The following is a 111,900-nucleotide window of genomic DNA, read 5'->3' as shown; positions in this document are numbered from 1 at the left end:
GGCGTGAGTAAGATCTATATGAGATGTGTTACTTAAAGAAACACGGCACGCAGCTGCTGTGAACCCAACAACAACAATAGCGGTACAGGAATTCGAGCTGTAAATGTGCCACTGAATTTATTATCCATGTAATGAACACATTACTTTCATTAGAACATCAAGGATGACCATTTTTAAAGTACATTGGAAAGGATTGTGGAAATATTATTTTTATTCACCTTTCCTCTTTTTTTTCTCCCCCTCTGTCGTCTCTCCTTCTCTTCCTATCTTGCCATTTCCCCATCTCTCTCTATCTGTCTCGATCTCTCCCTCCCTCCCTTCTCTCCCCCCCCCCTCTCTCTCTCTCTCTCTCTCTCTCTCTCTCTCTCCACAGTTCCCATCCCCTCCAAGCTGAACGGCTCGTCCCTGTCGGCTCTCCACCTCAGTAAGGATGGTCTAGGGATTGGTTCCGTGTCCAACCCAGGGGAGGTGTTCTGCTCCGTCCCCGGCCGCCTCTCCCTCCTCAGCTCCACCTCCAAGTACAAGGTCACCGTGGGGGAGGTGCAGCGACGGCTGGCCCCGCCCGAGTGCCTGAACGCTTCCCTGTTGGGCGGAGTCCTGCGCAGGTGAGAGGGGTGGGGTTTGGAGTTAGGGGTTGGGGAGAGAGAAACAGTGGAGAGGCTTCACACGTGATAATAAATCAAATAAGAATAAGTCTGAACAATAGATATATTCATGTATTCTGAACCATAGAATATATTATTTGTCACCCCTGATTGCTTAATGTATCCAGTGAGAAAAATCCCACTCCTCCACAGAGAATGTAATAATGCATACATTATACAAAGCATTTTAAATTCCTCTATTCATTTTTAATGCATCTTTTTTTAATGAACCGCTTCTCCTGTCCGTTGTTCATACATTAGATTACGGTGGTTCATATTTCAAGTCATTGCCTACTATGAAATTCGTCGGCACCATAACTGTAGAAAAAGGGGTAAAAAGCAATGGAATCCTAAAACGTCTTCTATATTTAAGATGTCTTGAGGTGTCTTCAAGATGCGTCCATAGACATGTCTTCCAGACGTCTTCCCTTTTTAACACGTCTCCAGACGTCTTCATTGACAGGTCTTAAGATGTCTCAGGACGTGATGATGGCTGGGTATGAAATGAAACCCCCAAGTGGCAGCAGCACTAGACTATGGCCATGGGGACACTCAGTGAGCAGCCAGGAACTAGGCTCAGTGGTTTTGTTACGCGGCCACACAGACAGGTCTTTAAAGCTGCTCTCTCTGTCTCCTCTCTCCTCCCTCAGGGCAAAGTCAAAGAATGGTGGGCGCTGTCTGAGAGAGCGTCTGGAAAAGATCGGGCTTAATCTCCCCGCCGGGCGACGCAAGGCAGCCAACGTCACCCTCCTAACGGCTCTAGTGGAGGGTAAGAGGCCCACGGTGACTTGTCGACGTACTGACAGACACACACAGACAGATTTAAAGAACAACTCTGGGTAGAGGACATACTTCCCAGTTATCGCATAGTAAAATCTCCAGTAAAATCTACTTCCACTGTAATTCACTTTTCAACAAAAATCTATTTGCACAATTAAATTGAATGTAAATTGGTAATGAAGTAATAACAAAATAAGTCCCTTCAGTAACATAAACCAATGGTGAATCCAAAGAAGAGCATCAAACAAAGAGCTGTGTTTTGCCTTATTTCCTGCCGACCTTTCAAATTGACATCCGGTCATTCACTAACCTTTTCTATCTCTTCCCAGGCGAGGCGGTCCACCTGGCCCGTGACTTTGGGTACGTGTGCGAGACGGAGTTCCCTGCCAGAGCGACAGCAGAGTATCTGTGTAGGCAGAGTGACCCCGAGCAGCTTCCCACACGACGCAGTATGCTGCTGGCCACCAAGTGAGTGGCTCATAATCCCCGTCTGGGCCTAGTATACTCTTACAGTAGATTGTTCAGTATTAGTGAGACTATCTCCAGTATCGCATATACAAACTGATATACATAGTGTGCATTGAGTGAAGGGTAGACACCAACTAAAAAAGATTTTCCGCTCAACTTAAGCAGACGGAGCTATTTAGGAAATGTGTACAGTTTTAATGACAGTGATTTATCGTCCCATTACATTGTTAAATGTTGACCTGAAAATGTTCATGTTTTATTCAAAACTAACATTCGCATTGAAGAATTCTAACCCTTCTCCTACTTTTTCTCCTCAGGGATATCTGCAAGGAGTTCGTGGACCTGATGTCCCAGGACCGCTCTCCTCTGGGGGCGAGTCGTCCCAACCCCTGTCTGGAGCACGGGGTCCAGAGCAATCTCACCCACTTCAGCCTGCTCACCCACGGCTTCGGTACCCCCGCTATCTGCGCCGCCCTCTCCGCCTTCCAGAGCTACCTGGTGGAGGCCATCAAAATGCTGGACAAGGACCAGGGGGGTGGCAAGGGCCACCACGAGAAGGAGATGAAGCACCGCAAATAGTTAAACGACGTCTTTGGAGGAGAATGGAGATTGGAGGTTGACGGACGGGCGGATTTCTCAATTCCATCTTCTCGTAGCCTCCTTTATGAAGACAATGACTGAGGTTTCTTTCTGAAATTCCTGCTATGGCCCGATCCCTCACAGGGAAGGGCGTGGTAATGTTTGTACTGTATATGTGTCGGCCACCTCACTCAAAGACGCATGGACTTTTTCTTCTGGGCTGCTGGTTTTCTAGGCAGTGTCCATTTCTAACTGCCAATGACATTTCCTGGATGAGTTCTGGTTTTCTGTCCCTGTCTGACTGTCAAGATGATACCCCGACCTGCATTCGTAGGATCCCCCTCTACTTCCCAAAGAGATACAACTATTTATCTCTATGCTACTTCCCTTCAAGGTCTGTTTGACTGTCTGGACTTGGACCCGCTTTGACAACATCTCGTCACAAGAGATGAGCCATATCCATTACAACCAACTTTCTCAGTTTTGCTTGTTCCTCATCTGGACTTTGGATACCGTCCAACTCCACCCCATAGGATGGGCAGTTTGTGTACTACGATTCTATGTGGGTGCTGCTGGGTAATGAGGTTTTGGGGGTGGGCATGGGGGCGTGGTGTCAGAGGCAGCTATGGTTTGTTTTTTTGTTGAAGGGGAGGGTAGGTGTGGGTAAATTAAGAAAAAAAACGAATCATTTTGTACTTACTGTGTATGTTTATTATTAATGTTATTACTGTTATAATTATTGTATTACGGCATAAATGTAATATATTATTAAAGAATAACTGATGCGGACTGTCTGGGTATTATGTTTTATCATTCACTGTCGATAATAGAGAAAGGATGCTTTTCCTACGGCAATATTTTTTATTTCAATTCAAGGTTTATTCTAATACGTTTATTTATTCAGGAGTTTAATGCCTACAAGCCACTGGCCATCAAATAGATCTATCTTCAAAATATTAATTGTTAAAAAAAAGTACAATTTCTGGTGATTAGAAAATAATATAAAAAATCTCAAGAATAATTTTTTAAGATATTCAATTCAAATATTTACAAAAAAGTTAACTTTTTTTTGTTGCTAATCATTACAAAAACAGAATATTCTGAAAAAGTAGCAATTCACCACTTATGATTAACCATAGACACACTACCCACCTCGCTTTCTCTCTCTCACACACACAAAATAATTACTGATGCGAACTTATACCCCGGGGGCCACTCAAAATTCAGAGCCCATTTACGCCAAAGCGACGAGGTGAAAGCGATCCCTAACCATCACAGCGGCAACTGTGTCACCGCGCCAGGCAGCCCCACCGGTACCTGGGAGACCGCCACGACCCCAGTGCACAACAAACACCTCAGCTCCCCGTCGCCCTCCCTCATCTGTGGTTACACCACCTCTCATCACCTGCTCGTTCTCTCTGGTTCTCAGGTTCTCTCCATTCTCTACACCTCCTTACCTGCCCCCTCCCTCCATATTACCCCAAGTGTCAATTCCCCCATCCATCTATGTCCCTGTGACCTGCCCTTCCCTCCCTCCCTCCCTCTCCCCCTCCCTCTCCAATATCTGACACTCAGCAGGGTTGTTCTCCATCTCTCTGTGCCTCCAGGCAAACATATGCTGCTCTTCCCGTCAGATTCCGGTGTGTTTGGGAGAGGAGGGATTGTTTAATGTTTATTAATCACCTGTCTGTGATACAGGAGGAGAGAGGAGTTGGAGACACACTGGCTTGATGTTCACTACTGTGGCCCAGTTTTCCTATCCGGATGTACAGCAGTTTAGTTTTTCCTGAATGCAGAGGAAAATTAGGGTGATACTTGTTACAGCTAGATAATCGGTGGTGGGAAAAGTACCCAATTGTCCTACTTTAATAAAAGATACCTTAATAGAAAATTAAAAGTGAAAGTTACCCAATTAAAATACTACTTGAGTAAAAGTATCAAAATATTTGGTTTTAAATATACTTAAGTTTCAAAAATATAAATAATTTTAAATTGCTTATATTAAGCAAACCAGACAGCAGTTTTTATTTAAATAAATGTTCTCTTGATAATTGTGTGAATTGGACCATTTTCCTGTCCTGCTAAGCATTCAATATAAGTACTTTTGGGTGTCAGGGAAAATGTATGGAGTACAATACACATTATTTTCTTTAAGAATGTAGTGAAGTAAAATTAAAAGTTGTCAAAAATATAAATAGTAAAGTACAGATACCCCAAAAAACTACTTTAGTACTTTACACCACTGTAGGTAAGAGTCAATAGGCTACAATAGGAAACATAATACTTAAAACATACTGTGTACAGAATACACATCTGTAAAACTTAAGCATAATTGATTTGGTACTTAACTACAGTAGAAAAAAAGTCATGAAAAGAGCCACATTTAATTTAGGTACATTTAGATGAAAGGTCCATCATTATTATATTAGTCTTCATTTCTAATCATACGGCCTTTCACATTCTCATGGTCGACAATGCACGTACAGGACACATGCAAACACAGAGGCGCACACACAGATTACAGCGTCAACAAGAGTACACAGCCAGAAGGCTGTTCTCTTTATAGGGGACCCTGAAGAAAGCACTACGAGGACAGAGATATCTCAACAGCGCGTCACGTTTTATTGGAACATAAAGAGCAAGGTCTACGGTACAAAAATGTGGGCATTAGGGGTAAGCAGTGAGCGGTCACTTGGCGCCCACAGGGATAAGCTTCTCCAGGTCATGGATGCCGTCCTTGTCAATCAAACGGACGCTGAAGGAGGGCAGGTTGAGGATGAAGCGGTAGTTCAGCTGGAGCGGAAAGAGAGAGAGAGAGAGGGAGGGGGAGTTAGGTCATGAGTCATATACCAATGCAAGTGTATAGGAGAAACAAAGCTATATGCATGGTATGTCTTATGTTCTGTTCATTGAACAGTTCTCGCAAATTGTCATTTTCCTAATATAAAGACATCTCAATTTGACAAATTGAAGTCACATGCACCCGACTGCTGAGTGTGATTATCCAGTAACATTTCCAAATGTGATGACTTGAAACCAACAAATAGTTTTTATTTTATTTAACTAGGCAAGTCAGTTAAGAACAAATTCTTATTTACAATGACGGCCTAGGAACAGTGGGTTAACTGCCTTGTTCAGGGGCAGAATATATATTTTTTAAAAACCTTGTCAGCTCGGGGATTCAATCCAGCATCCTTTCGGTTACTGGCCCGACACTAACCACTAGGCTACCTGCCGCCCCATCAAGGTGGCGGTGATGAAGCACGGTGCCGTTATTCCGTTAGCTCTAAACAGATAAAAGATCCGAGCTCACCTCCTCAACGCACTTCTTCAGCAGGTCTACGGCTTCATCCCGAGTCAGATCTGAAGCATGAGAGTGATGAGAGAGACAAGAGAGAAATATGGTTAGATTCACGTCCAGATGAAGTTTAACTTCAATACAAGTACTCTTCAATCATTTAATATTAAATCCCGTTAGAGTGTTGAGAGAGAGAGCGAGAATAGGGGAAACCAACAAGAGGAATGGAACAGAAGATAGTGAGCGACGGAGGCAGAAAGAGGAGAAAAGGGAGAGAGAGAAAGAGGCCAATAAAATAGAGAAACAGTAAAAGATGTGGAGAGAGAGAGAGAGATCCCACCTGGTCTGTAGTAGCGGTCGAGGATAGACAGGGTGAGGTAGGCTCCGTGGCCGTGGGCGGCGAAGGGGGCCTTGGCCAGAGCAGACAGGTGATCCATGTAGTAGAGCCCCGGGCCGTCTGTCTCATCAAACCCAGCCAGCAACAGGTTCACATGGTAGGGAGTCTGGTGAGAGAGAAGAGGTATGGGTCAGTGAAGATATGGAAAAACAATTGGGATTGTTACGGCGATACTGTCGCCGTATCTTGACATTATCGCGTTATGACAACGTTCTCAAAATGGGGATGTGACGAACGACGATAAACACAAAATTATAACACGGGCAAAACAATTCTTCGTCCGCATCCAAACAATGTCCTGTTTTCTCTTCCTCTTATCCCCCAAGGTCATCCGAGGTTGGTGTTACGACATTGATCAATAGTCAGTACCATAGAGACTAAAGGATTTAATAATACACCTTCTCTAGCGATTTCTCCCTACGGTCAGCACACTAAACTACCATTGCACAAGCTGGGTGCCAGGCCCTTGGAAGCGGCAGTGTGAATAAGAGCACATCAGAAGGCAACTAGAAAGACAGCCAGTAACAGTTTGTTTTCAGCTCGATCAAACGTCGCTGCTATTAATGATCAGCTTTGATTTGGAAGTTAACAAAAACGGGAGATAAAACAACAGCAGCACAAGAGAATAGGGAGGGGTGTGAAACTGCCGCAACCTGGAGGGGGGTTAGACGGGTTGAGGGGGCTGGGGGGGGGGGGGGGGGGGGGGGGGGTTAGGTGGGTTGGAGAGGACTGAGGGGGATAGGTGGGTTGGAGAGGACTGAGGGGGGGTTAGGTGGGAGGGGTGTTGGAGAGGACTGGGGGGGGGGTTAGGTGGGTTGGAGAGGACTGGGGGGGTCGTGGTGTCACTGGCAGTGTGACATCTGCTGGGAAACAGACCCCCGCTGCTCCCTCCATCACCCCCCCCACTCCCGCCTTCACCCTATGCCCTGGAGTAATGCCAGGGCTCATTAAAAACTTCTGAAGTAGTCTCCCTCCTTCCCTCTCCCTTAAAATAACTTCATACCCTTCTAGCCACTTCATTTCAATGAGCTCTTCTCCGCGTTCGCAATACTCCCCTTTCACCATCCTCCCTCCTTGTTATAATCCCTCTATCAGGACAAATTGAAGTTCCAGAAAGCGGTCATGCCGCCGCGCCCTGGTTTGACGGTTGACAATTGCGGAGTTTCCGGTTCAAATGAGTTACACACACTTGACGCTATGAAAACGAATGTTACAATTCAGCAGCTAAGCTCCGCATATGAACCCAGTCCCAGAGGGAGAGAGACACATTGGATGTCTAAAGTGACAACCCCTGAGCTGCAGTAACCTGCTGTAATGTGAACACCTGCCCCAAGTATCAACGCTGTGTATGTGCGAGACCCTTTCTACAGGGGAAAGAAAGGCCGACTTGTCACGCTCCCTGTGGAAAGGGGTTGTGTCTCGCCAGGCCACGCCTGAACTCATTGGTTTGCCCCGGGAAACACCCCAGTGGCGTCACCCACACTCACCCGTGCAACACCTGTCTTACAGGTTACGACGTAAAACTACAGCGCTGGAGCTGGCATCCAAATAACCCTTCCTCCATCACGTCACCTCGGAGGCCACCAGGCAGCAGGCTTGTTAAATCCAGCACCTGAACTCAGGCCAAGTCCCAAACACATATGTCTTCAAAAGAACCTCATCACACACACCAGAGAGATGGGGTGTCCAACGGTATTAGGCATTCAACTAAAAAGGAGGATGTATGGTTGGGTCTGGTGATGAACGAAGTGAACCGTGGTAAATCCACCCCGCTCGCTCTCCCTCTCGTCTTCCGCGTGCCAGCGCTCGCTCCCCTCTCTCCTTCCCTCCCCCTCTCTTTGCACCGTGCCCCAGGACATGTTCTCTTTATTGGCATTTCCCCTCAATCTGCTGTATTAATTGTTCATCTGTGCTGGAACAGGGGAGTCATGTGCAATATGGCACTAGTAATTATTTGTGCCCGCGCTGTACTTAAAAACAAAAAACCCCATATGCAACACTAGCACCAGACAAACTGTTGCCGTAGCCTTTTCGCTAAATCTTTAAATAAGCAGGAGGGCTTACTTGTTCTTTGGGATACAACCCAAGAGGCTACATACGACTGAGATAATGGTTTATAAAACAGAGAAAGCCTGTCTGAAACAAGAACAGTGGCTGTGCTGTCCATTTTAAGAATAAGAGTTTTTGAAATACATAATGCAGTTGACTTCAGGCTGCCCTTCTCTCACACCATCTCTGACGCTTGGTGCTCGCACCTGGGGTTAGCAAGAGGCCCAGTTGTTATTCTGAATTCCTGGTAGGTACACAGTGCATCACCCCCCCCAATGCCAAGCTCTATCACCACCACTCATCCCCTGACGTTTTCCAACCACAAGAGACATCCTCTTCACTTAACAGCTTCGCGACCCTCCACTCAGGTGGACGAGAGAGAGAAACATTCAGAAATGTTCCAGGAACAAGTGGAAAACCTGTTTATATAACGTATGTGCATGTCCAAATACTCTGGGGTGGGTGTGAATTGGAGAGCGCGGCTAAAGGAAGGTGTGGGATGTCGAGGAGAAACTGTTTGGAAGCCCTGCGAGAACTGAGAACAGAGTACGGATATCCAATATACATAAACAAGGATGTATGTACCACAGGGTAAAAAAATAAATAAAAAAATGGTTTTACAGCCTTTGGGCAGGCATGAATTTCAGAATATTTTATAATGTTATCCAATATCTAAAGCACATATTGAACCAGTAGAAGCCCAACTGTAACACCGACTCTCGCTTGCACACGCCCTTCTGTGCCGTGTTGACTTCTGGGCCTTGTTCAAAGCCCTTGGGACTGCCCCCTTTCTAGCCTCTCTCCCTCCCTCCCTCGGCTCCCCCCTCCTTGTGTCCCACATTCCCTCCTCAGCCCCACTAATTGTTTTTTGTAATTATTTTCATCCTTCTGCTATTGTGACAGGCAGCGGCTGCACTATTCCTAACATATTAACCTCGCCGCAACCATACGGGTACGAGGGGACTTGACTCGGATGTCCTTCCCACACTTTCCTTCTGGCACACATACAAACTTCATACACACACGCGTTCAATGCTTCACACCGGGGAGTGGTAGGACAGGGACCCGGCGGGCTGCGTTTTGTTTCAGCCGCAGGTGCTGCCTGCCCTTGAGACTGGAGCGACACTTAGGCCAACTCACAACATATTGACAACAGTCTCTGGATCAGTCAAAATAAACCCGCTGCCCACATCTCAGAGTGATATAGTAGAGGTACACAACGGAGACAAGATGCGTGTAACGTGTGCTACACTAGCGCGGCATGACAGCAGTAGTTTTTTTGTTGTTAGCCGCTTCACTGGAAGAGGCAGGCATCCTTGCTGTGCCCAGTTTTCCTCGAAAAACAACGGGAATGTCTCGCGCTCCGCAAAAGTTAAGTGCAGCGGGGTCCGTTAGACTGAATTCTGACCTGAATGTGACATAGTAGGGACGTCAAACAGCCCGCTGCACAGACCCTACGGACCCTCTAGTCCAGAGCTCCTGGTAAAATGTAGCTTAGGAGCATTCCCCTGTCCTTGCATTTATGGCAGTGTAAATTGTAGTTATATCATATATTAAGTACTAATCCGTTAAATTAAACACTGAACTTGAACCCTGTAAGAATCCTGGATCTAGCTGTTGGACAGTTTTTTTTGTATATAGATCTCAGAAATACAGTATAACTACGTAACTTTTCTTGTCCCCTTATGTTACGGGGTGAAAACAGTTTTCATGGGCACACAAACCCCCAAAAATGTATGCAATTGGAAAATCGAATGTTTCTAACCGAAAGAGTCACCTGACCCCGATACTTAAAACCTAAATCAATAATGTCATTAATGTGGTTCATCAATAATGATGCATAATATTTGCTGGATGCGCATTTGGTGTTGAGCTGTTTAACTAGGTGGCTGCAGGTAGCCTAGTGGTTAGAGCGCTGGACTAGTAGGTTGCAAGATTGAATCCCCGAGCTGACAAGGTAAAAATCTGTCGTTCTGCCCCTGAACAAGGCAGTTAACCCACTGTTCCTAGGCCGTCACTGTAAATAAGAATTTGTTCTTAACTGACTTGCCGAATTAAATAAAGGTTAAAAAAAAGTACATTGTGATATTTTCACACGTCTTATCCTGGAAATACTTTTGTGAATGACAGTCAAGTGACCAATAGCTGTTTGAATATCACAACAGCCCAGGTGCTGGAATAAAGGTGCTGACGAGGAATGTCCAGAATATTAATGTGCCTCATTTGTTACGCCGGTGAAGACAGTTGTGCCTGGATCCACGTTGGATCTAATATCCCTAGCGTATTGATGTTGATCATCTGTTCTCTGCTTGGTTTTTCAGCAGGGCGTCGTTAGATTTAACAGAGAAAGCGTCAAGGTAATGGGTTTCTGTTTTCATGTTTTTTGCGCCTCGATTAGACACGGAGTACACTGTGCGCAACACCCAACGTTATTATGTATATAAAGATGACAAATTACATAGCCTAGTAGATCTGGTAATGAAATAACATGACAAATACATTTTGGTTTCCATGTTACACCTGCAATTTTAAAAACAATACAAGGGGCTTGAAGTAGCCCAGGCTACTTGAACTTGGAGCTCAGAAATTCAAGTACTGGAATAAACATACCTTGAAAATCAGACATTTCCTAAAGTTGGTGCTTGAGAAGTCCTTGTAATTATTGTAGCCAAAAGGGTCTCCTGCTCCCTTATAATTATTTGCGATTTCATTTTAATATATTTTTTGAGAGAGAGAGATGTGGCCACTCTGGTTTGTTTCCAGCCGTTTCTATTGAAAGGTGTTGCGCTACTCTGTTGCGGTAAAACATCGAATGCTGGCTTCAACTTGGCTTCCTATACAAATCCCTCCATTACAAAAGGGAACATGGTTCTTGGTTGGTTGCTCATTAAAAAAGTGATGGTGAGATTAATGCTACAGCTATTCATGGATTTATTATGTGTCCCTGTGTCGGCCACATAGGCTACAGAAAAATCTCCATGCATGCATCCAATTTATTTAGTCAAGCAATTCCACATTCTCACATAATTTAAAATGTAATAATAATTTGAATATCAATGCATTGACAAGGCCTAAAAATGCATTATTCTTAAAGTGGTAATGGCCTACTTTATTTTTTTATACTTTTTGGGGGGAGGGGGTTGGGGTCTAGCATGAGACGGAGTCTACAACCCACACAAGTGGCTCAGGTAGTGCAGCTCATCCAGGATGGCACATCAATGCGAGCTGTGGCAAGAAGGTTTGCTGTGTCTGTCAGCGTAGTCTCCAGAGCATGGAGGCGCTACCAGGAGACAGGCCAGTACATCAGGAGACGTGGAGGAGGCCGTAGGAGGGCAACAACCCAGCAGCAGGACCGCTACCTCCGCCTTTGTGCAAGGAGGAGCACTGCCAGAGCCCTGCAAAATGACCTCCAGCAGGCCACAAATGTGCATGTGTCTGCTCAAACGGTCAGAAACAGACTCCATGAGGGTGGTACGAGGGCCTGACGTCCACAGGTGGGGGTTGTGCTTACAGCCCAACACCGTGCAGGATGTTTGGCATTTGCCAGAGAACACCAAGATTGGCAAATTCGCCACTGGCGCCCTGTGCTCTTCACAGATGAAAGCAGGTTCACACTGAGCACATGTGACAGACGTGACAGAGTCTGGAGACGCCGTGGAGAACGTTCTGCTGCCTGCAACATCCTCCAGCATGACCGGTTTGGCGGTTGGTCAGTCATGGTGTGGGGTGGCATTTCTTTGGGGGGGCCGCACAGCCCTCCATGTGCTCGCCAGAGGTAGCCTGACTGCCATTAGGTACCGAGATGAGATCCTCAGACCCCTTGTGAGACCATATGCTGGTGCGGTTGGCCCTGGGTTCCTCCTAATGCAAGACAATGCTAGACCTCATGTGGCTGGAGTGTGTCAGCAGTTCCTGCAAGAGGAAGGCATTGATGCTATGGACTGGCCCGCCCGTTCCCCAGACCTGAATCCAATTGAGCACATCATGTCTCGCTCCATCCACCAACGCCACGTTACACCACAGACTGTCCAGGAATTGGCGGATGCTTTAGTCCAGGTCTGGGAGGAGATCCCTCAGGAGACCATCCGCCACCTCATCAGGAGCATGCCCAGGCATTGTAGGGAGGTCATACAGGCACGTGGAGGCCACACGCACTACTGAGCCTCATTTTGACTTGTTTTAAGGACATTACATCAAAGTTGGATCAGCCTGTAGTGTGGTTTTCCACTTTAGTTTTGAGTGTGACTCCAAATCCAGACCTCCATGGGTTGATAAATTGGATTCCCATTGATTATTTTTGTGTGATTTTGTTGTCAGCACATTCAACTATGTAAAGAAAAAAGTATTTAATAAGATTATTTCTTTCATTCAGATCTAGGGTGTGTTGTTTAAGTGTTCCCTTTATTTTTTTGAGCAGTGTATAATTCTGTGGACCTAACTCATATAATACATGTCATAACAAGATGCACAGCGCTTCAAGCTGCCTTCTCTACCCTCTCTCGCGCTCTCGAGCCATTTGCTACACGTGTACGTCTATCACGCATGTAAACAACTAGCTTGTCTGAACGATCCGCACTGATTGGTGAAGTAATGCAATGAGCAAAAAACTGTTGATTTCACAGGTTAAAAAATCTACAATATAAGCTGGTATTTTTTTTGCTGGTCAGCACATTGGAATGAAACAATTTTTTGGGGGGGTTCTGTTCAGAACTAAACGATTGGAAAATTATTTTGGTTCCAACCAGTTTAAAACAGATCAATATCTTTGGTTTTGTCATACTGGGGGTCGCAAGACTTCGAATGCAATTATGATTTTCTTTATCAAATGACACTGATAATTCGGGGGGTCTCTGTATAAAAGTCGCCGGCCACACACCAATACTCAGATTTGACAGTCAAACTATCACTTAAATAGCAGCCAACTGTTGTCACTGTTGGTATCCTATGGTGGGTCGTGATTCATTGAAGATAAGCAAAGAAAAAAATATATATTTTCCGCGATGGCAGCCTCCTGAAATCAACCCCACCATTCCAAAATATAGATAGGAGCCTTACAGGCTGACTACAGTGCTCGCGTCGCATGCGCGAGTTTTGCAAAAGAAATGTAGAAATCTATATTATTCAATCATTGCGCCAACAAGTGTCTGCATTGCCAAGGGCTAAAATAGAAGTCTGTTCTATTTGTGACGCAGATCGCCTGCAAGTCCTGTCTCTCCCATCTCCTCATTGGTTTATAGAAGCAGGTACCCACGTGCCATCTCCTTATTGGTTATACCCACGTGGGTGTCTGAAAGAAGAACGAGGTCGGTGGCAGTAATGCACCTAATTTATGAAAGTTGCCAATCGCAATATAAAGTCAAGAGAAGAAAAAGCCTGGAAGAAAGAGAGATGACTGGAAACGATTACCGTTTATGAGTGGATTAATTGGCGGGGTAGAGGACCTTGTGCATTTCAGGTAAAATAACTCAATGTTTATATCCAAGGACAAATTAGCTAGCAACTGCAAGCTAACTAGCTAAATTGCCATAAATGTTTCATGCTTTTCGACCTGTCCCCAAATTAATATAATTGGTTCAAAGTTAGTTTTGATATTTTAACCTGCGTGTCGTGATCGCGTTTGGTGTGGGGGGACAAAATACATTTATGCACGATGGCGCACAGCCGGTTTGGGTTCCGTGTTTATCTAACCAACCATGTATAGGTTATTCCAAGTTTCCACGTTGCCTTTGAATAGTGTTAGTTAAAAGAGCGCTACACCGCAAACGTTTGCCCCGTTCTCTTGATTTCAGCGTGATATGGATGGAATTAACATGCGGACCACACCGCTGCGTGCGCGTGCATTGCAAAATAAATGTACACATACATGTTATTCAATCATTGCACCCACACTGCTTGCGCGCCAACGAGCGTCTGCATTGCCAAGTGCTAAATTAGAAGTCAGTTTTATTTGTGACGCTGAACGCGGTGCAAGTCCTGTCTCTCCCATCTCCTCATTGGTTTATAGAAGCGTATACCCACGTGCCATCTCCTCATTGGTTATAGCCACGTGGGTGATTGAAAGGTGAACTGATGTCGGTCTGTTCTGATAATACACCTTATTATGAAAGTTAGATGCCAATCGCCATATAAAGTCCAAAGGAAAAAAAGCCTGGAAGGAGGAGAGATGACTAGAAACGATTCGGTTGACTGTTTTGTATGTGGATTAATTGTCGGTTTAAAGGACCTTGTGCATTTCAGGTAAAATGCCAACCCAATGTTTAAATCCCAGGACAACTTAGCTAGCAACAGCAAGCTAGCTAAATAGGTCAAATTAGCTAGCAACTGCAAGCTAGCTAGCTAGCTAGCTAAATTGACATTAATGATTAATGCTTTTCAACCGGTCCCCAAACAAATATAATTGGTTCAGAGTTTGTTTTGATATTTCAACCTGCGTAGTATCCTGATCGTGTCTGGTGTGGGGGGTCCAAAATCAACATGTGCGCGTTCGGTTTGGTCAGCATGTTAGTTTTAATAGGACTGAGGAGTATTTCTGTCTGGAATAAAGACCTTTTGTATGTGGGGGGATCATTCTGATTGGCTGGGCCTGGCTCCCCAGTGGTTGGATTTCACATAACTGGGCAGGGGTGCAGCCATGTGTGGGCCTGGGAGGGTATAGCACCACCCCTTGGGAGCCAGGCCATGGCTGCGCCCCTGCCCAGTTATGTGAAATCCATAGATTTGGGCCTAATTCATTTCTTTCAATTGACTGATTTCCTTATATGAACCTAAACTCAGTAAAATCATTGAAATTATTGCATGTTGCGTTTATATTTTTAATCAGTATAAACTGAACATTCAACATTAGCTTCCAATGATATTGTATTTATTCGGGTAAAAACTGCTGAATGAGTCCAAAAATGTGCTGTGATTGATTTATGTTGACGACATACCAGAAATCACCAAAATGGGTTTGCCCAGCCAAGACACAGGCTAAGTGGCAATAGTCAGTCTGTTATATCTGGAGTATTTCTCCTGTCTTATCCGGTGTCCTGTGTGAATTTAAGTACGCTCTCTCTAATTCTCTCTCTCTCTCGGAGGACCTGAGCCCTAGGACCATGCCTCAGGACTACCTGGCATGATGACTCCTTGCTGTCCCCAGTCCACCTGGCCGTGATGCTGCTCCAGTTTCAACTGTTCTGCCTGCGGCTATGGAACCCTGACCTGTTCACCGGACGTGCTACCTGTCCCAGACCTGCTGTTTTCAACTCTCTAGAGACAGCAGGAGCGGTAGAGATACACTCAATGATCGGCTATGAAAAGCCAACTGACATTTACTCTCGAGTTGCTGACTTGTTGCACCCTCGACAACTACTGTGATTATTATTATTTGACCATGCTGGTCATTTATGAACATTTGAACATCTTGGCCATGTTCTGTTATAATCGCCACCCGGCACAGCCAGAAGAGGACTGGCCAACCCTCATAGCCTGGTTTCTTCCTAGGTTTTGGCCTTTCTAGGGAGTTTTTCCTAGCCACAGTGCTTCTACACCTGCATTACTTGCTGTTTGGGGTTTTAGGCTGGGTTTCTGTACAGCACTTTGAGATATCTGCTGATGTAAGAAGGGCTATATAAATACATTTGATTTGATTCAATAGCACAGAGCAACTTTGGAGTATCTGCTACATTGAAAGAAATAAAAGCATTGGTCCACATTTAAATAATTACCCTGCTTCGAAGGTAGTCTGCAAGGTTCTTGCGTGTGAAGTTGGCTGCTGCTGTTGGACTGAGTTCATAACCTGAAAGAGTCAAAATGAAAGGAAAGCCTCATCAGATGTCACCACAGGGTGGCACATAACCGGGGAAAAAACATTCATAAATAAAATGACCAATCAATATTCGCAACGAGTATTGAATGCACATATGTCAGTAGAGGTGGCATGAGTAGTACTAGGCCATCTTTATTTTGACACCAGAGAAACAAGAAATGGGTGGCACTTACCATTCCTCATTTTGTATAGCTGAATATTCTTCTGAATGTACTCTGCAAACTGTACTGTGTCTCCTGCCTCTCCCACACAAAGCAACAGAATCTTATCGCTCAGCTTGAACATCTTGTCCTGGTCTGAGGGCGATAGACAAGGTGTTAGTTATTTAATCACATACGCACTCCAGTGACATGTGGAAATAAAGCCAAATAATACATACTTGAAGTTAGTTTGATTACAAATAGCTCTAATCGTTCAGATTTTTCTTACTTAGAGGAAAATATTGCAAGTCATTTCGATAATAATCTGGGCCTGCTAGTGTGTGCGCTCCTGCTGACTTTCACTTTCACAATTGAATGAAGCTAGTTAGCAAGATGGCTAGCCTTTTTAGGTAGCTTGCGCAAATCTGCAAATCTGTTTGTGGACATGCAAGTTAACAAGCTTACTAGCTCGTCCAACATGATTGTTACCAAACAAACTTTGGTGATAACTGGAAGCCAAATCAATTCGGTAACTAGTGTCCGCTTTTCTGATCTCGACTTATTGGCCAGGGAGGAAGCGTACTAGCTAATTAGCTGACATAAAAGTGCTAGCTAGTTTGCTAAACTACTGTTAACTCATAACATGTAAACTAGCATGCTTAACTAGCTAGGTAACAACAATTATAATTTATGTTTCAGTAACGTTATATGATTCAAAACACAAATGTATGAGAAATATTTAGGTCATTTTGCTGATTTTACAAATGAGTTCATGGCTAACAAAAGCAGGCTAAATAACGTTAGCTAGCTGGCTAACTTAGCGACTAGCTAACTGCAAACGAGCAATGTCATACCCTGTTTCATTTTAACGATGCTGTGGGCTGCAACATTATCAGCAGCAACTAGGACAAAGTCTTGTCCCTGAATTCCGATCAAATATTCCATACTGTAACTTCCGAGTAAAAATTTTGAAGTAAAGTTTTGCCTGAGGAACAACGCAACCTCGTTCGTTTCCTCAGATTACACAGCAAAACTTGAATGAGAGGCGCATAATGTTGACGTCATGAAATATGACGTTTTTCTCCTTCTCATGTGACCCAGGTCTCACTAGTTACCACAGCCACAAAGTCAGAAATTATTGAAAACAAAAAAAACATTAATTTAAGGTTAGGGTTAGGCTTAATATAATATTTTAAGAAGATACATTGTAAAAATGGACGAGGTTTATGACTTTGTGGCTGTGGTAACTAGTGATGACCCAGGTCTGGGTGTTGCCACTGAAAGCCTACTGCAAATGACTGTGGTACAATCTACTGTATCTCTGGAATATACAGACTACTTAATTGTATTGAATTAAATTGGGACGTTTAATAGCCTAAAGCAAGATCAAAGAAAAAAGAAACATAAAAAAACTGTTGAACTCACAGACAGAAAGAGACACACACACACACACACACACACACATTCTGCATAAAAGCAAAATTCATTTTTTATAATACATCTTAGATTGTATAATGAATTTGTCTTTTTATTGAGTATGATTTCCATTTGCTTTGGTTTTCAAGTGGGATTGCTCGCTCAGTTTGTTCGGTCCAAACCTCCCAACTCTGTAGCCTGCTGAATGTCAGGTTAGAAAATGATAAACACACAATTTGCAGATGCATTTAAATTGCTTGCAGAAAGTCTTAGCATTACTCATCATTAGTTTTCTGTCTTTTTCTGTCTCTCTGGGCTCTGTAAGCCTCCAGTTTGAGGTCTCTGAAATGCACCTTGTAACATTAGAAGTTGCTATGCAGTTGCTCGAGCTCTGACTGTCAGGCACCCTTTGTAGGCTTGTGTATTTTTAACAAGTTATTCATGTCTACTTGTCACAATGAGTGAAAGTTATAGATGTAGAGATGTGAGGAGTTTTTTATGCACAAGCTACATTCAAACTGGGTGCAAGAGTTATTGATTTACAATTCTGATGTGTGTTGGCTTTGTGTGTTGGCAGGCTGACTTTGGAAGCTGGATATTTTATACTCATTTTCATATTTCTCTCTCTCTCTCTCCCATTATTTCACTCTCGGCAGTTGTCGCTGGTTCAGCTTGACTGCTTCGTTAGGGCTCATCATTTGCATTCAGATTAATTATCTAATTACCGACAAATGTCCGGCGGCCACCCCACACTGCGGCTCGTCAGCTCTGAGCCTGTAATTATTTTAATCATTTACTTTCATCTGGAGCATTCCTGCCATACTCCTGTGTTTAGAGGCCATTCTTAATTACCCTGCCAAGACACTCTTCTCCTCTTTTTGTGAAAGAGAAAGGGAGGGAGAGAGAGAGAGAGAGAGAGAGAGAGAGAGAGAGAGAGAGAGGGAAAGAGAGAGAGAGGGGGAAAGAGAGAGAGAGGGGGAAAGAGAGAGAGAGAGAGAGAGAGAGAGAGGGAAAGAGAGAGAGAGGGGGAAAGAGAGAGAGAGGGGGAAAGAGAGAGAGAGAGAGAGAGAGAGAGAGGGAAAGAGAGAGAGAGGGGGAAAGAGAGAGAGAGGGGGAAAGAGAGAGAGAGAGAGCCCAATGGGGACATGATCCAGGAGCACTGACAGCACAGAGGAAGCTCTCTGAGCTCTTCTAGTTGTTCACCCCCTTCTTTATACTCTCTCTTTCTTTATATCTCTACCCCCCTTCTCTCTGCACAACCCCCCCCTTCCCAACTTCATCTTCTTTTTCTCTCCCCTCCACAAACCCCCCCCCACACACTATCCCACCCTTTCCCCCCCTATCCTTCCTCCCTTCCCCTTTATCGCAAGCACACACAGGAATCGCCCCTGGGCTTCAGTGCTCTGACTGCTAATACACTGACTCACACACGCGCACACACACACACAGAAAGCAAGAGAGCAGAGAGAGAGTAGAGAGAGAGAGAAAGAGAGAGAGACTAGATCAGAGTGGCGTGCACACGCACACTGTTTGTGGCACACATCACAATGCACACATCTTTCCACTATCCGCCTGGAAAATCTATACACCTCTCTGTCTGTCTATCCTTTATTTAGACAGCCATCAGCCAGCCTGTTCCATCTCTCAGTCTGGTTCCTGCCCAGCACATGAGAGATGGGTCAACTCCCCCACGACCACTCAGTAATGATGCTCTCACTGAACCCTTAAGCGAGATACACTCACCCTGACTGCTCTTGTTAAAGAAAAAAGATACAAGCTGTGTAATTGGCCTCTTGAATATTTAAGTTAGCCCGGGATGAAAGTTTAATGAAAAGATTATTATCTACCAGTTTATCACACTATTTCATATTTCATTTTATTCACTGGCTGCTGCTGCAGCACTGTCCATTTTGACAGCCGTGGATACAGCAGAGAGACTCGCGGGTGGAAGCCGCACGAGACAGCAAGTAGAATATGATGAATTACATTAGTGAACTGAGCAGATTTTTTCTTCTTCTGTGTATCTTCACAAAACACTCAGTCAATACTTCTAACGCACACACACACACACACACACGCACACACACACACACACACACACGCACACGCACACACACACACTGTAAGGTTGCTGTTATTTAGTCGTATTGTTTGTATTTATAGGGGGAATTAATCCTTTTTGCCAGAAATGGTGTGAAAAGCAGACAATGTTGTGCTTTGACAGACATAGCACTTTAGCCAAACCCCAGTGGGATACGTGACGGAGTTTGGGAGGATTATGTATGGACCCAACTTGCCCTGAGGGGAGAGCTGCTGGAATGGGACATGGTTTGAACGACAGAGATTAGGGATCAAGGTGCACGGAGCAAACCATTTGAGGGAATAGCCTACATTGGTTAAAGCCCCCGTTTCACCATACAAAAAAAAAATACAATAAATATGCTTGTCTTTTTGTAAACACTGAAAGATAAAAACAGCCTGGAAGATGAGGCTGTGGCTCTGAGGCTCAAGCATTTTGACATGGTTCAATTTACTGAGATAAGATTCTTGATCTTCACACACAGATTTTTCTTTGTGAATTTCGACAACATTCGCATGGATTTGTGAGATAACCTAATTGACTGAGTAGGCTAGACTGTAACCTGTTTTATTTGATAAGTTACTGCAATACTGCAAGACCAATTTCACACTAACCAACAGACTGGCCTATGATGTGGTGGATCATGAATGGATCATTTAGAAATCCGGGGCTTGAATAGAAGTGTCGAGGGAATAGACAGAGTTATTGTGTTAAGACTTTGTTTAACCTTGCCTTCTTACATTTTGGCATTCAATTATAGGTCCTGAAGAAATGCGAGGTCGGTATCAGTGGCACCGCTTATCGGTTTAATCCACAATTTCATGGCGCTGAGGCGGGATGGGTAGTGGCCCCCGCTCGCTTTTGTTGATGGGATGTCACCGTTTAGTGGTCCCTTTCGTATCTAAACCGGGAGAGGACGTCGAGGGAACCTGGGCACGAGAGACCACTTCGTCTCAAGGGGGTGAAAGAGAGCAAGTTAAATGGAAGTGACAAGCTCTGAAAAAAATCCTGCCGGCAGCTGCGCGCATTCGACATAGCCAGCTCCCCTACCGTCGCCGGCCGCACGACCCCCGTGCCTGGAACACACACCTGCCGCTCCTAGAAGCGCTTTCACCGAGAGCCACATAATCCATGGGCGTGTCACGGAGGGGCTGCACTCAATGTGCTCTTGTGAAAACCCCTTATGCGTGAAAAAGCCCCCTTTCCCCATCTATTGTCCGACACAGTTTTATGGGACAACATTGGATCTTATGAGGTTTCAGGATTTACATGGGACTTTATAGAATGGTATAATCATTTCAACCAGAGAACGAATAAACGTTTTAACACGCTGTTTTCATATTTATTAGCTGGTTAAAGCAGCCGAGGCAGCTGAACCTTATACCCCAGACCCCACCAAAAAATGCTCTCACTCAGACCCCCACATTCAGAATGTCCTGGCAAACCCGCAGAGAACCCTCAGACTTGGACAAGCAGGCAGGGACATGATCAGCGATACAGGAGTTCAGAAGGCCTACTATTTCCACGGGCATGTCAGCAAATTGAAATATAGGCCTATAGGCTCACTGTGTCGGCCTAGGCTAATTTGTGGTCACAATCAGGGCCATCCTTTTATGTCAGCCAACAGGTTTGTTAAGTCTGATATGTTAAATTAGGCCTACAATGACGTGCATTAAGATGACGGTGCATTAGTCAGGATGAATGGGGACTTCATTGAATTAGGTCATTTTATGTTCAACATAAAAACAAATACAGGCCTCTATGAATGATGCATTATGGTGGTTTACTTTATGGAGAATAGTATTATTATTAGGCATAGCCTAAATTTCAATAATAACTTTACAACATGTATGCCTTTGGACTTCTGATACATTTGACCTTCATATACTTTCAACATCTTATTAATATCGAATTAAAAATGTGTGGATGAATTAATTTTCATGCCATGCAAAGAGAACTTCCCATTCTCTATATGAGGACATATGTATCTTGTCCATCCCTGACTCTCCTTGGCATTTAAAAAGCACTCCATCAACACTTTTGTTAAGGCTCTCTGCACAATTTCTATCCTCGCAGAACTGTAAAGGTTATGATGATATAGCCTAGTTGTGCTTTCTGTTGTAACGCTACAGCCCTCCAGTTGTACTGAAGGTAGTTTGAGCGTTCGCTAAGCATTTCCAATTTAGGCAATTCAGGAAGTGGTTTGAAATTCAGTTCATTAATTAAAATGTGCCTAGTATTTCTATGAGGATCTTTTCCAGTCATTCATTTAATTCTAATTCACTGCTGTGGATACTGATATATATATATATATATATATATATATATAAAAGAAAATTATACAAAGTCTGCTTGGAAATGAACCAATAATTTGTTTTATTTTCAATGGGAAACAAAGAAAAAGCACAGTACTCAAACCACCCACACAATTTCATACTCAAGAAGGATATATATATATATATATATATACACTGTATGGCTCATGGGAAATATTTCAATTTGGTATGTGGATCCTTGGTAAAAGTGATGAGATACTATCTATCTATCTATCTATCTATCTATCTATCTATCTATCTATCTATCTCTCTATCTCTCTGTCTGTCTGTCTGTCTGTCTGTCTGTCTGTCTGTCTGTCTGTCTGTCTGTCTGTCTGTCTGTCTGTCTGTCTGTCTGTCTGTCTGTCTGTCTGTCTGTCTGTCTGTCTGTCTGTCTGTCTGTCTGTCTGTCTGTCTATCTATCTATCTATCTATCTATCTATCTATCTTCTGCTGGATGTTTGCTCTTTCTCTTTTGGCCACAGGTCTTTCTATCCAGTTCATCATACACAGGCCGCAGGCCGCAGCCCTCTGCCCTCCCTCCCCCAATCCCCCACCACCCCCTTTCTGTCAAAGCTGATTGTTTCCACGCCAACAGAGTGCTGGGGGCTGGCACACTGTCACACTACATCAGGCAGAGGGAAGAAAGGGAGAGAAAGAAGAGAGGGGCGAGAGAGTCTGCTCTATGGACTCATCAGACAGCACTGGGTAGTAGGGGCCTGTATGTCCAACTCACAAAACACAGGGGCTGAACTGAAGCTACTGTACTTCATTGGATCATACAGAAGAGTGCCCCCTTGTGTTCTTAACACGCTATTTCATTTTATAAAAAAAGTGACCAACGGGCTATGTGATGAATAGGCGCCCTCTGGTGGACTAAAACATATTTTCTTATTTCACTCGATTTTATAGGCCTTCTCGAGGATACCAAAGATTTGTATAACTATCACTCATTTTTCTATCTGTGAGGATACGGTGTCATGGTGGGTTAAGCTTGTTGTCATTGTCATGTGAAAAAGACATGACGGAGTGAAGAAAAAAAAACACTTCAACAAAAGGCAAATCATTGAAAATCACCATCGTTATGGCACGATTACGACTAGCCTGATCTGGACGGTGATCGATCAATGCATGATTTACACAATAGGCTAAATCAGTAGGTTAAATCAAGGCAATATCATTGAGACAAAATATAATTCATGACAATGGTTAGCGTTTTAGGCAGAACGCCACTGCTACTGAAATCCACGTTCCCCACGAATGCGCGCACGGAGTGGCAAAGTTGCCAGATAGTATGTCTACACAATATCCCCAAAAGTCTGAAATGTAAATTCCATACAGTCCATTTTTCTAGTTTAATGAGCAGGTGAATTGTTGTTTCGTGAATATCTCAGAGTCACACAGACTTGGAAACACCTGGAACCGAATTGGGTGACAGGAGCCACAGCTGTGTGCACCTCTCTCTCTCTCTCTCGCCCGCGATAATTTGGGAGAAAACGCCTCAAACAGCGTTGCTAACGTTATCTTCGCTCGTTTTAACCGACAAAATTAGCAGTTCTGCTCGAGGAGAGAGACGGTGCGGCATCCCGCAGCCCCCCCGTGCGTCTGCTTCTCCCCGGGCGGGGTGCTCTTTCACCGGTGCCGCTGTTCGCGCCCAGCCGGGCCCCGGTCACACCTGCCTCGTGTCCCGCCGTGCGGCGAACCTATTATACAGTGTCGCTGAAACGAAGAGATGTGTTCAGGGTGAGGGCACGGTGTTTAACGTGAGACACTACTTGGAATACCGATTTGAGTTAGTGGTTGCATCCAAGACAACTTTGTTCCTTACAGAGAGAGACACAATATAAACATTTGCTTGAATTGGCCCTTTGTGGAGTTGAGGCCAATTAATGTGAAGTTACTGCTCTTTTGCTTGGTAGGGCAGAATAGGTAACAAGCCCGAATAAAATGACCATCACATCTAATTTTATAGGCCTATGGGTAACATTTCCCTTCGCATTTTAACTTCACTGTAAATACATAGCCTAATTACATGATGGTGGTTGTATATCCTCAAAATGTGGTTTTGTTCTCCCCGTGTACTGTTTCTCTGCGCTTTTTGGAAACGGTGTTTGTACACGGGACAATAACAGAACAAACAAACGTGTTGGCTGGTTATCCCAGACGCTTCACCGTTTGATGCCCTACATACATCCCGCTTAAAAGCCAATAAACAACAGATAAATATGTTAATTCTCTCACACTTTCACTGTCATGCCTGCGTCCAGGAGAGGCGATAAGCTTTAGAACATAAGCCTGAGCGCCCGGAGTTCGGAGGCATAACCGAGGATTATCACAAACTTGCCCCGGGGTTTGGCTCATATTGCGGGACTGGACCGGCGGCTGCTCACCGGGCCGGATAGGACCACCGGGCCCTGGGGCGCAAACTGACAGATTCCCCGGGGGACTGGACTCTGCAGGACCAGCTCAACTCAGACTGCAGATTAGGTGGCGAAGGCTGGTATCTCTGGGAGCACACACACAGACACACACAGCACGGCTAGACGTTCCCTGCCCGCGGCGACGAGAGACGCAGTAACCATGCCTATAAAGATTGATGCATGTTCCTCACAGGGCTATCACACCCCCAACAGAACACACTCATGATGAGGCGATACAAACGAACTTTGTGCTGTTGATAAAGAGACGATTGTAGTAAAATTATCATGGACCAGAGGCTGCAATTTATATATTTCAACAACGAATACAAAGAGGCTTTAACGATTCTATTAGTGCTTTATGAAAAGGATAAATTCCTTCATCTCAAATTGAAGATCAACATAATGCGCAAATAATTATCTCAAACGAAGGCCTATAGCTTAGGTTTAGCATTTCTTCGATATAAACTATCTGACATTGCAGACTTGTACTGTGCGATGAGCGCAAATAGACTAGTAAAATCCCAACATCTTCTTCATAACTTTATACATTATTAACTCACGGAGCACGAATATCTAAAACTATTTTATTATGTCACTGGAGAAGACAAACATGATATACATATAATTAAAAAAAAACATTTCACCTCATATGTTGTTTTTGGGATATTTTGGGATTATATCACACTTATAGAGACAAATAAAACAGTACATTCTACACTTATATAGAACATTTGAAGATACAGGCATATATTAAACTTCATATAATATGTTATATATTTCCATAGTTTGGCAGGGTTAGGGTGAAAAAAGTCATCCTGGCTCTCAAGAAGAAAGGTGCCTTGGATATATTTGGATCTCAACACAGGGTAGGAGCCAATAAATCAAAAACAAAATGCATTACCAACTTATTAAAACACCACATCAGAATCAAATCTCAGAGGATGCTTGGAGATTGTCTAGTTTCGGGAAAAGTCAAGTCTGGGGCACAACAAGCACAATAACCATGGCCAAGGCAACAATGCCTTTGTATTCCCCTTCAGCGACTGGCCGGTCTCTGCTGGTGACCACTTCCTGTTGGGGCCTCTGCGCTTCCTTCTTGCTCTACGATTGGCTGGCTGTGGCAGTTGCAGTGGTGGCAGTGCCCATGCGCAGCAGCTCCTTCCTGTGGTCGAGGATGACGTCAAAGCTGGACTGGAGGCGGTTCTGCTGCTCCTGGACGCGGCCCTGCAGGGTGCGGACCCAGCGGATCAGAGCCAGCCTGCGGTACATGGTGAGCTGGACCTGGTGCTTCTCCATCTCCTGGGCCTTGAAGCGCTCGCGGTCCCTCAGGGTCCACACAGTGTCCTCCAGCTCAGGCAGCTCGCCGCAGTCCGTGTCCGAGTCGGACAACGCTCCTCCGTCAAGCAGACTGTTCCCCGTTCTCAGAGGCTTGCTGCTCCTTTTCCTCTCCATTTTGTCATCCCACTTCCTGGTCAAAGAGGGCGTAAGGGGGTCTGCTGGGGAGGCAGGGGTCTCCTGGTTGCCCCCCTGGTGGTGGACAGGCTTGGGCTCCCCCACACCGATGCGATCCCACCCCCCCATGCCAGCCCCCTCGCCTCCGCTCTCCATGTTGAGAGAGGACAGGCTGCCACTGGACCTGTAGCTGAACTCAAAGTCTGAGTCGCTGTCGCCCCATTCCTCTGGGTCCTCCACTTCCTCCTCCTCCTCCTCCTCTTCCACCACCACTCCCTGTTTCATGACACCTCCCCCCAGGTCTTGTTTCTCCTTCTCGTCATCGCTCATCCTCCCCATCTCCTCCTCCATCTTGCCCTCCTCCGCGCCATCCGGGGGCACTCTTCCGTACCCATCGTCCCCACTCTCGATCTCAGGCAGGGACTCCAAGGGGCTCCAGCAGGGCAGGCGGGAGAGCGGGGACAGTGGCCCCGGACCGTAGTGGTTGGAGGAGGAAGGAAGGTGGGGCTGGTCGCGGCCCAATGGGCCCAGGTTACGAGGACGCACCTGGTTGCGATTCTCGTCCCCTCCCGTCATGACGTCATCGTCTTGACCCAGGAAGTTGAAGTTGCCGTCCTTCTCGCCTTGCTTCCTTTTCCCCCCCTGCTGCTGGCTGTTGTTGCTGAGGATCCGCAGTGGGGAGGAGCTGCCTCCCTGGCCTCGGTACTGGGGGTTTACGGGTCTGTCCTGGTGGAGCATTTTCCTTGGCTGAAACTCACTTCTTAATGGAGATTCAATTCTTCGTGAATGAGATTCAAGTGTTCTTGATCGAGACTCAATTCTTGTTGAAGATTCACTTCTTGATCTTGACTGAGAGTCACTGTTTAGTAAAGGAGAGAGAGAAAAGGGAATAAGCTATGGAAGTTAATTAAGGCAATTGTTTCAAGGTTAATCCTTCACAAATATATCAGATAAATTCAGACGAATTTATCTGATACAGTCCTGTACGCTGCTGCATAACTCACAAGTTTGATATTAGCCTACTACCAGTTAATCTTCTAGCCATCACTGCCATTCCTTCTCGTTCTAATATATTAAATCGTATCTGCTCCGTGCTTCCAATTGCACTCCACTTAGGCCTATATTACCATCAAATATTTACATGTCTCCTCAGAATGGAAATTTCACTAATCCTTACTTCGGGGTACTGTCAGTCATTCTCCGCTCTGTCTCATGATGCGCAGGCACGTGGTGCTGAAGGACAGCGACTAACGTTCCAGGGTTGCGCGCGCCACTGGCACTGACGTAAATATTGGCGCTCGATTGGTGAGGATCAAGTAATCAAGTAAAATCGACATTGGGTGATGTGATATAACGTATCAATATTATGTTTCCTATTCTTTTGAGGTTCGTGCAATAGCCCAACAATAAAACGCACTCCCGTCCTTTTTGTAGCCTATGTTTAGGCTAGGCTATACAAGCTGTCAACAACAGGATGTTCTATATGCACCATTAATTACGTCTTCTTAGACTTGTGACAGTCAGAAGTGAAATACCATTAAAATTCCTTTCAATTAATTAAGCAGATACAAAATGAAGATGTGCGATTTGACAGGAACGAACGACGACGCCCGATGAAAGACTATGCTTATAGCTTATCAGAACACAAAGCATTAGAATAGCCTACCTACACAATGTTGTTTGAGAAAAATAGATGACAAAAAAAAGAAACACGGTTTTATTAAATGAATATAAAAGATGAATTAATCTCCATTGTGCGTTACGTAATAGCCCTAGACCCAGTTGAGCAGCAGCGCTATCAGCTCACCCCATATCCTTGTTCTCCTCGCCCGTCCGCAGCGATAGCCTCGCTTCCACTTATACAAAACAACCTTTACCATTCCTTATTTCATTCGCCGATTACACAATCATTCGGATTGACAAATGTGTGAATCGATACATAAGAGGGCCTTGTCTTACCGTATGCTAGTAAAGTGCTTCGTAGAGGAAGTAGATTGGGAGCCCTCCCTATTTCCCCCTCCTCTGGTCGACCCTCCTATGTGATGTTTATCTGCGACTACCCCCCCCTCCTCTTCTCGCTCTCTCATCCACTCTTTCTAGCACTCTGAAAGAACAGACTACCAGCCTACCCAATGACTCACTTCCTAAACTGGGCAGGGACGGTAGGACGGGAAAATGCAGAGAGGTGAGCAGAAAGTAGAGCGCCGCAGAAATTACATTGGAACGTCTCACCATATCGTTGTTTTTTTTAAAAGGGAAAGTACGACCAGAAAAGTATATACCACAAACTAATATTTCGTTTAGACTACTCAAATGTAACCTATAACACATTCTCATAATTTTGTCAAGGGAGACAAGACTGCCATTTGTTGCATTAAACTGGTGACTGTATCTGTCGGTATGAGATTAGAGAGAGCGCCTGTGTTGAGTGTGTTTTCGGGTAGGAGGTGTGGCACATCAGACAGACTTTGCAAGTATACTCCCTCCCCATCTCCTGTCGCTTGCGGCAGAAGAGCGTACGTCCCCCCCCCCCAACCCCTTTCCACTTCAACAACATCCCCATTCAAGTGCTGCACCTCCAGGCTGTCCCCTCCTCCCCATCGTTCAATAGTAGCCTAAGCACATGAAAAATACATCAAACACAGCGGCCGCTCGCGGCCTCATCACATGCAAAATCATCTCCATCTTCCAAAACCGAACACAGAACCGTGGAGCAGGACACCGATATAGAGAAACAGATAGCAACAGGGCCAGAAAATAGAAACATTGCGAGACAGAGAGAAAGAAACAGAGCATGCTTTGCTGTGCATGTGGACCAAATGTTCAGACGAAGGGTCATCCGCGAGGTCCCTCCGGGCGCTCAATAAATATTGTGCGTCGGTTATTGCGCAACCGAGGCAACTCATAAGCACCCATCTCACAACACAGGCATTTAATAAAAAGAGCATGACTTACCTTGTGAATAAGACCTTGTTATTTCAAAAACAAAATTACACAGCCCCGAGTAATGACCCACTTCCCTCAGTTCTGCTTCATCTCCAGCAACACCAGTCCTTACTGTGACAGTGGCCAAGGGGAATGACCCATGGCTCTACCGTCAGCTCACAACACCACAATGCATAGCGGCAGATACAGTACAGAAAACCAGAGTAGAGTGGACCTACAGCTCTCTCTTCTCGAACAGAGATCGTTCAATTAGCCAAGACAAAGTAAATCAAATAAACCCCCTCACATTTAGATTTTCCACCCCCTGGGAAGCATCACGGAGAGTGAAAGATCTCATGTTTCTGGTGAATTATTCTAGCCTCCTCGTAGTTGGGAGTCAAATAAAAGCCTTTCCTTTAGATTTTGTGGTTGGTCAGGGCCCACTTTTTTTTTTTAATGTACATAATATTTCCCCATCTTTCAAACGAGGGGGACTTGGTTTGGGAGTTGGGATAATGTTATGACTGAATAAACAAAACCAGGATTACATCTCTGCCTAAAGCTAAGATGGTATCCACGGGGTTCATTCCAGCCCCTATGCCTGCTCCTAATGTTGTGTAATGAGCCTTCCTGCAGCCCCTAACCCCGAGACTTGCTGCTAAATCACCATGGACTAATGAGATGGAGAGATAAAAGCGGTCATTAAAAGTACTCCTAACGAGATCCTATTATTAGCCACTTATCATAATCATTAGATTATAAACTGCAATTATCTTAACTGGACCAAGAGTGGTCCTCCCTGAGCCTAGAGGTCAACCGGAGAATGGGTGGCAGTAATAAGGGACAGAGGTCTACAGGCAACAGTCAAGATTCAGTCAGAGTCAACTAATATTCTATTGTTTGAATTCTGAAGCCAAGGTAAGACTGAGCAAAATTAGTGAAAATGAAGGTGCAGAGAGCGAGAGTGACATTAGGGACACATTTAAGTATGCGATAAGTATGTTGCTTAAACTTTCGCACAATTCTACTGACATCGATGCAACATTTGCACAAAACTTAGTGTGGTGGTGGGAGTGGCATTTCTCCAACTAGGATTCCACCCGTAGCAAAGTCAGATACAGTGCCTTCAAAATGTTCACACACCACTTGACTTTTTCATCATTTTGTTGTGTTCGAGCTTGACTTTAAAATTGATTAAATTGAATTTTGTCGTCACAGGCCTTCACACAACACCCCATCAGTATCAGTGGTGTAAAGTACTTAAGTCAAAAAAGAAAATACAACTTCAGTCGTTTTCTTGGGGGGTATCTGAGCTTTACCATTTATACTTCTGACTACTTTTACGTCACTACATTTCAAAAGGAAATAATGTACTTTTTACTCCATACATTTTCCCTGACACCCAAAAGTACTTGTTACATTAAGACAGGAAAATGGTCAAATGTACACGCTTATCAAGAGAAAATCCCTGTTCATCCCTACATCCTCTGATCTGGCGGACACACTAACCACATGCTTGCTTCGTTTGTAAATGAAGTCCGAGCGTTGGAGTGTGTTCCTGGATAATGATAAATATATATATAACAATTGTGCCGTCTGGTTTGCTTAACAAAGAATTTAAGTGTTTATACCTTTACCTTTAATACTTAAGTATATTTACTACTAATTACTTTTAGAATCATACTCAAGTGGTGTTTTACTGGGTGACAATTGGGTAGTGTGATAATTGGGTAGTTTTCCTACCATGTCAAAGTGGAATTATGTTTTTCCAAAGTTTTCCAAATTAATTAAAAATGAAAAGCTAAAATGTCTTGAGTAAATAAGTATTCAACCCCTTTGTTGTGGCAAGCCAGGAGTAAAAATGTGCTTAAGTCACTTTTATTTAATTTAACTAGGCAAGTCAAATTCTTATTTACAATGACGGCCTACCCTGGCCAAACCCTATCGACACTGGGCCAATTGTGCGCCGCCCTATGGGACTCCCAATCACAGCCGGTTGTGATACAGCCTGGAATCGAACCAGGATGTGTAGTGATGCCGCTAGCACTGAGATGCAGTGCCTTAGACCGCTGCGCCACTCGGGAGCCCCTATGGACTCACTCTGTGTGCAATAATAGTGTTTAACATGATTTTTTAATGACTACTGCCGTTCTATACCCACACATACAGATACTTGTAAGGTCCCTCAGTCGAGCAGTGAATTTCAAACACAGATTCAACCACAAAAACCAGGGAATTTTTCCAATGACTCGCAAAGGGTATTGGTAGATGGGTAAATAAAGCAGACATTGAATATCCCTTTGAGCATGGTGAAGTTATTAATAACACTTTGGATTGTATATCAATACACCCAGTCTTAACTCAAGTTTCCGGAGAGGAAGGAAACCGCTCATGGATTTCACCATGAGGCAATGGTGACTTTAAAACATTTTGAGCTTAAATGGCTGTGATACGAAAACTGAAGATGGATCAACATTGTAGTTACTCCACAATACTAACTGAATTGACAGTGAGAAGACTACATAATATATTACAAAAAATGCATCCCGTTTGCAACAAGGCACTAAAGTAATACTGCAAAATATTTTTGCAAAGCAATTGTGTTTTATTGGATTTGCCCCAAACATATTACCGAGCACAGTAGTGGCTGCATCATTTATGGGTATGCTTGTAATTAACCGTTAAGGACTGGGGAGTTTTTCAAGATAAAAAAGAAACAGAATGCAACTAAGCACAGGGAAAATCCTAGATGAAAACCTGGTTCAGTCTGGTTTTCAAGACACTGGGAGATGGTCGCCTCGCTTTGAGTCCTAAGGAAACTACGCAGTCGTTTTGTTTTAGTCACTTTAAATAATGCCACTTTAAATTGTTTACATATCTTACATTACTCATATGTATATACTGTATTTTATATAATCTATTGCACCTTGGCTATGCCGCTCGGCCATCGCTCATCCATATATACATTTTCTCATTCACCCCTTTAGATTTGTGTCCATTAGGTAGTTGATGGGGAATTGTTAGATTAGTTGTTCGATATTACTGCACTTTCGGAACTAGAAGCAAAAGCATTTCGCTACACCCGCATTAACATCCGCTAACCATGTGCATGTGACCAATAAAATTTGATCTTTCAGCAGGACAATAACCTAAAACACAACTGGAGTTGCTTACCAAAAAGACAGTGAATATTCCCAAGAGGCCGATCTACAGTTTTTACTTAAATGATCAACAACCAATTTGACAGAGCTCTAAGAATAAAAAATATAAAAAAGGGGAAATATTTTACAATCCAGGTGCAAATCTCTTAGACTTACCCCAAAAGACTACACTGTAATCGCTGCCAAATGTGATTTTAACATGTATTGACTCAGGGGTGTGAATACTTATGTAAAATTAGATTTCTGTATTTCATTTTCAATAAAATTTGCTAACATTTCTAAAAACATGTTTGCACTTTGTCATTATGGGGTAGTGTGTAAACGGGTGAGAAAATTCTATTTAATACATTTTGAAAATAGGCTGTAACAACGAAATGGGGAATAAGTCAAGGGGTAGGAATACTTTGAAGGCACTGTACCTCTACCTACAAGCAACCTGCATGTGAGTAGAATAGAACACACCAGGATTAAACAGATATTACAGCAAGTGGTAAAATACGCTTTAATTTACAAATTTAAAACAAGTACATTTAAAAATCGCAAAATAATTATAAAATCAAACCCATTCTATTTACATGATAAAAATCTAAAAATTATTCAGGACACAAATTAAGTAGGACACAATCAAGTGTTGTCTAAAAGAGTCAATGTGGTCCCGGGAGAAAGTGTGAATGTTGTTGACACCAGATTTTACAAGGTAGTATTACACTCTGGATGTGTGTGTGATTGGCACATCAGGCACAATTGTCAGGCACCTCAGTTCTCCAGGTAACAGAAAATACTTCTTTGGGGTCCTTTGGCTGCTGGTGCGTTGTTTTCTCGACATGGCCGCTTAGCAGCCGGGGCCAAAACCTTGATTTGTCCCCTCTTCTTCATCTGCAAAATAAAGAGATATTCAGAGTTAAATATCGGAAATGACTCCTGTTGCTAAAATAATGGACCAGAACTTGTCAGAGATATACAGAGCTTGTCAACAAACTCTCCACCACGTTAGAAGCAAACGCCCCATGACGATAACATTCCGATTTAGGGATTCTTCATTTCTTACTGGAATGTAATTATTTGGGAGATTTTGGTGCCAGCGTGGAGTCCCATTAGAATTTATACATGTCCAGCTGTGTTTGTGGACGTCTGTATGACTCGGAGCAGTACTACAGCTATTTAAAAATATCAATTACGCCTCAGTTTAAAACAGAACTCCCCATAAGTCTTAACCTGATCCGGCATCATTTTATTGTAATTAAAATGTCATCACGACGAATACAAATTTGAGCCAATTTCAAAAAGACAATGTCAATGCCCTGAGATAAAATACAATTTCATGTTGACGCTGCGTCTTCCATGATCGGTTCAGAGATTATACATACAATAATCTAGATATTCCACACAGATCCAGTTTGGATTATTGTCATGTTGTACACATTTTCAGCTAAAAACCAAGATGCAGTATATGTAAACATAGTAAAAAAAAAGGTATGGATAAGAGCGAGCAATGGTTCTAGTCAAACAAAGACTGCACTAACAGTTTTTACCAGGGAAACATTGACAGCTTGGGCTTTTGGCACCACCCTATGGTCAGACATCAGTACTACACTACAGTCCAAAATCCCATGATTAGAATTACAAGTACAGTAATGACCAAACTGTCACAAGTTCTAGAGGAGAAACTATATGCTCTTAAATGTGTAATGGATGTTTTTATTCTACAGAAAAAAAAAAAAAAAAAAAAAAACTGTTGGGAATGGAGTGAGGCTTTCAAGAAAAACAAAACATGTTTACTGAAACACAACACACGGTTGTAGCTACAATACTGACCAACTTTTATCCAACTGTGTGTGTCAGGCCCACAGGATTACATAGAACACCATTATATTTTCTCTATATGGTTTGACCTGCCTGTTTTTTGGGGGCTTCTGCAGCCGAGGCCTCTTTCTCCGGCGATAGGCTTTGGAAGACGAACCCTCGGGTGTTGCGGGGGGCTAGCGGGTTCCCCTCGGAGATACAGGCCAGCTTCTGCAGGACGGAGCGGGGCTGGCTGAGCAACGAGCCCCTCTTCACCTGAGGTGGGGTTCAAAGGTTAAATGGAGGTGAAACGGTCATAGAGGCAGAGACATCTCGTAAAGATTCTTAGTAGGCTCCGATTACACAACAGTGAAAATCATAAGTGTCACACTAGAGGAGAGAGGGTGACTACCAGTCCAGACTGGACTAGTATGAGGAAGGTACTGACCATGGTGGGTTGAGAAGGTCTCTGGAAGGGGTTCTGAGCTGGGAATTCTCTGTCCGCCTGGGGTGCAACAGGCAGCTCTGGAAAACAAAACAGATAGACACAGGAATTTAGATAAGGGGAGGGTTAAAAAGAGTAACTCTTGAGAAATTCGCAGTCATCTTTCTTATATATATATATATATATATATATATATATATATATTGCTCAAAAAAATAAAGGGAACACTTAAACAACACAATGTAACTCCAAGTCAATCACACTTCTGTGACATCAAACTGTCCACTTAGGAAGCAACACTGATTGACAATAAATTTCACATGCTGTTGTGCAAATGGAATAGACAACAGGTGGAAATTATAGGCAATTAACAAGACACCCCCAATAAAGGAGTGGTTCTGCAGGTGGTAACCACAGACCACTTCTCAGTTCCTATGCTTCCTGGCTGATGTTTTGGTCACTTTTGAATGCTGGCGGTGCTTTCACTCTAGTGGTAGCATGAGACGGAGTCTACAACCCACACAAGTGGCTCAGGTAGTGCAGCTCATCCAGGATGGCACATCAATGCGAGCTGTGGCAAGAAGGTTTGCTGTGTCTGTCAGCGTAGTGTCCAGAGCATGGAGGTGCTACCAGGAGACAGGCCAGTACATCAGGAGACGTGGAGGAGGCCGTAGGAGGGCAACAACCCAGCAGCAGGACCGCTACCTCCGCCTTTGTGCAAGGAGGAGCACTGCCAGAGCCCTGCAAAATGACCTCCAGCAGGCCACAAATGTGAATGTGTCTGCTCAAACGGTCAGAAACAGACTCCATGAGGGTGGTATGAGGGCCCGACGTCCACAGGTGGGGGTTGTGCTTACAGCCCAACACCGTGCAGGACGTTTGGCATTTGCCAGAGAACACCAAGATTGGCAAATTTGCCACTGGCGCCATGTGCTCTACACAGATGAAAGCAGGTTCACACTGAGCACATGTGACAGACGTGACAGAGTCTGGAGACGCCGTGGAAAACGTTCTGCTGCCTGCAACATCCTCCAGCATGACCGGTTTGGCGGTGGGTCAGTCATGGTGTGGGGTGGCATTTTCTTTGGGGGGCCGCACAGCCCTCCATGTGCTCGCCAGAGGTAGCCTGACTGGCATTAGGTACCGAGATGAGATCCTCAGACCCCTTGTGAGACCATATGCTGGTGCGGTTGGCTCTGGGTTCCTCCTAATGCAAGACAATGCTAAACCTCATGTGGCTAGAGTGTGTCAGCAGTTCCTGCAAGAGGAAGGCATTGATGCTATGGACTGGCCCGCCCGTTCCCCAGACCTGAATCCAATTGAGCACATCTGGGACATCATGTCTCGCTTCATCCACCAACGCCACGTTGCACCACAGACTGTCCAGGAGTTGGCGGATGCTTTAGTCCAGGTCTGGGAGGAGATCCCTCAGGAGACCATCTGCCACCTCATCAGGAGCATGCCCAGGCATTGTAGGGAGGTCATACAGGCACGTGGAGGCCACACACAGTACTGAGCCTCATTTTGACTTGTTTTAAGGACATTACATCAAAGTTGGATCAGCCTGTAGTGTGGTTTTCCACTTTAATTTTGAGTGTGACTCCAAATCCAGACCTTCATGGGTTGATAAATTGGATTTCCATTGATTATTTTTGTGTGATTTTGTTGTCAGCACATTCAACTATGTAAGAAAAAGTATTTAATAAGATTATTTCATTCATTCAGATCTAGGATGTGTTATTTTAGTGTTCCCTTTATTTTTTTGAGCAGTGTATATACACACACATATCTCATATCTCTTATACATCAGCTCACCTTTCTTCTGTAGTTTCTTGGCGGTCAGTTTCTTGGCCAGCTTCATGAACTGGCTGTCCTCCTCTCCAACCTTTTCCTCCTCCTCGTCCATGTCAAAGTCCTCCCCTTTCTTGGCCTTAGCATCGGACTAGAAAGTCAAAGGGAGTTAGACAAACATGAGACACCACACATACTACATAGGATACAATCGTCAGTTCAAACCATAGGAAAACAGTTTGCAACAAATACACAAGTTTATTGGAGAAATTCAAGTAGTTGCCTCCCTGTTTCATTCCATTCGGTTCCTAGTGAGTTTCCCCTGACAGAATAGAATGACACACTCCCATATGCTGTACATACACTACATGACCAAGTATTGGTTGGGCGATTAAGCCTGGCTCGCACGGGGGCATTGTCATGCTGAAACAGGAAAGGGCCTTCCCCAAACTGTTGTCACAAAGTAGGAAGCACAGAATCATCTAGAATGTCATTGTATGCTGTAGCGTTCAGATTTCCCTTCACTGGAACCAAGGGGACTAGCCTGAACCATGAAAAACAGCCCCAGACTATTATTCCTCCTCCACCAAACTACAGTAGGCACTATGCATTGGGGCAGGTAGTGTTCTCCTGGAATCCTCCAAACCCAGATTAGTCCTGACTGCCAGATGGTGACACGTGATTCATCACTCCAGAGAACGCGTTTCCACTGCTCCAGAGTCCAATGGCGGCGAGCTTTACACCATTCTAGCCAACGCTTGGCATTGCGCATGGTGATCTTAGGCTAGTGTGCTGATGCTCGGCCACGGAAACCCATTTTATGAATCTCCCGACGAACAGTTATTGTGCTGACGTTGCTTCCAGAGGTAGTTTGGAACTCAGTAGTGAGTGTTACAACCCTCGGAGGATCCGTTCTGTGAGCTTGTGTGGCCTACCACTTCGCAGCTGAGCCGTTGTTGGTCCTAGACATTTCCACTTCAAAATAACAGCACTTACAGTTGACCGGGGCAGCTCTAGCAGGGCAGACATTTTACAAACTGACTTGTTGGAAAGGTGGCATCCTATGACGGTGCCACGTTGAAAGTCACTGTACTCTTCAGTAAGGTCATCCTACTGCCAGTGTTTGTCTATGGAGATTGCGTGGCTGTGTGCTCGATTTTATAGACCGGTCAGCAACGGGTGTGGCTTTAATAGCCCGAAGCCACTAATTTGAAGGGGTGTCCACATACTTTTGTACATGAAGTGTACCTGTTCTCGTAGCCACTGCTCCCTCTCCAACCTCTCTTTCCTCCTCTGCAGCTCTGCCTGGTCCAGCTCTTCCTCCTCCTCCTCTTCCTCCCCCTCCGCCCCCATTCCGTCCATGTCAAAGCCATCGTCTAAAGAAAGAAAAGCACCACAAAAACAGAGACAGCATTGGGTTAAAACACGACTGTTGAATAAAGCTTGTGGAACAGAAAAGCAGGATATCTGTCGTAGGAGGACGCCAACTCAGGACACACCCACCTATGTTCTTCCAGCGGAAGCGGCGAGCTCGGCCCGGGCCGTCTGAGTGCAGGTCCCCGTCGGCTAGGTAACGCTCTTGGTACAGCCGCAGTCGCCGCTTGTCGTCGTCAAGGACCTGTTTCCTGTAGACGAGCGGGTTACACTAAGCTTTAGGGTCATATGATTGATTGCTTTTTCCAATAAAAATGAACAAATTAAACCTTTCTACTCCCAAACATTACCTATGAAGATAAGGCACATTGTGCTTTGTTAAGGTAACCCAATAGAAGTGACTATAGAAGTTATTTGATTTTTTTTGTCCGAGGTATTTAGAATGTTATTTTTTGGAGGTGGGGGTATTTGGGTCAGTACATACATGTGGATCTTGTTGACCTGGTCCTGCAGCTCTTCATCAGAGGGCAGCTCGTCCAGCAGCTCCTCCTCTTCATATTCATTCTCACCGCCATCCTCATCATCACTGCCCACGTCACTACCTGAGAGCTCAGCCTCAGAGTCCACAAACTCTGCCATGCGCCTGCAGAGAGCGGAAAACAACCAGACGACATGAATACAAAGTGGGCTTGAACTATCCTTCTGGTGTGGAAACCGCATTCTGATACATAAAAGGGGTTTAGAGTTCGTGCAATTGAGTTCATTTTCAAAACAGGACATTCGACAGACACTCACCCTAAGACCTAAAGTTATATTGACAGACTAAGGTATAGTGTAAGTTCATCATTCAGGAACAGTTCTCTACGTACATTTTCTTCCTTCCTTGCCGGGGTGCAAACACAGCCTCCCTCTCCTCCTCCTCCTCCTCCTCCTCCTCCTCGTTCTCTACGTCCTCTTCGCCATCATCGTCTCCCTGGAAGGAAAGGAGGAAGGAGTTAGTTTAGCTGTTTGGGGTATACGTCATCAATGCAAAAGGAGCGATCGCGTGTGCCTTACCTGCTCACTCTGGCTCTCCACGTCTGACAGAAGTCGAAACTCACAATCCTCTTCCACCTGTTTCTTTCTACTGAAACATCACAGAATAGCATTTAGCCTTACAGGGATACATTTTTAGATTTCTTTGAATGTATAGCCTGAGTATATCATAGTGGTTAGTACAAGAAGTGTAACATAGTACTCCGTTACCGAATTGAATAAACTTTATTGATACCGAGAAGGTAAATTAGTCATCAGATCCAATTTTTTTTTTGCAAAATCAGTTGTTTTTCAGGTTTTCACCCTCAAAATCACTTAAAAAAAAAGGTGAAAAACAAGAATGAGATGTTCTAAGTCCACAACAATGCTCAAACTACATCAGGAGAAAACTTGAGGTCTGGTAAAATCTAAGAAATGTTGAATTGTAGGTGTAGTGCACAGTTTTTAATGCATGTGCACACCAGCCAGAAAGTGTTGTTCGGTTGGCAGTGTTTCTGTAGCAAAATAAACGATGGCTGGTTTAATGCAAATAATCACGATATCATTCTGTCAGGTAGGTATAGGCTACTTTGCAGTTAACATTTAATTGAGAAGGTTTTTGGAAAAGCCTTTCAATCTACCAGTAGCGTAGAAGGTTATCATTAGCATTATCGCTAACGGCTGCACAGAGCATAGACTAGACATACGAGCACCACACAACACACAGTGGTATTCCTGTGCAGGAAAATACGAATTACTACATTTTGTTGAAGTCTTATCATTAACTTGGACAAATAACTGAACTTTCTAATAAATTACAATACATTTAGTTTATTTCCTAATAAGTTCAATACATTTAATATGGTTGAATTCCATTTTAAATGTCTGGAGTAAGTGATTGTCTGCGTTTAAAACAATATTAGGCTTGCTCTTTTTACCTGTCTTCCGCAGTTGACGAGTGTGGGGCGTAGCTCGAGTTGGATCGCAAGGGGGAGACACCTATACGGAGAGAGATTGTGAGGAATGGAACCAAAACATGATTGTTACACCCAATCACCCAGACATACACACCCAGTACTTGGGAGACACGCTTACCTTGAGTAGTAAACTTCCCAGAGCAGAGGCCGAGCAGCTGATCCATGTCATCGTCTCGGTCCATTTCCAACTCCATCTTCTCTTCTTCCCTCTTCCTCCCTTCCGCTCCCTCCTTCTCCCTTTCTGCCTGTGCGGTGGGGAATACTCCCGAACACAGCCCCAGCAGCTCATCCTCCTGGGTCGCCCCCAGACGTCTAACTCCTGCCTCGTTCTTCCTCTCCTTCGCTCCCTCCGTCTGTGTGGTAGGGAACATTCCAGAACACAGCCCTAACAATTCATCCTCCGGCGAGGCCCCAAGCCCACCCACTCCGCCCTCTCTGGCAGTCCCGAACCCCCCAGAGCACATTCCTAACAGCTCCCCCATGTTAGCGTCCATAGCGTTCTCATCCAGGCTGGCCAGTAGGAGCTGCCTCTTGTGGGAGCGCGGGGGGCCAGTGCGGGGCCCCACGTTGAGGAAGCCGTCGGCATCCAGGAGCTGGGAGTCCTCCTCCAGAGAGAAGCGACCCTGGGACGGGGCCCCCAGGGGGCCAGGAGACTCGCCGGGGGAGGGGGGAGCGTACAGGTCCTGAGAGTCCTCCACGGGCAGCGAGAGGGAGGGCTCGGAGAGTTTCCCTGAGCTCTGTGGGATGGAGAGAGGGAGGGATGAGAGACTGGGGATGAGTCTCAAAGGAGTCAGTCTCAACATTTATTACACCTTTCTTCCTCAAGGGCTGAATCTTAACGTAAGAATAAACATGTCTATAGGGGTTTGGGGGGGGGTGCTGCACAGAAGTTTTAGCCTAATGTAGCAACTGAAATATAGACACTGACTGTAGGGCTATTACTCACACATGTTGCCTAATATAATGGTGTTTCTTGCAGTAAAATGATACACCAAATGTTAACTTAGTCTTGGGAATAGGAGTGGAGAAATATGACTTTCAGCATCTTGAGAGAACGAGAATGCACAGTTAGGGACCGTGCAAACGTGCTGTATTTGTCAGTGACAAAACATGACAGTAGGCTATTTCAACCACATAGAAATATGCATCCAGGACGAGCTGAAACCTAAATCAGATTCATGTTGGATCGTTTTCACAGCTTTTAAATTTCCTTGAAACCTACGTCATTTAGACATTTTGAAGGGAAAATCTTTCACAGTTTAAAAAAAAATAAAAAGTTAGGCTATTGTAGGTTTGCCCCGGTCGCTACACGTCCTTGCTCTGTGAGCAGAAATGGAAAACAAAACTTTACCAATGTCAAGTAGATTAGGTTTAGGACTATTACTAATGCATTCATTCATTCATTACATTGTTCTGGTGAGCTCCGCTTTTTTTGTCTCCAAAGGCAACAAGTAATGAGAGAATAGTAGCTGCAGGCCTAAGTCGGTCAACAAATAGCCTGCAAAATGTTTGAAATTATATGCAGAACCCCCCCCCCTAAAATAGGGGTGAAAGTAGACTGAGACGACTGTCTGGGACAGGGACGCATGCGAACAGCAGTGGAGGCATCAATGAATTCAGGCTACATGTGTGCCTAATAGTTGCTGAATGTTATTACATGTTCGGTGTTAATAGGCACCCTTTCATTGATGAAAATGGAGGTGCACTGTTTTAAATGCTGGAATCATTATAGAGTGGATCGAACGCACACAGGTAGCCTACTTTTTAAGTGATTTGACAGTAGCTAGGTTTCCATCTAATTGGCGACAGAGTTTCATGCAAATAGTCTAAAATCTGAATAAAGAAAATATGCGCATTTTCCCACCAGTGGTGTAATCAGTGAGTGATAGTGCACACAATGTATTTATCCGCTTTAAGTTTTCATGTATCGAATAAAAATAGAAAAAAAGTTCAATGTCTCTCCATCGCATTTACAACTAGACCGATAGTTGTCACAAAAACGGTTGCGTTAAATAGTAAAATGGGCTTACTGTGGACTTTGCACGTGTGCTCTAGCCAAGAGCTCGCAGATACAGTGTGGGAAGGCCAGGCCACATGATGAGATTAGCTCATTATGGATAATGATTTTTAGATTGTCAAATGGCAGTCAAGCATCGATCACCATGTCACCAGAAAGGACCCTCGATATTTATTGAAAGGGGCATCAAGCTCGTCACCGTGCACCTTCACCACCCTGTGAGGTTCAGCATAACTTATTTCATGTGTAGCTTAATAAACTGCATGCTTTCCTGAGTTGTACTGGGAGGACCACACACACACACACCATAGTTTACTTCCATATGATGGTTATTATATCAATACTTGCTCAAAGGCATTCCATCATTTCTCGCATAATGAATGAATTTTACTGACAAAGATCACATGTAGAACAAACAAATGATCTGTCAGCGTTTTAAAAAATGGCAGCGAAACTTCCTGTTTCCATCACAGCGGTCGTGACGGAAACGTGGTTTATCAGATGAAAACATCATGCCTGGTTGTGTTCATGACACATTAAAACGCAATACATTTTTTACGGTTAAATTAGTCTTTACTATCATGCCCAATGAAAACAAATTGGCAAGCACACATAGGAGGTTACTGCACCCCCGGTCAAAATCGTTCCACGGCCCCTGATTGAATTCACATATTCGCATCACGTATGCATTACTGGGAGACATGCATACTTGGGTCTGTGTGGTTACGATTGGCTCTCTCCTGACACTTTTATACTGTCATAGAGTGGTAAGGAAAACACTGTGCCCTAGACATACAGGATATAAACCCTCCTAAAGTGTCAGCGTCTCACCTTGGAGGCAGATCCCAGGAAGCTGGGTCTGAAGAAGCAGGGTGAAGGAGAGCGGAAGGGTCTGGCTGACAGGCCCCTGCCTCCTGTGGTGCTGCGGTTGACAGGCTGGTAGGACGGCAGCATGGAGCCCAGCAGCTCAAAACTACTGTTGTGACTGTTGTCCTTGGCCAGGGACAGAGAATCTTCTTCCTCTGTAGCAGAAAAGAGACATAGAACTTGCAATACCATTTTTCATAACCGTAAGCCCCCCCCCCCAAAATGATTTAACCTAGACTGGAAAAGAGACACCTGATTCCATCAAGGATTTGAGAGTATTTTATGAAGTAGCATAGTTATGACAATTTACTTGAAAGTGAGATGTTCAGTCTCCTCACCCATCTTTGTGTAACTGTCTTGACCACCGGGCCCTGTCCTCTTCACACCATCTCTGTAAGAAAGACAAAACATTACAACTTGGAGGGACAGATAACACACATACTAACTCACATAGTATATACACATTTACCTTTCACCTGTGTTCATTTCGTAACTCTATTTTAGATGCAGTCTAGTCTTAGTCATTTCGACTAAAATATAATTCCAGTGTTAAGTCACATTTTTGTCATTTGAATAATGATGGTATTGCCTCATTAACCTATAGAAAACATAAACCACTGACTTCTATGTGCACAGACATACATAGCCTTGTCCTACCAGAGAACATCCTATTCTCTCCCAACAGCAGAAATATGACAAACATAAGAATATATCATAATTATATGGCCATGTGATAATTATCTTGCGTTGAGAGAGCGAGCTGGTCACAAATCACCAGATGCTACCCTAAAGTACTATGGTTTGCACCTCCGTCACATCACTGCCATTGTTATGAACCGTTTCAGATGCCGCAGCCACCTTGCTGTCCAAAAGTAGATTGGGAGCTAATGACTGTTTCGCCCAGTGATTTAGTCGAATCACAAAACAAAATAAAAGTTATTTGGTCAGTCAGATAGTGTAGTGGCAAGAAGAATCTTGTCAATAACTTGTTTGCTATCCCATTTCCTTTCTGTGCCACCAAATGTTTGCATACAGGCTACTGGTAATGTTACCTGGGAAACGGTAAGTTGCAAAACGTTCTCGAATGTTGCAGATAGAAATTCCATGAATATATACATTTGTATTATTATTCAACACGTCAGAGGCATGTTTGTTCTACATAGCATATTTCTAACAACGTTCCAAAACGTTGCGTCCTGCTGAACGCGCCCCCAGTTTGTTAGCTATAGCTAGTTAATGAGGTATAATGAACGAACAAGTGTGTAGCCTAATGAAATGGTTTACGGTCCAGTCCGCAAGTAGCCTAATTTTAGAACAGATTTTTTTAATGAAAAATGCACGATAGAAAGAAACAAAAACGCTTGTATTATGGATCATATCTTTTGAACAGTAAGAGCTAGAATCAAGCCGTTTTCTCTGAGGAAGAGAGCTACAGAACCTGGCTATGAAATGCAGCGGGGAAAGTGGGGGGGGGGGGGGGGCGGCGAGGTTACAAATAAAAATTCAAAAAGATCATTAATTTCATCAAAAATAATTGTTTAAAATAATCATATTAATTGTTTAAAAAAGTTATGCCTTGATCACACAGACAGTGCATCTATTTTGGTACACCACAAGTACATTGATTTCCATTGGAACACTGCATTTGCCTTGTACCGTTGCGATGCAGAGGCAGTTGCAGTGCGTTCTTTGTGGTGCATACGTTGGATTTATTGAACCTAAGCATCAAACTGTATGTGTAGAGGGCTTGACAGAAAATGGTAGCAGAATGTTGAACTTTGGTTGCACACATCCAGATGATGCTGCGTACCATTTTGCGCAGGTGTGATCGAGGCGCAAATCAACTTTGGATGGCCTTATTCGCGAGTGTCGGTGGAATATTCCTGGGGACGTGACGAAAACATGAACACATGCTCATAACAGCTAAACAGTTAACTCAAGGGTACAAGATATGCCCTGAAATGGCTACCTAGTTAGTTCTCTAGAATATTTTATAGGCTAGGCCTACCTGCTGCAGCAATGGCCAACTGTCTCGCCCTCTCTCTCCTTGAGCACCTGACCACTCGTGTTGCACACATGCCGGTGATGCACAAACACAGACGTGTTGAAGTGTCATTACGATCCGACGTCGATTTTTATTTGACTGACAGATTGTGACTAAATAAATGACATTAACAGAAATGAAATGTATTATTGGAAACGGAGGCCATCTGCCCACATGCAGCGCTTGCTACCCGGTAGCTCACCAGCTGGTGTGCCAGGTGAGGCACCATCTTCCCACTGCTGAAAAACACTGTGCATATCTGCTACTAATATTAATTGTGCTCATCATCGAAAAGCTCTGAATCTCGGCAAAAACTCTTGTCCAGTCCACTTTGTCGTGATTTCAGTCACAGAGATAATTGTCTCGTTTTAGTCCAACTGAAATTAAAAATAATTTAGTCTATTCAGTCAGTTATAGTCTCGTCAATTGCCACAGAAATATTTGTGTTTGATGAATATTTGATTCACTACTTTTGTTGACGAAATTAAACACAGGCTTACACACTTTTTAAACACATTACTTGAATCCACTACAGTCGAGAAGGAGTCGAGGACACTGACATCTGGACACTTGTGGATATAGATAGCACTTCCTTCTCCACACAACAAGGCTGCCCATGACCAACGACATGGAGCGGTACCTCGCGTGCTACTTTGCCTTATGCAGGCCCGCAATCTGAAGGCCATGTATTGTCAGCCCATGTACATGGCCGAGACTCCCAAATATCAGCACCACACACACACACATACATACATACCCCGTGCGCGAGCAGGAGCTGCTCGCAAACAGCATAAGGGTTCCGTCTGTGTTGAGCAAGTCTGGTGGGGGAGAGGGACCCTTTAATCTTAATGGGGAGGGGCTCCTCACACCCCTCTGTGCCGCGCTGCCCTCCTCCTGATCGTCATCATCGTCGTCATCCTCATCCTCGCCATCAGCATCACCACACCCCAGTAGCTCATCTACACCCTGTGGAGAGACAAACAGGTTTGGACAAACTCGAAACACACCAACACAATTAATGGCCCCATTACCATTAATTGGACAAGACATTCCCTCTATTACCCTTATTCTAATTTTTCCACTTAAAAATGCTTTGGTCTTCAATGTGTTGGTTCCCATCGCGGCGCATCACTGCGAAAAGTGTTACGGAAAGCACTGACACGCAACCCAAGACTGCCTGAGGCAGGTGCGGTGGATGGGGGTCGAAGGTCAAAGCCGCCTCGCCACTCTTACCTCTTCCCCCTCGGAATCCGTCATTTCCTCTTCCTCCTCCTCTTCCTCTCCACAGTCCTCGTTGTCTAGGCGATGGAGGGCGGCCTTGCGTTCTCGATCCTCCCGTCTCTTTACGGCCATGGCCTGCTGCAGACGGGACTTCAGGTTGGTCAGCTTCTCACCTGAGGAAAGGGTAAAACACAAGACTGGTTAGGAAAGAATATTGCAGCCAGTGGGCAGAGAAATGAAGACATTTGGAAATATATGTGTGGTGGTGGATTTCAGGAAATTGGCTTGCTATGCATGGTATGGGATGCCTCTTTAGCGAGTGTGTGTGTGTGTGTGTGTGGAGGTTTAGAGAGAACGTGTGTGTGAGATGGTGCTTGTACCAGGCGCGGTGTGTGCAGCCTCCTCCTCCCCTTCCCTGATGGTGGTGGTGACAGTGTCTTGGTGGAGCTCTTCGCTGCTGTCTTTACGGATGACGCTGAGCTGCACGGTGCGTTCCCCTCTGGGCCGGGCCACGGGCTGGACGTGACGTAGGAAACGCTCCTTCAACGCCTCCACGCCTGAGGGGGGAAACAAACAGGTTAACTACAGAAGACCATAACATTACAACCAACTTGACTGGGTTCTTCTCAACCCAATTCATTCAAGCTCACCCATTTTGCCACAATACAGTGTGCTTGTGTTGTGACCCACCAAAATCCTTTTGTGTGCCACATAAAATGTACAAAAAAATGCATCTAAACACAAGGCTTTAAACCCCAACCCATCATTTGGAAAATACTGTGCTATAGAGCTCTGACATTATGGAGCTGAACAATTGCTGTGGTGCTCTCACCTGGGTTAACCTGAGGGGGCTCCAGATCAAAGGACCCATCGTCAGCACACAGTTTGGGGACAGGCGGGGGCTCCACCCCCAGCTCCCTCAGTCTGGCCAGCCTGTCCTTCTTGAGTTTTGGGACTGGTGGTGCTACGGGGTCCACGCTGGCTGGAGCAGGTAGCGGCTGAGCTCCATCCCAATCCCCTGCCTTTGCCTCCATCTCCTGGGCTTGGGAGTCAGAGGGCTCTGCCTGGTTCTGCTCTGGGGGTCCAGCCTCAATAGACTCTGGTGGTGGAATTTCAGCACCACCAAACACTGAAATATTAGCCCCCTGCATAATGGCGGCCAGTTCAGGTAGTGGGAATTCATCGTCGTCGAGCTCCTGGGTTGGAGAGGTCTCTCCTGCCCTGCTGTGGTTCTCCTGGTGTGGGGAGGAAGTGGCCGTTGGCTGGGAGAGAGCTTGGGTCTGGGTGGAGGGTGGGTCCAGGGAGGCTGAGGGCTGTTGGGACTCCTTGGGTGGGTTGGGGGGAGGAGGTGTTGGGGTTGCCTCCTTTATCAAGTCCTGATACCTGGCAGACCTTAAAAATACAAACAAAAAGGGGTTTATATGCTTAAAAAGGGGCAATCTGGAGTTCAGTACCAAAATGGAATCCCCACCACTGTTTTGGTAAAAAGCTGAGGGATAGGGCAGGAGAAATGTAACAATTCAAATTCATAGACAGGCGGTCAGTCCTTGCATCCATATCTCTATTAGGTCTGAGAATTACCCGGGACCTCACGATACCATATTGTCACGATACGAAAAGGCGATGCATGGTCAATACGACGTCCGCATTGGCTGTGCAGCATTTACAGGGATACGGCCTCTGCAGAAGTCAGGGCATTCATACTTCTTCGCGGAGCAGAGCTGTTAAGCAGAGCTGTTGTGAAGGAAGTTGTCAAGGAAGTGAGTGTGTTTATACCTCCTGTCCCCACCTACCGTCAACCAATCATGTCAATGCGGAGCTATACGGAGCCTTGCGCTTTGTTACAAATTTTGGCAGGCGCGATGCAGTACGGAGCTGGAGGTGGTGTGATGGTGCTTTTCTGGTGACACTGTCTGTGATTTATTTAGAATTCAAGGCACAATCAACCAGCATGGCCACCACAGCATTCTGCAGTTATACGCCATCCCATCTGGATTGCGCTTAGTGGGACTGTCAACAGGACAATGACCAAACACACCTCCAGGCTGTGTAAGGGCTATTTGACCAAGAAGGAGAGCGATCGAGTGCTGCATCAGATGACCTGGCCTCCCACAATCACCCGACATCAACCCAATTGAGATGGTTTGGGATGAGTTGGACCGCAGAGTGAAGGAAAAGCAACCAACAAAGTGCTCAGCATATGTGGGCACTCCTTCAAGACTGCTGGAAAAGCATTCCTCATGAAGCTGGTCGAGAGGATGCCAAGAGTGTGCAAAGCTGTCATCAAGGCAAAGGGTGGCTACTTTGAAGAATTTAAATATATGTTGATTTGTTTAACACTTTTTTGGTTACTACATGATTCCATGGTGTTATTTCATAGTTTTGATGTTTTCACAATTATTCTACAATGTAGAAAACAGTAAAAAATTCAAGGAAAACCTTTGAATGAGTAGGTGGGTCCAAACTTTTGACTGGTAGTGTGTATGTATGTATGTATGTATATATAGTTATTGGAGTCAAACTACCGATATAATATCATCAGAAATAATATTGCGATATGTAACTGTATTGATTCCTCCCATCTATATACAATTATAGTTTTAACCATGTTTTGAGACTATACAGTGTTTGTTTACAACGATTTTGTTCACAAACGAAGGAGTTAAACAAGATATTTTTGGTTCTGATAGGGTATGACAGCTGAACAAACCTCATGAGGCATTTATAAGTTCTATTCTTAAAGAATCAATGGGTATATCAGATTGCCCCTTTAAATTATTTGGACAAAACTAGATGAGCATAGTTCAGTAATTGCAAAGGTAGGTAGGTAGAAGGTAGAAATAAAGAAGTAAAGAAATCCTGGTAGATAAATGTCTTCTCACTTCAGTAGTGCCATAGCTGAACCCTCAGGTCGGGCTCTCCTCTTGAAGAACTGGTCGATGCTCTTGGGCTCAGGCATGTGGTAGGGCAGCCCGCATGTAGATTCTGCAAAGGAATTAAGAACATGCAACAAGAAACACGGGGTTGGACAATAGAAGCCACACAGGAAAAGTGTGTAGCAAGCCATGTAGAGACAAAGCATAGTGGAACACGGGCAACACACTTCATATAGGGACACGCTATTGTAATATGCACGTAAAAACAAACTGACCTCGGACCAGCCTCTGGGTCTCACTGTGCAGCTGCTTCATGGCCTCCTTGCTGGCTCGAGCTGCCTTCCTCTCCTGGGGACGCTGTTTCGGTCCAGCCTCATCCTCACCATCATCATCTCCCTCCTCCTCCTCATCAAATAAAGGCTCCTGAGGAAAAGATACAGAGCATAGTTCTGATACACAACACAATGCATCGTCTGCATGCACAGCACAATATACAGAGACAAAGCTATGTAAGATTAGTCATGAACTCAAATGAACTCACAAACCACTTCACATTCAAAAAGTTATCCTGGGTGATTTATTTTTGGCATACGTTTGCTTTTTAGTGACCTCACACCTACTCCTGAACTACAGATAGGACTTTTAAATGTTGCTCTTACCTTGTGCTTCTTGGATTTCTGCTTTACTGCTGCTCTGATGGCGTCCAGAGACTCTTCCTCTTCATCATCATCCAGACCAGCGTCATATAGGTCTTTGTCACCAAGGAGACATCCGCTGTCATTCAGAGCACGGGGCAAAGGGGTCTCCTACAAAACAGAGAGTGATGGGGAAAAGGAGTCTTTTCTTCATTAGAAAAATAGTCTTTACTTTGTATCAAAACTCTGAATTTTACACTGTCACTATAACTAAACCTCTCACCTCTTCAGGTCTCTCTCTCTTCTTCAGTCGCTCCACAGCTTTGCTGCGCTTCTCTTTCTTCTCTCTGTGTCTCTGGCTCTTCCCTTCCTTCTGTTTCACATCCTTTTTTACCAGCTCTTCCTCCTCCTCTGGCGCGCTGTCATCACTGTCAATAGGGGCTATCCGGGATATCTTCTTGCTCCTTAATTCTGCCTTTTTGTCCTCTTCCTCAGCAGTCTCCATCTCATCTCCGCTGGATGCTGACAGGCCCAGAGCCTCTGCCATCTCAGGCACCACCTCCTCGCTATCACTGTCTCTCAGGGCCTTCCGACAGCGGGACCGCCGGCTCACTGTGATGTCATCATCCGAATCTGGGAAAAATATTACAAGCCACCTTAATGTCTAAATGCGGGAAAGGTGGTATTCCGTTTACGTCACAAAGCAAACTACTACCTATTAAAGTAAGTAGGTTAGTTTGCATTGGTAGTTGAATTGCCAAGTACTGTAGTTTGTGTCAATGGTTGGATAGTCTAAAGTCAAAGACTAGACAATCCATTGTTTCTTATCACGAAGCAAATGGCCCAGTCCAGAGCAGTCTATTTACATTAACAGAGGGCTCTGGTCAGGTGGTCTGTTTAGGCACAGATCACCTGTTTTGTTGCATCACTGTACCTTGCGGGTCAACAGTATTGGTAATCATCTCAGAAGAAATCTGCAGCTCCTCTACTGGTGAGCCCATCCCGCTGTCTGAATCACTCTCGGCTACTGGTTCCTCAGCAGGGAGCTCCAGCGCCTGGATAGAGGGGGGGAATAAAAATGTCAGAAATTCACCTAATGTTTATGTTGTTTGAGGGAACCATGCTGGTGACTATGCCCCTCTTTCCTACAAAATAATCACGGTCTGTCTTCTTCCCAGTGACAAGACAAAAGTATAACTGATGGAAACATAGAAAAATTGAAATGTGAAGAAAAAAAACTATTGTAAATTTAGGTGAATGATCTTGCTTGCTTAAAATGTGATGCTTGTCTGTTGTTCAATATTGGGTCGCCAAATGGCTGTTGTGGCGCCTTCTCTCTCAGCTGCCACAAAGAGCATTCGGTTACCGTAGTTAGCCAGCTGGACATTCAACAGTGGCTAATGTTACACATAGCATAGAAAACTGGCTAGAATAGTTTACAGTTCACACAATGTTCATTGTTTACACAGTCACATTGTTACCCTATGCAAATGTCTAACAAACAGTCGTTCAAACTAGCCAAAGGACGAGGATTGCTAGCTAGTTAATCCAACTCAAATCAGTAACAAGTCAGGTAAAGTTAGCGAGCTAACGTTAGCGAGCTAACTAGCACGGGGTTATGGCGGACTCAATCCCGACCTAATGTTAGTCAAAATTAACCTAGTTAACGTTTGTTTAATGTGTTGAACGTTTAACTATGTATTTTATGTAGCTAGCTAATGTAACTAACAATTTGAAAATAGACATTTCTTACCTGTTGAGAGATCGCCACACTCATCTTAAGTTACTTTATCCTCCTTTCACTTGAGTATTTGCAGTGAACCTGCATTAAAACCGTGAAATCAAGACTTCCGTACCGTGTTCAATTCTTTCCGACCATAAGACAGTACTATTGGTGTAAAAAAAAAATCAAAAAAATTGTTGCCTAATAAAATGGAATGGTGTTATTGATCCGCATTTAGCTAGCTTTCTCTCCCTCCCGCTTGTTCTTGTTCTGAATTAATCATTTTTGATCTTTCGCGCGCTGACAATGATAGTCTATCCTTACAGCTGTCAGTCATTGTCGTTGTGCTTTTCTATTGGATGATACTCAAAATTGATGTCCACCCTCATCCAATCGTTGGATGGTGGTTATGCCAATGGCAGAGCAAAAACATTTGATTGGTAAATCTACGGTCACACAGTTGACCAGACATGTCCACCCCACGACAAAACAGTATTTGATTTTCTAACACACATAATGTACATTTTGTTTTCAATGCAATGTCAAGAAAATATTGTCAGCTGAGTTAGTAAAAGTAAGTGGAATCAAAATAACAATGAAGTGTTTAATTGGATAAGGTAAACAAGAGTTTGGGGGAAATGTAGCAAGATGATCTGGAGATAGGGGATGAAATGATGTATAGTCTAATGACAAACAAGTAAGATACAGCTACTTAAGTACTGTACTATGACTTAGTAACCTGTTGTATTACGAGTCACATTTACAGTAAAAGGTATGTCGTCTAATCGGGTGGAGTAGTGTACTAACAACCATAACTGTACATGGGTGGTGCTCTACTGCTGCGCAAGCGCAGAATGAATTTATAGCACCTCCTAGCGCATGCTCATTTCCAAATCTACGGGATCTGTTTTAAATCACTCAGAAGACAACGCATCCACAACACTGCTGGACATTTACGCATTAAATTCCCTTTCTTAAATTTAGCCCCCCTCAGCTTCGCGATACCGCCCCCAATTTCAGTGTCGGTACGGAGCCGCCAGGCCGGGACAGAGACGGAGAGAGAGCCCTCGGCCATGGAAGCGCTCGGACCCGGTAAGAATATGATATGAGAATCCGGTGTCGGGAGTGTGTGACCCTATTCATTGCTCAACTGGGGACCGTGGTTGTAGGTAGGCCTCGACGACAGAGAGAAAAAACAAACGAGCATATCAGGCCCAACGTGTGTAAGACGAATACAACGGAGATCAGGTTCTTACCGTGACTACTACGGCCTGATAAACACATGTTACGCAAGACAAAACGAGAGATCTTGTTTTCGTCAATCTCTGCTGCTGGTTTTCTAACTGAAGCGCGCAGCTCGATACTAGGGCTAGACGGCATTGTGTGTGTGTGTGTGTGTGTGTGTGTGTGTGTGTGTGTGTGTGTGTGTGGGGGGGGGGGGGGGGTTTAACCAATGCCTTCCGTGTCGTGTGTCTGTTATCTAGCCTATCGTTTCATCATCAAACACGCTATTTGTTTTCTTCAGCTTTATGATACGTTTAAAACGATTCCAGTTGAAATACGTATGCCCCCAAGCCCACATAGCTTTCGAAAAATGTTAATATGAAGCCTAGTAGCTAGCTAATTGTGCAATCGGCACACTGTCTTCCTTTCTACCTATTGAACGCAACGAGAGACGCTAACTAACGTTACAATGCTGCAACACTGTCTTTGTTCACGCTGAAATATTTAACTAGCATCGACTGTTACTCGGCAGTACATTTATTTTAAAAACGTGTTGATATGCTTTCTTGCATTTCTGTCAGTGGTTTGGTCGCCTGGGAGTAAATGATCATGCTGCCGTGCATGCATGGAACGGAGCCTGTCTTTTGAATAGATCGTGTGGTCCCTACGTACTGTAACAAAACCGTTTTTACCGTGACGCAATGGCTACTAGTTGAGTTAATAAAGGATCTCACACACGAGATGCTGCACTGCCAATTGACACTTTACCAATATGTATGGTTCTTTCACACCTGATATACAAATAACTTTCATGCAGCTGGTGTGAATTCCTATCCTTATTAAAAGGGATTAACAAGTTATCACCCTTTTTTTGTCGCCTGATTTTTACAGAAACAATTTTCCACAGCAATGACACTCATACGGTCGCCATGCAAATGTTAAGTGTCACTTTAGGTGGAATTGATGGATACTTTGGCTACATCCATACACAAGCTTGAGCATTTATGGATAGGCAAATATAATGGGCTATTTTGCAGTTTTATGGTATACTGGAAGGCTTCAATGGTTGTTTAACCTCCGTTGTAGCAATGTAACCTTCCTCCATATTATATAGAGCCTACTAGTTTAGTATGCAACCCCTTCACAGCTGCCATTCTGCTCACTGTTGTCTGTGCCAAATCATCACAAATGCCAAGTGATGGTCTTTCTAGAAATCATTGCAATACAGTACACCTAAATAACCTCCTCAGACCTTATCAGATCCATCTCGCTGAGCATCATCACATACCATACAGTACATGAAAGCTTGTTTATCATCACATACCATACAGTACATGAAAGCTTGTTTAGGTATAAAATGTAATTATCCTCCTGGGGGAATTAGTTTTGCTGCAGAATGATCCATAAAAACCCACCATAAACAAAGGAAGAAATGTTGGACATAAAATATACATTTCACAAGGACAGCAGGTGGGCGTGTTCAGTAGGCTAACCTTAGTTGAGCCATAATCTGGGCCGAGCTGGCAACGAGCTATCCCGTCTTTTGGTTGTGAACGGCTGATGTGCCCCCAGCAGTCCCCAGGCCCCTCTATTCTCCACTGCACGTCCCTCACGGTCAATGTCATTACTGACTCATCAGTCCAGTGCATCATGTCTGCAAGTTTAAGCCCGTCCCCCCCGTCTCTCACTTGCACCAGAGTAAAAGCATGGAGGCTTTATGGTAGTCGGCCTGTATGTTGACCATGACTGACGGTGGTTTTGTATCTGTTACCACCACGAAGCCTAACCTACTGCCATTACCTGGATCTCCCAACCGCTAGGCCTAAGACTATTGGTCACACTGTCACTCTTCAGACTTTTACATACTACACCTTTCCATTACTACATAAATCACCTTAAATTGTACATTTAGACCGTTTAATAGATCAACAACCAGTGCTGCTCGTTTTAAGCCGGGTATGCTCAGTAATTTACTCACATTTATCAAATAACCTTACGGGCAGTTTTGGCAGTGGTCTGCTTTTTCTGATAGCATTCTCCTTTGGTGCAGTGCAACCATGGTAACCAATTGGCTTAAAAAAAAAAAATGTTTTAGATTGGCCCTGATTGGCTTTGATCACCTAAGAATCACGGTGCAGCCGCATTCTCACATCGTGACCATGTACAATGCATTCATTTGCGTGGGCGGTGGGCTTGATCAGGGGCAATTTGCCTGAAGTGCATGTGACAGCCAGCCAAGCCCTGCAGGTTGTTGCTGCAGACTTGAATCCATAGTTGAGGTACCAGTGTGAAACCCCCCCCCCATTCAGGGTGGGACCTGGTGTAGGTTTGAGGACAAGGGAGGGGTCCAGGCATATCACACTGACAGCCTCTCTCAACCGCCCTGAGGCAGCAGCTGAGGGGGCTATATATAGACCCGGTGCTGTTTTTGGTGAAAGTAGGTGAGGTGGGTTGACCCAACCTGACTGTTACACCTGCTGGGATCCCTCTCTCTGAACCTCACCTACAGCACATGCACACCTTTAAACCCCCCCACACACACACCGTGTATCCCCGTGGCTGTTGTGGTTGGTCCCGTCGCAGTTACTATTACAGGGACGTGGTGTGTTTAAGGGGGGGGTGAGGACATGCATGGGGCGTGTTTTTAGGAAGCAGAGGGAGGGTCCTGATTGTCCCCCTCGGGCTTCACTTGCTAACTGGAGCGTTGTGGTGCATTGGGTTCATGACCCCGGCAGCCAGCTCGTTGTCAGTTGACAAAAGCAGTAAGCGTTGCCCTCCCTCCCTTGCACCCAGCCTTAAATCACAATAACCTCAACTCTCCCCTTTCCCTCTCTATATGTTCTGAATCTTGAATGTCTAGGCCTAAAACGTTTTTTAAGTGTATACAGAGTAGGTAGGTTAAATTGGATAGTTCCCCCTATTTTGTAATAGATTCTTTAACACCAAGGACAATTGAAATGTAAGACAAGTATACAATAGTGGTGCATCTCACTTCACAACATCCACCCAAGTAATTGTCTCATTTTCATTGGCTGTATAAATTAACCACATGCCTGTGAGTCGGTATTGGGGCTTGGTACAATAGGCCTACACATTAAATTGTGGGATATACACTAAATGTATGAGCACATCCTGTATAAGACGGGCGGCGAGGCAGTGTTTGTGTTGTGTCTAGCGGTAATCCCCGTTGTCTCTGCAGACCCTCATCTGGCCCTGCTGCCGTCTGTCTGACGTGCTGTTCTTTGTCTGAGGCGGGTCCCTGTGTGTCAGTCTATGTTCTGGCTTTAGTGGGGTGGGGGCTGGGGCGGGGACATTTGTTTTCCCCTCCTCTGTTGACCTATCTGGGTCAGAGGCCAGAGAGCTGGATCAATAGGTGCGTTTGTGGGCGGGTAGTCGTGACCTGTCGGCGAGAGTTCATGTGGGAAACCGTGGCAAGGAATGTGATTGGACTGATTTCAGAAATTGATTCCGCAAATTGACCAACAACTCTAATAATGCAACAAAAAAAAAGAAACGGCAAACGCATTCAACAATTTTTGTTGTTCAGCTTTGATGAATTTCTGAGCATCCTGTCCATATAGCTTAGCTACCAATAATAGCACCCACAGTGGTCACCGTGCTGCTTAGACTCATTGCCAAAACAAACACATTAATCTGAGACCAAAAGGTCTCTTAACTACTACTTACTTGTTCTTTCCTCTTAGTGTCATTTTAACAGGGTCTTATTCATTAGAGCACACCGTAGCAACAATTTTTGCTCCACAAACAAAACAAGCATTTCTTATTGGATAACTTCAGGTAGCCCTTCACTGTTTCAGTCTGTTTTCTTCCGTTTGGTACATAGTGAATACGAAATGAATATATCAACCAACAAATGTGTGTGTTTCTGTGTTTGGACCCCCCTATAGGCCCGCCGGCCCCCACCTCCCTCTTCCAGCCCCCGCGGAGGCCTGGCATGGGCACCGTGGGGAAGCCCATCCGCCTGCTGGCAAACCACTTCCAGGTGCAGATTCCCAAGATTGATGTCTATCACTACGATATCGACATCAAGCCTGAGAAACGGCCAAGGAGGGTTAACAGGTAAATACAACTGGGCACGGGGAGGGAAGGAGAGAAATGTCTCTTTTCGAGGGGAACTAGAAGGTGGAAATGGATTTTCAGAGAGAGAGAGGGAGGTTAAGTTGATACTTTGAGGGTTTAGGTATTTCGGGGAGTTGCGGGAATGGAAGTGTGTACTTGTTAGTGAAACAAGTCAAACTCAAGTGAGTTGTACGTGTGAAAATAAAAATGGGTCTTTAACAGAGCAGCTGGTGGGAAGTTTATTTTTATTTAACCTTTTATTTACCTTTTGTAAGCAGTACTGTCTGTGTGAATGCATTATCTGGCCAGCTCATGATTCCCCCTGTCTCGCAGGGAGGTGGTGGACACCATGGTTCGCCACTTCAAGATGCAGATCTTTGGTGATCGACAACCGGGCTACGACGGGAAGAGGAACATGTATACGGCCCATCCACTACCCATCGGGAGAGACAGGGTAAGCAATCGTCTTAACCACTATTGCACCTCTGGTTTTTGTGACCACGTAATGGGCTGTTTCTCCTTCCAAGCACCTCTATCAGTTCTTGAAAGAGTTGAATAGCCTCTGTTTCGATAGGTGTTTTCCTGCCCCATCCAGAACCCCCCCCCCCCCTTTTGCCCTCCGAACAGCCTCAATTCATCAGGGCATGGACTCTATAAGGTGTCGAAAGCTTTCCACAGAGATGCTGGACCATGTTGACTCCAATGCTTCCCACAGTTGTCAAGTTGGCTGTATTTCCTTTGGGTGGTGGACCATTCTTGATACACACAGGAAACTATTGAGCTTGAAAAACCCAGCAGCGTTGCAGTTCTTGACACACTCAAACCGGATTGCCTGGCACCTACAACCATACCCCATTCAAAGGCACTAAAATATTTTGTCTTGCCCATTCACCCTCTGAATGACACACACACACAGTGTGTTCAGAAAGTATTCAGACCCCTTCACTTTTAGCACATTTTTGTTACGTTACAGCCTTTTAATCTATTTTATAATTAGTTTTTCCCCTTCATCAATCTACACATAATACCCCATAATGACAGAGCAACCTTATTTACATAAGTATGCAGACCCTTTACTCAGTACTTTGTTGAAGCGCCTGAAGCAGTGATTACAGCCTCGTGTCTTGGATATGATGCTACATGCTTGGCACACCTGTATTTGGGGAGTTTCTCCCATTCTTCTCTGACGATCCTCTCAAGTTCTGTCAGGTTGGATGGGGAGCATTGCTGCACAGCTATTTTCAGGTCTCTCCAGAGATGTTCGTTTGGGTTGAAGTTAGAGGTCGACCGACTATGATTTTTCAACGCCGATACCGATTATTGGAGGACCAAAAAAAGCCGATACCAATTAATCGGCCGAAAATTTATTTTTTATTTTGTTTTTTGTAAAAAAAATATTTTTGTATTTATTATTATTATTTTTTTGTACATTTTATTTATTTGTAATAATGACAATTACAACAATACTGAATGAACACTTATTTTAACTTAATATAATACATCAATAAAATCAATTTAGCCTCAAATAATGAAACATGTTCAATTTGGTTTAAATAATGCAAAAACAAAGTAAAAGTGCAATATGTGCCATGTAAGAAAGCTAATGTTTAAGTGCCCTGCTCAGAACATGAGAACATATGAAAGCTGGTGGTTCCTTTTTAACATGTCTTCAATATTCCCAGGTAAGACGTTTTAGGTTGTCGTTATTATAGGAATTATAGGACTATTTCTCTCTCTACGATTTGTATTTCATATACCTTTGACTATTGGATGTTCTTATAGGCACTTTAGTATTGCCAGTGTAACAGTATAGCTTCCGCCCCTCTCCTCGCTCCTACCTGGGCTCGAACCAGGAATACATCGACATCAGCCACCCTCGAAGCAGCGTTACCCATGCAGAGCAAGGGGAACAACTACTCCAAGTCTCAGAGCGAGTGACGTTTTAAACGCTATTAGCACGCACCCCGCTAACTAGCTAGCCATTTCACATCGGTTACACTAGCCTAATCTTGGGAGTTGATAGGCTTGAAGTCATAAACGGCACAATGCTTGAAGAATTGCGAAGGGCTGCTGGCAAAACGCACGAAAGTGCTGTTTGAATGAATGCTTACGAGCCTGCTGGTGCCTACCACCGCTCAGTCAGACTGCTCTATCAAATCATATACTTAATTATAATATAATAAACACACAGAAATACGAGCCTTAGGTCATTAATATGGTCGAATCTGGAAACTATCATCTCGAAAACAAAACGTTTTTTTGTTTCGGTGAAATACGGAACCGTTCTGTATTTTATCTAACGGGTGGCATCCCTAAGTCTAAATATTCCTGTTACATTGCACAACCTTCAATGTTATGTCATAATGGCAAATTAGTTCGCAACGAGCCAGGCGGCCCAAACTGTTGCATATACACTGACTCTGTGTGCAATGAGTGACACAATTTCACCTGGTTAATATTGCCTGCTAACCAGGATTTCTTTTAGCTAAATATGCAGGTTTAAAAATATGTACTTGTGTATTGATTTTAAGAAAGACATTGATGTTTATGGTTAGGTACACGTTGGAGCAATGAGTCCTTTTTCGCGAATGCGCACCGCATCGATTATATGCAACGCAGGGCAGGCTAGATAAACTAGTAATATCATCAACCATGTGTAGTTAACTAGTGATTATGAATGATTGTTTTTTATTAGATAAGTTTAATGCTAGCTAGCAACTTACCTTGGCGTCTTAACTGCATTCGCGTAACAGGCAGGCTCCTCGTGGAGTGCAATGTAAAGCAGGTGGTTAGAGCGTTGGACTAGTTAACCGTAAGGTTGCAAGATTGAATCCCCAAGCTGACAAGGTAAAAATCTGTCGTTCTGTCCCTGAACAAGGCAGTTAACCCACCGTTCCTAGGCCGTCATTGAAAATAAGAATGTGTTCTTAACTGACTTGCCTAGTTAAATAAAGGTGTAAAAAACACAAAAAAAACTTGAAATCGGCCCTAATTAATCGGCCATTCCGATTAATCGGTCTACCTCTAGTTCAAGTCCGGGCTCTGGCTGGGCCACTCAAGGACATTCAGAGACTGGTCCCGAAGCCACTCCTGCGTTGTCTTGGCTGTGTGCTTAGGGTCGTTGTCCTGTTGGAAGGTGCACCTCTGGAGGGACCTCAACTGTGGGACCTTATATATAGACAGGTGTGTGTGTGCCTTTCCAAATCATGTCCAGTCGAATTTACCACAGGTGGACGCCAATTCTAATTTTATTTAATTTAACCTTTAACCTCTCTTGGGTATGTGGGACACACTCCCAACAGCCAGTGAAATAGCAGGGCGGCAAATTCAAAACAACCAAAATCTCATAATTCAAATTTCTCAAACATACGACTATTTTACACCATTTTAAAAATACACTTCTCCTTAATGCAACCACATTGTCCGATTTCAAAAAGGCTTTACAGCGAAAGCAAAACATTAGATTATGTTAGCACACCACCTAAACAAGAAAAGCCACACAGCCATTTTCCTAGCAAGGAGAGGCGTCACAAAAACCAGAAATACAGCTGAAATTAAGCACTAACCTTTGACGATCTTCATCAGATGACACTCCTAGGACATAATGTTACACAATACATGTATGTTTTGTTCGATCAACTTCATATTTATATCCAAAAACAGCATTTTACATTGGTGCGTGATGTTCAAAAAATGTTTGCCTCCCAAAACTTCCGGTGAATGTGCACATTAATCTACAGAAATACTCATCATAAACGTTGACAAAATATATAACAATTATTTAAAGAATTACAGATATACTACTCATTAATGCAACCGCTGTGTCAGATTTTAAAATAGCTTTTCGGCGAAAGCACATTGTTCAATATTCTGAGTACAGAGCTCAACCATCAATGCAAGCTATACAGCTACCCGCCAAGTCATGGCATCAATAAAACTCTAAATTGGTGCTATAAATCTTTCCTTACCTTTGCTGATCTTCGGCGGAATGCACTCGCAGGACTCCCACTTCCACAAGAAATGGTCATTTGTTCGATAAAGTCCATAATTTATGTCCAAATACCTCGCGCCAACAAAATGCGCTATTCCAAAGGCACGATGCGGGAGCACAAATCAATAGACGAAAAGCTCAAAAGTTCCATTACCGTTTGTAGAAACATGTCAAACGATGTTTACAATCAATCCTTAGGGTGTTTTTAACATAAATAATCAATAATATTCCAACCGGACAATAGCGTATTCATTACAGAAGAAAAAAATGCTAGCTATGCGTGAATGCGCATGAAGTAACTACATGACCTCAGACAGTCCACTGCTTGAACCGGCTGTTATTCCCTCAAAATTCACCATAGAAGCCTCAAACAACTTTCTAAAAACTGTAGACATCCAGTGGAAGCCTTAGGAAGTGCAAAATGACCCCTAAGTCACTGTAGTTTGGAAAGGGAATTAATTAAAAACTACAGCCTCAGATTTTCAACTTCCTGGTTGGATTTTTCTCAGGTTTTTGCCTGCCATATGAGTTCTGTTATACTCAGACATCATTCAAACAGTTTTAGAAACTTCAGAGTGTTTTCTATCCAAATCTACTAATAATATGCATATTCTAGTTTCTGGGCCCGAGTAGTAGGCAGTTTAATTTGGGTATGTTTTTCATCCGGCCGTGAAAATACTGCCCCCTACCCAAGAGAAGTTAACTTGGCAAGTCAGTTAAGGACAAATTTATTTACAATGACGGCCTAGGGTTAACTGCCTTGTTCAGGGGGAGAATGACAGATTTTTACCTTGTCAGCTTCGGGATTCGATCTACCAACCTTTCGGTTACTTGCCCAATGCTCTAACCACTACGCTACCTGCTGCCTGTTGTAGAAATACTTCAAGAATGATCAATGGAAACAGAATGCACCTGAGCTCAATTTTGAGTATCATAGCAAATGGTCTGAATACGTAAAGGTGTTTTTTGTTGAATAAAAAAAAAAAAAGCTGTTTTCACTTTGTCATTATGGGACATTGTGTGTAGATTGATGAGGAAAAACAAATATTGAATCTATTCTTAAATAAGGCTGTAACGTAACAAAATGCAGAAAAAGACAAGGGGTCTGAATACTTTCCGAATGCACTGTAAGGTCCCACATTTGGCAGGGCATGTCAGAGCAAAAACAAGCCATGAGGTCAAAGGATTTGTCCGTAGAGCTCCGAGACAGGATTGTGTCGAGGCACAGATCTGGGGAAGGGTACCAAAAAATGTCTGCAGCATTGAAGGTCCCCAAGAACACAGTGGCCTCCATCATTCCTAAATGGAAGATGTTTGGAACCACCAAGACTCATCCTAGAGCTGGCCGCCCGGCCAAACTGAGCAATCAGGGGAGAAGGGCCTTTGGTCGGGGAGGTGACCAAGAACTCGATGGTCACTCTGACAGTGCTGAAGAGTTCCTCTGTGGAGATGGGAGAACCTTCCGGAAGTACAACCATCTCTGCATCACTCCACTAATCAGGCATTTATGGTAGAGTGGCCAGACGGAAGCCACTCCTCAGCAAAAGGCACATGACAGCCCGCTTGGAGTTTGCCAAAAGGCACCTAAAGGACTCTCAGACCATGAGAAACAAGCTTCTCTGGTCTGATGAAACCAAGATTGAACTCTTTGGCCTGAATGCCAAGTGTCACGTCTGGAGGAAACCTGGCACCATCCCTACGGTGAAGCTTGGTGGTGGCATCATGCTGTGGGGATGTTTTTCAGCGGCAGTGACTGGGAGACTAGTCAGGATCGAGGGGAAAGATGAACGGAGCAAAGTACAGAGATCCTTGATGAAAACCTGCTCCAGAGCGCTCAGGACCTCAGATTGGGGCAAAGGTTCACCTTCCAACAGGACAGTGACCCTAAGCACACAGTCAAGACAATGCAGGAGTGGCTTCGGGACAAGTCTCAATGTTGTGGAGTGTCCCAGCCAGAGCCTGGACTTGAACCTGCTCAAACATCTCTGGAGAGACCTGAAAATGGCTATGCAGCGATACTCCCCATCCTTCCTGACAGCTTTAGAGGATCTGCAAAAAATTTTTGTCTGTTTTTGCTTTGTCATTATGAGGTATTGTGTAGATTAGGAAAGAAAACAATGTAACCCCATTTTGGAATAAGGCGTTAACGTAACAATGTGGAAAAAGTCAAGGGGTCTGAATACTTTCCGAATGCACTGTAAATATACAATTCATAGGTAATTTCTCGCAAGGCTTAAAAATCCTTTAACCTGTCTCCTCCTCTTCAGCTACACTGATTTTGAAGTGGATTTAACAAGTGACATCAATAAGGGATCATAGCTTTCACCTGGATGCACCTGGTCAGTCTGTCATGGAAAGAGCAAGTGTTCTTAATGTTTTGTACACTCAGTGTGGTTTAAAGCGTATCACAAATGTGTTTATTTGTGGCTTTCCTTGCTTTTCCACCATTTCCTAACACCCTGCCCTCTCCCTCTCTAGGTGGATCTGGAAGTAACTCTGCCGGGGGAGGGGAAGGACCAGACCTTCAAGGTGTCTCTGCAGTGGGTGTCAGTGGTGAGCCTGCAGATGCTCCTGGAGGCCCTGTCAGGCCACAACGAGGTCCCCGAGGACTCTGTTCAGGCCCTGGATGTCATCACCCGCCACCTGCCTTCCATGAGGTAAACACGGCTTGCACTATACATTTGCCAAGCTACAAAGTCAAAATTGGCTATAATGTGAAAATTGTATGAGAACAATGTGTTTTGTCTTCATTTAAGGTTAGGCATTAGTAGGGCTGTTGCGGTGGCTGTATTACTGGCAGTCATGACTGCAGTAGAATTCCACGTAAGCGTTGAGTCATGCTATCCTCCTCTTATGCACTCTGGACATGCGTTGGTAGAACCCAATTCGCTGACGATCATCAGGTCGCTAATGGCCTGGTACTCATTGTCCCTGTAACCACTCTGACATCAATGCAAAAATGAAATCGAAAATAACATCAAGCACATCAAAACAGTATTGTGCGTTTTTAAAACTCCCCTCACTGTGATTGATCAATATGAAGAAAGAAGTTCAACAACAGGTTGAAACTGAGTGGGAAACATGGTTGTTGTGGATGTTTCAAAGCCTAACACAACGAAATGGACAGCGTTCTCTAAGGTGGTGATTAATTAAAAACACCCATATGCATATTAGAGCTTGTGTGTGTGTGTGTACTCAGCATTAAAAGAAAAATCCTCTCACTGTCAACTGCTTATTTTCAGCAAACTTAACATGTGTAAATATTTGTATGAACATAAGATTCAACAACTGAGACACAAACTGAACAAGTTCCACAGAAATGGGATAATGTGTCCCTGAACAAAGGGGGGGTCATAATCAAAAGTAATAGTCAGTATCTGGTGTGGCCACCAGCTGCATTAAGTACTGCAGTGCATCACCTCCTCATGGACTGCACCAGATTTGCCAGTTCTTGCTGTGAGATGTTACCCCACTCTTCCACCAAGGCACCTGCAAGTTCCCGGACATTTCTGGGGGGAATGGCCCTAGCCCTCACCCTCCAATCCAACAGGTCCCAGACGTGCTCAATGGGATTGAGATCCGGGCTCTTCGCTGGCCATGGCAGAACACTGACATTCCTGTCTTGCAGGAAATCAGTCATACTGCTCGTTCTGTGCGTGGTGGCATTGTCATGCTGGAGGGTCATGTCAGGAGGAGCCTGCAGGAAGGGTACCACATGAGGGAGGAGGATGTCTTCCCTGTAACTCACAGTGTTGAGATTGCCTGCAATGACAACAAGCTCAGTCCGATGATGCTGTGACACACCGCCCCAGACCATTACAGACCCTCCACATCGATCCCGCTCCAGAGTACAGGCCTTGGTGTAGCGCTCATTCCTTCGACGATAAACGTGAATCTGACCATCACCCCTGGTGAGACAAAACCGCGTCTCGTCAGTGAAGAGCACATTTTGCCAGTCCTGTCTGGTCCAGCGACGGTGGGTTTGTGTCCATAGGCGATGTTGTTGCCGGTGATGTCTGTTGAGGATCTGCCTTACAACTAGAGGTCGACCGACTATGATTTTTTTTCAACGCCGATACCGATTATTGGAGGACCAAAAAAAGCCGATACCGATTAATCTGCCTATTTATTATATATTTTTTTTCTTGTAATAATGACAATTACAACAATACTGAATGAACACTTATTTTAACTTAATATAATACATCAATAAAATCAATTTAGTCTCAAATAATGAAACATGTTCAATTTGGTTTAAATAATGCAAAAACAAAGTGTTGGAGAAGAAAGTAAATGTGTAATATGTGCCATGTAAAAAAAGCTAACGTTTAAGTTCCTTGCTCAGAACATATGAAAGCTGGTGCTTCCTTTTAGTTAACATGAGTCTTCAGTATTTCCAGGTAAGAAGTTTTAGGTTGTAGTTATTGTAGGACTATTTCTCTCTATACCATTTGTATTTCATATACCTTTGACTATTGGATGTTCTAATAGGTACTTTAGTATTGCCAGCCTAATCTCGGCTTGAAGTCATAAACAGCACAATGCTTGAAGCACAGCGAAGAGCTGCTGGCAAATGCAGTAAAGTGCTCTATGAATGAATGCTTACGAGCCTGCTGCTGCCTACTACCGCTCAGTCAGACTGCTCTATCAAATCATAGACTTAATTATAATAAACACACAGAAATACGAGCCTTCGGTCATTAGTTTCCGGATTTGACCATGTTATCATTTCGAAAACAAAACGTTTATTCTTCCAGTGAAATACGGAACCGTTCCGTATTTTATCTAACGGGTGGCATCCCTAAGTCTAAATATTGCTGTTACATCGCACAACCTACAATGTTATGTCATAATTATGTACAATTCTGGCAAATTAATTACGGTCTTTGTTAGGAAGAAATGGCCTTCACACAGTTCGCAACGAGCCAGGCGGCCCAAACTGCACGGAACGCAAGAGAAGTGACAATTTCCCTAGTTAAAATAAATTCATGTTAGCAGGCAATATTAACAAAATATGCATGTTTAAAAAATATATACTTGTGTATTGATTTTTGATGTTCATGGTTAGGTACACATTGGTGCAACGACAGTGCTTTTTTTCGTGAATGTGCTTGTTAAATCACCCGTTTGGCGAAGTAGGCTGTGATTCAATGATAAATTAACAGGCACCGCAACAATTATATGCAACGCAGGACAAGCTAGATAACTACACATGGTTGATGATATTACTAGTTTAACTAGTGATTGTTAAGATTGATTGTTATTTTTTTATAAGATACATTTAATGCTAGCTAGCACCTTACCTTGGCTCCTTGCTGCACTCGCATAACAGGTAGTCAGCCTGCCACGCAGTCTCCTCATGGACGCAATGTAATCGGCCATAATCGGTGAAAAAAAAAGCACAGATTATGAAAACTCGAAATCGGCCGATTAATCGTTCCGATTAATCGGTCGACCTCTACTTACAACAGGCAGTTGTTGTTGCCATCCTGCACCTGTCCCGCAGGTGTGATGTACAGATCCTGTGCAGGTGTTGTTACACGTGGTCTGCCACTGCGAGGACGATCAGCTGTCCATCCTGTCTCCCTGTAGCTCCGTCTTAGGCATCACGCAGTACGGACATTGCAATTTATTGCCCTGGCCACATCTGTAGTCCTCATGCCTCCCTTGCAGCATGCCTAAGGCACGTTCACACATATGAGCAGGGACCCTGGGCTTCTTTCTTTTGGTGGTTTTCGGAGTCAGTAGAATGGCCTCTAGTGTCCTAAGTTTTCATAACTGTGACCTTAATTGCCTACAGTCTGTAAGCTGTTAGTGTCTTAATGACCGTTCCACAGGTGCACGTTCATGAATTGTTTATGGTTCATTGAACAAGCATGGGAAACCAGTGTTTTTTAAACCCTTTACAATGAAGATCTGTGAAGTTAATTCGTAAAAATCCAAATATCTTTGAAAGACCAGGTCCTGAAAACGGGACATTTATTTTTTTGCTGAGTTTGTGTGTGTGTGAGAGAGAGAGACCAATTAAAATAATTGTGCCTTTTCTACAACACACAGCGTCCCGCATATTACGCAGGGCAGGAAGACATACAAAAATGTCTTGGGTACATAATTGGTCTAGACCGTACGCCAAAATTAAATAAATTCAGAGTTGGCCTACAATTAGTGACTTTGTATTTGATTTTGAATAGCCTAGTAAGGCATTTTTATATTTGCATAATTCGTTGACTGACACATTCCCTTTAGCAACAGAATATCTCACCACTGTGCATTTCAATCTACTCCCCTCTCTCCTTCATTGCTTTCTCGAGAGCGCATAGAGAGGGGCTGTCAACCGTTTAATGAAACCTGTTTCGTTCTGGAAACATGTTACTATTCATTTTCTGCAACAGATTTCACTTGGTTTCCCAAAGTATGCACTGGGTAGCTGCAGGAATAGGATTGGAGAGCCCATGTCATACAGAGTTTGGGTGGAATGTCACCTGTCTTGCAGTGAGAGAGTGAAATAACTGGAGTAGCCTACCCCACATGAGTGAAAAACAAACTGGTGGGAAAGTGGCCTCCATTCGAGTGCACACGGATGACATGAAATCACATTTTATTGGTCACATACACGTGTTTAGCAGATGTTTTTGGGGGTGTTGCGAAATGCGTGTGTTTCTAGCTCCAACAGTGCAGTAATATATAACAAGCCATATCTACCAATTTCACAACGCACACAAACGTAAAGGAATGGAATTAGGAATATATAAATATTTGGACGAGCAATGTCGGAGCGGCATAGACTAAGATACAGTAGAATAGAATACAAATTATGTACACTGCTCAAACAAATAAAGGGAACACTTAAACAACACATCCTAGATCTGAATGAAAGAAATAATCTTATTAAATACTTTTTTCTTTACATAGTTGAATGTGCTGACAACAAAATCACACAAAAATAATAAATGGAAATCCAATTTATCAACCCATGGAAGTCTGGATTTGGAGTCACACTCAAAATTAAAGTGGAAAACCACACTACAGGCTGATCCAACTTTGATGTAATGTCCTTAAAACAAGTCAAAATGAGGCTCAGTAGTGTGTGTGGCCTCCACGTGCCTGTATGACCTCCCTACAACGCCTGGGCATGCTCCTGATGAGGTGGCGGATGGTCTCCTGAGTGATCTCCTCCCAGACCTGGACTAAAGCATCCGCCAACTCCTGGACAGTCTGTGGTGCAACGTGGCGTTGGTGGATGGAGCGAGACATGATGTCCCAGATGTGCTCAATTGGATTCAGGTCTGGGGAACGGGCGGGCCAGTCCATAGCATCAATGCCTTCCTCTTGCAGGAACTGCTGACACACTCCAGCCACATGAGGTCTAGCATTGTCTTGCATTAGGAGGAACCCAGGGCCAACCGCACCAGCATATGGTCTCACAAGGGGTCTGAGGATCTCATCTCGGTACCTAATGGCAGTCAGGCTACCTCTGGTGAGCACATGGAGGGCTGTGCGGCCCCCCAAAGAAATGCCACCCTACACCATGACTGACCCACCGCCAAACCGGTCATGCTTGAGGATGTTGCAGGCAGCAGAACGTTCTCCACGGCGTCTCCAGACTGTCACGTCTGTCACATGTGCTCAGTGTGAACCTGCTTTCATCTGTGAAGGGCACAGGGCGCCAGTGGCGAATTTGCCAATCTTGGTGTTCTCTGGCAAATGCCAAACGTCCTGCACGGTATTGGGCTGTAAGCACAACCCCCACCTGTGGACGTCGGGCCCTCATACCACCCTCATGGAGTCTGTTTCTGACCGTTTGAGCAGACACATGCACATTTGTGGCCTGCTGGAGGTCATTTTGCAGGGCTCTGGCAGTGCTCCTCCTGCTCCTCCTTGCACAAAGGCGGAGGTAGCGGTCCTGCTGCTGGGTTGTTGCCCTCCTACGGCCTCCTCCACGTCTCCTGATGTACTGGCCTGTCTGCTGGTAGCGCCTCCATGCTCTGGACACTACGCTGACAGACACAGCAAACCTTCTTGCCACAGCTCGCATTGATGTGCCATCCTGGATGAGCTGCACTACCTGAGCCACTTGTGTGGGTTGTAGACTCCGTGTCATGCTACCACTAGAGTGAAAGCACTGCCAGCATTCAAAAGTGACCAAAACATCAGCCAGGAAGCATAGGAACTGAGAAGTGGTCTGTGGTCACCACCTGCAGAAACACTCCTTTATTGGGGGTGTCTTGCTTATTGTCTATAATTTCCACCTGTTGTCTGTTCCATTTGCACAACAGCATGTGAAATGTATTGTCAATCAGTGTTGCTTCCTAAGTGGACAGTTTGATTTCACAGAAGTGTGATTGACTTGGAGTTACATTGTGTTGTTTAAGCGTTCCCTTTTTTTTTTTGAGCAGTATATATGAGATGAGTAAAGCAAAATATGTAAACATTAAAGTGGCTAGTGTTCCATTTGTAAAAGTGGCCAGTGATTTCTAGTCTGTATGTAGGGCAGCAGCCTCTTATGTGATAGTGATGGCTATTTAAGTCTGATGGCCTTGAGATAGAAGCTGTTTTTCGGTGTCTCGGTCCCAGCTTTGATGCACCTGTACTGACCTCGCCTTCTGGATGATAGTGGGGTGAACAGGCCGTGGCTTGGGTGGTTGTCCTTGATGCTCTTTTTGGCCTTCCTGTGACATCGGGTGGTGTAGGTGTCCTGGAGGGCAGGTAGTTTGCCCCCGGTGATGCGGTGGGCAAGCTTTTTTTTGTTACTTTCTCTAGTCATCAATAGCCTATCATTGCATCATGCTGCCCATATCTTCTGATTTCTAAGTTATTCTAAGGTTTGTATCATTCACAATTAAAGTTGCCAAATAACTCTAAATCTAGTGAGTAGGACCTGTTTCAAATGATCACTTTTATGCACAACATAGCCATTTGATATGCACACTCGCTCCGGAATGGTGAAACGCGTCCTTCCTATTTTATTCAGCTCAGTTCAGTTGTATTCTTATAAAATCATAAGATAATGGTACGGGACTTAAGCGTATCTTGTCTGCTAAATGAACAAGCCTAAGGCATGGCGCATAGCCAGATAGCAAGTCGTTCTGTTCATCTGAAAAATGTTTTCTTCAAATCATGTTTCTTTTGACCTGCCTAAAATATACAGAACAAAAATATAAACGCAACATGTGATGTGTTTGTCCAATGTTTCATGAGCTGAAATAAGATCCCAGAAATGTTCCAGTCACACACAAAGCTTATTTCTCTAAAATGTTGTGCACATTTGTTTACATCCCTGTTTGTGAGCATTTCTTCTTTGCCAAGATAATCTGTCCAACTGACAGGTGTGGCATATCAAGAAGCTGATTAAACAGCAGGATCATTACACAGGTGCACCTTGTGCTGGGGGAAATAAAAGGCCCCTTTAAAATGTGCAGTTATGCCACACTACACAATGCCACAGATGTCTCAAGTTTTGAGGGATTGTGCAATTGGCATACTGACTGTAGTAATGTCCACCAGTACTGTTGCCAGACAATTTAGTGTTAATTTCTCTCTCATAAGCAGTCTCCAATGTCGTTTTAGAGAATTTGGCAGTTCATCAACCGGCCTCACAACAGCAGACCACTTGTAACCACGCCAGTCCAGGACCTCTACATCTGGCTTCTTCACCTGCTGCATCATCTGAGACCAGACAGCTGATGAAACTGTGGGTTTGCACAACTGAAGAATTTCTGCACAAACTGTCAGAAACCGTCTCAGGGAAGCTCATCTGCAAGCTTGTAGTCCTCACCAGGGTCTTGACTGTAGTTCGGCCTTGTAACCGACTTCAGTGGGCAAATGCTCCCCTTCAAATGGCCACTGGCACGCTGGAGAAGTGTGCTTTTCACAGATGAATCCCGGGTTTCAACTGTACCGGGCAGATGGCGTCGTGTGGGTGAGCAGTTTGCTCATGTCAACGTTGTGAACATAGTGCCCCGTGGAGGCAGTGGGGTTATGGTATGGGCAGGCATAAGCTACGGACAACAAACACAATTGCATTTTATCGATGGCAATTTGAATGCACAGAGATACCGTGACGAGATCCTGAGGCCCATTGTCATGCCATTCATCCGCTGCCATCACCTCATGTTCCAGCATGATAATGCACAGCCCCATGTCGCAAGGATATTTACAGAATTCCTGGAAGCTGAAAATGTCCCCGTTCTTCCATGGCCTGCATACCCACCAGACATGTCACCCACCAGACATGTCACCCACCAGACATGTCACCCATTGAGCATGTTTGGGATGCTCTGGATCGACGTGCTCAACAGCATGTTCACATTCCCGCCGATATCTAGCAACTTCACACAGCCATTGAAGAGGAGTGGGACAACCATGCCACAGGGCACAATCAACAGCCTGATCAACTCTATGTGAAGGAGATGTCACACTGCATGAGGCAAATGGTGGTCACATCAGATATGGAATGCTTTTCTGATCCACGCCGACAGATTCATATCTGTATTCCCAGTCATGTGAAATCCATAGATTAGGGCCTAATGAATGTATTTCAATTGACTGATTTCGTTATATAAACTGTAACGCAGTAAAATCTTAAATTGTTGCATGCTGCATTTATATTTTTGTTCAGTGTAAATAATGGATTGATTTATTCAACTTTTTAAAAAAAATGTAGATGTTCCAAAGGCGCGCGTCAGCGGCTTGTATGCTTGGAGATGTTAAACGTGTCTGTCAATTACCGTGAGATCGACAGTCTTTTGCATGACAACAACCGGTTGAGAAAATGTCATGACCGCCATAGCCCTAGGCATTCGGTACATGGCTTTTATAACATGGCCCCATAACATCTCTTTATCATAATATCAGTTGTTGTTCATGGCATTGTTACTGCTTGGTATCCTATATCAAATAGCCTTGCCTGTATAGACAGTGAATAACTCTATGGCCTGTTACCATACAAAACGACCAAACAAGTAACTCTGCCTATTGAGTTATTCCATAAGAACAAAAAGTGAGACCTTTTTTGGAGATGTATTTTTTTCCCAGAGGGAACTTAGGTTTGTGTCATAAAGAGTGATCTCTCACAGAATAATCTTGTCTGGCATTTACACGGACTGTCCATGTGGCTGTTTCCAGGTACACCCCAGTGGGGCGCTCCTTCTTCTCCCCTCCGGAGGGCTACTACCACCCCCTGGGCGGAGGGAGGGAGGTGTGGTTCGGCTTCCATCAGTCGGTCCGTCCTGCCATGTGGAACATGATGCTCAACATCGATGGTAAGAGCAGTAGTCAATTCTTACTGTAACTTTTGTGTAAATAAAAAATAAAAAAATCCCAGGCTGTGTGTGCTTGTACATTTGTGTTGGAGTAATATAACATAGATTGATGGTTTGTTTGGTCATGAACCCTACATTTTCTTTGCCCCCTCCACCACAGTCTCCGCCACTGCTTTCTACCGTGCCCAGCCCGTGATCGAGTTCATGTGCGAGGTGCTGGACATCCAGAACATCAACGAGCAGACCAAGCCACTCACCGACTCCCAACGCGTCAAGTTCACCAAGGAGATCCGAGGTGGGTGGGGACCTGCAGGTCAGACCAATGTTTTTACCATGTTTCTACACACCAAGTCTGCATCTGAAATGGCACCCTATAGACGTGTTAGCTGACAACGTCACGAAAACTATGCGCACGCTTCAATGGGGCAGAAGGCTCTGTGTTGTTGTGATTCTGGATGGCCAGATGGCTAGAAACAATGACAAGAAGATGCCTTGTGGGGAATCGTCGGTGTCTCGTTTCAGCTATTTTATTTATATTTTTCTTGATACAATGTCTTGTTTTGACTGATGTCACGTCTAAGCAAATATGGCTAATTCGCTAGCTATTCAACAACTGTAACGATGTATTTGAGACAAATGCTCATTGTGCAAATATAAGTTTGTTTTCAATAAATATTGGGAGACTAAATCTAGTTTCCATGTTGTCAACAGTCTAAGCCAACCCCGTCTGTTTTGCCCCATAGTTGCGCACGCATCGGTTTTGTTGCTAAACAACCAAGCAGTCTATTCACTATATAGTGCACTACTTATTTTCCCTGGTCAAAAGTAGTGCACGACATAGGGAATAGGGTGACATTTCGGAGGTGCACCACACCTTATTAGATGGCATCCACCCACCCAGACAATTGTAGTGTACCTCAGGGTCGCGTGTCAAGTCCATTCCAATTCAGGAAGCTTAAGAATTGTGAAGAATCTTTACTGAAAATAAATGACCCTTTTTAGAACTCTTATCTCTTGACTTGGAATTTCAATGGATATGAATTGAGATGGATTTGACACCCATCTGTGATGTACACCCATAATCTGCACTATGGGTTGAATCCTAACGTGAGATATGCGTGCTTGACTCTAACTTTAACTTTTGTGTAAATCATGCATTGCTGTGAATGGGTTTGAGTTATGCACAGCAATAGTAAGTTCGAGTTAGGCCATTTTGACAGTCAGATGGAGTGACTCGCCAACTGTCTACATTTTCAATGATGCTTAAATGTCTTTTCAAACACCACTCGTTATATCTCCCCCGTCGTCGTCTTCGTCTGTGGCCGTATTTTGATGTGCTCTTCTGGGTGTTTCTATGCGTATGTTTTTCGCTCTCAGGTCTGAAAGTCGAGGTCACCCACTGTGGTCAGATGAAGAGGAAGTATCGCGTGTGCAATGTCACTCGCCGCCCCGCCAGCCACCAAACGTAAGTGCCGCGCTAGTCGCTACACATTCCAGTTAGCGTCTTTCACGTGTCCCTGCGGCCCTAGCCATCCTACGTGACATTTCTCTTCTGACTTTTTAATCAACCCATGCTAAAATACAAACCGTCTATCTCTTGATGCAAAACCCAAGGCGAGATGCCTTGCTCTTTCCTTTTTAGTTTTTCTCTTTTGGTTTATTAATACGATGTATTCGTATGTATTATGTCCTTGTCTGCCTGTTGCTCAGGTTCCCCTTACAGCTGGAGAATGGCCAGGCCATGGAGTGTACAGTGGCTCAGTACTTCAAGCAGAAGTACAGCCTACAGCTCAAATACCCCCACCTGCCCTGCCTACAAGTGGGGCAGGAACAGAAGCACACCTACCTACCCCTGGAGGTGAGAGGGTGGCTCTAAAAGACACACACACACACACACACACACACACACACTTCAAATGAACTCTTATTGTATGTATAGAGTGCACTCAAGATATCGCTGCAAGTTTCTCTCACGGTGGTCTTCCAAGCGTTTGTGGCTTTGACGAAATTGCCTGAAGGCATCACTGATGCATTGTTTAAAAAAAAAAAGAAGTTTGGGACGTAGGCACGGTCAGACTTTAGTTTCCAGTTTACTGCAGTTCATTAGGCACCAAATGGACGGAAACGAGAGTGCCTGTCCCATAAGAAACAATCCTTTTTCATGTTTCTCCATTACTTGAATACAGCGTTATTCGGTAACTATTCTCTGTCCGCGTACAGGTTTGTAACATTGTGGCCGGGCAGCGCTGCATCAAGAAGCTGACAGACAACCAGACCTCCACCATGATCAAAGCTACGGCACGTTCTGCACCTGACAGGCAGGAAGAGATCAGCCGACTGGTGAGTCATTGCTACTCTCTCAGTGGTGCAAGTGTGAACTGCAGCACAGGAAGTGGAGAGCCGTAGGCTGAGGCAGCCGTGAGGTTTTTGCAAGGAAAATGCCCTGTTGGGTCTTGAGTGTTTGCCATGTCAGTGTTACTGTTTTCGAAAGATGTGTGGTTGTCCAGAAATGGTTCCCAGTCTTGAAACGCCAACCTCAGTACACATATCTCTGGCCTGGCGTCATATGGTTTCTCTACTCTGAATATTTAACCTTGAGGCAGGGTTACTGTAAAGTAACCGTTTGTGTAAAAAGAGCTTTATGAATTGATGGAGCCACTACTGGTATTGGTGACAATCGATTTGAGGTAGAACTCTAAATGATTTGATTCACGACTAAAAATGTGACCCACCATCTTGATTCGGGCCTTTTTTGTAGCAACTTTTTATTTATTTTATTTTTTACATTGGATAAAAGTAGAGACTCTTGAGCTAGAAAATGGTATCATACACTGCAGTTGATAAACTTGTAACCCCACTTTTGAGAAAATGGCCTGTGAATGTTTTGGTACGCCTTCTGGAGAGCTCTTCTTTGTCTACACCCATTCAGCATCGTTCACACCCTCTTAAGCCTTAGCCCTGCCCATCTCTTTCAGGATTCACGTGTTAGGCCATGTGCTAAACAGAATAAGGTAGTGTAGTAAATAACTAAAGATAACTATTAAACGTTGTGAAATTAGTAGTAAAAAATACACTATCTAGTTCTTGGCCTACATCCTAATCGGGCTTTGGTGCAGGTCATGTTAACATTACCGTCTCTGGTAAACACACACTATATCAAATAAAGTCGAAATTGATTTGTCACATGGACATGATAAAGAAGGTGTAAAAGGTACAGTGAAATGGTTACTGGCGTAGTGGCGTCTTTTGTTTAGACCAGGGGTTCTTGTTCAGCCTCGGACCCAAATTAGAAATTCTGTGTTTTTCCTGGGACCCAAGCTTATGAAAACAACATGCAACTACACATAAATATCCCTACATTTAATTCCCTTTATGCCTAAAACAAATGACAATGAAATACCCATATAAATAGCAATTCATGTTTATCTGTCTAGGTTGGCACTGTTGCTGCTCAGTTTTTGATAGTGCAACCCTAAGTAACAGTACAGATTACAAATTACTGTAGAAAGTATTGTTTAAAAAAAAAAAATGTTGCTGTTAAAATACAATAAATGTTTTATTTTGAACTGGAATAAACTGATTGATCACATCACACAGATGTAGACCAGAAAACACACACTGTGTGTGTGGCTGGTTGAAGTTTTCAACAAGTGTGTCTATTCTGGGCTAAATATTTGACAGTGTAACCCTGAGGTCATGCTCGGCATTGAGTGTTTCTACTTGTTTTTTTAAGTACACCAAAGTCGAGGACCCTGACTCGCATAGGTATGTGGTGCCAAACTGGATCAGAACATCTACTGCTTTCTCAGTCAGGCAGGGAACTGCTTCCTGCTGTAGATGAACAACCCAACTGCTGTAGATGCTTTTTGCCTCCAAAAAGTGTCTTGCATCAATCAGTTGATTCCAGAATAAAAATGATTAGTTCCTAGACTTGTTTTCAACAGTAAGTAGGCCAGAGTTTTTCATCTTCAGCTGTACAGTTACTTAGCCAAAACAAGTTAGTTAGCTACTGTACTAACGTTAGCTATCTATTAGCTGTGTACGTCTTCCCTGTGGCTCAGTTGGTAGAGCATGGTGTTTGCAACGCCAGCATGGTGTGTGCAACGCCAGGGTTGTGGGTTCGATTCCCACGGGGGGCCAGTACAAAAAAATATATAAATAATGTATGCATTCACTACTGTAAGTCGCTCTGGATAAGAGTGTCTGCTAAATGACTAAAATGTAAATGTACAAGGGGATTGTTTGAAAGAGAAACTCACATCTACTACTACTAAGCGATAGTACTCCCTTAATTCTGCTTATTTTTTTTCCACTGTCGAAGCACTTTTTCCTGAAGCATTGTGCACTGTTCTGAAAGAACTTCCTGAGTTTACCGTCATGCTGTGGATGTTTGGTCAGGACGTGTTGTTTTGAGAGACTCATTACTAAGCACTTCCACGCACAAAACACATTATGGGCGCTCTTTGTTGATTAGCACCTGTTAAATTCAGGGCAGCAATGTTAAGAGCAGTAGCAACACTTTTTTTTGCAGTTCATGATATCTTAAATGCCGCGGTAGAAAGGATTATCTACACATAATGAGCAGCTCATGTTATAGACCGATGTGTGCTACATGGCAGACCAATCCGAACGACTCCCTCGGCCCATCCATTCTATCAGCCAATCATGGCTAGTGGGAAGGTTCTTGCATTTTTACATTTACATTTTAGTCATTTAGCAGACGCTCTTATCCAGAGCGACTTACAGTAGTGAATGCATACATTTCATACATTCTTTTTCCTGTGCTGGCCCCCCGTGCCTTTTTCCAGGGCTAAACAAATTAGACTTGTCATTTTTTTAAATGTTTTGTTCATATTTACAGATGGTACAAGTTTGTTATTAAGGCACATGAAAGTTCATATTGTCCAGAAGGCATTCTTGCCCCAATTTTTTTTTAAACGTTTTTTTTCCCGTTCAAATGTGAAGTAGTGACATACGGCTAGCTTCCTGGAACGGGTCGCAAATGCTCTAGACACTAGCAGGAAATCCATGTGTTCTCTGCTTGCCTAACCCATTTTCCTCCTTTTCACACCAACCTCTCTCTCTTCGTCCCCCCCAGGTCAAAAGCAACAGCATGGTGGGCGGTCCCGACCCTTACCTGAAGGAGTTCGGAATCGTGGTGCACAACGACATGACCGAGGTGACGGGCCGAGTCCTCCCAGCACCCATGCTGCAGTATGGGGGCCGGGTTAGTACCGACACTGGGCGGGACTGTGGCAGGGTGAGTACTAGGGTACTGGGCCGATCACGGGAGGGACGGGCTATTGGTGTTCGTGTGTGTGAATGAAAAGGGTGACTGGATTAACCAAGGGGAGGAGGATGAGACTTCATGCCACACAGCACATTTTAATTCAATTAAATAACCCTTACCAAAAAAACAGGCTTCTAGCAAACAGTTGTGGCAAACTTTTGGCAAATTTGCCTCAAATGTGCTCCAAGACCCTATTTTCACATGCAAATTAGTTTTGTGGCAAATTGTTGCGGCGACGTGTGAACTTCTGGTAAATTTGTGGCGAACATTCTACCATTTGCTGCATATTTGCTGAAAACGCTGTCTATGTAAATTAGATCAGGTTTTTGGTTACTGTGTGTTAACATTGAAATGTTGCATCTACATAAACAATCACATAGGCCTAACTTTAAATGAACTTGCTTCACACAGAGAACTAAACATACTAAATAGACTAAACAACAGGTATTCAATGTCTTAACAGATAAGAAAAATCCAATACATTTTAAAATCATCATGCTAATGAAAAGAGCAAAGACCGGATATTTCCCAAATTGTTTATTTAATATTTTTATGTATCTACAACATTTACATGAGAGATGTGAACACTAAGGGTGATGGTCGGATTCGCGTTTATCGTCGAAGGAATGAGTTATACCGAGGCCTGTACTCTGGAGTGGGATCGATTTGGAGGTGGAGGGTCCGTCATGGTCTGGGGCGGTGTGTCACAGTATCATCGGACTGAGCTTGTTGTCATTGCAGGCAATCTCAATGCTGTGAGTTGGTACCAGATCCAGCAGGCTCATCCTGGCATGACAATGCCACCAGCCATACTGCTTGTTCTGTGCGTGATTTCCTGCAAAACAGGAATGTCAGTGTTCTGTCATGGCCAGCATGCTCAATCCCTGTTGGATTGGAGGGTGAGGGCTAGGGCCATTCCCCCCCCAGAAATGTCTGGGAACTTGCAGGTGCCTTGGTGGAAGAGTGGGGTAACATCTCACAGCAAGAACTGGCAATTCTGGTGCTGTCCATGAGGAGGAGATGCTGCAGTACTTAATGCAGCTGGTGGCCACACTAGATACTGACTGTTACTTTTGATTTTGACCCCCCCCCCCCCCTCCCCTTTGTTCAGGGACACATTATTACATTTCTGTTAGTCACATGTCTGTGGAACTTGTTCAGTTAATGTCTGTTGTTGAATCTTATATTCATACACATATTTACACATGTTAAGTTTGCTGAAAATAAACGCAGTTGACAGTGAGAGGATGTTTTTTTTTTTTTTGCTGGGTTTATGTAGGCCATATACACGGTCTCTACATAAGCTCCGTACAGTCTTTATATAATGTAATAATGTTTGGTATGGGTAGACTTCTTCCACAGACATCGTTATAGGTCCAATGTGGACTGTTAAACCAAGTGTTACATATGGATAATTGATCTGAACTTGGCTTGAAAGTGCACGTTAGAAAAACATTCGGTCACAGAAATAGCTTTAATAGAGATGTACTAACAGTTTTGGCACAGTGTTGCTGGGTTATACGCCTTTGATTGGGCCCATTTTTACAGTCCCTTCTTGAGTGGTTTGGACTGCTGCCTGCTGGGTAATGGAGTTTTATCATCCTCTGAAATGTGGACTGATTGCTTTTCTCGTCGCAGTTAGTTATTCATTTGTATGACTGGCATGTCTTTCAGACCTTTTTAACTGCCATGGTTATATTGTTGTAGCTGTAATAGTTTTGTGATGGGAAATGCGACTGTCCTTGTGTTTGTCACTCCATCACTGTGTTATCATGCTGATGTTTGTAATAAGTTGCTGTAATTACAGTGGAGAGCTTTGCTAATCATCACTTAATCATTCACTGATAACCTTTCTCTAGCATCACTTGCTGTTAATTTGATGTGATATGCATGACTGTATTAGTATTCAGTGTAATCACAATCTAATGTATATGTGATTCCATGCTGGATCAGCACCCCAGTTTTCAGGGCTTTTTCTTTCTTGAATTGCACATTAGTACATGTATAGCTTGCTGGAGAATACAATATGGTTGCCCAATTGTTACAAGAGAGGGTAGCTAACTCGACACAATGTAGGTAGACGCTATGGGCCCTGAACACTGGAGGTACTTCTATTCATAGCTAGAATGATCTGATAATATCTGGACCTGTATCCACAAAGCATCTCGGATTAGGAGTGCTGATCTAGGATCTATTCATACAGTCTTATTATTCATTATGAACTGAAAAGAAAAACTGGTCCTAGATCAGCAGTGGCACTCTTACTCTGAGACGCTTTGTGGATACAGATCCTGATATACAGTACCTGTCAAAAGCTCGGAAACCTACTCATTCCAAGGTTTTTCTTTTATTTGTACAATTTTCTACATTGTAAAATAATAGTGAAGACATCAAAACTATGAATTAACACATATGGAATCATGTAAACAAATCAAAATATATTTTTTGTGATTCTTCAAAGTAGCCACCCTCTGCCTTGATGACAGCTTTTCACACTCTTGGCATTCTCTCAACCAGCTTCATGAGGTAGTCATCTGGAATGCGTTTCAATTAACAGGTGTGCCTTGTTAATTTGTGGAAATTCTTTCCTTTAATGCATTTGAGCCAATCAGTTGTGTTGTGACAAGGTAGGGGTGGTACACAGAAGATGGCCCTATTTGGTAAAAGACCAAGTCCATATTACGGCAAGAACAGCTCAAATAAGCAAAGAGGAACAACAGTCCATCATTACTTCAAGACATGAAGGTCCGTCAATTCGGAACATTTCAAGAACTTTGAAAGTGCAGTCGCAAAAACCATCAAGCGCTATGATGGAACTGGCTCTCATGAGGACCGCCACAGGAAAGGAAGACCCAGAGTTACCTCTGCTGCAGAGGATATGTTCATTAGTTACCAGCCCAAATAAATACTTCACCGAGTTCAAGTAACAGACACATCTCAACATCAACTGTTCAGAGGAGACTGCGTGAATCAGACCTTCATGGTCAAATTGCTGCAAAGAAACCACTACTAAAGGACATCAATAAGAAGAGACTTGCTTGGGCCAAGAAACACGAGCAATGGACATTAGACCGGTGGAAATTTTGTCCTTTTGGTCTGAGTCCTAATTTGAGATTTTTGGTTCCAACCGTTGTCTTTGTGAGACGCAGAGTAGATGAGCGGATGATCTCTGCATGTGGTTCCCACTGTGAAGCATGGAGGAGGAGGTGTGATGCTATGGTGGTGCTTTGCTGGGGACACTGTCAGTGATTTATTTAGAGTTGAAGGCACACTTAACCAGCATGGCTACCACAGCATTCTGCAGTGATGCGTCATCCCAACTGGCTTGCGATTATCTGGACTCTGTTTGTTTTTCAACAGGATAATGACCCAACACACCTCCAGGCTATGTAAGGGCCATTTGACCAAGAAGGAGAATGATGGAGTGCTTCATCAGATGACCTGGCCTCCTCAATTGGGTTGAGGTCAGGTGATTGTGATGGTTTGGGATGAGATGGACTGCTGAGGTGAAGGAAAAGCAGCCAACAAGTGCTCAGCATATGTGGGAACTCCTTCAACACGGTTGGCAAAGAATTCCTCATGAAGCTGGTTGAGAGAATGCCAAGAGTGTGCAAAGCTGTCAAAGGCAATGGGTGGCTACAAATCAAAATGTATTTTAATTTAACACTTTTGGTTACTACATGATTCCATGTGTTATTTCATAGTTTTGATGTCTTCACTATAATTCTACAAAGTAGAAAATAGTAAAATTCACGAAACCCTTGAATGAGTAGGTGTCCAAACTTTTGACTGGTACTGTATGTGCTTTTATTATAAATTGGGTGGTTCAGGCCCTGAATGCTGATTGGCGGACAGCCGTGGTATGACAACATGTATTTTTACGGTTGTAATTACTTTGGTAACCAATTTATGATAGCAATAAGGCACCTCAGGGATTTGTGGTATATGGCCAATATACCACGGCTGAGGGCTGTGTCCAGGCACTCCGCGATGTGTCGTGCATAAGAACAGCCCTTAGCCGTGGTCTATTGGCTATACACCACACCCCCTCGTGCCTTATTGCTTAAGTTTTGATAAATGAATAACACATGGCACCTAAGTGTATCAGCAAAATATGTTTACAATGCAGGCTTCCACCCTTCCAGTTATAAAGTATTTGCTCACCTGTAGATTGGACAATTCTGGGCATATCTTGTATTGTACAATCGTAACTAAGACGGTCATGTCTATTCTATACATGAATGTTCTGCCCTGTTTAATAAGCTTCTGGTGCTGTCTAGCATGTGAAGGTTTTACCTGTAGGCTACTTGCTATGGGATAGTGTCATAGGAGCATACGGCAGTTCCCTTCGGACCACAGATCTAGGGTCAGATTCTCCTACCCTCCCAATCCTAATCACCCCCATTTAGACACACACGTAAAATGATCTGTCGCTGTGTCAGTGGTATGGGGCAACTTCTACCCCAACGTGTGTGTGTGTGGTGCGGGCTGGGGAGTTGTATCTGCTGTGTCGGCTGGTTAAACCGGGGGGTTCACTAAGAGCGTAGGGACTCTCTCCGCAGAACAAGACAGTGGCCACGCCCAACCAGGGCGTGTGGGACATGCGGGGGAAGCAGTTCTACGCCGGGATCGAGATCAAGGTGTGGGCCGTGGCCTGCTTCGCCCCACAGAAACAGTGCAGAGAGGACCTGCTCAAGTGAGTCATCTGCCCGTCAACCTTGGTAGACGCACCATTCCACCCAAAAATCCCCATAGCTCTCCTTAGTCTGTGTGGTGATCATTACTTTATTTTAGGGCCAAATCCAAACTTGAGATCTGTGGGCTTATCTCAAAAATGATTCACATCTCTCAATGATGTACGCAAACTAGTTGAGCAAATGTATCTTAAGTTAGGATTCGGACCACATAACTTTTAACTTATTGTTCAACAGTTTGAATGCACACTCTAGACTACAGTCCCTAAAAGGTTTGTTCATGGGTCTTCTAGGAGCTTCACAGACCAGCTGAGGAAGATCTCGAAGGACGCCGGTATGCCCATCCAGGGCCAGCCGTGTTTCTGTAAATACGCCCAGGGAGCGGACAGCGTGGAACCCATGTTCAAACACCTCAAGCTGTCCTATGTGGGACTGCAGCTCATCGTGGTCATCCTGCCCGGCAAAACCCCCGTCTACGGTAAGAATCATTTTCATACCTCTTTGTTTGGGGAAATCTATTTTGTTGAAAGGGCAAACTAACTTCAAATAGTCTGTTTGTTTTTTGATGCATTTCCTATGTCTTATGGTTTTGCATGACTTTGCCTAAAATATTTGATAAATATAATTGGAAGAATTGAAAATGGCGGTAGGGGAAAGAACACCCTCAAGTCACTAGTTGAAATTGAGGGAACACCAGTTCACTCCCCATGCTTAAAATGTTAAGAGAACCAATCTGCTAGCTACTGTTTTCACTTTTTCACTTGAGAGCGCTACATTATTATTCTGTGTCCCTGTGGTCCTGGTGCCACAGCGGAGGTGAAGCGGGTAGGAGACACTCTCCTGGGCATGGCCACTCAGTGTGTCCAGGTGAAGAACGTGGTGAAGACGTCCCCCCAGACCCTCTCCAACCTCTGCCTCAAGATCAACGCCAAGCTGGGGGGCATCAACAACGTCCTGGTGCCCCATCAGAGGTGACGGCACGCACTCAATCATTAACTCAGGTTGACCCTCACTGTTGACCCTCACAGATGTTCTCACGGTGGTCTTCCAAGCCTTCATGGCTTTGACGAAATTGCCTGCAGGCAACACAGATGCAGTAAAACGGGGAATAAAAAAAACCCACTGCTTTGTCGTCAATGAAGGCACTATACACCCACACAACATACAATTACCTCATGACATGTCAATCAAATGTATTGTCAAAGACCTATACCCCTTCTCTGAGAGCAAAGCAACACGCGTACACACATGCGCCATAAACTCTGTACGTTTATTTTATTTGCCATCTCTGCCTTTTTATTTTTTTGAAACCTCTTCTCCCCAGACCCTCTGTGTTCCAGCAACCCGTCATCTTCCTGGGGGCAGACGTCACTCACCCTCCAGCCGGCGACGGCAAGAAGCCCTCCATCGCGGCGGTGGTGGGCAGCATGGACGGCCACCCCAGCCGCTACTGTGCCACGGTGCGCGTGCAGACGTCGCGCCAGGACCTGTCCCAGGAGCAGCTGTACAGCCAGGAGGTCATCCAGGACCTGACCAACATGGTGCGCGAGCTGCTCATCCAGTTCTACAAGTCCACGCGCTTCAAGCCCACACGCATCATCTACTACCGAGGCGGCGTGTCCGAGGGCCAAATGAAACAGGTAACTGGGAGGGTGATTCGTGTCTGTGGTGTGCCATTTTGGTTCTTTAGGTTCAGTTCTCTCTCCTTGTACTGAATTGACCATTGAAATACATTACAAAATGGCGTCTTATTTTGAGTCGGTGGCTGGTTAACCTTTTTGAGTAGTTCTTTTTTGTTTAAATTTCTGATTAAATAAGGCTTTAATTCGCAGCTCTTTTGCAATACCTTAAGTGGTGTAAAGGGTAGCATATGCTATCAGTACTCAAAGGGTTTAGAAGGTGCGGGCCAGTGTTAATTTGGGGCTGCAGGGTAGCCTAGTGGTTAGAGCGTTGGGCTAGTAACCGAAAGGTTGCAAGTTCGAATCCCCGAGCTGACAAGGTACAAATCTGTTGTTCTGCCCCTGAACACTGTTCCTAGGGCGTCATTGAAAATAAGAATTTGTTATTTTTATTTATTTTATTTCACCTTTATTTAACTAGGCAAGTCAGTTAAGTTAAGTCATAGATCACTGCACATAGCCCATCTATAAACTACCCCTTCCCCTACTGTATTTATTTTGCACCTTTGCACCCCAGTATTTCTACTTTGCACACTTATCTACTGTCAAATCTACCATTCCAGTGTTTTAATTGCTATATTGTATTTACTTCGCCACCATGGCCTATTTATTGCCTTTACCTCCCTTACCTCACCTCATTTGCTCACATTGTATATAGACTTATTTTTCTACTGTATTATTATTGACTGTATGTTTGTTTTACTCCATGTGTAACTCTGTGTTATACGTGTCGAACTGCTTTGCTTTCTTTATCTTGGCCAGGTCGCAGTTGTAAATGAGAACTTGTTCTCAACTTGCCTACCTGGTTAAATAAAGGTAACATTATTACATTTTGGCACTGCTTTTTTATTTTATGTAGCCTAGTTTTTGTTATTTTGAGTAAAATCTAATTAAGTCATATTTTTGCTATTTAAACAATGATTTTGTCTAGTTATAAAAATGATGAAAATAATGGGCCAATTTAGTCATCCAAATCACTGACTTCCATGTGCACGAACATACATGGCCTTGTCCTACCAACATATTTTTCTGCATAACATTGGCAGAAGAACACATTACTGGGCTCCAGATTACATTTTTTTCAGTTGGTGGCACCAGCCCGTGATTTAGTTCCACCAATTTTTTTCCCCCGCTGCGTCACATAATACATTTTTTTTTAAAGTATAATCTATCACCTAAAGTCATTCACAGTGCTTTAGATTGTGTCGTAGATTTCTGAGATGGAAGGCTGTTCGAGAAGTAAGTAGTTTCATCGAACACGTCCAAGCAGAAATGCATGATTCAAGATCATTTGATGTGCAACCTAATCCAGTGATTATCATGTATTGTGACCAATAGGGTATTGTTATATTTTTCTTTTGAAATGGGGCTTCTCAATTTCGTCATGCAATAGAGATGAATATGCCTAAATCTTTGTGCACTAATATAGGGGTCTAATTCACCACAAGGAAGTGAAAACTCAGAACACATGAGCTAGATCGCTAACACTACATATAATACTCACTGCTAGTAGTCATGTATTAATCTATTAAACAGTTAATCGAATGTCCTAAAAAACTTTGCCGTTGTAGCGGTAACCCTATGCACTCAAAATGGCCGATGTGCTTTTCACGCGCTTCCCCATCAACACATCCAATGGGGGTCCATTGGATGTGTTGCAATCCACTGCATCCACCAATATCGCCCTTCCGCATCTGCGGTGAAAGGTGGCAGAGCAACAGCGGTGTTTGTCAGACCATGAGACATCCCGAAAAATCAGTCTTAACACAAATGTCTGTAGCGCCCGAACGGTTTGGCCTTCACAAATATTACGGTGTTCGATAGTGTTTTGCTCTACGACCCTCACAATCGTCACGGGACTCGATTTGACTGCTTTTACAACGTCTGTCTGTAGTTTCCGAACAGTTTGGGCTACACCATTTTATGGAAAGGTGAGGCGCTCACGAGCACGTACATGTTGGTTGTTTTGGTCGAGGACGAACACAAAACGAATGGAAGTAGTTTAGTTTAGTGCCTAAAATAAAGGGTTAAATAGGTGTTAAAAATATAAAGGACAGACACTCCAGGAAAACTAAATGTTCCATTTAGTGAATCTTTTATTCAGTACGTTTCTGTGGGCTAATAGCAGTAAGGCCAAATTCAATGTTTCATCAAATCATTTGTGTAAAGATGTTTTTTTAAATTTTTTTATATACCTTAAGGGGTCTTAAAATGTAAAATCAAATAGGTAAATTATCTTTGCTGTGACCGTTATAACAATTCCTTATGTTAGCTTAGTCCTCGGACATTATGTTATACAATACATGCATGTTTTGTTCAATCAAGTTAATATTTATAGCAAAAACCAGCTTTTTACATTAGCATGTGACGTTCAGAACTAGCATACCCACCGCAAACTTCCGGTGAATTTACTAAATTACTCACGATAAACGTTCACAAAAAGCATAACAATTATTTTAAGAATTATAGATACAGAACTCCTTTATGCAATCGCAATGTCCGATTTTTTTTTTTTTTTTTTTTTTTTAAATAGCTTTTCGGCAAAAGCACATTTTGCAATATTCTGAGTAGATAGCTCGCCATCACGGGCTAGCTATTTTGACACCCAAGTTTGGCACTCACCAAACTCAGATTTACTATAAGAAAAATTGGATTACCTTTGCTGTTCTTCGTCAGAATGCACTCCCAGGACTTCTACTTCAATAACAAATGTTGGTTTGGTTCAAAATAATCCATAGTTATGTTCAAATATCCTCTGTTTTGTTCGTGCGTTCAAGACACTATCCGAAGGGTGACGCGCCCGACGCGTTTCGTGACAAAAAAATTCTAAATATTCCATTACCGTACTTCGAAGCATGTCAACCGCTGTTTAAAATCAATTTTTTTGCGATTTTTCTCGTAAAAAAGCGATAATATTCCGACCGGGAAACCCTGTTTACGTTCAAAGACATGGTGTCACCTCGTGCACGTGCCTCAGTCTCATTGTCCTCTGATTGACCACCATCCAAATGCACTAATGTTTTTCAGCCAGGGGCTCCAAAGACATCATTCACCGGTTTGCCGCCTTCTGAGAGCCTATGGGAGCCGTAGGAAGTGTCACGTTACAGCAGAGATCCTCAGTTTTCAATAAAGAGAGTGTAGAAGCCCAAGAAATGGTCAGAGAGGGCACTTCCTTTAAGGAATCTTCTCAGGTTTTTGCCTGCCATATGAGTTCTGTTATACTCACAGACACCATTCAAACAGTTTTAGGAACTTTAGGGTGTTTTCTATCCAAAGCCAATAATTATATGCATATTCTAGTTTCTGGGCAGTAGTAATAACCAGATTAAATCGGGTACGTTTTTTATCCGGCCGTGCAAATACTGCCCCCTACCCTAGAGAGGTTAAACTAGGCAAGTCAATTAAGAACTAATTCTTATTTACAATGACGGCCTACCAAAAGGCCTCCTGCGGGGACGGGGGCCTGGGATTAAAATAAGTAAATAAATACAATATAAACACAGGACAAAACACATATCACGACGAGAGACAACACTACATAAAGAGAGACCTAAGACAACACAGCATGGTAGCAACACAACAACATGGTAGAAACGCAATATGACAACAACATGGTAGCAACACAAAACATGGCACAGACAACAGCACAAAGGGCAAGAAGGTAGAGACAACAATATATCACACAAAGCAGCCACAACTGTCAGTAAGTGTGTCCATGATGTAAGTCTTTGAATGAAGAGATTGAGATTAAACTGTCCAATTTAAGTGTTTGTTTGCAGTTCATAGTTACATATAATTAAATCTGTCAATTGAAATGAATAAATTAGGGCCTAATCGATAGATTTCACGACTGGGCAGGGGCGCAGCCATCGGTGGGCCTGGGGGGGCATAGGCCCCACCCATTTGGGAGCCAGGGCCACCCACTGGGGAGCCGACAGAACTACTCCTCATTTTCATCAGCTGTCTGGGTGGCTGGTCTCTGACGATCCCGCAGGTGAATAAGCCGAATGTGGAGATACTGGGCTGGCGTGGTTACACGTGGTCTGCTGTTGATGCCGGTTGGACATACTGTCAAATTCTCTAAAATGACTTTGGAGGTGGTTTTTGGTAGAGAAATTAACTATAAATTCTTTGGCAACAGCTCTGGTGGACATTCCTGCAGTCAGCGTACCAATTGCACTCTCCCTCAACTATAGACATCTGTGGCATTGTTGTGTGACAAAACTGCACATTTTAGAGTGGCCTTTTATTGTCCCCCGTATAAGGTGCACCTGTGTAATGATCATTCTGTTTTATCTGCTTCTTGACCAGTCAGGTTGATGGATTATCTTGGCAAAGAAGAAATGCTCACTAAAAGGGATGGAAACAAATTTGTTTATTAAAAAAAAAAAAAGCTTTTTGCGTATAGAACATTTCTAGGATCTTTTATTTCAGCTCATGAAACATGGGACCAACACTTTACATGTTGCTTTATTTTTATTCAGTATAGTTGCTATTGAGCTCAATATGAAGAGATAACAAAATATATCCACAGAAAGCTGAGAACGGTAGTTGCTTCCAAAGCCATGTATTTCCTGCAATTTGGATTTTGAAATATTATACAACTAGAAACCTTTCTCTCACCTGGAGCATGTATCGGTGGAACAGGCCTAAGAGCTGGGAAGACACTTTCATTACAGGAGGTGTGAGGATAATGCACTTTACTGTTTGACCAAGTTAACAAACAGATCACAGACCATTTCGAATCCTACCGTACCTTCTCCGCTATGCAATCTGGTTTCCGAGCTGGTCATGGGTGTACCTCAGCCACGCTCAAGGTTCTAAACAATATCATAATCGCCATCGATAGTTGACAATACTGTGCAGCTGTATTCATCGACCTGGCCAAGGCTTTCGACTCTGTTAATCACCACATTCTTATTGGCAGACTCAACAGCCTCGGTTTCTCAAATGACTGCCTCGCCTGGTTCACCAACTACTTCTCAGATAGAGTTCAGTGTGTCAAATCGGAGGGCCTGTTGTCCAGACCTCTGGCAGTATCTATGGGGGTGCCACAGGGTTCAATTTTCGGGCCGACTCTTCTCTGTATACATCAATGATGTCGCTCTTGCTGCTGGTGATTCTCTGATCCATCTCTACGCAGACGACACCATTCTGTATACTTCTGGCCCTTCTTCGGACACTGTGAACTAACCTCCTGAGGAGCTTCAATGCCATAACTTTCCTTCCGTGGACTCCAACTGCTCTTAAATACAAGTAAAACTACATGCATGCTCTTCAACCGATCGCTGCCCGCCCGTCCAGCATCACTACTCTGGACGGTTCTTACTTAGAATATGTGGACAACTACAAATACCTAGGCGTCTGGTTAGACTGTAAATTCTCCTTCCAGACTCACATCAAACATCTCCAAACCAAAGTTAAATCTAGAATCGGATTCCTATTTCGCAAAAAAGAATCCTTCACTCATGCTGCCAAACATACCCTTGTAAAACTGACCATCCTACCGATCCTTGACTTCGGCGACGTTATTTACAAAATAGCCTTCAACACTCTACTCAGCAAATTGGATGCAGTCTATCACAGTGCCATCCGTTTTGTCACCAAAGCCCCATATACTACCCACCACTGCGACCTGTACGCTCTCGTTGGCTGGCTCTCGCTTCATATTCGTCGCCAAACCCACTGGCTCCAGGTCATCTAATAAGTCTTTGCTAGGTAAAGCCACGCCTTATCTCAGCTCACTGGTCACCATAGCAGCACCCACTCGTAGCACGCGCTCCAGCAGGTATATTTTACTGGTCACCCCCAAAGCCAATTCCTCATTTGGCTGCCTTTCCTTTCAGTTCTCTGCTGCCAATAACTGGAACGAAATGCAAAATTCACTGAATCTGGAGACTCGTATCTCCCTCACTAACTTTAAGCACCAGCTGTCAGAGCAGCTCACAGATCACTGCACCTGTACATAGCCCATCTGTAAAAAGCCCATCCAACTACCTCATCCCAATACTGTTATTTTGTTTTTTGCTCCTTTGCACCCCAATATCTCTACCCGCACATTCATCTTCTGCACATCTCACTCCAGGGTTGTTTAATTGCCAAATTGTAATTATTTTGCCACTATGGCCTATTTATTGCCACACTGTATATAGACTTTTTCTATTGTGTTATTGACTGTATGTTTGTTATTCCATGTGTAACTCTGTTTGTGTCGCACTGCTTTGCTTTAACTTGGCCAGGTAGTAGTTGTAAATTAGAACTTGTTTTCAACTAGTCTACCTGGTTAAATAAAGGTGAAATAAATAAAACTGTTTGACCAAATCATGGTTTTAGCCAGCAAACAAATAGGACTTTTTTTGAAACTTTTGAGTGAGGTGACCATGTAATGACGCGACCAATACATTTTTCTTTACTCGCACCGCCAAGTCAAAGGGTCACGAAATGTGACTAAATGGTCGCAGTCTGGAGCCCTGCCCCTTGACATACTGTAGCTATATTGTAATATTTTTGTTGACAAAATACTTGCACCCCAGCGAAACCCTGTCAGTGTTGGACATCGGCATTGACGGTGCAATAGTGACTCAAAAGTACATCCAGACGGGCCTCCCTCTCTAATTAGAGCCTGTCTCTACAACTTTGAGACATAAAAAAAAAATGTATATATTTTAATTTGTCCTAGTGCCCTGGATATAGGATCTGGCTGCGTTTACACAGGCAGCCCAATTCTGATCTTACATTTTAGTCATTTAGCAGCCTCCTATCCAGAGCAACTTACAATTTTTGCATTCATCTTAAGATGGCTAGCTGAGACAAACACATATCAGTCATAGTAAGTACATTTTCCCTCAAAGTAGTTGTTATTTTGCAATGATTTGTTATATTTTTGACCAATTGGATCTTTTTCCAATAATTGGGCAAAACATCAGAATTGAGCTCACTGTTTTTATCTCTTCCCCGTGTGACTGTGTGTAGGTAGCGTGGCCAGAGCTAATTGCCATCAGGAAGGCCTGTATCAGCTTAGAGGAGGACTACCGACCGGGGATCACCTACATCGTGGTTCAGAAACGCCACCACACCCGCCTCTTCTGCTCAGACAAGACCGAGAGGGTGAGTGGAGACCCATGTAGAGCAGGGGTGTCAAACTCCGTTCCTGGAGGGCTGTGTCTGTGGTTTTTGATGGGAGTTCCTAAGCAATTTTTAAATGATCTATCAAGTACATGGAAGACACGCAGCCCTCCAGGAATTGAGCTTGACACCCCTGATGTAGAGGTTTAAATGATCCGCAGGTATAGGATCAGATTACCCAACTGTAAGCCATTAAGGGGATGACACTTCTGACCCTGTATCTGTGGTTAGGGGCACCGTCTACAAACAGTACTTCATGAGGGAGGGCATCGAGGGCTGTGGCATTGTTCCAATACTTTTTAAATGTATCTCTCCAACCACATATCCTTGGAGTAATCTCTGAGCTGGCATTTCACTGGATTGATGATTAAGACACAGCTGAAGTTAGAGGGGTTGCAACAATAGCCCCTTTTTCGACTAGCACTCCAGCATGTCTTTCTGTAATCACAACTGTCTCCCCCTACAGGTTGGAAAGAGTGGCAACGTCCCGGCCGGAACCACGGTGGACAGCACAATCACCCACCCCTCCGAGTTTGACTTCTACCTGTGCAGCCACGCTGGGATCCAGGGCACCAGCCGGCCCTCCCACTACCACGTCCTGTGGGACGACAACTGCTTCACGGCCGACGAGCTCCAGCTGCTCACCTACCAGCTGTGCCACACCTACGTCCGCTGCACCCGCTCCGTCTCCATCCCCGCGCCAGCCTACTACGCCCGGCTGGTGGCCTTCCGCGCCCGCTACCACCTGGTGGACAAAGATCACGACAGGTAATGACGAAAGTGGCGAGGCACAAGGCCAGAATACTGAGGGGTATCGCAGATAAACAGGAAACGTTATTTTAGTCAGAACAGACACGAATGGACTGTATTAGCTGCCCTATACGTTCGATTTATATCTGCAACATTGTGTGTCTAGCTTTTACTGAATATACAATTTTTGTTTGGCATGTTGACGCAAATACATTACGATACATGTTGTTCAACATGACTACAGTTGGTGGAGCCCAACACTAGTGGTTTTGTGCTCTTTTTCTCTTTGTCATGTATCTGACCCGTCTCTCTCGTCCTGTCCTGCAGTGCGGAGGGCAGCCACGTGTCGGGCCAGAGTAACGGTCGGGACCCCCTGGCCCTGGCCAAGGCAGTCCAGATCCACTATGACACTCAGCACACTATGTATTTCGCCTGAGCCCTGTGAGCAATGTGCGCAGTTCTGTCCTCTATCTCTCCCTCTCTCTATTTGCCAGTCTTTCTCTATCTTTCTCTTGCGTCTTGATGTGCACCAAAGCGGTTCGAAGCCAGTGAAGTGTGCCAGTGTAGTATTTTCCTTTTTGGAAAAACGACATCCGGCGTTCCCGATCGAAGCCGCCCTCTACCAGCAATTCGGCACCGAGAGACCGTTGGTTTCCGATGCACAGAGAGAACAACAAGAAAACACAAGTTGAGCCATTTTTGGGGGGAGGGGAGGGTTGTTTATTTTGAATGTGTCTTTTTGTTTTTAAAAGATACACTGAGCAATTGAGCGGACTGATGCCAATTGTCAGTGGCAGCTCTTAGCTCTCCTAGCTAAGCAGGACTCTGTCTACTTTTTACCTCAAAGCCCCTTTGGGCGAAAATCTGTCACAAGTTCTTGGGTTGGGGGGGGGGTTTGCATGGAAACATGGGTGGAGAGGATCTTTTGAGAATGATATATATATTTTTTTTCTTTTTATGATCATGTTTTAACTTCAGTCTTTTACAAGCGAGGTCACCTGGGTATCCATACCCATTACTCTTCTCCCATTTAGCGAAGAATTAAGTGCTTGAGTGTGTGCGTGTGTGCGTTTTGTGTATATACGTGTGTGCGTGTGTTTCATGGCAGGCCACTGAATTGTAAAGGGAAAATCAAGAAAACTGCTGTAAAATGCCTCAGATTTGATTTTTTTTTTTTTTTATATTCACACGAGATATATATATATATATATATATATATATATATATTTACATCTATAGAACAGATTGAATTATACAGGCTTCACAGAGGCCGGTGGGTGTATGTGTAGCAGTAGCAACCGTGGTTTAGCCCATGTGACTGACTGGGCATTGGGACCTATTGAATGGTTGAGAGCTTTTGCGGGGTTACGGCGTTGGGCTAAGCCGCCTTATTAGGTGCCCCGTGTGAGGAAGGGGATTCATCCCTTAAACCCGTTTGTCTGAATGGTTATGACATTGTTGGGGCGGAGCACAGGTTTTTTTTTTTTTTTTTAAGCAAGGCGCTAGTCGTCTGAATTGTTCGGAGGCGGAAAACCCATTCGCTTAACTTTTGGGGTCTCCTTTGCTACCGGCCAATTCATTGCACTGACCCGGGACGCTAGGCAAGCAACAGAGGGCACTCGCTCTTACTTTTTATGCATTTATACATCAGAATCAAAAAGCAGAATTTGTAAGAGTTTAATATAAAAACCGTTTTGTGGCTAATCTTAACTGTTGTTCAGACTTAGTAGTTATATTTGATGTTGTTCTTGTTGTTGTTCTTATCTACGATTATGATAATTATCAGACCGGCAGCAATCGGATGTGTAGTTATGAGATCAGGGAGTGGCTGGGTTTAGATTTGGACACTTTGGTAGCATTCTGGCCTTACGGTGGAGGGAGGCCCAAGGTGTATCGGTTCATGCTCCCTTCTGCTCCTCAGTGACGTAGTAGGGAAGGGTTTGGCCATGTTCTCCAGTAGGAAAGATCTCTGTTGAGCTGTCACCGTTACCCCTGACTGGTAAAACAGGAGGCAGAAGAGTACTGTTGGCAGCAGGGGGTTTCGGTTTGAAAGGAAGGAAGGTGACAATCAGAGCTGGCATTAGGAAGAAACTGGGGCAGAGCGAGTCGTAAAAAGAAGTATGCAATAGGCAATGAGTAGAATTTTTAGAACTTCATAATGTGTATCTATGACGGTTTGTGTGTATTTGAACAAGTATATCTATTCAAGTCTAAACTTATGGCGTTTTTTACATTTTTTTTATTAAGTTTTTGAACACCGGATATGAATTGACATAAAGCATAAACACTGCCCATGGACCTAAGAACACCTGACCAGTCACGACCACAGTTAAAGATCCTATTTGACCATTTGTGGTTAAGGTTATTGTCGTGCAAGGCCGCGGCCCCTCGCGGTGAGGATGGGGGCGGGGGGGTCGACTGCGGCGCACCCACCTCGTCAGGGGGGGTCGGCTCAGCGAAAAACCCTTTTGTAATAAACCATCCGTAAAGCAGCAGGTTTGCTATGAATGAGTTTGAGCGCCTACCTGTCGAGGGCTTTGGGCGCTGGCCTGTGGGAGTGGAGCATGGTGGGGTTCCAGGCATTGCATGCAATACGTTTGAGGGGCGGGGCTGAGCTGTTGAAGACGTGCACTAGTTTTCCTACGGGGCAAGGGGGCTGCAGAGAGCCTGGTGTTATAAACATCAGCCTGGTGTTGTAGTCTGTGGCCCTCTGTGGGTGTGACCAGACTGGAGGAGTGTGCAGGATATGGGTGTGGTCTCCTAGCAGGGGATCCAAAAGGCAGCGATGACTCCTCAGTTTTGAACATATTATCATTGCAAAGCAATATTAACTCAAAATCCAGTTTTCGAATGAGGAAAAATGTATAATTCTTCTTGTCGACGTGGCTGTTGGTCTGCTCTCTGTTGCCGTTTTGTGTTTCTGTAATTTGTTTTTTTGCCTGTATCAATCAGTGGGAATGTGCATTCGGTGGACTAGCTCTTTAGGCTCTGAGAAAAAAGAAAAACAGGTAAAAACATTTAGACTTTTCTCACCTGCATGCCAGAGTATTGTCCCTAAAAAATAAAAAAATAAATATAAAAAAATATATTAATAATTCTTTAGAATCAAGAGACGGGAGAAGAAAAATTGGGTAAATGTTTATGAATTTAGTGAGACTGTTTTAGGCTAGCAATATTGTCCAGTCTCTTCAAGATGTATTTGAAAGATTCCTACACAAATGTCAGTAAAAAAACGGAGGCACAGGCCGCTGGAGGTTGAGCGTTCGAGCCTTTGCGTCGTGACCCGAAGACAAACGAGGTACTTTCTTCAAACGTGGGCCCGGTAAAGACTTGACCTCTCGCCCCCTCACAGGCCCCAGTGTAGCGTCCATTTAGGCCTCCACTTCCTGGTTTGTGCCCCTGCCACGCCTCTCGGGGCTCCCCTGTCTCGTGGCACCACCCTGCTGGCCACCCACAAGCGCACTTCCTCTCTGTGGGGGCCTCGGCCCAAGGTGTCCACGGCCACTGGAATACCTCTTTTTAACCTTTTTAACGATCCATTCTTTCTGTGACCCGTTTGAAAGAGAGCATGATTTATTTTTTAATTCCTCTTTGATATATCTACAGATTTGTTATTTGACATTGTAAGTGTAATTACATTTTTTTTGTTCTTTATTCTGGTGTGTAGCTCTGCTGTTTTCTGCTAGTGGTCTGAGCTGTGTGACTGTCCAACAGCAATAGAACAGTACCCTGTCTGACCTGCTGGGGAGGGGTGGGGCTTCCTCAGGCCCCTCCCACAAGGGTGCCCAATCACTCGCTGTGTTGCTATGTGACATGTTTAAACTTTTTTTAATTTGTTTTGCCTGCAGGGAATATTTGTGTTATTGTGCAAAGTAATAAATTGGTATTTTAATGCCTATATCATATGCTGGTGTTTCCTCTTTATTCCTTATTTTTATCCCAACATGACACAAAGGGAAAACGCTAGTCTTCTATTCCATTTTATAATATATTCTTACTAATACATTTGTTGAGTGATTACATGCATAGGCCAGTAGATGGCATCGTTTTCTCTGTGAGCAGGGCAGGTCTGTTATCAGCTCATTGGCTGACAAATAGCAGGAGATGGGACTCCTGGAAAACCCCCTCCTTACTCACAGTTTAGGATAAGATAAGAAGCTGTCACTTTGACAATGCCACTGTATCATGTTCCAAAGATCAAATTAAAATCTGAAGTCTCTAGGGTACTTGCTGACAGCATTTGTTGACTTGGACAATAAGTAATGTGGTCAGCTGATCTATTTCAGAGATGAATACACTCAGGGATGTCCATCTTAAATCAATGAAAACCTGGCAATATATTTGTCAATCATTTCTTTTGACTTTCGTGTGTGTGCTAATGATTCCAGTGGATTCCTTACGCTGTGGTATTCATCATATGCAGTACCACGTGTAAACATGTCTCATTCACAATAGACCGCTATCCATTGCCTGTGCTCCTCTCTCCCACCGCTCTCATTGTATCATTACCCCTCCTTCCATTTCCTATGTCCTGTGCTGTTGTCATGACCACCGTTGTCAAGGAGAGGTCCTACTCACACAAGGAAACTCAAACCGCAGATCTTGTTGCCATATTTAATTCATCAACATAGGCACACCAAGGTTCAATGATGTAGTGAGCAGAAATAAAAAAGAATTGGTTCTCCATCACAATCACAGTTGGGCTATTGGCCAGTATACACAGTTACACCTGTAACTGACGTCAGCAGTAAAGTGTAAATCCATTGATATAATCCATAAAGTGGGATATCCGCCATTGATATGCAAGACCAGTTATTTGTGGCCATAGACGGTTTATTTTCATCCGAGAGTGAAAGAATCAAACTACCTCAATTTATACATTTTATAAATGAAATGTTTGAGTACGTTTTAATAGTACTTGTTTAGGTAACACCACTGCTCCGTTCCCTTTGATGGAAAGTGAATGCTTACAGCTGGTGTTCAGCTTTGTAGTCCGGTTCATTCTGCTCACACAACATTCACTCCACCTAGCCCCCTTTTCAGCCGGCTCTTCCTTCTGCTGCAACCCCCCCCAGACAAAAAGCAGAGTTGTAAATGCTCCTTTAGAGACGCGTAGAGCAAAGCAGAGCATTTAAGCCCCGTTGTAGAGGCCCCCTGGATTGTCTTTGTGTTAATTGATCCACCTACAGATATCTCTCTCTCCCTCCCCCTGTACTGTCTCGTTCCCTCTCTCTTTCGCTCTTTCCAGGCACAGTGTTGCTCTCACAGGTTGACAGTAAACTGAGGTTGTTCTGAAGATGGGAGGGATGGACTTACTATTCCACTTACCTGGCAGTCTAAGTGGTCTTGCCTACTATCAACCCTAACAACCGGATTGGACTGACCCAATTGGGTTTGCGTGCGGGGGGGGGGGGGGGGGCAGCAAGCTGAACCTGCGTTGAGTCGAAGTGGCCTCGGCAGGCTGAGCCCATTGTGACGAAGACACTTCAGCAGGCGCCAGCGGCAGCTGTCTGCCGCTTCATTTTCCAAGGCCTTGTTCTCCAAGACACCGTAACACCATTTTAAGCTGTAGCGGCGAAACATTTTTGCATCAACCATCAAGCTTTGGTGCATTTGGAGGCATAGTTTGGATGCACTTGGACAAAGGCCAGAATTGGACCAAGCCTTATTTGCGCTTTATCAAGACATTGGTCTTTTTGTTTACCTTCTGTGGACCTTTTTTGCTCATAGGACTGTATCAGTTGTTTTCTTCCAGCGATAACATACATCTTCAGCGACGTCCCTTGATCGAGTATCAGGTTTTATTGGCATGACCCATCTAGGTAAGGCCACACCAAACCTGTGGGGCAATGGACACTTTTCCTGTAATCAGCTTGGGTTAGTGTGAGGTTACAGGGCCAGAGCTGCTGACATCCAATTGTACCCTACCCACAAACCCACTGGGCCTGAAGGTGACGTTTCTGAAGCTCAATCAATCGAAAATAGGGGAGCTGCCACAAATGGCTGCACAGTTATTGGTTCTTAAATAATTAATCCGTTCAATAGACAGAGGGAGGAAAGCAATTGAGTCTTCTCTCCGTCTACCACCACCTGTCACTCCGATCACTAGGGGGGGAAAACCTCAAGTTAAAAAAAAAAGAAGCTAAATTGAAGACATCTGACCAGATGTTGAAAAGAAACTGAGACATAAGAAGCTTGAGAAAGGAAAGTAGTTTCAGAAAAGGACAGTGAGTGACTCAAATTCAGGATTGTGAAAGGCCCAGACAGAGCAGGCAGTAAAGAAGTGGGCCTTGAAGTGAGAAAGAAGACATAGACAAGGGTACAGGTCAGTTTCAGGTGGTCAGAAGACATCGAGAGCAGCCATCATGGTCAACACAGGCATGCAGCTGATCAGCTTCACCTGCGCGGTAACAGGTTGGGTCATGGCCATCGCTGTGACGGCCTTGCCTCAGTGGAAGGTGTCCGCCTTCATCGGCAGCAACATCCTCACCTCCGAGATCAAGTGGGAGGGCATCTGGATGAACTGCATCTACCAGACCACTGGCCACATGCAGTGCAAGACCTACGACTCCATTCTGGCTCTGCCCCCGGACCTCCAGGCAGCTCGTGCCCTCATGTGTGTGGCCATCTTCCTGGGCTGGCTGTCCTGCACCGTGTCCTGCTGCGGCATGAAATGCACCACGTGCGCTGGGGATGACCGTCGCGCCAAGGCGGGCATCGCCCTCTCCGGCGGCGTGCTATTCATCCTGACGGGCCTGTGCGTGCTGGTGCCCGTCTCCTGGACCGCCAACACGGTGGTCCAGGACTTCTACAACCCCAAAGTGCCTGTCATGTACAAGCGAGAGCTGGGCCAGGCGATCTACCTGGGCTGGGCATCTGCGGTTATTCTGATGATCAGCGGGGCCGTGCTGAGCAGCACCTGCCCCCACATCGAGAGCGGAGGACGGGAGTACCGCCGGGGATACATGGGCCGGAGCTTTCCTAACACGCGCCCCTCCCCCCTCGCACCTGATCCTCCCAAACCTATCACCTCCAACAGCATGCCCCTAAAGGAATATGTGTAGTCCCAGAGAAAAGATGTGAAGAAGAATGGCAACAGGTTGGAGTATGGGAAGAAGCAAGGTTGCGAACGAGAAGAGGAAGTAGAAGGCTGGAGAAGGGAAAAACTGTGACTGTAGTGGAGGTGAGGTGTTGTGACTTGGAAGGTTTTGAAGATGTGAAGCGTTAGATTTGAAACTCTACTCTGCAGTTCTCTCACGTTCTTCTACCGTGATGCATTTTGATGTACTGTAAATATTTATTTAAAATGTATTTTTTCAAGTGTGTGTGTGTATATATATATATTTGAGACTGTTTCCATCATGCCTATCATTTATCTGCCTCATGTATTGGGTTATTGACTTTATTACACTGTGATATGGTATTAGTGCATGGACAGATCACAATACTCTGCCTGGAAGACACGACATCAATCCCCATAAACATCTTTAAGATATTATGGTTTTGTGACTTGTGGTGTGAAGATTGGAGTGATTTCTTTCTTTCACAATTCTTCTCAGATGACTATTAAATCTGTGAAATAATTCAGTCTCGGCACTACTTCATTGAGTTTGAATAAGTCAAAATTGTAAAAGGATAAACTGATTATTCCAAGAGTATTTTAATTAGTTTGAACTTTTTTCTTCCGTATGTTTTAGTTCATGACAAACTGATGGTATTTTGTAGTTTGCCCAGAATATTGAAGGAGTCGTGCTCAATGTTCAGCTGTGCACAACTCCAAACAGAAAGTGTTCCCTTTGCACATAGTTAATTTGACAGGAATTCCAAACAGCCTATAAGAGGGCTAGATTGATCCATCACTATCTTTCAGGGCAGCTAGGGCAAATGTGTGAGCTGAGGAAAGGGGAGAAGGCAGCCATCCTGAATAAACCACATAGTAAAACAGGTGTAAAAATTGTATAATTTTTCATGTAATTTATACTCCATGACATTTCAATTGTTTTTCAACAGAATTTATTTTTTGCTTAGTCAGAGGTTCTACTATTCTAGCTCAGGGCCCATATCCACAAAGCATCTCAGAGTAGACAATTGGTCATAAGTGCTGAGAATAGAGACATTTTACTCATTCTCTTATGGGTAAAAAATAAAAGCAATGCATGAAGCCTCTTTAGTCATAAGTCCCACCTAGTGGACAGATATTTAGGACACCTCGTGAGCTGTCCTAACCAGTTAAGTTACCAGCAGGTGTCTTGATCAATAACAACAACAAATGCAGTGAGTCAGTGGTTCCTGCGCCACATGCAATTGCTTTGGAGTTGTTCGTGTTTTTTTTAATTCTATCGTCAATCCATAAATGATCTAGATCTACAGTACAACAGTATCTCTTGTGCCTTTACCGATGATTTCACATGATATGCCTAAATACTTATAACAAATAGGTTAATAAATAAATGTATTTCGATTATTGAATTACATACATTGGTATTTCAAGTTATTCCTTTGGAGTGCAATACCACGTTAACAAAAAATATGCCTAAATTGGGCACTTGAAGGAATCTAGGGATTATGTTGACTTTGTGTTCGATAAAAATGATAGACCTTTCACGAGTTGTATGCAACATTATTGGCAAGTGACTTGAGGCCGACGTGCCAAAGCGAATTAGCTTTTAAACGGGAGTGACGAGTGTGTTGATATAACGGCAATATTGTCAAAATGATGCTTTTAACAACCATCGGAATTGGTAAAAAAAAAAAATTATGCATACCAATATATTAGGCGATAAGAGAAGTGATTGTGTCACGTGAAATTATATCAAACGTTTTCCCATTGCAACATGAACATGTACAGTCTCATTCACCGTGGTTGTCTGAAGCGTGCTATAGAGTTCACAGCTGCCGATGCCTGATTGCGATTGTTGCAAATGATGGGGGGAGAAACAATGTCAACGAGTGTCATCACCATCTTTCCTTTGCGGTACCTTAAACTGTCGTGATTACCAGCTGAGTTTGTCTGGGCATTGTCTTAAAATCCTCTTAAAATCTACTCTGAGCTTGGAGATTTTTGGGGGTTTTAAAAAGTTTTTTTTAATCAGGATTCCTAGGACCTTTATCTGAGATGCTTTGTGAATAAGGCCCTGGTCTTTGTTGTTGTAGCAGAGCTCTGTGACAATTCTTAACATGCTCTGTCTACCTCATGGTCCTTTGCCTTGTTCACATCCAGGTGCTCTGCTCCTATCAGACACATCCAAAGACAAAGTCAACCCAAACCCGGTCTGTTCCTTTACCCTCCAACCCATTACTGAGTCTTTTGTTCAATTGTAGACCATCTGAAAAGTAGAGAATCACATCCACCGGGTAGTCCTCTTGCGAACATCTTGTAGCTCTCGTTTTACTAGGACTCAATGAAAAATGACACTTTGAAACAGTGTGCTTGAAAGAGGATGCAGAATAACTACATTAGTTTATTAAATTCAGTGAGGGTAATTACAGTGCCTTCAGAAAGTAAACACACCCCTTGACTTTTCCACATGTTGTTGTTACGGCCTGCATTTTAAATTGAATACTTTGAGATTGTGCCACACAATACCCCATAATGTCAAAGTGGAATTATGTTTTTAGAAATGTTTACACATTAATAAAAAAATAATGTCTTGCATCAAAGTATTCAACCCTTTTGTTATGACAAGCCTAAATAAGTTCAGGAGTAAACATGTGCTTAACAAGTCACCTAAGTTGCATGGACTCACTGTGTGCAATAGGATTTTAACATGATTTTCAAATGACTACCCCATCTCTGTACCCCACACATACAATTATCTGTTAGGTCCCTCAGTCGAGCAGTGAATTTCAAGCACCGATTCAACCACAAAGGCCAGAGAGTGTTTCCTGTGGTTCGCAAAGAAGGGCACCTATTGGTTACAGTTACAGTATTAACTACACTTTGGATGGTGTATCAATACACCCCAGTCACTACAAAGATACAGGAGTCCTTCCTAACTCAATTGTTGGATTGGAAAGAAACTGCACAAGGATTTCACTATGAAGCCAATGGTAATTTTAAAACAGTTGCAGAATTTGATGGATCAACGACATTGTAGTTACTCAACAATACTAACATAAATGACAGAGTGAAAAGAAGGATGCCTGTACAGAATAAAAAATATTCAAAAACATGCATCTTGTTTACAGTATGGTACAAAAGTAATACTGCAAAAAATGTGGCAAAGGAATGTACTTCTTGTCCTGAATTCAAAGTGTTATGTTTGGGGCAAATCCAACAACACATCAATGAGTACCACTCTTCATATTTTCAAGCATGGTGCTGGCTGCATCATGTTATGGGTATACTTGTCATCGGCAAGGACTAGTGTTTTTTTTTAATAAAAATAAATGTAATAGAGCTAAGCGCATGCAAAATCCTAGAGGAAAAACTCGGTTCCGTCTGCTTTCCAACAGACACTGGGAGACAAACTCCCCTTTCAGCAGGACAATTATCAAAAACACGAGGTCAAATATACACTGGAGTTGCTTACCAAGACAACATTGAATGTTCATAAGTGGCCTAGTTACAGTTTTGACTTAAATCGTGTTGAAAATCTATGGCAAGATTTGAAAATGGCTGTGTAGCAATGATCAACAACCAACATGACAGAGCTTGAATAATTTGATTAAGAATAATGGTCAAATATTGTACAATCTAGGTGGGCAAAGCTCTTAGAGACTTATTTATTTCAGCTTTTATTTCTTTCATCACATTCCCAGTGGGCCAGAAGTTTACATACATTCAATTAGTATTTGGTAGCATTTCCTTTAAATTGTTTAACTTGGGTCAAACGTTTCGGGTAGCCTTCCACAAGCTTCCCACAATAAGTTGGGTGAATTTTGGCCCAATCCTCCTGACAGAGCTGGTGTAACTGAGTCAGGTTTGAAGGCCTCCTTGCTCGCACACGCTTTTTCCAGTTCTGCCCACAGATTTTCTATAGTCAGAGTATAGAAAAATAGTATAAAATATAGTATAGTATAGAGGTCAGGGCTTTGTGGTGGCCACTCCAATACCTTGGCTTTGTTGTCCTTAAGCCATTTTGCCACAACTTTTGAAGTATGCTTGGGGTCATTGTCCATTTGGAAGACACATTTGCGACCAAGCTTTAACTTCCTGACTGATGTCTTGAGATGTTGCTTCAATATATATCCACATCATTTTCCTGCCTTATGATGCCATCAATTTTGTGAAATGCACCAGTCCCTCCTGCAACAAAGCACCCCCAAAACATGATGCTGCCACCCCCGTGCTTCACGGTTGGGAAGGTGTTCTACGGCTTGCAAGCCTGACCCTTTTTCCTCCAAACATAACAATGGTCATTATGGCCAAACAGTTATATTTTTGTTTCATCAGACCAGAGGACATTTCTCCAAAAAGTATCTTTGTCCCCATGTAAAGTTGCAAACCGTAGTCTGGCTTTTTTATGGCAGTTTTGGAGCAATGGCTTCTTCCTTGCTGAGCGGCCTTTCAGGTTATGTCGATATAGGACTCATTTTACTGTGGATATAGATACTTTATACCGGTTTCCTCCAGCATCTTCACAAGGTCCTTTGCTGTTGTTCTAGGATGGATTTTTTACACTTTTCGCACCAAAGTACGTTCATCTCTAGGAGACAGAACGCGTCTCCTTCCTGAGCGGTGTGACGGCTGCGTGGTCCCATGGTGTTTATACTTGCGTACTATTGTTTGTACAGATGAAAGTGGTCCCTTCAGGTGTTTGGGAATTTCTCCCAAGGATGAACCAGACTTGTGGAGGTCTACCATTTTTTTTTCTGAGGTCTTGGCTGATTTCCTTTGATTTTCCCATGATGTCAAGCAAAGAGGCAGTGAGTTTGAAGGTAGGCCTTGAAATACATCCACAGGTACACCTCCAATTGACTCAAATTATGTCAATTAGCCTATCAGCTAAAGCCATGACATAATTTTCTGGAATTTTCCAAGCTGTTTAAAGGCACAGTCAACTTAGTGTATGTAAACTTCTGACCCACTGGAATTGTGATGCAGTGAATTAATGTGAAATAATCTGTCAGTAAACAATTGTTGGAAAAATTACTTGTGTCATGCACAAAGTAGATGTCCTAACCGACTTGCCAAAACTATAGTTTGTTAACAAGAAATTCATGGAGTGGTTGAAAAATGAGTTTTAATGACTCCAACCTAAGTGTATGTAAACTTCCAACTTCAACTGTATGTAACCTGTATTTAAATGAGGAGCTGTCTGTGGCAGAAGTTAAGAAGGTGATTGACACTGCAAAAAATGGGAACGCGTTTGGAATTGATGAACTGCCTGATGAGATTTTAAAATCTCCTAAATTAATTGACATCCTATATGATTTGCTCCAAATGTGTTGAGTACAGTACACTGCCATCCACTTGGTATAAGTCTATAGTGAATCTCATTCCCAAATCTTAAAAAAAAAAATGACCAGAGAGTGCCACTGAACTATAGAGGCATAAGTTTATTAAGTACGGTTTATAAATTATATTATAAATTATATTCATCCATCCTCAACAATAGGCTAATTACATTTTTGGAGGACCAAAACAAGAATAACAAAAGGGTTTTCGGAAATCCAGAGCCTGTATAGATCATATCTTCTCGGTCTGTACAATAAATAGATTACATGAAGAGAAGCCTACTTTTGCATGTTTCATTGATTTCCAGAAAGCTTTTGATTTTGTAAATAGGGATCTTTTAGCCTATAGTTTGTTAAAGACAGGGGTTGATGGGAAATTTTATCAAGCAATCCAGTCTCTTTACAAAGTACCAATTGCTTGTGTGCGTGTTAATGAATATGGTACAGATTGGTTTCCCACACCCTCGGGTGTAAAACAAGGAGACGCCTTATCACCGACTGTCTGCTTTGTTTATAAATGATTTGGCAACATAAATGAAACAGTTAAATATTGGAGTAAGATATGATGATGAAATGCTAAGTATCCTTTAATATGTGATGATATTATTTTGATGGCAGAAACTGAAGAAGACCTGCAGAACATGTTATTATGTGCAGTCAATTGATGGAGACTCGTGATTAACCAGACAAAAACACACATAATGACTTTTAGAAAACCAGCACTAAGAGAAGTGTTTTTCAGCTTTGTTTTGGTGAAGACTTTCTGAAGTTTACTAGCATTTATAAATATTTGGGTCTTTTTATTGATGATCATATTACCTTTCTATAAGCAACAACTGCCCTGGCCGACTCAGCAAGTAGAGCTCTTGGGAAAGTTATAGGAAAAACAAAAACACTGAGATATTGGTTATGCCATGTACTCCAAACTGTATCAGACATGCGCATGTCCTGTTCTGGACTATTCAGCAGGAGTGTGGGGTGCTAAGAGGTATTTTAAAAACAAACATGTTCATAACAGAGCAGTATGTTACTTTTTAGGTGTACACAAGTTTGCACTTATACTTGAAATAACAGGGGACATGGGCTGGGACACCTGTGAGGCGAGATGGAAGGCGTGTGTGGTGAGACTGTATGTATAATATTGTACTTCTCTAGGGATGTAATTATTGTTTGGATAACCTTATTGACTATTATGTAGTGATGTATTATATTTTTTTCACTCTTTATGTGATGCACAATGCAGAGAATGCCAGAAGAAGAATGATCATTTAATTACCACAGTGAATTATTGTAATGTTTGTTAATGTGTCAATTAACCCCATAAGGGATGGGTTGCCAATTGGCGATTTGACACAAAAATAACACATTCATTCATTCATTGTATTGACTCAGGATGTGAATACTCATCTAATCAAGACATATTAGTGTCTTATTTTTCATATATATATATATTTTTTAAAGTAAGCATTTTTCTTCCACTTTGACAGAGTATTTTGTGTAGATCGTTGATAAAAATTACAATTAAATCCATTTGAATCCCACTTTGTAACTACAAATTGGGGGAAAAGTCAAGGGGTGTAAATAGTTTTTGAAGGCCCTCTATATACGGAAAATAGAGCACCATATATAGGTTCACCTGATATGCTCGCTTCTTCACTGATTGTTTTCAGGGACCCAGACCTCTTGGGAGCAGTTTCCCGAAGGCAGAGGTCATCAGCCCTCAGTGTCTGCAGCACGTTCCTTCTTCTCAGAAACCTGTGCATGCAGATGATGAAAACTATCTTTCTCACACAAATCAACAATAGGACAACCTTTACCAAATGGTAGATTTCAAGATTTATAATGCCACAAACTGAAGTGATGCGTTTCAGCATCAAGCCTTCCTCGGCAGTATGCAGTCTAGTGGTATGCTCACAATGACAATGTATTGTGCATCAGAAAGGATACTGTTGACGATAGTAACACCCCGCATCCTGAAGCCACTCCAACATGTCAGCGATGGATGGAGCGACTGCAGATCTCTGGGTGCAGGTAGCAAGGGTGTCTATATTCTGCTCATACAACAGGGACGCACCGGACACCTGATTACTGATAGCATCTCGCACAGATTGGAGATAACACCTGTTAGAAATAAGAGGGTCATCTGTGGTTACAAAATGTTTTCAAGCTCTCTCATGAGTTTATGGAGTGAGCTACCACGTATCTTCCATTTTGTCCACTGCCTGTAGGAGCTTGAAGTGAAGACGCTGGTGCAAGATCAGGAAAGGTGTGAAGAGAGGTGTTGGCAATTTGGATCTTTTGAAACGCCCTCAACTGCTCTTCTATGTTTCCAAGTGAAACCATTAAAGGCTTTGCTTTCAGCCAACACTGAATTCCATACCTTCTTCATTGTTCTCCAAGCAGACTTTTTTTTTCTTCAATACTTGGTAAAGCGACAATAACGCAGGCCTCCTAGTTTACATTCAGGACAAGTGACGTAAACATGGACGTTCTTCGAAATTATAGGTCAAAAATGACGCCAAGCAAAAGCGTGTCCTTATTGGCTGATCTCCGGCATGTTCTGCGTCTGCGTGGAAATTTGAAAATTTCGCCAACTGGAAAGAGAGGGAGCAGCAGGATTAACTCGCTAACTAGAAAAATAAAGAAAACATCGCCAGGTAAATCATTATGAAATTAAATGTGTCAAACAATCTCAATGTTTAGAATAACATTGCATTGTATTTCAAATCTGAAGTGAAACAGTCATTTTTAAACGGAGTAGCTTCAATCTGGCTAACTACTAACGTTAGCGATGCATGCCAAGCTAACAACATTTCCGGAAAAGGGCTAGCTAACAGTAACTAGCAACATTTTACCTGTTTTGCTAGCCCAAGCACCATTACTAATTTAGTGTACGTTACCAATGTACAGAGTCATGGGACGACCAAAGAGGACGACCAAACAACGTAAAAACCCCAAGTTGGACAAATTGGAGGCTTTTCTCGAAGATTTCGACAGTGAGGGTATGGATGACAAAGAACATGTAGATGCAAGTTGGCTGCTAGCCATTAACGTTATATGAACATAAAACAACGTTTGTGAATTCACTTTGGTGTAACTTATCCAATCACACGTTGTCTTTGCAGTTAAAACCGTTGTTGAAAGGCTGAAGGAGAAGACAAACAGCCTCCTGAAAGATGCAGACAACTTCTACAACATGGCTGTGATCAAGCTGCCTAAGGCAGTGAGACAGATGAACTGGCTTGAGCATTGTGGTAAGTTAGCTGGCTAGCTAAGTGAAGAAGTATGCACCTGACTGTTCTCTCAGCTACCGCACAGCAAGCCGTACCGGAGCGCCAAGTCTAGGTCCAAAAGGCTCAACAACTACCAGCAAGCCACTAGACTGTTGAACAGTTACTCAAATGGCTACCTGGACTATTTGCATTGACCCCTCCCCTTTTGTGCTGCTGCTTTTTAATATGTATATATTTAACTAGAAGTCATTTAAGAACATTGGTATTTACAATGATGGCCTAGGAACAGTGGGTTAACTGCCTTATTCAGGGGCAGAACAACAGATTTTTACCTTGTCGGCTCGGGGATTCGATCTAGCAACTTTTCGGTTACTGGGCCAAAACTCTAACCACTAGGCTACCTGCCGCCCCACTCGCTGTTTATTATCTATGCATAGTTACTTTACCCCTACCTACATGTACATATTACCTCGACTAACCTGTACCCTGCACATTGACTCTGTTCCGGTACCCCCTGTATATAGCCTCACTCGTTATTCATTTTATTGCAACTTTTTTTGTTGGACTTTTTTGGGGGTAAAATGTAGATACTATTTTAACTCTTATTTTTCTTAACTGCATCGTTGGTTGAGGGCTTAAGTAAGCATTTCACGGTAAGGCCTACACCGGTTGTATTCGGCGCATGTGACATGATTTTAATTTTGATTTGGCGAAAGGTGGTTTAGAGATGTTTTATCTGACAAACTGCCACTTCTCCTTCATCCCTTCAGGGTCAGAGAAACCAAAGTCACCCGTGTCACCAGTGGAGGATGCCAAGGTGGGTTTTCTAAATTAAAATGGAATATTTCATAAACTGTTGGTTTTTAAGTCGGGCCATGGTTTTGACACCCCAGAAAATGTCACCCAACCAGAGTCAATCTTCTCTCTTATTTGTCTACTTCCAGAAAGTAGAGGAGGCTGCCCAAGTGGAGAGCATTATGGCTGAAGTCCATACTATTCCCCCCAAGACTGTTAAAAAAGGTAAGTATTTGCTCCATACCAGTTGTTATAGGTTATGTGTCTCCTTTGAATCCCACTGGATGTTAAAGTTACTCTGCTCCCCTCTGCAGCAATGTTGAAAAGGGGTGGAGCCAGGACAAGTTCAGAGGATGAGGAGAACACTATTACGGCCACAGGGAAGAAGGTTAGTGCTGTATTTTTTTTTGGCAAGGTTAGGGAGACTTACCGTGTGTTTAGTTTCACAGACTCAATGCAGTCCTCAATAGCCTCCTTTCTTTTAGGCTCTTGCATTTTATTCCAAATTATAGTCCAAGTCATAATTAGTGCCAAGCCATGACTAGCTCAAGCTGAAGACTTGCACTGTTGCCTCATCGCCCATTTCTTCTCTCTTTCTCAGGGTAAATCAACTAGGAAACCTCCAACGTCAAAGAGAGCCAAAGCACTGTCAGTCAGCAAGCGGAACTCGTCCATCAGAAAGTAAGACCCTTTCAGCCGGAATCTGCAAATATTTTAGCATGTGTTTATGGATGTACGCAAATGACTTGCTAATATTAATTTGCCACTTGTGTTCAGGTCCAGTAGGAAGCCACTGGTCACTCCTTCCAGGAACATGTTGGACAGTTCCCTCATGGGCCCTACCCCTCTCATCACACCACGCTTCGACTCCAGGTAAAGTGGCAGTAGGTAATGTTCCGCGGCTTGTCCATGACAAGTTTTGCCTGAAGCTGGTTGTTGTTTAGAGAACAGTCTATCCAATCTTTCCCCTAGTAAATCGTTCCAGTTGGGACACATTGGGTACCACTGTGCTAGTGGACACTGCTTGACTTGTTGTCGTCATATATCCCAGGCTTCCCAAGACCCCAGCGGTGAGGATACCCCGCCACAAGGAGAGGGTTTACAGTATCTCGGTCAACGGCTCCCCCATCTCAGGAGGCGGTAATGATATCGTCATCAATGTCCCTGTGGGGAACGGAGAGGTAAGCGGGCTACCATCAGCCTTCCATTTTTAGACTGATCCTTACTGAACAGTATGCACGACCATCTGACTTGGCTAAATACCCTCACTAACCCCTGTTTGTTACATGTGTACAATTATTTCCATGACATAATACAAAAAAAAAACTTTTGGATTGACCAATGTAGACATTTTCAAATATGCAACTTAAGTTTTATATCATGAAATTTCAACCTGAAAGATTTGTCATCAGCACACTGCTGAGAGATTCCTATTTGAGTCAGAAAAAGATACTCATATGTTAGTTAAGATATACAAAACCTTACAGAGAACCTATCCAACTGACAATCTCTAAGGAAAAAATAGAAACTATTGGAACCAAGACTTAAAAATAACTGATATTGGCAAAAGATGGAGACAGCCTATAGGGAGGAGGTCAGAGACCTGGCAGTGTGGTGCCAGGACAAAAACCTCTCCCTCAACTTGAGCAGGACAAAGGAGCTGATCGTGGACTACAGGAAAAGGAGGGCCGAACACACCCCCATTCACATTGACGGGGCTGTAGTGGAGCGGGTCGAGAGTTCCAAGTTCATTAGAGCATTAGTGAGGTCGGGCACTGATGTTGGGAGATTAGGCCTGGCTCGCAGTCAGCGTTCCAATTCATCCAAAAGGTGTTCGATGGGGTTGATGTCAGGGCTCTGCAGGCCATTCAAGTTCTTCCACACCGATCTCGACAAATAATTTCTGTATGGACCTCGCTTTGTGCTGCTTTGTCATGCTGAAACAGGAAAGGGCCTTCCCCAAACTGTTGCCACAAAGTTGAAAGCACAGAATCGTCTAGAATTTCATTGTATGCTGTAGCGTTAAGATTTCACTTCACTGAAACTAAGGGACCTAACCCGAACAATGAAAAACCGCCCCAGGAATAATGATTTCTCCAACAAACTTTACAGTTGGCACCGGGCAGGTAGTGTTCTCCTGGCATCCGCCAAACTGATTTGTCCATCGGCCTGCCAGATGGTGAAGCGTGATTTATCACTCCAGAGAACACGTTTCAACTGCCCCAAAGTCCAATGGCGGCGAGCTGTACACCACTCCAGCTGACGCTTGGCATTGTGATATTAGGCTTGTGTGCGGTTGCTCGTCCATGGAAACCCATTTCATGAAGCTCCCGACGAACAGTTCTTGTGCTGACGTTGCTTCCAGAGGCAGTTTGGAACTCTGTAGTAAGTGTTACAACTGAGGGCAGACTATTTTTACATGCTTCAGCACTCGGCGGTCCCATTTTGTGAGCTTGTGTGGCCTATCACTTTGTGGCTGAGCCGCGAAGTGTTGCTTCTAGACTTTTCCACTTCACAATAACAGCACTTACAGTTGACCAGGGCAGCTCTAGCAGGGAAGAAATTTGACAAACTCACTTGTTAGAAAGGTGGCATCCTATGACAGAGCCACATTGAAAGTCACTGAGCTCTTCAGGAAGGCCATTCTACTGACAATATTTGTCTATGGAGATTGCATGGCTGTGTGCTTAGATTTATACACCTCTCAGCAATGGGTTTGGCTGAAATAGCCGAATCCACTAATTTGAAGGCGTGTGTGTTTCTATATATATGTACTTGACGACATGATTGATTGGCACATTTCCTGTGTGTTAAGATAAAGTGCCTCTGCTGACCTGAGTATTTTTGGTTCCAGTGCATTCAGCTGCTGGCCAGTCAGATGGACACTGTGGACCTGGGACAGCTGGATGAGACAGCCATGAGGAGCATCCGTCTGCTTCAGGTACGGTCTTCACCAAATAGAACTATACAATATGGCCATGTCTATATGTCATGCTTCTAACAGAAGAAAAAGGGATGCATTATGCGTAACCGTAAAAGCAGTCGAAAGCGAACAGGTTATGGAGAAATCTCCAAACGATGTACACTAAAGATTACATTTGCACATCAACGGTCCAATTACATATCTGGATCGGGGTGCGCCATTTGAAAGCTTGTTCTTCTGCCAACATGACTAGCTAAGTGTCAAAATAAGAGCGAGTGTTGAGCTTTCACAAGGCACTTTAGAGATGCATTGTCATTTTGGTTGGCCCAAACGGGAGTTGTGTGTGCATTCAGGTATATCATTCATGGCAAATTCTCCTCACAGTATGTGCTCATTTTGTTCAGAACGACCCTGAATATAACGCCATCCCATCTTTCAGTACTGTAAATGGTATGCGTTTTTGTTATATAGAAATGTGAATTGCACATCGTATGGTTGTTTTTATAATGCGGTATCTATTATAATCCTCCACCTGTCTTCTTTCAGAACACGTCCGTCTAGGACGGCGTTTACATATTCCTCATGTTTACTGAGCAGTTGAAGTGGATTTCTTTGTCAAACCTGTGTAAACAGTAGCCGTTAGCATAACTCCCGTTCACTTTTCTCTCCACAGAACCGCCTCACAACGCTGTGTGAATCCTCCGAATGACCTCTTCACCCTATGTCCTTTTTTTGTACACGACCCCCCCCCCCCCCCCCCCCCCCCCCAAAAAAAACAATTCTCTGTATATTTCTCTTTTAATACATAGTTGTTAATAGCTGTCAAATCTGCTTTTGTGTAGTTATCTTTGCGCTCTTCACTGTTATGGTTTAAATGTTTTAAAATGGATGCCAAGCACGTGAGACCACACTTGGAACGGGCTATTTTTCAGGGATGCAGTCTTCCATATGAAATGTCAAGATTTAATATGAGCAACGTTAATAAACCCCTAACTACACTTCCCCTCAAGTAGTCTAACATGTTTGAAAGTTACTTGTGTGCCCTGTGAGTGAAAGAGAAGGATATGCTGCATACCTTCGTCTCATCAATAACACTTTGTCTGTCCTCTTGTGGTTGAGGTTTGCCAGTTGAACTTGTACTGTACCGTGTGGATGAGGAAATGTTTAGAGGTCCATGCATTTTACATTTATTCAGTGAAATTTTACATTACTTTGTTTTAATGTAAATGCCATTTTGGTCACTTTTCTCAAAGTAAACTCTTTCATCTCTCGGGTGAATGTCTTTATTTGTGTGGTGGAAGTTGGGGAACCACTGCTTGCTGTTTAGCCTAGATGAAGATCAAATCAAATGTATTTATCACATACACATGGTTAGCAGCTGTTAATGCAGGTGTAGCGAAATGCTTGTGCTTCTAGTTCCGACCATGCAGTAATATCTAACAAGTAATCTAACAATTTCACAACAACTACCTTATACACACAAGTGTAAAGGAATGAATAAGAATATGTACATAAAAATATATAAATGAGTGATGGCCGAACGGCATAGGCAAGATGCAGTAGATGGCATAGAGTACAGTATATACTGCTCAAAAAAATAAAGGGAACACTAAAATAACACATCCTAGATCTGAATGAAATAATCTTATTAAGTACTTTTTTCTTTACATAGTTGAATGTGCTGACAACAAAATCAGAAAAATAATCAATGGAAATCCAATTTATCAACCCATGGAGGTCTGGATTTGGAGTCACACTC

The 111,900-nt window shown here is 43.7% G+C and overlaps 7 protein-coding genes and 2 non-coding genes across 21 annotated transcripts in view; 6 read left to right on the top strand and 3 right to left on the bottom strand.

Annotated features, from left to right (window-relative positions):
* Positions 1 to 3,261, top strand: part of LOC115173446 (transcription factor AP-2-epsilon) — a 10,987-nt gene extending 7,726 nt beyond the window's left edge. For all 4 annotated transcript variants that reach the window (XM_029731512.1, XM_029731513.1, XM_029731514.1 and 1 more), the window contains exons 4-7: positions 374 to 605; positions 1,295 to 1,413; positions 1,754 to 1,892; positions 2,210 to 3,261. In XM_029731512.1, the coding sequence (XP_029587372.1) occupies positions 374 to 605; positions 1,295 to 1,413; positions 1,754 to 1,892; positions 2,210 to 2,471 (752 nt within the window). In that variant the 3' untranslated portion in view covers positions 2,472 to 3,261. The remainder of the gene's footprint in view (positions 1 to 373; positions 606 to 1,294; positions 1,414 to 1,753; positions 1,893 to 2,209) is intronic.
* Positions 3,262 to 5,070: 1,809 nt separating this feature from the next.
* LOC115173445 (proteasome subunit beta type-2) lies at positions 5,071 to 17,223 on the bottom strand. Its single transcript, XM_029731511.1, has 6 exons — positions 17,017 to 17,223; positions 16,196 to 16,318; positions 15,922 to 15,992; positions 6,110 to 6,272; positions 5,785 to 5,834; positions 5,071 to 5,264 (listed from the first exon to the last, which is right to left on the bottom strand). Exons 1-6 carry the CDS (start codon positions 17,105 to 17,107, stop codon positions 5,160 to 5,162), a joined length of 603 nt encoding a protein of 200 aa, XP_029587371.1. The 5' UTR covers positions 17,108 to 17,223; the 3' UTR covers positions 5,071 to 5,159.
* A 7,739-nt stretch (positions 17,224 to 24,962) lies between these two features.
* On the bottom strand, positions 24,963 to 27,924 carry LOC115173444 (uncharacterized). 3 transcript variants are annotated; one of them, XM_029731510.1, is made up of 2 exons: positions 27,805 to 27,924; positions 24,963 to 26,704 (listed from the first exon to the last, which is right to left on the bottom strand). In XM_029731510.1, exon 2 carries the CDS (start codon positions 26,581 to 26,583, stop codon positions 25,495 to 25,497), a length of 1,089 nt encoding a protein of 362 aa, XP_029587370.1. In that variant the 5' UTR covers positions 26,584 to 26,704; positions 27,805 to 27,924; the 3' UTR covers positions 24,963 to 25,494. The 3 variants fall into 3 exon arrangements, with proteins under 3 accessions (XP_029587370.1, XP_029587369.1, XP_029587368.1); XM_029731509.1 differs by having other exon boundaries at positions 27,653 to 27,825; XM_029731508.1 differs by lacking the exon at positions 27,805 to 27,924 and adding an exon at positions 27,023 to 27,066.
* A 4,485-nt stretch (positions 27,925 to 32,409) lies between these two features.
* LOC115173442 (claspin) lies at positions 32,410 to 51,154 on the bottom strand. 3 transcript variants are annotated; one of them, XM_029731507.1, is made up of 23 exons: positions 50,728 to 51,154; positions 49,909 to 50,029; positions 49,258 to 49,607; positions 48,999 to 49,145; positions 48,615 to 48,762; positions 48,346 to 48,448; positions 46,296 to 46,855; positions 45,844 to 46,020; positions 45,476 to 45,636; positions 45,000 to 45,208; positions 42,537 to 42,589; positions 42,163 to 42,353; positions 39,433 to 40,051; positions 39,276 to 39,336; positions 38,380 to 38,449; positions 38,193 to 38,296; positions 37,808 to 37,966; positions 37,453 to 37,574; positions 37,198 to 37,325; positions 35,974 to 36,100; positions 34,162 to 34,238; positions 33,831 to 33,989; positions 32,410 to 32,811 (listed from the first exon to the last, which is right to left on the bottom strand). In XM_029731507.1, the coding sequence occupies exons 1-23, from the start codon at positions 50,749 to 50,751 to the stop codon at positions 32,764 to 32,766; spliced, it is 3,918 nt and encodes a 1,305-aa protein (XP_029587367.1). In that variant the 5' UTR covers positions 50,752 to 51,154; the 3' UTR covers positions 32,410 to 32,763. The 3 variants fall into 3 exon arrangements, with proteins under 3 accessions (XP_029587367.1, XP_029587365.1, XP_029587366.1); XM_029731505.1 differs by having other exon boundaries at positions 32,410 to 32,807; positions 33,828 to 33,989; positions 50,728 to 51,153; XM_029731506.1 differs by having other exon boundaries at positions 32,410 to 32,807; positions 33,828 to 33,989; positions 38,380 to 38,446; positions 50,728 to 51,153.
* A 431-nt stretch (positions 51,155 to 51,585) lies between these two features.
* Positions 51,586 to 94,696, top strand: LOC115173441 (protein argonaute-4). 6 transcript variants are annotated; one of them, XM_029731503.1, is made up of 17 exons: positions 51,586 to 51,789; positions 55,830 to 56,001; positions 56,335 to 56,455; positions 62,471 to 62,649; positions 71,117 to 71,253; positions 71,414 to 71,548; positions 72,631 to 72,718; positions 72,964 to 73,111; positions 73,474 to 73,593; positions 76,352 to 76,513; positions 81,091 to 81,239; positions 81,531 to 81,715; positions 82,049 to 82,208; positions 82,562 to 82,877; positions 89,889 to 90,023; positions 90,508 to 90,809; positions 91,119 to 94,696. In XM_029731503.1, exons 1-17 carry the CDS (start codon positions 51,771 to 51,773, stop codon positions 91,225 to 91,227), a joined length of 2,637 nt encoding a protein of 878 aa, XP_029587363.1. In that variant the 5' UTR covers positions 51,586 to 51,770; the 3' UTR covers positions 91,228 to 94,696. The 6 variants fall into 6 exon arrangements, with proteins under 6 accessions (XP_029587363.1, XP_029587360.1, XP_029587364.1 ...); XM_029731500.1 differs by having other exon boundaries at positions 71,414 to 71,566; XM_029731504.1 differs by having other exon boundaries at positions 55,818 to 56,001; positions 81,106 to 81,239.
* LOC115174170 (small nucleolar RNA SNORD35) lies at positions 73,212 to 73,290 on the top strand. The gene has a single exon (XR_003871749.1). It is a non-coding gene; the product is annotated as a small nucleolar RNA SNORD35 (small nucleolar RNA).
* Positions 89,441 to 89,563, top strand: LOC115174178 (small nucleolar RNA SNORA55). The gene has a single exon (XR_003871757.1). It is a non-coding gene; the product is annotated as a small nucleolar RNA SNORA55 (small nucleolar RNA).
* Positions 94,697 to 96,298: 1,602 nt separating the features above from the next.
* On the top strand, positions 96,299 to 98,374 carry LOC115173440 (claudin-7-like). Its single transcript, XM_029731498.1, has one exon. The coding sequence runs from the start codon at positions 97,157 to 97,159 to the stop codon at positions 97,853 to 97,855; it is 699 nt and encodes a 232-aa protein (XP_029587358.1). The 5' UTR covers positions 96,299 to 97,156; the 3' UTR covers positions 97,856 to 98,374.
* Positions 98,375 to 105,735: 7,361 nt separating this feature from the next.
* LOC115173439 (borealin) lies at positions 105,736 to 111,415 on the top strand. Its single transcript, XM_029731496.1, has 11 exons — positions 105,736 to 105,847; positions 106,101 to 106,192; positions 106,316 to 106,444; positions 107,194 to 107,240; positions 107,368 to 107,443; positions 107,533 to 107,606; positions 107,820 to 107,899; positions 107,996 to 108,091; positions 108,270 to 108,399; positions 110,073 to 110,159; positions 110,815 to 111,415. Exons 2-11 carry the CDS (start codon positions 106,105 to 106,107, stop codon positions 110,848 to 110,850), a joined length of 843 nt encoding a protein of 280 aa, XP_029587356.1. The 5' UTR covers positions 105,736 to 105,847; positions 106,101 to 106,104; the 3' UTR covers positions 110,851 to 111,415.
* Positions 111,416 to 111,900: the final 485 nt, after the last annotated feature.

This window comes from Salmo trutta, chromosome 34, assembly GCF_901001165.1.
Source record: "Salmo trutta chromosome 34, fSalTru1.1, whole genome shotgun sequence".
Classification (NCBI taxonomy): Eukaryota; Metazoa; Chordata; class Actinopteri; order Salmoniformes; family Salmonidae; genus Salmo; species Salmo trutta.
This window is presented reverse-complemented; position numbering and strand designations above follow the sequence as displayed.

Bases quoted from the DNA above. Each gene is read 5' to 3' on its own strand.
- LOC115173441 (XM_029731499.1), top strand. The intron at 73,112-73,473 runs GTGAGAGGGTGG...GTCCGCGTACAG, and splicing joins ACACCTACCTACCCCTGGAG to GTTTGTAACATTGTGGCCGG. The intron at 82,209-82,561 runs GTGACGGCACGC...TCTTCTCCCCAG, and splicing joins GTCCTGGTGCCCCATCAGAG to ACCCTCTGTGTTCCAGCAAC.
- LOC115173444 (XM_029731508.1), bottom strand. From the start codon at position 27,042: ATGACTGACAGTACCCCGAA. The intron at 26,705-27,022 runs GTAAGGATTAGT...TTTACTAAACAG, and splicing joins ATGACTGACAGTACCCCGAA to TGACTCTCAGTCAAGATCAA.
- LOC115173445 (XM_029731511.1), bottom strand. From the start codon at position 17,107: ATGGAATATTTGATCGGAATTCAGGGACAAGACTTTGTCCTAGTTGCT. The intron at 6,273-15,921 runs GTAATTATTTAA...CTCTCTCACCAG, and splicing joins CAGACTACCTTCGAAGCAGG to ACTCCCTACCATGTGAACCT. The intron at 5,835-6,109 runs GTGGGATCTCTC...CTCATGCTTCAG, and splicing joins CGACCGCTACTACAGACCAG to ATCTGACTCGGGATGAAGCC.
- LOC115173440 (XM_029731498.1), top strand. From the start codon at position 97,157: ATGGTCAACACAGGCATGCAGCTGATCAGCTTCACCTGCGCGGTAACA.
- LOC115173442 (XM_029731505.1), bottom strand. From the start codon at position 50,751: ATGAGTGTGGCGATCTCTCAACAG. The intron at 50,030-50,727 runs GTAAGAAATGTC...CCCTCTATCCAG, and splicing joins GTGTGGCGATCTCTCAACAG to GCGCTGGAGCTCCCTGCTGA. The intron at 42,354-42,536 runs GTGAGGAGACTG...TTTCTGCTACAG, and splicing joins AGACAGTTACACAAAGATGG to AGGAAGAAGATTCTCTGTCC.
- LOC115173439 (XM_029731496.1), top strand. From the start codon at position 106,105: ATGGGACGACCAAAGAGGACGACCAAACAACGTAAAAACCCCAAGTTG. The intron at 106,193-106,315 runs GTATGGATGACA...TTGTCTTTGCAG, and splicing joins CGAAGATTTCGACAGTGAGG to TTAAAACCGTTGTTGAAAGG. The intron at 106,445-107,193 runs GTAAGTTAGCTG...TCATCCCTTCAG, and splicing joins GAACTGGCTTGAGCATTGTG to GGTCAGAGAAACCAAAGTCA.